Source organism: Pseudomyrmex gracilis, unplaced genomic scaffold (assembly GCF_002006095.1).
Source record: "Pseudomyrmex gracilis isolate BER0280 unplaced genomic scaffold, ASM200609v1 scaffold_4, whole genome shotgun sequence".
In the NCBI taxonomy this organism is placed as follows: Eukaryota; Metazoa; Arthropoda; class Insecta; order Hymenoptera; family Formicidae; genus Pseudomyrmex; species Pseudomyrmex gracilis.
Genome location: NW_018020588.1, coordinates 79,464 through 223,642, shown reverse-complemented (window position 1 = coordinate 223,642; position 144,179 = coordinate 79,464). Strand labels below are relative to the sequence as shown.

The window sequence follows — 144,179 nt, the reverse complement described above, 5'->3', positions numbered from 1 at the left end:
AATTGATAGCTCTTCGCTTATACTCGGCGTATAAAAATCGATTGCACTTTTTTCGCGACACGTTTCTTTTTGCTCCATATATATATATATCCAAGTGTTCCAGATTAAATTTGTTTTGCTTCTGTACACATAAAATTCTTTTATCTCAGAGTCAATACGTTGTAATAAAAATTTTATCATATTTGCACAGCTACAGCTCGTTATTATTGTTGTGTTTCAGATACAGTACTCAGGCTAAGATGGTAGATACGGGAACAGGCACGCTTTATATTATCGGATCATTCAAGAGAATGACGACCGATCCTGATTTCAAGGTACTGAAATCCTTAACTAAGTTTATATAACAAAATCTATATAAAGTTATTTTTGGTTTACATTTATAATCGTTTTTTACATCGGTTTTTTACATTTATAACTTTTTACTCTTTTTTTATATTTATATTTATATTTAAACTTCTGATTGTTTATGTTGTAATTCGCACGAAATTTCTCTAGTTGTATCTTGTAATAAAACGCGTATACAACAAGATGAGCAGGTTCCTTGGAACATGATTCTCCAATCGGATACCTGTTAACAAGCCGGTTGCTTGTAATCGATAGAGGAGCAACCTTTAACCTTTTCGAAAAGTCATACCATGTACAAGAAGCGATTGATGGATATCCGAAACGATACATAGATAGCAACAGTGATATCGCATTACATATACTTTGGCTCTGTCACACAAACACTACGTGCGATAATGAGCGTTTGACATTTGTCTTCCGAAAAATGAAACTTGTCAACGATAACAATGTGATACTACTCGTCGTTATCTACGCGTCGTTTCTTATCTTGTATACTGTCGTTGCTCTCACATATTTTTATATTTGTGTCACTTTGACACAAAATTATTTATAAATTGCAAAATATAATTTTATTTTTTGCATAAAAATCTTATTAACACTACAAATTTTGTTGTCTCGCAAACTCTCGAATTAATATTTCATTTTGCGTTATTATTATTTTCTGTATTATTCTCTTCGGGAGCGAAACTTGTACAACTTTTTTTTCAAAACAATGTGCCAGAAATTTTATCGGAAGCTCGCACTCTGTCCAGGCTAATCTGCAGATTGTCGGATTACGAGAAACTTTGTCATTGCGATATTTTTGCTCGCGCGATACGGCACATTCACCATCTATGTCCACACACGTCTCCGCATAGATATTGCGATGAATGCCACGCACGCAATTTTTTAGAGACGCTTCTAAATATCGCGCTAATTCCCGGAAATGCAAAATGCGACGATAATTAAATAAATACAGCAACGCGGAAACTTTATATCGCCGGGCGCGCATTGTAACGTAGCGCTTTCGTCGTTCGCGTTTTCCCACAGCTACGAAAACAGGTCGCGTGTTTTTTCCACAAACGAATTAAATTAAAGAATCGCATCGGCATCATCCACGCGTCCATTGCGCTGAAGCGAATTAACGAGATCGTTTGCCGCTGAAAAAAAAATACGTATATCCTGCGGTGTGGTTGTCAGAGTGTGTACGTAAAATCGAGAAAGCAACATGAGAACGGTGATGTTGCGGTATTTCCGGATGATAAATTTCATATTCGTCAAACACCCGCAAAATAATGGTTATCGAATTTATCTAGAAACTATTACGTCACGCTCGCTCAGCGTTATAATTACATCGATAAATTCCGCGTGTGTGTTGAAATATACGATTCTGCATGCTGAAATATACGACTGTGTACGGTGTGACAATCATTAATTTTTGTTTTTTTATTGAAAAATCGATCGCGTCCACTTAACGCACAAAGATTGTGTGCGTGTAACCTCTCTATACATAAAAAGAAAACCTCTGATTTCTAACTCGGGTTTTTTAATTTCCGTTCTTGCGACAGTATTAAATACAGAAATCTGTGAAGCACATTTTCGAGAGTCTCGAAGGGGAATAACTGTCGGCCGATAAAAGGCGCCGACGCGTTTCACGTACGTATACACACACACACACGTTCGTAGCGCGCCTCGGGGACGTCGCGACGCGTTTTCGCGACATTTATCGAGCTGGTAGGAGAAGAGTCACGTCGTGAACAGACTTTTTTGCGGAAAAGAAAGAAAGAGGAAGAGAGAAATATATCCGGACTACTATATATACATGTGTATATATATATGTATATATATGTATATATATATATATATATATGTATATATACATGTATATATACATGTATATGTACATTTCCACCAAATGTTAAAGTGGATGCCATTGCGCGTCGGCGACGAGGGAGTCATATAGTTGCCGCGGGATTTTACGACGACACTAAAATGCGAAAGCTGCAGCGTGTATAGCAACTGCTCTATACGTGTCGTCAAATGTACTCGGAATGTGTACCAGTAGGTTGCCGGCACGGGTTGTGCTTCTGTCGGACGGTAACACGTATATGACAGTCGACTATATAGTAGCTGTCCGCGTGCAATTTTGATGGAGAAGTTAGCTCGGATAAAGAACAAGCATCGAACAACTACTGTTTCCAAATCGGCGAACACAAACTTGAGAAACGTTTCTGCACGTTCTCTTTTGTCGATAGTTCACTTGAATTATACTTTAAAAACTTTACTATATTTCTGGAAATATTGTACCTATACCTATTACAGCCTGGAGTCAGAGCGCGAGTATTCTTAATTGTGCATTAAGCGTTAGCGCACATTTTAATTAACGCAGATGCATTTTACGACAATTTTTTTCCTACTGCTGGTTAACTTTTAATTACAAAAACAGTCTGACTAAGAGATTTAGGTGAATAAATACCTTTGTTTTTACCCGCAATTTTCTGCGCGCAAAAAATGAAACAAATACGTGTGTTCGTACTTTAATGGAAGAGAAAATGTAAGCCATAAGTATGATAATAATAATAACAACAACAAAATGTGGCTGAAAAATATTTTATGTCTTTGTATTATTATTCGTTTTATAGAGAGATGTTATTAAAAGTTTTATTAATTTATTTCATGTATATACGTTTATTATATATGTATTTACGCGCGTATTTACATTACACATTTCATTAATAATAATGTCATTTCCAATATCGATGCAAAACTGTAAATTAAAATCAAGCGCAGAAAATTCTTTTCAAAAACACTAACGCGAGGGAGAAACGTAGTGATATCGTATCGATCTGCCTGCCATTCTGTTACAGCTGTACCTGACGTCGAATGTCTCGTCGAGCGACTTCAACATGGGCTACAGCATGACGGGCACGCTGGAGCGCGGCTGCAAGAAGACCAACTCCTTCCAGATGACCCACTTTGCGGTGATACGGCGGCGAGACTACGAAAAGGCATACGAAGACCCAAATCCCACCTAGTGTCCGTCCACACCCACGCTCTCCGAGTGTGGGGACTGCGAGCATTACACGTAGTTGGGGAGAAAGGGCCGCCTAGGGGAAGAAGGAGAGAAAAAGAGAGAGAAAGAGAAAGAGAGAGAGAGAGAGAGAGAGAGAGAGAGAGAGAGAGAGAGAAATGCATTTTTCCGCGCGGTACACACACGTAAAAGTGCATCCGGATGCTGAGAAGAAGTTGCTCTTGAGGTCGGTCGCTTCCGGAAACTCCTGGCGAGCTCAATGAACCATCTCCTCGATGGATCCGCGAAGATGATCGATCGCGTTTGAATCGGTTGCGACGAGAAAGTATACAAATTGGGAACGCGCTCGTGTAAAATTAGACCACTAAGTTATTTTCTTTATTCTAAGTCATTTGTGTGTCGACATTATTATGAGATTTTAAAAGGCGCGAAACAAAGATAAAAAAATAAAGAGAACCACAACAAGGGATGATGATAAAAGGAGAGAAAAAAATAGATAACGACATGAAGAAAAACTTAAGAGAGATGTGCGAGGAGAACTGCAAACATTGTAACTGCAGCGTTATCTACATTTTCTCTTGCGAGAGATCGTAAGGATGGGAGATAATCAAGGTAAAGTGTGAAGGAAGAAGCTTTAATTCGCGCAGAATCAACATTAGCTTGTGGTAATAAGAGATCATCGGAGATGAAAGGCGGAAGTGAAGAGATCAAGATAGAATAAATTGTAAGAAAAAAAAAAAGAGTATGTGGAAACTTTTAATTTTCGCAGAATAAATATTCACAAGTTTTCTTTTTAAGAAAAAAGAATTTTTAACGCGAATCTCTCTTTTTTCCTATTATTGTGATATTGGCGTAATTTTTTGTCTTGCACATTGTAGTCTGCGTTAAGGTTTGATTAGCGGTCTAATTAACACGGTGTCTGTGAGACGCGTCGATTTCTCGAGATACGTCAGTTTCGCGCGCAATCGAATTCGAGATCAAACGTCGAACATCGGGAACGCGACCTTGGGAACAAACACCGACAGACTTTGTGGAAGGAAAGCTGAAGGTTTGTTATTACATCGCAAAGAAACGATATACCAAAGCTAAAAAAATAAGTGGCAGCCCTGCGTGAGCGCCAGAGCCAAACGTCCAAAGATAGTACTTAAAATTTAGATCGAATTAATTAGTTCTTAATGGAAGTCGACGAGAGACGCACATACCTGTAAGAAGAGAAGCATATTTGAAGATTGCGACGTTGATCGAGAGGATGCGGAAACTTTTACCAAAGTACTAGTACGTAAGTCACTTGCAACTCTCTGCCGACGATAACCCAAGATCACGGAACACACATATACACACACAAATACACACATACCATATTCACATGCACACTCTTCAATTTACAAGGTACACTGCTTCTCATCGATCGACGCATCGATGGTTGCCGCCGCCTCGTCGAGACTAAAATTAGTAAGAAATTAGCAATTAAGGCTTTTTTTTTCTCAATGAATTTTTCTCGGCGAATCAATCTGCCTAGGGTATAGTTTTATGTGCCAATTCCAAGAGCCATCGTTGACGAGCACTGTACCTGACAATTGCTACGAGTCAGAGCGCGAGTACGCGCGCGCGCACGGTGAAAAGCCCCGAGCTCCGGCGGAAACGATGTTTCCAACCCCATTTAGCGGTTAGTCACAAAAGTTCAAAAGACGTTTCAATGAAATCCAACGGAACCACTGAGGGAGATTAAAGCGTCTTTTTAGTCTTCTTTTGGACTCAATCTTTCGCAATATTGTCAACCGAGCTTCCTATAAAAAGATACATATATATATATATTATATTGTCTAACTTTTACAATTCAATCTTTGAACCACACACAATGTGTTCAAGTATCTAAATAAAAAAAGTATCTTCTTACTAACTTTATTATTACTTTTATTACAAATTTTGTCTCAATATCTATCATAAGTCGTAAAATTGCATCGCGCTTTTTACTTTTTTTTTACTTTTTATGTAGATCTAGTTTTACTTTTTTTCTCGAAACATGCTTGTCCGATTTTTGATTTTCGATTATCAATTTTGTCATCTGACCTATTTTGCCGGCGTATACATGTATTGTATTTGTAGTTTGACGGTTCGCCGGGGGTGAGGAAATTTCATATGGCGGTAAGAAAACCCGCGTGTATGTCGGTTATAAATATCGTTTCGCCGTTGGTCCAGGCTTTTATAGGCAGTATATAGCTGTAGCGTGTAGCCGGCTTACAAGGTATTTCAAAGCTTGTTACGCGCCTCCCCCTCCGTCTTTCTTCGAGCTACCGCCGATGGACGTCGCGCTCAGGGAAGAAAGGAAGGAAGAAAGCTCGCGATAGAGAGAAAGAGAGAGAAAGAGAGAGCGCTACGCTGCACTGACGCCGGACACACGATATACAAAGAGCGTGAGAGACCTCTCTTTATCTTTACCTTACCCCTAACCACGGGATCATCGTGAGCCGGTGTTGCAACACGTAAACGTGTAACGATACTTATTTTTGCTAAAGAGTAGAAAGAGTCGCGCGCTCACACCAGCCATGATGTATTCCCGTGAGATCTGAGTCAGTGAAATCGCCGATCGTTCGTTCGTGATTGAAAATAACGAATTAGACAAGACAGACAAAAAGTCAAGTTTCTATTAACGCAAATAAATGTTATGAAATATTCAATTTTTCTCGATAATGTATTTTATCATTGTTTTCTTTGTAGTTATGTGAGCAAGAAACTATCGGTCTCCGTTAAAGAGTAATTAAAGTTACGTTTCAGACCGCGATCCAGCGGTCTCGCGGCCTGTGAGTATGAGGACTGCGAGCAGGAAGGTTCCGAGTTCGAATCACACACCTTCGGATCTTTTCGATCTCTTTCAGTCAGATTTATCGATTGAAATGCAAACTGAATGGGCCTCCAACCATCTCGAAGTGACTATAAGCACTTCCGGTGATTCTCGGAATCCACCTACGATCTGTAGATCCATCATACTCACACTCTACTCAAGCCCTCAGTTTGGAGATTGGGCGCTAGGCTGACAATCTGTCCCGTAAAACTTGTATTGTTAAAAAATCAGAAAAGGGACCCGGTGATTGTGAATTGTAGTGCTATAGAAGAAAGTTATGTTTTAAAATATGTTTAAATAATTTATATTTATTAAATCAAAGCGATTATATATATGTATATATATGTTAAAATGATTTAGAAAGGGTAATACAAAATATAATAGATAATTTTATCTTTGTTTCGCAAATATTGTATTTGTGACACAAAGACAAAACTACCTAATATATTACTCACTATTGTCTTTCTACATCATCTTAATTTTCAACGAGTATCAATTAATACGTACGCGTTACTTTCTTTGTTCGACGATGTTATCGACGAATGTGCAATCAATTTGAATGGTTTTCAAAATAAAAACACTAACGAGACGAAAGAAGTTTTATCGCGTTCGAGACGTTTCTTCGTTTCACATTGTCGTCTTTGAAAAATTGAAAATCAATAAACACAATGAACGAGCGATCGAAACCTTTACTATACGTAGTAATCTTGTCGTACGTAACTGCCTCCCTTTTATAGTCCTCAATGAAAATCTAGTACCTTTCGCTTTTGCTCAAGGAATTATTAGTGTGTCAAAATAACTATTATCTGTGCAATAGAGCGCAAAGAAATTAGATTGTTCGCATTTTTATATTAGACTGCGCATTATTGTGTTAAAAAAGTTTTCGTTCAACTATATTGAAATACCTAAACAAAAATTACCTAAACAAATATTATAGATAAACACTTAGAAAGAGAGAAATTAGATAGATATATATATTATTTTGAGTACAACACAGAGAAATCTCTTCAAATGGCAAAGTCCTTCATTAATCTCGCATGTCAAGATTTTACATTAAATCTACTGAAAGATAACGTAGAAAGAACTTTACTGTAGAGCCTTTATTGGTCTTTCTTTGCGTTATGATATTGCCGACACTTTTCTTGAAGTAGCGCGAATGAATCTCCAACTGGATTCCAGTCTCTCCCATCCGAGTGGAATTTCACGTTACAGGGTTTTTATAGCGTTATTGTTTCGCAATTCAAGAAGGTGAAAAAAAAAAAATCTTTTGCTTCTTTCAGCAATTTTTTTACACAATCCTACTTGCTCCAATAACGGAACTACACTAATTGCTGAGAGAAAGAATAATTCCATAAGTTGATATTGCTCATGATACGGCAAACCCCTCGTTAGCTCGAATCCTTCTCCGCCACAAACATATATATATGTATAATCTTGATATATATACTATATGTATATAGTATATATATATGTATATATATATATATGTATATATATGTATATGTATGTATATCTTAACCATGAAAGCTACTACTAGTTTCGAGTTCCTGCAAATTCGCTCTAACGAGGCCTTACCGTATACGTATTTGCCGATGTGTGTATCGGAATTACGTTCGTTATCATTACTCACATTACTTGGATTGCGAAGATCAAGTAGAGAATCGATAAAACAAAGTACCACTGCATGTATATAAGTAGACATATATATATATATATATATATACATATATATACGTATGTATAGTATGCAACTCAATCACATGTGCACATACGTACACTACACGCTTTGCAAGTAGAATGAAATTGATCCTCGTTGATGTTGTAGATCGTTAGATTAGCACGTGTCGAATGCTTCTTTTAGCCTATCTGTAGTCTGTAGATTTAGCAACGGAACGCCCGCCGTCTCATAGTTATAGATTGTTTTCAATAGAGATACAGATTGTATACGGCGGAAGGATTGTATCGAGAACACTCTCAAGTTCTGTAAAACTTTTACACGGACTTTTTTAAGGACTCTTTTCATCTCGAGTCGTTTGTAGAAATTTTGCGATATATTCTTTTCAATCGAGCGAAGGGTATTTTTCTTGAAAAACACACTTTTTGTTCCAACATGGTTCCAACTCTTCATATCTCACTCAACGCGAAAAGACTCGTTTTCGTTTTACAGCGCCTTGGCGCTCCTAAATTCAACAAAAGCATTTCCAACGTCGGGCAAACGAGCGAGGCCAGACGAGACGACGTCTCGCTCGGCTTCCTGGCTCTTAAGATTCATGACCGTCGGTTTATGACGCTCTCGCAGTAGTCGTCGTCGGGCAGGAAACCGATCTACGAGCGCGGAACTTGTTAAGACCCTCGGCGAATTACGGATGTTCGATATCTCCCAATATCACCTGGAACGCCGTTTATAGTCGAAAATTCCGCGTTGGCTTTTAAAGCTCTCGCAAAACGCGGCGAATATTTCTGCTTGCGTGGCAGCGAAGAGCGACAGGAGAGACAGTTGTCGATAATATCGGAAAATTTACTGGATAGTCGCAAACTCGCGTCCATTATATAACGAAAATCCCGCGCCAATTCGGAACCGTGAGGCATCAAACTTCGTGAATTATACGAAGATTAAATGTCACTTTCTTTATTTTGCTTCATTTGTGAGCAATTAAATTTTAATTCAAGTTTCAATCAAAATCCCAACTAAAAAAAAAAAAAAAAAAAAAAACTTGATCAAGAAGATTTCTACTCGATGTGTAATCAAAAGATTTATTCAACTTCTAAAACAAATAGAAAGAAAATGTGATGGACAAAATTTTCTCTGCTTTTTAAAATTACAGATTTTTGGTGTGTACTTTATGTAACTGTTATCTCACTTATCGTATTGTACCGGTATGACATATGTATTAATCAGTTTATGGTCGCTATGAGGGTGTTCTCGATTTATTTCCACATTCCGGCGGAATAATATTATCGTCTCGCCTAAAACGTTAGTGGTCGTGTCCTCACTTTTCGTAGTGAGTAGTGTCTTCTATAGTCTTTTAGGATGATTTAAGTAAATACGTACGTCCGATATCACGGTCCCTCCTAACTACTTAGCCGTAGTCTAGACCCACTGATGCACGCTTCCTTCGAATCTAAAGAGGTGTCACCTTTCGTCTCTTCAAGCTGCACAACGGGTCTCTAGTCTTTCTATCTTACCGCGTCGCGCCACTTCAATCACATTCGAATCGCACTCAGAAATCGATAAATCAATCGTCTTAGTTTTTATACTTTTACATTTTTTTTTTTAATTTAAAATAAACAATTAATTTGTAAGCCAATGAAGAGAGAGAAGATCGTTTTCAAAGCTAAAAGAGATTATTTTTCTTCTGAGAAATTTAATTTTCTCAAGAGCTAAGAGTTTTCATTGTTCATGCGAAAGTTACTGAAGCATCCAAAAAATTTCTATTGCGTCCTGAAATTCTACAAATCACGTGGAAGTTTATCACAAGTTCCGCATACTTTTACAGAAGCAGGACTACATTATCTCAGAGAAATTTCATTTTGTACTAAATTATAATAAGGATTAAAATACTAATAAAGTTATTTGAGCATCCATCGCATTTTGAATCTTCTTTAACAGGATATTAAAAGATATTAAGCGTTTTTTTTTTTTGCGTAAAAGGCTTTCCGTTTTATTCCATCGAAGACGCTGAATCGATCGCGGCGATTCGAATGCGGAAGAGGAAGCAAGACGCGTGCCCTATCTTCGAGATATAGTGGGAATGTAAACGTAGAAAATGTCAAGTAGTGGTCGTAGCAAAATCGATGGTCGTCGTCGTCGTGTCTCATCGCCGGTCGTAGCGACGCCGTTGACGTTCCGTTTCTCTTCGTCGTTCCTCTCTGAGTCAATCTCGATATATTCCGCTCCTTCTTCTCTCCTCTCCTCTCCTCTCCTCTCTCTCTCTTTCTCTCTTTTACTCACTCTCGTTAGAACGCCAGTCGAATCTTCACCACTCACGCAGAGGTCGATCGGCAAATTTTATTTTTTCTAAGCGGCAAAGATCCTCGACTCGCGATCTTGCGATCTTCAAATGTATGGGAGCGTCGACAGTCGCGACGAATTGGCGATGATTTTTCGTCTCGGAATGCGACAGTCGGACCCGATATCAACAGGTGATAAGATTGAAATTAATTGACGATCGAAAAATAAAACGTTGTAAGAATAAAAATCGAGTTTTGACAAATCTGATTTTTGAAAATACAGAGAGAGCTTAAATTTCCGCGTTGGACATTTCAACTAGGGATTTTGTCGGCTATTTGTATTGTTGATACGATAAATGTGAGCAGTTAAATGTAAAAACAAGAATTAATTCTGCCATAACTCGGTGCTTCATATAGATAAATAATGAACAGTTTACATTCTGTATTTTAATACGTCGACACCATGCATTTTTTCGACGAATCTGGCTAAAAACTGCCAAATCATTTGAACCACTTTATTTTATAGATTGTGACCAATATTTGATAGCTCTTGTTTGCAAAAAAACTGAACTAAATAATTGTTTCGTAATAAACATTGCACAGTTTCTGTTTTTTAATGCCAGTATATTATCGCACAAACCTTATGACAGACGCCCAATATGATGCCTCTTTGCATTGCATATATCACGAGTAAAACTCGTAGAAAGCGACAAACAGAACATTGTCAAGTACGAGATAACTCTTAGTTGGCAGTTAACGTGTGTTAACTACATCTAAGAGATAAATCTTCTTTAATAATATTTTCTATTTTACTCACTTTCGGTTTAATGATTCGTATGTTCATACATTTCACTGTTATTTGTAGATTCTTGATTTTTATCCAGTGCTTATACACGTCGAACACGCTCTGTACATTAGATTAATATAATTAACTTACAAAATATTAGGTGCAACCACATTTAGCGTCACTAAAATGGAAATGTGTAAATACAAATAAATGTTTCATCTGTCCGAATATACATACTTATTAACACATGTGTGTACGTATCATGTGCACATAATATGGCAGACGATCACGAAAACTTAAAAACTGTGTATTTTTAAATTTGCGATCGAATTTGTGTTTACTTTTACGCTGTGAATGATTAACGTACGACTGTCGCATTCGTGTTTCGTTGTAGTCATGTGTAGTCAGTATAGTAAAAGTAGTGAGAGAAGTAAAAAGAGTATATACATGTATCCTTGTAACAATCGCTAAACGGATTACATTAAATTGCTCTTAAGAAGAAGAGAAAGGAAGAAAAAATACGAGCGCGCGAACACATTCGTATTCAAAGCTATGGCTGTGATCCTTATTAATTAATCGGTAAAAAAAAAAAAAAAATCAGTTCATATATATTGTATTCGACATTATATATATGAAAATATATATAAATATTAAATATATATATTATATATACATATATGTATATAGGTTACGGCGATATATATTTAGTAATAAAGGACACGATATTTTGCACATATACCGTTGCGTTCCGCGTCTCTCATTTTTTCGTCGGCTGGTCGGAATTTACGCGCCTCTCCGCGGCGGCGACGACGGCGGAGCGGCTTTATTTTTTTATCTGGTGCTAAATCCCAGAAAGTGTATACTAGCGTACGATTTCGTTGATCGAGACATCGATCGCTATATCTATAGACACTTTGCCCGACACGGCAGGAATTGAAACCGGTAGAATTTCACACAGCGCGCGGATGTATGTAGACGCGCAAAAATAATCTGCAGCGTCAATCTGAAAAATACGAGGTAATATTTTGCGCGCGCGATTCATGAATGAAAGTGAAGCGAGACCTCCCGATAACAAATGCGACTAACGAAACCCATGGTGTTCGCGTTGTTTCATATAAATGCGACACAATTTGCTTGCATGTATAGTGTAAGTAATGATAATCAAAACAATCACTGAAATCAATAGCGTAAACAAGTAGAATCAAGATTAAGAAAATGTACCTAAAAATATAACAATAAGTTGCGAATTTTCTGCTTTCAAAAGTAGAAAACTAAATTGTGTTTTGCAGCGTAAATATTATTGGGTTCTATAATCGCCGTATGGTGTGGTCTGCTCTATCTTTATTCATAAGTCACATATCGCGCATAGTAAAAAACTATCGCGCGGTTAATTCAAATTTCAAGATGAATATTTATTGCGACGAACAAGCCTCAATAATCGACGCGCTCACGATTTTTGCAATATCTACAGACCGTGAAAAAGATTGATTTCGGCGGAAATTATGTCGGCTTTAATCCTCGTGTAATTGGGACCTGTGTGTGGTTTTCAGGATGCGCCAAAACCAACATTCGCGTGTCGTCGGACGATTGCTCACTGTTTTCGCGTTTGATTGAAAATCAAATTTCGAAATCAAAGCCGGTTAGCGCGATATACATAGCTCTTAAGATCCTCTCTGCGAAACCACCGTCAATGCGTAACGCACACACGATTCGTTTAGCAACGTACGTCTAATTAATCGATTAGGCCGTAGGCTTAACGAGCGCGGTAACGCCGCGCGAGATATAATAGTAGATACGCGCGATGAAAGGGCGTTCAACAGTGGCTCTTTGGCTAACGACTGTACACACTGATTGCGCTGCAAACACGACTGAATAAAGGGGCTTTACAACATAGCTAAAAGCGACGCAAACAAAAGACGAGTATACGTACAAAAAGAGAGCTAAATTGATGACGAACAACAAACAATTTATCTGTAATATACAAGTATTTTCTGTTGTTTGAATTGCGGACAATTTTAGTTGCACAAAGTATTTTTATCGATCGCTTAAATTAAATTATAATAATATTCTCTATGTAAAGTTTTGTGTGTTAAGACATGATATTTTCATATCTAATGATATATCGAGCGCGATATTTCTTACAACAAAGATCGTGAAGCTCCTTTTTACTTACTTATATTGCATAGAAAGTCGACGTCGAAGTGACGGCGAACAACGTGCTGTTGCTCACAGAAACCAAGACTGTAAAACATTTTCTACGACCTGTATAAACATAATCGCACTTATGTGCATATTTTATTCCCGCCACTGTTGTCATCGTCTTTTAATCGTGCGACATCATGCGTCGGAGAATATCCGCGAAGTTTCTTCTCGAGATGTTTCTCTCCGTATCTACATCTGTAAAACAAGCGACAGAGATAATCAGTTGACCGCGAATTCTTCGTTCCTCCGATTGAGAAAGCGTCTCTTTAATTAAATAAAATATCTCGTTTCAATTTACATATATACAAATGTTTGATTATTTTGCTTGAATATTTGTTTTCAAATTAATTTGATTAAAATTTATTTATCGGCTTCGCGATTTCTCATGGCTCAATTAAAATATGTTCATCTAAACAACGAATAAAAAATTAATGTGTGTAAAATATAATTAAATGCAATCGCATATATAAAACTATATATAGATGAAAATAATATTTTGCTGCCAATAACGGAACGAAGAAAGCGCAGGCGTTCGATGTATTTTCACTACCACAGTCCTACAGTCTACAGTCAATTCATTTTGTATCTATACCTAATCTGTATGTATTTATCGTCATAATTTATGCCGAATAAATGTTACATTTACGCATATATCAGAATGAGTTTTTCATTTTTTGTTCCCCACAATGCGCGTACATGCAAAATATAACATCTGCTCTACGTCGAGATCCCACAAGTAAGTCACACGACACAGAGGTAATTAGAATAGTACGGCGAAATTATGTAGACAGTGAGAAATGGAAATTGCGAGTTTGAAAGTTCGATGAAATTCGTTTAAGTTTAATTGACTACTGTTTCAAAACACTCGCGAATAATGAAGGATAACTTCTCGGTTCTGATGGTAAGTTTGCCAACGATAAGTAACTCTCTGTCGGAGAACTTTCGAAACATAACCGACTTTATCTGTCAGAATCTTCGCGAGTCCTACTGCGAGTCCTGGCGAATTAACACTCTAATTTATTTCTCTTTTCCTCTTTAATAAGATATAATTTACCTTTTATACAAGTTACGAAGAATTATATGTGTAACACAAATAACGAAGCACAAATAATATTTTCTAACAATTATTATAATTATTATAACTTATTTATATATTATTAAAACAAAACAGCAATACTAATAATAATTAGAAAAATAAAAAAGAGAATAAGAAAGAGAGAGAGAGAGAGTGAGAGTTTTAAGATTATTGTGCAAAACCACTATCAAAAGTAGAAAAATCAACCAATCGAGTTAATCTCGCGAGTGCCACTTCGTCAAATGGTAGATATCGGTGGTATCTGTCGGATGAGCCTTTGCAACGGCAATGCCGAACTGTTTCCGGGTGCTGAAAAGTTTCCTAAGTATTTTCCCGGGCGCTTCGCTAACGGGTAACACATTTTCGATAGTAATGTCGCATCGCGCGCGCGAAGTTACCGAAACTTGCCGAACTTTTCGATCAGTCGAGGCGCCCAATCCGCTACGACGTAAAATTCTCCAAAAGTTACCGAGTGTTAAGAGAACTTGCCGAGAAGAAGAAAAAAGACGACTTATACGATCAGGGATAAAGGCTTTATCCGGCAAAACTCCAATATTGACTTAACGAGTAGGGACACGTGACGTTGTCATTCGACGTTATTACTCTTATCGTTGTTGATTTCTCTTTCTTTTTATAAAGTGCAGATAAAAATTAACCGCTATAGATAAAAACAAAAAAATAGATATATCTAAAACATAGAAATATCTCTAGAAATAGAAATTAGTCGAGTTGATTTAACCATTCGTGGACCGACTTCCAAAACAGTCTATTACTCGACTGGGTCTGTGAGACCCACGCGACGTAAAAACTCAAACATCTCCGCAAAAAATCTATATTTTTTTCAATTTTCTTTTGAATCAAAAGTTTGAACAATTCTGTGTCGATCAAAACAAAGAAACAAATTGAAAAAATCTCTAGTAGTTTCAAAGATATAAGCGTTAAAAAAAAAACTGGAGTGGCTAATTTTAATTAGGAGACACTGGTTTGAAGTTTTTGAATGGGTTTGGAAAAAGCCCGTGTCAAGTCCGCGAAAAGTTGCGATATAATACGTGTAAATACGTAATTACTATGTAAGTTGTAACAACTGACTTGAAACGGATCGTGTTACGGTCGTAACACGTTCATTCCATAAATCAATCTCTATGTGACGCATTAATCACCGCGACCTACATATTGCTAAGGTTGCGTCGTAACGACGAAATGGATATATGTGACGCTTAAAAAACCGCGTGTATAAATATGTAGGGAAAAAAACATTCCGATCACGTCGCGTGTCTCTAATCGGTCGGACGCGTCCCGCCGCGGTGACGAAAAGCAAATTGGATTATAGATTAAACGTATGTGCGGACCCGCATACGTCGTAAATCAGCGATTCAGCGCGCAATACCGAAAACATAAATCCATCCGAGGGTAGGTTGGAGGGAAGAGAGGGAAAGAGAAAGAGAAAGAGAGAGATAGAGAGAGAGAGAGAGATGTAGGAACGGCGAATGTGAAATCTACATAACAGCCCCCCGAATTTCGTCGAGGAGAAACTTTGCATATACGAAGCTGCTCTTGCGAATTCATCGCGATAATGGGAAACGTTCCGCGTTTTCGTTTCGGAAAAAAAGTCATCGTCGTCGTCGTCCGCGTACGAGCGTGTCTAATGTTTCAGCCGCAACCATTTTTTCGGATTTACGTAGACGAATAGCGGTGGTTACGACTCGTGTCGGCAATAATGGATTACGACTGCGCGTGCAAGCGGCGAGAGAATCGAGGAGAACAGAGAAGAATGTCTGTTTCGGAAAGCGTATGATGATAATGTTATTATCGGTTTAACGTCGGGGAAGTAATGTTCTCGAAAGAGAGAGAATTGCGTGATCGCATAGTGATTCTACAAGGACAATTAAAGAACGCTTTATACAAATTGGTTAGTAAATAAAATGCTTACAATTGTTGCGGTAAATAAAAGCAAATATATTTTGTGTGTCTCAGACTCAACGATAAATATTGCTTGCATACAAGGCTATATTGTATACAATTATTCAAAAAATACTAAATAGCAAACGCTATTTAGTATTTATTTATTATTGCGGTGTTTCGCGCGTGCCAATTCCGAGATTCCAGAATGTGTCGCGACCGAAAATCGGAGGAGGATTCGGCGAGGCAGATTTGCAGCTAAATTTCCTACCGTATCGCCTAGTATACGGCACCGATAAGATCCGTAGTTAAATCCGTAATGGGTTCTTAACGCGACGTGGGCTCCGTCGGCGTGTGAATTATAATTATTACTACGCAATCGTCTCTCGAGATAAGCCGCGATTTAAGACGCGGAAAGCCCTGCCCGCACCTTGCGCTACGATGTTCTCATCTCAGACGAATTCTATCCGCAGTAAAAAAAAATAAGTAGTCTAGAATCGCGAGAATGATCAAATATGTAATAACTGTGATCTCAATAGTGAACACTTGTTTGATAATTTACAGATGTGTTTCATAGCTCTTTTATACTCATATTTTTTAATAATTTATAATGAATGAATAGAATAATTTCCCCCCGAGATTTGGACCGCGCCGGGGTTTTATGTTCATAGATTATAAAAAATTGGAGTAAGGATTATTAAAATTTGCGTGCGTATTTTGTTAAGTGTCTTTATGTTATACATTAGTATTGTGTCGTAATTTTCAGCTTTTTGTTATTAACAAAAAACCATCATCATCAGTTCAGTCGATCCGTTGTTCGTTGCGATAATAAGTAGTGCAACCGTATTTTACGGATACGTAAAATAATTGCTACAAGGTTTAGAAAAAGTTTAGCGGTTATTTTGCGATACGTACAGAACGGTAGAATAATTAAAAGATGCAAATTACAAACACGTAGCTCTTGTATTTTTTATTTAGCTAGAATAACCTTACACAAACCGCTAGTTCGTGAAATATACGGCAATTAACGCGTGGAATATGTGTTCCCCCGTAATACAGCGCTTGCGTCTGCACTGACATGCTCAGAGTATACTATATTTTTTTCCAGCAAACCTCAGCATTCTCACGCGGTTTTGTCACTATTGCCTATTGTTTATTAATAATACGTAATGTTAATTAAGACGTGTAACGCCACGCAAATTTTGTATATGTCTTGGCCTGGCGAGCCACAATAGAATTGTCATAATTCTAAGTATATATAATGATAAAATAGTATTACGTAATATGTGGTCATATCCTTATCAATAGTGCGTTTATCTCGCTGATGGTCACCCGTGACCATCGTCCCAAGAGTGCACTCGGTTAATCTCGGTTTGCGTTCCAAATTCGAATTTACTGTTAGGTACTGAAAATCTATAGTTTATATCACTGATTAGATTTCCTGAAGATGTTCCGCCATGAAATTCAAAAGGGAAGAGGATCGAGCGTATCTATTGCAAAAATTTTTTTAAACACGTTGCAACGTCGCAGAAATTTTCGTACGCAAAATGCAAAACGTTGCACAACATGTATAATATAATTCATTTGTCTCAAAACATTGTAAATACTATTTGATAAATTAAGTTTTTGATAGGTGCGACTCACATATCACCAGAGTTATCCTATATATATATGACATTTATGGTGAAAAGTGTGAAGAAACATAACGTTTAATTTTGGCCGAGACAAGATTGATCGCACATCGTTACAAGAAATCACAGATGAAAAGCATGTATACGAATATAAGCTGAGAGAGATATACATCCTGTATTTATTACTGATACGTACTCTCACTGTGTATCTCACGCGGGATGAACGGAAAAGGGCGATAACCTTCGCGAATCTCTTCAGTATAGGTAGTTAGCACGAGGAAAGTGTGTTCTCGGAGAGAGGGCGAACTGAAGAGAGTGGTGTAGCATCGAGCTCGGTAATTGAACTGTCCAAGTATGAGATGGAAGCGCTTCTCGCAACACGGCTGCGCGATAGGGATCAGTTAGTGAGATATTACGAAATTGCTCGCCATATTGCAATACTTATCGGCACAGACGAGCGGCAGACCTTCGCTCGAACGCGCGCGCGCGCGCCCGCCCGCCCGCTCGCGTAAAGTCGCTCTGTGCTCGATAAATCACGTTCAATCTCTTTTGTGCCGGGAATCGCGCGCGCAAAACGGAGGCTCTTTCGATCAAGAGGGTGGAATCTCTCGGTTTTGCAATTTAAATCGGCAACACGGCGCACGACCCTTATTTCGTCTGTACATAGATCGTCGGATAAGAGGGGGGAGGGGATTATTTAATGTCGACATGAAGAGAATGTTGCTTTGCAGAATCCCCCACACGCATAGGAGTTTCTGTCGATTTAGAAAACCAATTCCGACACACACATATATATATATGTCTGCAGATTGTTTTAAGAATACATTTGAAATCCTAATCTGAAATTGGTTAAATTATCGCGGACACTGATCGGACGAAATCTCGCCACTTTGTATGCGGCCGACCGAGCGTCGGTTCGCGGCTCTACATCGCCAGCTCGAAATAATTCAATTTCAATGGCGCCGACTAATTTAATTGTCTCTCTCTCTCTCTCTCTCGGATAATATCGCGGGCGCCACGCGCCGAATTCTAAGCGCGCGCGTTCTCCGCGCGCGAAATCACGCGGCGAAAAGGGCGACGATGTGTAATGTAACGCCGTTACACACAACGATCGCCATAATTTCGCGCCACTCCGATACGCGTTTGCGTGCCAAGTTACGAGAGTTTAATTCGTACTCATTTGAGTTTTTTTAACAACCACCTCACAAAATAGAACGTTTAAATCTTTTCAAACTAGTATCTATTCAGACTAAAACCCTGTTTAGCCTACTTCTCTTTTTTATTTATTTAAAGAGAAACAAACTTGTTTTAATTCAATTTTTAAATAAATTTATGACGCGCTATTCAGTCGTATTTACTGCACAATATGCTTTTTCACAAAGACTCGAAATATATACTTTCGAGGAAACTCAAAGACTCGCTGACTATTTATTTGTTTCGCGAAAATGGCCAGTTTCGACTCGACAATATACGTATTCACATTGTCGGCGACTGTAAATTGATTTGCGTGTACGACCGTGTGTCGCGAGTAAAAACCACATCCAGGTAATCCTTACAATAGTCGACAAAACGATATCGCATAATCCGGCGATTATAAGGGTCACAGTATATACCCTCTTAAGAGCAGTATGAAACGGGAAGTCCACGGAAGGTCCGTTTCCTACTGTAAATCAGTGAAATAGCATCAAAGCGCTTACACACGCGCGCGCGCACACAGAAGGGCAGCGCGTCAGTCGCGTAAAGGGCAAAGGAAAACGGGACGCGGCGATGGTAGCGTAAAGCATAATGAAGTTCGCTGTATATCCTGGAAAAATCTCCCCGCTAGAAAAGGAATCTCTCCCTTCTGCTGAATGTGCATCACGCCGCAACCGTGAAAGGCAAAGGCGACGTGAATACGAAAAGAAACGCGAAATGGAAAGCTGATTTTACGAGAAAAAGGCTGTGTGTGTGTGTGTGTGTTGTATATTTCACTTTTAATATTGTTACATATTCATTCTGTTTCGCTCGCGTGTATTTGTTTTTTTTTCTTTTTTTTTCAGAGAACAACTTCAAAATATATATGTGTATTATTTTTTTATCTTATATCAGATTCGAAACGAGAATTCCCAATCTTCGTTAGGTAAACGAAATTTAAGATAATCACACAATACAGAAACGCGAAGGTCTATCTCACGGTCGATTTCCATCGAACGTCCCGCCGTTACGCGCGTGTCGATTGCGCGAGTGTTTAATTTAACGACGTACTCGCGCTGCGAAACTTTCGTGCTCGAAAATTACAACCGGAAGTAAACGGCACGGATCCGTCCCGAGCGAATCTCCTTCACCTATATATATATATACCGATTTCGCTAATTTCCGTAAACTCGCGCGCACACTCCGCATTTAGTTTGTTCATCGTCGAAGTTACACAATTCGACCGGAATTGTTTCGCATCGGATATAAAATATAAACAAGGAAATATTGTTTGTGTAGTTAAAACACAAGCACAATCTTGAAAATCCATTGATATCTTAATATACAGTTTTGCTGATTTTAGAGAGGCAAGCAAACGCCTCTAAATTTGCGCGAAATAGAAAACAATCAAAGATAAAAAAAACTGTTTTTAGGATTTAAACAAAAGTTTGATTTTATTACTTCGCAACAGAAAGCGCGAAAAGATTATTTCAAAGAACTTTCTCGAACCTCACAACTTAACTTCTTTCATAACATTTTGGTTCCGCACCAGATAATAATAGTATATCTTCAAAAACAACAACGAGAGTTTGACAACGCGCGCTTTGACACGTTCTTCAAAAGTTTCATCTCTCTCGGCTCGAGACGTCAGTGGGTCAGACGCACGTGTTGTTCCACGGGACGACAAAGCGCTCGAAGATCATGGCGAAGAAGCGCGAATTGGCTATCCTAGACGGCGAAGGAGTTAGCAAACTCTTCGCGCTGCCTCCTTTTGCCGAGATTAAACGATTCTTGGCCTGGCAAGCAAACGGCAAAGTGGAGGATTCGAGTCTGGAAAGGTAGATTGAAGGGGGTTCACGTGACGCCCTAACTGGTTTCGGCTTATCTCCGAGTTTCGTCGTATTTAGGGAAAACACGGGGCGCGGGCCCGCAGGATCGTTAAGGAAAGTTAGGTTAGGCGGAAGGCACAATGCCGGGCGCGTCTTTGAAGTAACAATGGTAAATGCAGTTTGCTGACAGTTCTCTGTCTGTCTTCTCGCGGGTCTCTCTCTCTCTCTCTCTCTCCCTCCCTCCCTCCCTCTTGTGTCCCTCTCGCCGTACCGTACGTCGTCCTTTTCGCAGTCGAGTTTCTCGGTTCTTCAGTTTCCACCCTATCCCTTCGCGAAAGAACACATTTACCACCCGCAAACAACAATATCACGACGGCTTCATTGTGTCTTCAGTGGCGGATTACGCATCTGCGACGGTTAGGTCTCGTATATTTGAAAATTCCGCAAAGTCAATTGAACAATCAAAAACAATGGGTCAAAATTGCTATCATTTTGAGATCGATCAATTAACTATTAAAAGATATTAAAAATAACTTCTAAAGAATATACTCCGAACGATTTGAATTAATTTTTGCCAATTTTTTCTATTACATGGTATAATCGGATTTCGGTCAATGCGGGTCCTAGTTTCTCGGAGACTGAAGATGCTTTTGTTCGCTATTGTTACAAGCGCTGTTCGTATTCCACGCAACGTGCCGCTGTATTATCGGCTTGACTTAGTTGCGGCCTGAGTGGAAGAACTTCTCTCACGTCGAAGTTTCCGTGCCGATACACCGATTCCGCGCACGACGCATCTTGCCTCCGTGTATTGCGCTCCGAAACGCGCGGTTGTCGGGGACGCCGTTAATTATGAAGTCGATAACTCGTATATATTTGGAGCAACCTCGCCGGAAATTTTGGGAGTTGAGCGAAACGCGCGTAGAATCGATTATATCGGATAATCGACGTTTAAGTTACGTTGATAAGTTGTAAGAAAATTGTTTTCATTAATAACGTTGCAATGAAATTTTACATAAAGCGAGGCAAAAATATGAGAAAACACTTTAGAGTTTTCATGTTTTTTTTATCGCTTAATATTAATGATCGCTTATATGTTTATACAGAACAGATTTTTCGTGATAAAAACCTGCGCTTCCTTCTTGCGGTTCTTGCAGCAAAAAAGACCTCGTCGCGCAAAACGCTCGTCGATCGATTAATCGTTTCGCGGTAATTCTATGCAAAGTTAAGTCAGTGTTGGACATCCAATGAGAGTCGTAACTCTCGCGAGAAATCGCCTTGTGGCTTGCAAGTTCCATTACGAGCACGCGGTGTAACGTTAATTTTTATGCTTCGTGAATCCTTTCTCTTTACGTTTTTTCCCGATCATTTTTTTGTTCCCCTTTCCTCCCCGACTGAGATTTATTATTTTATTCTAAACGCTCGGCATTAGTGGTGGCTTAACTGTTTAACGATAACCGGTTATCATGAAAATTTCACGTCGGGAAAATCAGACGCGCCCGATGAAAAACTTAATTATCGTTACAAAATATTTAACGGAAAAAAGAAAATTATAAAAGATAAATACGGAAGAAATTTCTCATTTCCACTGAGATTTAAGGAAGTTTCGTTGAGCAAAAGAAGCTTTAATAGGTACTGAGGAGAACAGGGTATCTGATATCTTGGTGTTATTATTATTTCAATTATAAACAGGAAATCGTTGTAATCTTAAACTTTATTATTTCTACTTTATTATATTTTTGTAAATATATAGAAAAAAAGAGAGAGAGAGAGAGATAGAGAGAGAACCACTAAAGTTTAACGTATTTCAACAAAAAAAATGTTATTGATATAGTTTTTCTAAATGATTTATACATGCGATTCCTCTTAAATTTGTACAAATGTTGCAGTATGTAGCACACGAAACATAAAGTATGGAATGAAATTTGAGAGAATATTAAATGCGGCGGTCGGTTGCTATCGCGAAGCTAGTCGGATGTCGCAACTGCCTTAAATCTCGCGTACCACTGACTCTCCCACATCGTGCGCGCTGTCTCGTTGTTTTAATTTGTCGCTTCGGACAACGGCGGGAGTACCGCGGTAATACCGCTCTTTCGACTTATTTGCATTATCCAACATCCGAGCAGCGGCGTAATGAAACGCGCGCACCCTTCCCCAAAGGCAGACGCGAGAATCTATAAGGTTTAATCGGATTCGTCCCGGGTCTTGAATAACATCCAACCTGCTCTCGAGAAAAAAATTCCCAGTCGGCTTAATTGCTTATATCTGTTGTATTTGAAATATTCTGAAAAAAAAAAAACTGTTTGTGCACGTGTGTGTCTATACGTGTGTTTTTTTCCTCTCAATAAAATTTGTTGAAATAAAAACAAACTTTTTGTTTGTTTAATATATTGTACTTTGATATTAAATATAAAATCTCTTTTATCAAAATTAAATTTTCCCGAACAAAAGAATATCTTTGTGTTTGTTGAACCATCACATTTTTGTGATATTTTGTTGCTTCGGGACACCCTGTGTCGCGATTGTCAAACACGATAACCGTAATGCACACGTCCGAATGAGTTTCGTTCCCGCGTTTGCTTTCTAGCTCACGTCCTTTGTTCCGTGGCTCGTCTTCCGCAATTTGCGTTCCATAGCCGTTCTCCGCGCATTTCTCTCTCAATGCTTTCTAGCGACAACCCTCGTCCGCACACTATCACTCCCACCCTTCGAAATATCGACGTCTAATGGAGATGTCTCGGCGCCGCATACTGTTTATTCAAATCGCTTAGTATCCAGTCACACCCTTTCTAACGGAACACTTAGCGACGCTAAGTCCCGAATCAATATATTTTCCAATCTTAAGGTTGAACTTTCTCATCGCATTGTCTTAAAAAGAGACGAATGAGGAGCTTTCTTGCTGCGAGGAAAGCTGATTACTGGATCCAGCAATCACAATTTCGTGAAAAGTTTAACGCGCGCTGCTCGAGTGCACAAATTTTATTGCTTTATTTTATTTCTTTAAAAAGTACGCGATATATTATGAATGATTTAGATTTTTTACAGGCCTATTTAATACGCATCAGAAGTGACTCACTAAAGAAATCACAAATTGATTTTAGATATCGGTTAGCGCGATTCGCGACGAATGTTCAATAATCTCTGACCGTGTTCATGCTTTATCGATAAGCCCGGGGGGAACAGTTGGCATTCTCGTGGGGAGACTATTTACTCAGCTTCCACGGGATCTCGTTGGTCAGAGCCGGTGTGGCTACACCGCGGCAACGCGATCGAATGCGCTCCGTTATGCTCTAGAGTTCACAGTGTACATAGAGCCGATACGCGCATTTACACACAGAGGGAGAGTGGCTCGTAACGGTATTTCTATCGGATACTGTCTACGTTGTAAAGGCTCGTTCGGCAAATCCGACAGAGAACATCAATACTAACACGCCTTTTGAGCTAGGATTCTCCTTATGTAATGCGAGAAGAAGAGATGTAAGTGGACACTGGCTTATGTGGCGTCGAGCAATATTGTGATCCATTCGAATCTAAACTGAAACCGCAACGCGTTGCACAATTTTACATATTACATTGGTACTAGCGATGCTCTTGCTTTATTCTTTCGCGATGAGTATGCGCATTAATAATACTTTTTGCGCACCTACCGTGTGCGAGGCACTTTTATTTAAAGAGAATCACATCAAAATGCAGATTTTCTTTGAATTGTTTTCCTTGAAACGAGAATAGAGAAATTTTAGCATTTTTTTTTTTTCATTTTATCAGTTGCCACGAGAACAGGTAAAAGAAATAGAATTCGCGTAACAGATGATAGAGAGAGCGCGATCGCCCAGGCGGAAAATCTGCACGATGTTACGCGTCTCTCACGTTTCCGGAGGAAAAAAGACAAATGACATAGGTGAGAAAACAATGGTACACGCTCTTTTTATATTCTTCTGCATTTTGCAATTTATCATAGTGCAAAATAAAATGAAATATTCTAACATTTGTGCAAATACATTTATGCTTCAAATTTGTGAGATTTGTTAATAACATTAACGACGTAATTGTCAGATTTGTTATATTTGTTCAAAAAAGTAAAATTTGCATCATCTGAAGAAACAATATTTTCTCTTTCTCTCGTGACCTCTTTTGCATGTTTTGAGAACTTGATCTATATATATTGTACTACGTGTTTATTGGAGAAAATGTTCGGAAATTTTTCTCTTCTTTCGTTCTTTGCTCGATAACTTTTATTCCCGGAGAAAAACAATTCGTCGAAAAATTTTATTTTCTTTACGCTTTATACACTTTATACACCCTGGATTTGCGTTTTTGAATAAAAGCAAACATATAGCACAAACTACTAGGACATATTCTGAGTAAATTTTACTCTGCATCCGAGAAAATCCGTTAAAATGCATACGTCCACAAATACTTAAATTCCATAAGAATGTACACCGTATTGTTTTTTTCTCACACTCTTTCGATAATCTGAAAATTTCAAGATTTGATTAAAATATCAATCAATTTATCTTGCTGCTTAAAAGGTAGGTAGGGAAGTTTATCAATTTTAATATTAGTAAGAGAGAAGATTATGCAACTGTCGCATAATTAACACGATATTGTTTGTTAAAAGAAGAAAACAGTAAAATGTTTGAACGGCTTATAACTTGAGTTATGTAACTGGCTCGATTAACCGATGCGCGGCAGCTTCGGTACTTGGTCGCGAACTGACGATCCAACGCGAACAAAGCCTTTCAAAAGCGATTAGCACTCGAGCGAGATAGATACTCAAGATGTCTGAAGTAGCTCTCATTTCGCGACACAAAGTGAGAAACATTTGAGATACATAGCACCTTCTCTCTGGCCGCAGATCCGCGACGCAATAAAATGACCGTAGAAAGCCTGCCAAATTGAATTCGCGAACGATTGTAACTGTAATTCGAGAGGAGGATAATGATGATTTGCCAACGAGACGGGAATAAGCCGCTGTTTAATGAGATATACATCGCAATTACCGCAGTGGTCAAGCTCGAATTATTTCGAATTGTTCGGAGTAATTGCGAGGAATCCGACGCGGCAGTGATCCGCTAATGTGCACTCGCACACACATTTGTATCGTTATTAACATTTTATCATATTATATTGTTAGTAGATTATTAAAATTCAAGTTAGTGAAGGAATTAATAATAATATTACAATTTGCGCGAATCGCGTGTTGGCTTGAAACTTTGAGTGGGTGCACTTGTAAGGCCGGCTTGTGCGGTTCGGTTCGCCGAATGCACCGAAAAAGCGCATCGAATGCAACAACGATGTGGTAGTTGTGTGTTGCATGCACGCAGAATAACGGGTTCTCCCCTAAAGTGTAACACCCCGCGTCGTCGTCGTCGTTCTCGTCCATGCACGCCGCGCCCTATTTCGCACGAGTTTTATGCAACCGCCTGTAAAATGTTCGTTCATCGCGAGCGCGGAAACGGTCCGATGACCTGCTTAATTCCGCCGGTGTAAACTCGTCGTAATAATTTTGAATACACCGCTCGCAAGAGCGAGTCATAAAGAGCTCTTGAGCTCTTCCTCTCTTCCACTTCGAAAGTTAAATATCTCAATATTTGAAGCGGAAACGTAATATGAATGACGTAAAAAACTAAACCGCGATGAGTAATCAAGCACGTTCAGATTTCTGAATTATTAAAAACTTTCGAGAATATCCGACGGATTAAAAAATTACGATATTTAATAATGTAATAAGATAACAATTAATTAAATGTGTAAATAATTTCTTCTTTGTATCTCGATAGAGAGAAGCCAAACAGCGAGCTGTAACTTTCGTGCTGCTGCAACGATGAACGCGAATACGCAACTTGTACAGCACTCGCGTGTACTCAAAACAAGAGAAACACTTTCGACACGGAGAGTCTGAAAGCCTATCTAGAGGAATATTCAGGAATCGCGCAATTCTATATAGGAATTTCCATTCTCTTCTAGGAAGAGTTTCCGTTCGACACAAGAGAGACAAGTTATCCCACCGAAAGGTGGAATTCATTACCGCGCTCGCTTGGCTTTCTCGCTCATCTGTTTCGTCCTTCAGCTAGCTAGCAGCCCTTTCAATTTCACGCTGCCTTCTTCCGGTTTAAAGCTCATCGCACATCTCATTCGCCATTGCAACTTACGGCTGCAATCGACTGAAAAGAACGACGCGGCGATATTTCGGATTGAGAAAAAAATGAGATCCGCAAAAGGCTTCGTTTGGCTTGCAATACACACTTCATTTCACGTAAACCCGTCGAAAAACGGCCGCTCGATAGATTACGCGTATTCATCCGTGTCAATGTCAATTCAACTGCCCCGAAACGAAATATGTTCTGCCGAGATAAGCGAAAATATATTCCGCGTTTACAAACAGCATGCATAACGTTTGTGTAAACACATATTGTCACTGTTGCTACACGAGCAAATAAATGATTGAATCGACGATGATATCTCCATTTCATACGAATATGACCGGAAAAATATTATTCGTGTCGTAAAGCTAATTTAATTAATTTTCAAACTCTGGATTAATAAATAATTTGACGCATTGATAAAAAACCAAATTTTTCAATAAAATTGATTACTTTATACTCTTTGAGTATAAAAAAAATTAATAACATCATCACAGTAATAAGAAAAATATATCTAAGTAGAAGAAATCTTTTTTTTTGTGAAATATTAGTTTGATTGCATTTTCTTCTTTTAATTAATGTAGCAGTGTATCCAAATTAGCGTTATTATTGCCATTTTTCAAATTATCTTTATGAAATGTAAAGATAAAATATATAACTAGATAATCTATAATGTGCGTATACGCTCCTTTGTTCAAACAAACACTTCATTTGTACACACATGCACACTCATTAATTTCGCTAATCTAAAATTACAATTCTCAGGCAGAGCAAGACTGTCGCTAACAAGCGATGCACAAGTGGAAGCTGATTCAATAAAACGATTTTACCAACAAATTATAACAGATTGAAATGCAGAAGCATTGCACATCTCTTGTGCGCGCGCGCGCACACACACATACGTGTCACCGTCTCACATTCCTAATAATTCTGAGCCACTGAACTATGCGTTTGACGAACTGACGAATCAAAGAGATACACGTGTACAAGCCGTCGAAGCGTATAAAGTGTACTCGCAGTCGCGACAACGACAAGTGTCTAATCGAATTAGCAATTGTTAACTGAGCGTAACTCCGTGAACTAGAATTTCAAGCAAACACAGAAAAGACACACACACATTCCCTCTTTCTCTCTCTCTCTCTCTCTCTCTCTCTCTCTCTCTCTCTCTCTCTCTCTCTCTCTTTTCTTCTGACATTCACAACGATACATTAAATATTTCCGTAGTGTATACATGAGAAAATATGGAAAATACATAGTCACGTGCAAACTTCGGATTATATTTCTCATCAATGTGTAAGGAAAGTTTAAAAAATAACACAATTTGTATCATTAAAGTTTACTTTTAAAATTATTCGTTACACACAAATCGCAAAAAATATTATTCTACGATACTATTTTCAAGATTTCGACTATTGTTTTAGTTAATTAGATTCCATTTTGCTTTGTCGAGACATTAAGCGCAACACAAGAGCTAGATTCTAACAAAGGTAAAATAAATTTCGACGCGTGAACTTCGTAAACGACGAAAGAAAGACGATTCCCTTCTTTTACGGGGGACATTAGCCTCATGGTTGTATCCTGGGGCCAATAGCAAACGGCGTGAACGTAGTTCTCGAGGGAACGGTGCAACGCCGTCGCCGGATGGCGAAAAGGGACTGCTCCTAGATTCTAGCTTCGGTTCGGGGGAAAAAGGGTTCCTGAGAGCTCTGAATCGAGGGAGAATAGACGGTAGATAAAGAGAGTTACGGTAATTGCCGAGTAAGACATAGAGGACCGATGGAAAAAGAAGAAATTTCGACGTGAGACGGGTTTGCCGAAGTACAGCGCGCGGGATGTTTCAGAAGTTGCTACTCCGGTCAAAGCACAAATACTTAGAAGCTAACTTTAGAAGTATTGAAAATTCTCAAAATTTTGGAACATCCGACCATCCAAAGCTAAGTTACAGATAATAAAAACTAGACAACATATGTTTAATCAAATTGACTAAAAAATGTGTTGTCAAATTTTGTTCTATCTATAAATCTAGTGAGAGAGACAGTGTTTATTTGTTTAAATCAAGAACAAAAAAAAAACAATATTCTAATATTTACCAAAAATCTATTTATTTGCTTTAAATTCACCAAACGACTTATTGCTGAAATAAGGTTGCAATACCTGGCGCGCCGTATATTTTATATCCTCGATAGTATTTTCACAGGACTTTGTGCGCGCGAGCGAGAGAGCATCCAACGGTACACGACTGTTTCGATGTTCCAGCACGCGGCTATAAAATATGAAACGAAAAATAACGACGAGACGGTAGAGAAGGAAAAGGTGGAAAGAAGAAACAGACAGACAGACAAGTCGATGTGCTCGCTTATATAAAGTATGAAAGTATTTTCCCGTCACGTTCGGAAGCGGCGATACACTCGGGAAGACGCTACGTGCTCATCGATGATGCCGTATAACCTTCTACCGTACACGCGAAGAATTCTCTTTGGCGATACGCGATCGCGCGAGGTCCGAAACGTCTCGAGCTTAAATATTGCAGGGTGTCGGGAAAATTTCAACTTCTTAATTTAGGCCTCATCTCGCTTCTCTCCCGCGGGAATTGGCCCGACGGGACATCAAACGCGAACGAGTTTCTTTTAGTTTTTCGCGAAAAACGACGACCGGCTGCTTGGCCGGTGAGTTTTAAAAAGAGCCTTTTCCTATCCTTTTTCTTTCTCGCTCTTCTCTACGAGTAATTTAATTAACGCTTACGGAGCGCCCGCGGAAAACAAAGTGAAGGAGAGGCTTCCTCCACTCTTTTTCCTACACTTTTCTCGCTTTCCTCCTCCAGCTCGTTCCGCGGGATCGACCCGGGACCTCAGTCTCCACTTTCTCCGTAGTTCATCATGAAAGAAACGAAAAGAGGTTTGGAGGCGAAGAGATAAGAAAGCGTGGAAGCCTAAGGACTGCGAGAACGTAAATAGGAATTCTCGGGAGGGTCCTACGCGTGCTCGTGAAATACCTGGTCCTGCCAAAGGATGCCTGCGATTTTTTGACAATCAAATATAAAAATAGTTGTCGCGCCTTAGAGATCTTACTCCGCGTTCAAAGTATTGTATACAGAGAAATATAAAAATGTTTTTCAACCTAAGAGTGTTAATTATCTTTATGATTAAACATGATAAAAACACGTTGCATCACGAAGAAAGTAATTACGATTGTTTCGTGTTTCTAAAACTCGCTACGTGTTAGAAAACTTTTCGCGATACACCCGCACAGCGGAACTATTATTCGTACAATATATAAGACAATATTTTTGTACAAAACCGACATTTCGTATAAATCAACACGGGATAACACGCTTAACAATTTTTCAACTTTTCATCTCGCTGTGAATACTACTAAAGTACTTGACGAAAGACGAACGACATCGTTGGAATAACTCTTACACGGCTCAAAACGACGCGGCGAAAGAGGGCCCGTATGTAAATTCGCGGACGAAAGTCGACGACTGAAGCTCTCAGAGAGGAAAGATCGCACCTCCGAGAGCTTCTCCCGGTTCCTCTTCCCACGACTTCGGGCGTTCTCATATCCCGCAGCTTCATCTCCCGCATAATGTTCTATTGAAGTTTTAGTCTTCGTCAGAACAGCGATATTATCGCGTCGATAGACTACAAATTGCCCTGTTCTTTTAGAATTATAGTGTACACAGAGTATCAAATTTATCGCGCTCATCTCTCGAAACTAGAACAATCTTTTAAAATAAAAAACTAATCTCTTGTGAAAATGTCGGTAAAGATGCGTAAGAGAGAGCCAATACGAGGTTAACAATTTTCTAGGTTTTATGTGAAATTCAATTCATTTAAATGTAAACAAGTTTTAAAAATTACGGAAATTTTTTCTAGTTTAAAAGAGTGTCTTTTGTTATAATATATTAAAGTATAATCTTTACAATAAACCAGGGAACAAGTAAAGACATTAAAAAAATGTTTCTCCAAAATAATCTTGAAGTTACCTTCTACTTTTTCTGATAAGAATGCAGTTGTTTTACCACATCAAGTTGTATTGTCTTTATCGAATGCCAATACTCTCAATAGAAGAATTTTCTTCTTATCGAGGAAAAAGAAAAGAAAGGGTGTACTATGGCACGGAAGATATTTTCAAGACGAGAACACGTCCGGCCAGGCGTCAAGACTTCGTCTTCTTCCAAGACGGCGACATAGCAGCCGAAGAAGAAGGTTCTTTGAAGAATCAGTCGGGAAAATAAATTGGCTACCTCGAATATCTCTCGCTTCAACGAGCTTCCGTGTAACGTCGTAAGTGTAGAGCGCGTGCTTGCCTCCTATACGCGACGTATCTCGTGCACGTCGTGTACACGTCGACGCAAACAAACGGAAGAATTCAAGGAACGGGGAAAAGGCGGTAGCTAGCAAGGCGATCGCTAAAGTGGGTTACCGCGTCGCCTCTTCAAGAGGATCTTCGAGAATTTCTTCGTTCGAGCGCGCGGCCCTTCGCCACTCACTCGCTTTTCTTCCCCGACTTTTCCCTCCGGATAATCGTTTACTCGTCAAAGCTGCCGATTGCAACGATTTATGGGACTTTTACGAGAAAAGACGATGACGTAGTCATAAACGTGTTAATTCAGCCAAAAAATCTGATTGAAAAACCTGATTTATCTCTAAACTCTTGTCAAAAAAAGGTACACCTGGCTTGGTTTTCCTTCGTTCCGTACTGAAAAGATTTAAGTGTTTAAAATAAAATGGTTAGCTCAGTATTTGTTTTAGAAAGAATTTCAAAAAGACAGAACTGTGAATATGCAGTAATTTGAAAATTGACGAAATCATCCAAGAGAAACGTAACATGCGCAACGAATAAAAAAAAAGATATAAAAGAGGTCACCTAGCCAGGAGCATCTCAGTATTGTAAGAAAATTTCGAGAATATTCCTAGCAGCTCGTTGATCTATGTGCGTACTTGCGTGTCACGCAAGACACGCGTGAACTTGTCGAGTAAATATGATTCGACTTACCTCGGATCGGCGAATTCGACCGATCTTGAAAGAAAGCAAGCGCGAGTAGAGAACGGATACGGCTTTCGCTCTCGATCTGCTGAGCCGATCATCTCAGTGAGAGATCCAGTCGCGCTCCAAGACTTACAAGTCGGTTTTCTTTAATAAAACTGTTTTCTGTAGTGTACTCACAGAGTGGTGTGACGAATTATTACCTCGACTTCAATCCAATTTATTTAATATATTCTTACAGTATCAGGTTGTGCTTTTAGAATCCTGATGAAATGAACTGAAATGTTCAAAAAACGTCTGTATAAAAATGATACTAACGCGATTCAAACCCGCGCGAAAGCAAATATCAAAGATACAATATGTGCACTAACACACACACACACACACACACAAAACAGCAAATAAAAATAAGCTTTCCAAACTATTTCTGAATAAAGCAAGCAATAACAAATTCCATTAAGAGAGATCCGCAAACAAAGAAATGGAATATTTTTGTAAGAGCTTTCTTTCGAGACGCTGAATGGTAAAGATTCCTATATTAAAAAAGGCATGTGTACCAAGAAGTGCGCGTTTTGGAACCAAATGTATCGCATCTATTGTTGTCTCTTTTCCGCGTTGCCGATTGGTTGATCGAGTCGAATCAAATCGGTAAGATCGAGAGAGTAAATAATGAAAAGCGATTTTGAGACAGTTCGTCGTATATGTAGAGAAAATTAAAAACGCGCGTAACTAAAATCACGTGACAGGAAAGAGTAGAAAAACACGTGAAAATAACGGGACTGTAATTTATATTATATATAACATTATAAATAATACATATTATACATATAATTTATTATATATTTATAATATTATACTTTATATTGTATTATATGTATTATATACATACTACAGTAATGTCACTGACCTCGGCCGCGCGGTCTTGGCGGGGTCATTGACCTCGGGCGCGCGGCCTTGGCGGAGTCACTGACCTCGGCCGCGCGGCCTTGGTGGGGGCGGGGTCAGTGACCGCGGGCGCGCGGCCTTGGTGGGGAGGAGTCACTGGCCTCGGTCACGCGACCGCGGCGGGGTCAATGACCTCGGTCGCGCGACTGCGGTGAAGTCACTGACCTCGGCCGCGCGACCGCGGCGGGTTATTGACTTCGGTCACGTGATTACGGTATATATATATACATATATGCGTATGTGTGTGTATTATATATAGATATAAAATATATTACATATAATATATATAATATTCTCTTTTTTATCCTTTTCCCTGTCACATAACTTTAATCACGTGTTGTTTATCCACTTCTCTCTCTCACTATTTTTTGAGTTTGATTTTCATGCGTTATTTCTGACATTTCTCATTAGTGTATTATATATGGTTTATAAGACGTATATACTATCTGTCATCGCAATGACAGGTTGTGTTCACTGACAACACGTTAAATAAAAATAACAATAGCGTGCGCGTAGCGCGCGCTTATGTTGTGCTAGTAAAGATAAAAAAATGTAGAGCAAAATAAAAACGGTTCCAGAAAAGATATAATCGGAAACTGAACACACGTTCTTTCGTTTTTATCGAGATAAAGATAAATAAAATTTCGCAAATTATTCTGTTTGAGAAGAAAAAGAAAACGTTGAATATCGCGCGCGTGAATCCATCCATAATATTCGTAAATTGATATAAATACAGCTGTGATAGTTTGCGCGTGTGAGATTGAACGTGAAATGTAATATATTTATGGCGTTAAACTCGCCACGTTTGCTATACACAGAGAAACTTGTGTCACTTTGCAAATATATCTAGAGATTACATTACAGCCGAAGAAAGGAACACCAAACAACCCGAATACTATTCAGAAGATCCTTATGGACCATGTGAATTACCACGAGATCCGGCTCTCCGGAAGCTGAAGAGAGAGAAGGAGGAAGCGAAAACGGATTAGCGCGCGACTAGTCGGTCTTTGTATCATTAGCTTTTGACGTTGGCGCTAAAGCCGACGTGTTTCCAATATTTGCTTACATCAATGGTCTAAGGATTTGCAGGCGCAATGCCGCACGTACGCATGCCTGGCGCATCGCAATCCGGACTATGGGTAGATCCGCCGGGAGAGCTTACGAATCTACATAGAACGTTTATGATAAATAAATTCACGTATATTGTGCTTCAAAAATCACGTAATTTTTTCCCTCTAGTCAATTTTTTGAGAAATTCGTAGCCAAGCTTTTCCTTGTTAAAACCTTTATTGTGTTATTTTACCAATCCACGCTTCGATGGACCGACGTGCTTCGACTGTACAATGATTCAAGAGACATTCCAACGACGCAATTAACGCGAAATTATTATTTCGCACTCAATTCGGTTCACGCGTGGTGGTTGCGAGGCGGTGCTGTACGCCGGACAATTATCTCGGGAGAATCCCACGGGAGGTCACGACTGTGTGTCGGAAACTCCGAAACGCGCGAAAATTCCGCTCGCGAAATTTCTGCTGATTGCTTTTCCTCGCTTTTCTTCCCGTCCCACGTACCGATACGAAGCGCCGCACATTCGTCCGTCGGCAACGTCAAACAATTAAGGTGTTTCAACACCAATTCGAACAATTCGAAAAGAAGAATGAGCAAAATTGTGATATACTCTGAAAAAAACAACATTGAAGCTGAAAATTTTCGAGTCACAAGATAAAAAAAAAAGAAAAAAGTTTTTCAGGTTTTCCGTGACAAATCTATTGTATTTCATCGTAGCCATCGAAGATGATGTTGTATCTGTCACTAAAATACGTAGTTAGCACTCTGTCGTTAGCAACAGTCGTAAAATGGCGACGAAACACGTTCACCCCAGGCGTAAATCAATTTCGTTCGTATAGATCTTACCAAAGATCTGCTCAACGTTTTTTTCTTTCCTCCTTTGCCATAATTCGATGTCTGCCGGTTCGTTAGTCTCATGAACTCGCCCGCGAGCTTCATGGTTTGAATCGAATTTTCCGTGGCTCGACTCGAGATAACAGTCAACGACAGAGCGCGAGTAATCGGATATAGAGCTCCTTTATATCCTGATTCTTCTCTTTATGCCTTTATGTCTTAATCGCCTTAACCCATTCAGGTAATTTTCGCGCACTATAGGTGGCGCGCGCTTCTTGCGTTTTTTTAAAAAAAAAAAACTTATTCGGCTTCCATTGTTGAAAAAGTATAGGTACGCAATGATATTAAAAAACTCTTTAAATGTCTTTGAAGAGAAAGAAAAAAGAAAACGAGTAAAACAGTTACGCGAGCGATTTAAATACAGATCTTGAATGTTGTAAAAGAAAAAGACCGAGAGAGCGCGTACGGCGTAACATATCGCGGTTAGGTAGTAGACTGCCATCGCGGTGATAAACTTCCGCGATAGTAACTGTAATAGACGACTTAAAAGTGGTACTTCGTATTTCCGCACCGTCACCCTGTGTGCTTCCCAGAAACTAACTGAAACGTGGCCACCTACGAGTTTCGTGGACGATTGCGAGCGAGAGCTCACATTGCCGTCCCGAAGAGCACGTACGTGGCCTCTTTCGAACGTTTCCGCCTTTTTACGAGCGTACACAGTCGGGAAAACCCGCAAGGCCTCTGACTTTTTCATCGTCATCATACGTTTTTCACAACTTTGCGACCTATACTTCAATGTCGTTGACTTCGATATTTCTTGCAGCGTTATGTTGACGAAAATAACCGAAGTCATAAAGCAAAATCAATCTCTTTTACCGCAGTAAATCAATTTCTTTTACTTCTTGATTTCTAATGTGCAAATAAAAAAATCACGTTAAAATAAAATATTTCTTAATTTAAAGAAAAAATCTTTAAATCCTCTATGTGTGAATTGCTTTTAGATCTTTTTTCTCTCTCTCTCTCTGTATCACAAAATTTATCTTTCTTAGCAAATCGTTATGTATATAATTATGGACCCCGGATACTCTGTACGTTACACGATTAAGCGGCATTGGTGTATGCAAGCGCATAGAAATTACAGACGGCACATGGCGACGCCGTATGGTCCAGGGGCTCCATTAAGTCGTCGGTTAGCGCACATGCCGTGAGGATCGAGAGAACCCTCACGTAAGGCCCGCAGATATTGCACGGCATCCGCCTGTGCCCTCTCTCGTGCACTAACCAAGGGTCGTCATTTAGGTAGAATTGATAGATTAAACGGAAGACCGCGTCCATCATGCGTGAGGGTGCATACTATTGTTCAGAGTAAATCGAGAGTTTCGCGAGAAAAAAATGGCGATTTTACCTCGTACAATAGATTGATTTGATATTCCTCTATTCCTTTTGCAGTAAAAAGAGACAAGATATGTTTGTTTTGTATCTTCTTCAGTTTTAAAAGTATTAATATACTTCTTAACGAGAGTTTTACAGATAAAAAAGTTAATATACTTCTTTGCAAGAGTTTTATCTGCAAAACTCTTGTTAACATTATAATATTAATATTATAATATATAAAATATTACGTAAAGACAGATTTTTTTTCCGACGACGATCTTGCTACATCTAATTATAAAGAATAGTGCGCGCCCGCACGTGATGCAATATATCGCATATTCTGATTGAGTACACTTGAATAGATCGATATCCGACATTATCGTCCTATGTAATTGAAACGGATAATCCTATTGTGCGAATATGAATTACATAACGAGAAGGTATTGAATTTGGCGCGTCCATCGCATTATGTGAGCCGCACACGAACTTGCTTTGACGCCACTGAATTACCCGGATAAATAGCCGGAAACTTCTACGTCCACACGATCTTATATATCTCATCACGCGAAAAACAGAAATGAAACATCCTCGGCTCCAGGTTTTCTATCAGCGACGTTATCGAAAGGCAGTGCCTCGTATAATCCATTCGGAAATAAGTTTGCCGCGTGACGGATTTCCCGAGTTCTATTACATTCGCGCCGGAACGAACTTTCTGTTTCCTTTCCTTTCCTTTCAGCCGGCAGAGGTGGCGGAGCCCGCGCAAATTCGCTCGCAAACACGGGATCACGAGAGTTCTGAGAATTCACCGGCATTCGATCGGGTCCTCAAACTCGCTCATCCGAAAGAAGAAAAAGCTCCGCCGGGGGTTAAAACAAAGTTTATCTTACGGTTTTTTTTCAAATCAAGAAAAAAGAAGGTGTCAAATAATATATTTTTTCTTATCAATTTTTATAAAAAGCTCGTAAAGTTCTTGAAAATTAAACTATTTTACTTTCAGACAAAGTAATATAAACGCGCAATGTTAACTTGACGTCTCATTTTGTGACGAAGCGATTTTTCTCTTGAAAAAAAAAAAAAATAGCCAGAACTATTCGTTTAATTTATCGTAATTATAAAACTATTGAAAGCCCAAAACTTTTTCGTCAATGATATGTGAGTTTTCACAAAATGGAAACGCCAGCTTTGCACAGACGTTACTATCGTTTTCTCTCGACGCAATGCCGTCCTCGCAAGAATCCAAAAGCGTTACGAAAGCCGAACGAGTTTGAATAGAACCCGCATTCCGCATCGAATACCCCGAGAAACTCATTAAGAGAGCTGCTCCATCGAACGAGCGAACGAGCACAGGGTAGGTACGAGAGGATAGAGTGTGTATAAGGACTGACGTGTGTGGGTGGTGGCTGTTTGCTCGGCTCGAGACAGCAAAAGTATCCGACTTACACACAAGGTCGCTTGTTTCATGTTTCTCACTTTGCGACGGAAAAGTAACTTAACAATCTATTATTAACGCTCGTCCCGTTAACCTGCATTTGACGTCGGAAGTATCTACAGTCAAACTTCGAACACGAAATATAATTTTAATTAACGCGCGCGAGAGAACCACTCGCAAATTGTTTTGCGAGCAACAAATTAACCAACGTCATCGAAAGATCGCTGTATTTTGTCAACTGTCAGATCGAAACCAAAATCAATTTTATCTCTTTGTTTTCACAGAGAATTTCATATTCGAGTATCGCAAACATATTAGCGCTGCACAGCACGTGTTTAGTGTATTTAAAGTGATTAAATATTTAAACTTATATTCGCGCGTCTGTGTGAAGCAGGTGTATGCATTCTAAACAATTTAAGGTATTTATAAACGCGCGACAGTCTCATTCAAAAGTTTAATTTTACGCTATGGAAAAAATCTCTCAGAATTTGATTCATATGTTGTAAAATAAAATACTTCAGACTCTATTTTATCAACATTTCATCGGTGTGTAGAAATAAGTAGTTTTATTACTCAAAAAACACCCTTACAGTAATTTATTACTAAAATATTACTTATCTTGAGTAATAAAATCACTGTTAAACAGCTGTTATCAGTGATTTTATTACTTAAAATAAGTAAAATTTAAGATCACTATCAAAAATTGTTATATACATATATATTGCACTTTGGTTCTTTTTTAAGGGTTTGGGTCGTAAGCCCAACGTCTAAACCCCTATCTTGGAGGACTAGGTGATTTCATAATCACTTTGAGTTGATTAGAGATCCGATTCAGTTCGCGTTTAAATCGATAAATTCGAAAGAGAGAGACCGGCCCGGAAAAATCCGGAAGATGTGGATTCGAACTCGGGACCTCCCTACGCGAGACCACCAGGCCGGACACTTAAAATAATAGTTTGACTCTACTAGTAATAAATTTCTGTAAAGGCAATTTATGCTCCGTAAATAATTTATTTCCTTTCGCCGATGCGTTAAACTTTTAGCAGCGGTTGTCCACGTTTCGCACCCAACACACGGACGAACTACTTATTCGAATAGACACACACTAACGTGCTAAACGGCAATCTAGCAGTATGTCACGCGCATCTAATCCAATTTGTTATTTTGCTTAGCTGTCAATCAAAAGACAAATGATAAAATGACTTTTCAATTTCGACGCAACAAGTACTTAAAACAAAAAAATGCTTAAAAGCAATTTTGGTGTGACAAAAATCACATAAAAAAAATGATGTGTCAAGACCCAAGTACGTTGTGCGAGAAAGGCGATGTCGTTGCCGCTGTCATTTGCCCAATCATGCCTCAAAAACTGAGTGTCAAGAAATATTGCAATCTTTATTTCGACAACTAGACGATCAATAATTCTAAATTTTTTTTATAGTATTTGTATGTTGGTAACTTATCGCAGAACACCAGAATCATACAAGGGTTTTACCGACGCTCTGGCAATTTGTGTGTGTATAGTTCTCCCTCTCGCCAGTAAGCGAAAATCAGTAACCAAGGCGAGAGAGTTCTACGCTGAATCTAGTTTAGACCGAATGCTCTCTCGTGTTCCTGTCAACTGGATCAGACATCGAGAGAACTAGCCGGTAGCCAAAGGCCAGCGTAACACAGCCGGATCAAATATCCATTTCCGTTTCTGCCGACGTAAAGCATACGTCTGCATGGCTTGCGAAATGACACGCGTCTTTGCGTTGTGGAAAAAATGAAGGAAAAAAACTAGCCTTTTTGTAGAAAGACGCTTTTTTCTGAATTAATAACCAACCTGTTCTCTTGTGTCATAACTCATGATGCGAGATGAATCGTGCTCCAAAAGATGATACGTCTGTGTTCCGAATTTTAGCGGTAATTTAGAACATTTTTTATGCAATGAAATTTATGAATAAAAGAACTCGTTTGCGAGCAAAATTTCTCTCGACTGTATTATTATTATAAAATTTATATTTTATATTTTGTACACGTATTGCAAAATATATTTATACAAAATCATTCATGATAATTGTGCGAGACGTTATTGATCAACGAAATGTAAACTTCACGTGTAAATAAACATGTGTAACAATTGCGCTAACGTAACTTTTTCTCATCGCTAACTTAGCTATCTTTTTATTATTGCTATCTTGATAAGCTATAATAGAATCTCACTAATAAATACGTAGCAACTCGTGTCACATGTCACTGTGCAAATACAAAGTCGCTACCGCTACTGTGAATTGACGTACACATATTTTCACAGAGACATGTGACATGTTAATCGCGATAAGAAACGCACACTGTTCTTTTCACAGTGTGGTTTTTCAACAAAGAAATTAAAAGCAAGAGTCAAGTCGGAAGAGTCGTTGATCGATGTGTGTCTCTCTCGTGTGATGAAGTTTGCTTTGAGTTCCGTATTATTGTTCTTTTAGTGTGGTATATCTTAAAAAGTTTTTGTTTATTTTGAAGTAAACTTGTTTGTTCTTTCAATATATATATATTGAAAACACGATCATTCTGTGTAACAAAAGTGAATATTATTTTTCACTTATATATTTGAAACTTGAGTGAACGTGAATATAAGGATAATATCAGAAAAACATTTATAAAAAAAAACTTCAGAAAATCACATAGTTTTAATTTTGCAAAACTAAGATGTGTATATAGTTCGCAATAGTTCGATGTGAATTTGAATATATTTACGCAATTGTTTTTCTACTTCTTTCTGTACAGATCTCTTGTCAGATTGAATTTCTGATTTTCCAAATTAAGTGAATTGTTGAAAATCGATTAAAAAAAAAAAAAATAAAATTATTTTATCTTCTTCGTAATAAACTGTGAGTCACTTTTAGTTTGCAGATTTTTTGGAATTATTGACAGTCTTCATAAGTAGGTATTATAAAAAAAACATTGCATAAATAGAGATAACGCAATTAAAACCAAATTGATTTACTTACATTATGTATATTGCCATTGTGTTTTTATCGAAGTCACATAGTCGTAACTTAAAAATATTGATAATATACCTTCACTACCGAAATAACAATAATATATTCTCAAAAAACAAATTAAACAAAATTTATAATACATTACTTATTTAAACATAATGTTTATTTTTGAAGATATTCTATAAAAATATTAATTTAAAAAATTAATGTTTGCTTTATAATAATGTTATTTTTTTTCTTATGTATTTTTCTTTTTTTATTCTTTTCTTTATTACAAAAACACCGAAAATTAAATACAACTATAGAGACAATACAACTATATAACAAGAACTGTCGACAAGAACTTTGCAGCTCGCAAGATACTCGACTCATTAATAAGAAACAGCTGAGACGCGTCTGACAATTGGATCGCTTGACCCGCTTTTATTGGCGGATTACGCGGGAAGTTCGCCAGAGCACGGATTCTACACACTTCAGTCGCGCGTTTGGTATCGCGAATTAGATCGATAAAAAAGTGTGTAGCAACATATCGAAACGCGCTCACGTACATCCGCTTTTGTGCGTCCAAAGCAAAAGACAATTGTTTTTGTTCCGAAAAAAGAAACAAAAAGACCGGATTGCCACGGAAGTCAACCTTGAACATTGCTAACTCAGATTGCTATTTTTATTTTGAGAAGTGAAACTAACTCTACCTACACATCAAACGCAGTCTCTTCATCTCGCAGCGTTGGATATGCTCGAGACCGACCGGAACAATAAAATCTTTACAATAACCGGTGAGAGCTCGAGCCTTTCTGTCACGTAATATCTAAGTGATATTACGCCCTTCAATACCTTATTTACAATAATCGATACAATTCTGTGCAGTAAATGTTAATTTAACAAAGATAATATAATGTATTTCAAGGGTGTTTTTTAAATCTATTTTTTATCATAAGAATCGCATCCGCAATGAAAAATCCACAGGTGCGCTTATCATAATTATCTTTTCAAAACACCTTAAAATATTTTCTCCTTTATGTTTTCATATTCTACTTATAAACGGATATTTTGAGTCACGGTCGTAGCTAAATCAATGTCTCAACCATGTAGAAGCCAATATTACATATATTTTTAACTACATAGTTAATTATATCATCAACCTAGACACACACTTGTTGTACGGAGTCCGATTTATCATTTTTCAGGTAACGGTAACGTTAATGAAGCGGTCGATTTTGAAAAAGCTGTTTCTACGACTGGTAAGAAATCTTTTTCTAACATGATTCTAAGTAACGAAATTACATTATAGTATGTTTTAATAAAATATCGTGTTTTATCATTATTTTCGTGTTTTTTTTTATCATTTCAGGTTATGGATTGTTCAACGTGCTATTGCTATTGGCGGCGTTACCGATTGCGTGGACCGCCGTTTTCGAGACTACTACCGGTGCATTTATCTTGGCGTCGGCTGAGTGCGACCTTGATCTTACGTTCTTCCGCAAAGGCCTGCTTGTCGCATGTCCATACTTAGGTGCAAATCACAAATTAAAAAATTATTTGCAATAATTATCAATTGTGCAAATCTGATAGCATAATATTCAACTCTTTACAGTTGCAATTATTTTAATTAATTTAATATGTGTTTTAATAATCATTAACCTCGCAAGGTTTATGTGACACCTTAAACATTACCAATTTTTTTTATAGCTATGTCAACAACCGCCTTTATATGGGATTACATAACACCATATGTAGGCATGAAAACGTTATTTATCTTAGCAATGTTAAGTAACTCGATTTTAACCATCATAAGCAGCGGTTTAGGATCCTTCTACTTGTTTCTTCTAGTCAAATTTCTCATCGGAATTTTGTAAGTATTTTTATTCTTTCTATCAATAAATTTTCTTATTTGTTTGTTTTTTTTTTTTTTAATACAAAATGTGTTTCATTAATTCGTTACTCCCTACGTATAATCCCATAACTCCAAAACGCAAATTTGAGAAAAAAGCAGTTTAAAAGTTTAAAACTTAATATGTTTCCCTAGTTAAGAAACTTTTCCAGTTTCTCATTTTTACCTTACTTGTGAACAGTTTTTTTTTAATATTTGATGACCATAAAGAACATTAACTTTTTAAGTGTCTTTATGCAATAAACTGAAAGTCCCGTACGTGACACTTAAGTAATTACACGTAGGGAGTGACAAATTGTCTTCTTTTTTTTATAAAAACGATTTTTACATCTACCAAAGTACATTCACATGTAATAAATTATCTTTTCTCAATACTTTTTTTTTTAGATACAGCCTCGATAGAGATTCAAGTACTTCCTTAGCTCTCTCTCTCTCTCTTTCTCTCTCTCTCCCTCCCTCTCTCTCTCTCTCTCTCTCTCTCTCTCTCTTCCTCTGAAGGTTTTATCGCAACCTCTTCCCCTCGCAATCTTACACCTGATAAAATGTATAACGCGCGCGCATCTATGATTTACAGCGTAGGCGGCCCGCTTGCGATGGTGATGACGTACCTGACGGAATTCCATTCGGCGGAGTACAAGCGCTTCTCCACATGGGCGGGATTTCTCTTCACCGTGGCAAACATCGTGCCGGCAGGTAGACACGCGATTGTGCGATAAATCCCTTAATGTATCGCACTTATCAACAACAACGCGCTTACTAGCAAAAGCAAATAAACGATGCGCATAAAGATATAATGAATGTTAAATTCGAGATAAAAGTCGACAAAAAAGAAAATTTATGTAGCGTGTAAATAACGCTCTTGCATAAATGTAATATGCTGAAAATTTCGCAGATTATAATATCGTATTGTTACTATTTATTTGCGAGCTATCTAAATACGTAAATATTCCGAGAATGGCTAGCGCGCGGAAAAGGATTCAGAAGCGATCTCGTGCGGCTCTTGTTCAGTCGCATCGAGGTTGGCGTGGAACTAGTTCGAAACTAGATTACGTGTCACTATCGCAGCCTGTGTGCAATAACCAGCGAACTTTGGTTAACAGCGCGTGCAATTATATGTGTGTGAATTGGCACCAAATAGTTTCAGCTAAATACGCGCGAGATTGTGTAGAGCTTGAAGAAACAAATTAATTAACTTAAATTGAAAACACTAATTTTCTAGATAATTTGAATATTTTTGAAGTATCGCGCGACGAAAAATCTAAAAATAACCCAAAGAGTTGTTCGACATTCTTGACGAAAAGCAGAAGCGAAAAAGAACAAAAATATAACAAATAGTTATACGAGAGAGATCGATTTAATACAAAAAAACTTGTTTTAATAATTAAGTTTATTCGACACGCGGTAGCTCTGGCCATAATAATTTTGCCACTGGACTTGCACATCAATATCCTTGGTCGAGACTTCGTCGCATGGCGTATATACCTGCTAATCTGCTCGATACCATCCGTCGTCGGCCTCGTGACAGCGGCCATGTTGCCGGAAAGCCCCAAGTATCTCATGGCAATTGGCAGGTCAGATGCCGCCTTGAAACTGTTCAAGAGAATGTACTGTATGAACACCAGACAATCTTCTGAAACGTTTCCGGTAAGTCAAATAGCGCATCAAACATGCGGTTTAAATCTATTAGGATATACTAAATATATAATTATCTATTTAAATATAAATATAATTAAAAAAAAAGAGAAAAGATGTAAATATCGAGTTAAAAGTACACTGTTATATCATTATATATTCAATTCGCACAAGATAAAACAAAATACTAATATATGTTGTATTTCGTATATGACTGACTTAAAATAATTCTCCAGAATAAGATTTTAGAGATTAATGCGTTAATTTATGATATAAGACATCCGCATATTCTTAATCGATCGTTTTTCGACACACACACACACACACAGAATCGGGAAAAAATCCATTCTTATTCCTGACTAGGGTACGACTACGATATTGCATTATTCGGGCGTCATTATCTTTTTACCGGCTTATCGAGCGAAACTCGTTGTTTCGAGCTCTAACAAATGGCCGGGAGATATCCCGCGCGACTTCATAGCGCTTCCACTGGATACAAACGACACGTTTTATTTACGGCACGTTCGCGGCGAGAAGAAAAAGAGCGAGAGAGCGAAGTAAAGCGGAAACGGAAGTAGAGAAAGGCGCAAATCGTATTTTCCGGACGAACGAAGGTACCGAGCGCAAGTCACGTTATTGCAAGTAAATTCGCATTCCACGTTCTTCCTCCGTACATTTTAAAACTATAAATCTTTATTTTACAATTAATTCATAGATTTTGATAGTAAAATTTAAAGTAAATTTATACCGTGTCTAAGTTAGATACAAGCACATTCTCTCTCTCTCTCTCTCCTCTCTCCTTCTCTCATTCTATTTTATGTTCTATTATATAGTATCTACTTTCGTATTCCGTACTGCTTCTGGCACTGCATTTAGATAGTGCAGCGCACAAATCGGACGCATAATTCACTCGACGAGTCGAGGAAAGGGCGCCTCCTTTCATCATCGCCTCTTTCTTCGTTGCAGATAAAAGCGTTGCTCGTTCGGCAAAAGGCGCAATTGGCGCGGCCCGTGCTCGAGGCGAGTCTCGAGAGGTTGCGCGTCTCGTTGTACAACACGAAGCTACTGCTGACTACGACGACTTACCTGTCCGCTTTCAGCTTCGTAAGTTTCCTCCAATTTGGAAGTATGCTCGGGTAAGTTAGAGTATGAGTCGTCGCAAATCGCGCCCTCGACACGTTTCGTCGCGACAATAATTAATCTGACGCGTTAATGATAAAACGCGATTAAACGAGTGTTTCTCGGTTTACGGTAGGTTTAACACAATGAGATTGTGGGTGCCGCATCTTTTTATCATTCTGAACAATTTTGATTGGGAGCATTGGACTCCGGAAAGCAGGCAACCCACTATATGCGAGATGCTGGACCGTCACGCAGCTCTGCCGGGAAGACGATACTTGAACTGTTCAAATTTTGACGACATTTGCTTCAAGGTTGGTATAAAACCTTGGACGAACTCGAAATTATCTTGATGTTCTACTTAACGCATCACACACTTTTTGAAGATGTGACTACTATAACTGTTGCAACGCGCTTTGATGCTTTTTTTTTAGTGGACCATCAATCCCGTGATTTATCAAAACTCCACCGTTATCGCATTGTCGGCGGTTCTTTTCTCCTTCTTGTCTGGATTTATAACAACTACGATGCTTCGAAAGCAGATCGTAATGCGTAAAATATCATACAGTTACATACTTTGCGAAAAAAAATACACAGCTATTATATGATAATCGCTTCACGCAAGAATAATTTGTAAATTATAACGGATACAACATGATATATTGTTACAGTCACGGCTTTCCTGATATCGGTGGCAAGCAGTTTCGGGATAAATTGGGGACAGTCTCCGCCGTACATGCTGACGCTGGCGTCGGCGGTTATCGTGACGACAAGAATAGCGGGTAATATCGTTACCGCAGTGAATGTCGACGTTATTCCCGTCCCATTAAGGTAATGCCGTGCGAATATAAGCGCATCTCTTTGACACGCGCGACCGCGTTATCCTTCGCTCTCTCAGTTTCGCGCATCCTCTGTAACCCTGGAAATTAATTGCACCACGTGCAACCACGTGGCAGACGCGCGCCATCATAGCGCGGCTACCGGGAGAGATTCCGAGATTTTATCGGACGTAATTCTCTATTCGTCGCTTTATCATCGTCCGTGTTCGTTAACGCGAGAAATGAGGATACGTCGGCCGGCGGGAGATAAATATATCCGGTTGCGACGGAAATGAATCTTTCGTTGCAGGGCAACGAGCACCAGCATTCTCGCGACCATCGGAAATATCGGCGCTATTGTGGGAAATTTGATTTTCTCCGCGCTTCTGAGCACCAAGTGTCTTGCCGCGTTTACAGGGTTCGGCTGTTTCTTCTCCGGTAAGATTATTAACGTAACGTTAAATTGGATACATTGTGTATCCAATTCTGATTTTTTTGCATATGAAATAAATAAATGAAAATTTGCTTGCAGTTTGTTTCTTCGTATGTCTGTTCTTCCCGCAACCCGTGAAGGAACCACCCAAGAAACCTGTTGAAGCTGGCACATCATCGAAAGTATGAAGAGAATGTAGTAAAAAAATAAGAAAGATAAAGATTATGAATCATTCACGTAATCAATTTAAATAATTACTCAAAGCTCTTGGACGGGCTGTGATATTTTTCTAAAAAAACAATTCACCGAAGAAAATTTAGCAAAATTAAATTGTAATAAGAAAGATATTTAATAGTAAAATAAATATGCTTTTTTCTTTTCTTTACAAAGAAAGTGCGGGAGCAATATATTTTTATAGAATTTTATGACTTTCTTCTTTTTGTCCTTCTAAAATCTATTTTTTTAAATCTAAACAACGCGATAATAATTGATTTTTTCTCAAAAAGTACTGTTCCATAGAAACGTTTTATATATTCTCTCTAGCTCTATCTTTACGAAAATTTTGTTCGACTTTATGAGATGCAACGGTAATTTCTTTTTATAAAAACTTAGAATAATATTGAAAACAAGAAACGCAAGTACGCGAATATTACTGTTTTTCTTATAATAAAATTGTTCAAATATTTTACTGCACCAACGTTTCGTTCTCTATTACAGATCACGTCTTAGTATACCTACAATATTACATCTCTTTTTATATATTTCCTCATTTTACATTCATTTCAATTAAAAGCTGCTCGGTAGTTTCCGCGGGTTCGAAGAAGTTGCATTTGAATTGGAGAACATTTTGCACTTCTGATTCGTTCGGAATTATTCAACTTTCCACGTCGTCGCGTAGCAACGAAAAAAGTCTCGCTAAAATAAACCCGAGCGAGTATCATGAGCGAGTATATCGCGTTGCACATAGTGACGACAGATTGATTACGCGCATCGCGTGAGCTACGAGAAGTCCTGTCGCAAGCAATCGCGGTTATCGAAAGTTGCTCGACGCAATAGTTAATTAGCTAGTTGCGCGCGGAACTAGCCGACGGGCAAATTTGCCGTAAAGTTTACCTTTGCCGAATATGCATGAGAGAATCATATATAGCGCATGCTTATTGCCATAACGGTGGCAAGGCAAGAGTTACTCCGTCGGAAGCTGTACCACTCGGTTTTGCCCGAAGCATAAACATCCGAACTTGCACGCGGTTTCCTCCGGCGCAATCGCGCAATATATAGGACAGGCCCACCGCGGAATTAACGTAAGCCGTACAGTTATTCGTCACTTAACCCTTTCGGGGACTCCAGGGATAACGTGGTCCCAAAGAATGTTTAATGCCACCCCGGGATTAAGAGCTTTCCGTACGTTTCCGGATTACGTGAATGTCGACCGCCGACGTTCAAGAATCGAAAATTCAGATGGTTATAATATCCCAGAAAGAACGAAGCAGTATTATTTGCAAAAGAAAGAAGGAGATACAAGATTACAATTGTATGTAATAATAACGGTATATACCTAATTACACTTACTGCGTGCATTACTAACACATATACAATCGAAGATTTATTTTAATTATGTTTCTGATTTCTTAAAAAACAACAATAATGATCAGATTTTTACATATATTAGAAGATAATATACTGAAGGAAAGAGAGAGAGAGAGAGAGAGAGAGAGAGAGAGAGAGAGAGACAAGCAAAACAATAATTAAATATAGAATGAATTCATTCTACTTCATTATATAAACGAGATCGCACTGTGTCGATGATCATCTAGACAATTTTATGTTCAATTTAATCTCTGTGACGTTTAATATGTTGTTCATTTTCAGAAATCATGCGTGTAATAGTCACGCGCAGCATTAATATTATATCGCTTCATTAATATTATATCATAGATAAATATCGTGATCGCTTTATTAAATACGTTAATTAAAGGCAAACACGTCGTGAATAGAGATATTATTGTATGTGTAAACATATAGATCAATTTGTGATACACATCGTCTAATATATGTAATATTAATCTCCCAAATTTTTTAATTTTATGAAAAAAATTAAATTATATATCTCAAGATTGTTATGTTATTCAATCATATATAATTTTTAATATGGATTTGAATTGATACGTCTTTAAGCTAAAATTTAACATAAGACTACTTATCTACCCTATAAAATATAATCCTAAAATTGACGTACTCTTAAAATACAATTTCTACGCCATCTAATGGGTGCAGAAACAGATAATCAAGTTCAATATTTTGTAGATATTATACCAAATATCGGGATATTATCGAGCTTTTTATCACATCTGTTCAAGTATTCAATACTATACCTTTTATCTGTTGAGCAGACATATTATCAATAATCGATATTTTACCAGTTTTTAGCTACTTTATCAACCGTACGTAAGATGCATGACACACCGCACCGCTTTCAATCGATTTTGAATCAAATTTGCTAATATGGTTTTGTTGTTGTACCACAAGATGATCGTTTGATGTATTTTACGATAAAAAATGTATATTAGATTTTCAAACATAACAAAATTGCTATACTATTTTGCAGATATGCTTTTTAAGTATGCATTTAATTTCTACACGTAAAATTAAGAAGCACGCACCAAGATCACACTTAACAGCAGCAGAGAGAAGACTGAGAGCGACCAGGAGTTCGATTCTTTAACTTAATTGTATGAGAAACGTATATGCAAACTCAAAGTTGCGAGCACTTTCCTACAGGTTTTTTAAATTTAAGCGCTCGTACCTTTAAGTTTGCGCATATGTTTCTCTTGCGAGCAAAGAGAAGTCTGAGACGATAAGTCTGAAAGTCTGAAAAATCTGAAAGTCAGAAAAGTCAGAAAAGTCTGAAAGTCTGAAAGTCTGAAAGTCTGAAAAGTCTGAAAAGTCTGAAAGTCTGAAAGTCTGAAAAGTCTGAAAGTCTGAAAGTCTGAAAGTCTGAAANAAAGTCTGAAAGTCTGAAAGTCTGAAAAGTCTGAAAGTCTGAAAGTCTGAAAGTCTGAAAGTCTGAAAGTCTGAAAGTCTGAAAGTATGAAAAGTCTGAAAGTCTGAAAAGTCTGAAAGTCTGAAAGTCTGAAAAGTCTGAAAAGTCTGAAAGTCTGAAAGTCTGAAAAGTCTGAAAAGTCTGAAAAGTCTGAAAATCTGAAAGTCTGAAAGTCTGAAAAGTCTCGAAAGTGTTTCGAGATATTGTCATACGCAAGAACAGCGCGCAACATCGGTAACGTGCCTCGCCTTGTGGCCGGCTTGGTGGGAAAAAGACGAAACATAGTATGTCTGCACTCTTCCACTTGCCGAACTTCCGAGCGCATACGGACGACAGTTCTCGCTTGTGTGCGTGCTCTCACCGCTTCGATGCTCTCGTTGCTCCCGACTCGATTTTGCAACTCTGGCCTGAGAGCAGCCAGACCCATAAGAGAATGTGTAATCGCTTTTCCGCCCTGTAAGCTAGCGCAATGTTCATGGGTGGTGCACATTGGCAACTACGTAGCCATGTCCACGAACAACTTGTCGGTATATATGTTATGTTTAAACGTGAACATGGTTCTATTCCGTGATATGTCCACAGCATGCAATTCTATTCTATTCACATTCTGTCAAGTTGAGTTCACATTTTGACTACTTAAGTTCACATCTCGATCAGTTAGGTTTACATGGCGACAGGACAAGTTTATATTTTGACCGGTTAGATTCACATTCTGATCGCTTAGAATCACAACCTGACAAGTTCGGATCGTATCTTGATTGATTAGGTTCTCATTCTAGTCGGCTACAATGTGAACCTAACAAGTCAAAATGTGAACCTAACCGACCCAGATATTGATGTTGTCGAAACTACTTAAAATGTTTTCAATTTGTTTTTTTATTGACGCAAAATCGTTCAATCTTTTAATTCCAAAAAAAAAAAGAAATAAAGAAAATATTGAGGTTTTGCGGAGATATTCGATTTTAAATAAGTCGCGTTGACCTGGTAGACCCGGTCTGAAACACAAAGAATTAAAATATATATTTTTTAAATTTTTATCTTTCTCAGTAGAGTTGTGCTTTATTAAAACAGAGTGGATAAACATATTCAAGCATTATATTCGTAAGATCCGCGTGTTCCAACCCTTTCGGTTACAAAATGAATTCTATGCTCTTATCCGCATTGGCATTAAGGTAAGCGCCCACGTATTATTTCGTCATGAATAATTCATTGCGAGCAACGCGCTTGTCCGAAACAATGCTCGCAGACGCCATCGACAACCCCCGTCATGCAAGAAATTAGCATTTTTTTTCTATTACATAATTTTATATCCGCCACATCGCGCGTCCGCTCTTGATACAATCGACCGTTGCGCAAATCGAGAATATAAACTCGTCTTACGACTAGGAATTAATCGGGGATCATATCCTGGTGACATGTGACGTCGTGATGCGCTCGCTGACGCTCCACGCACGTTTGGTTATCGCCGATCAATTCTATACGTGCCAACAATACTACCCCATAGCATTTCTCCCTTAAGCTCGAATTGTATTCCATCTCATCGGCGATAGTTACGCTTGTTCAAATGACGTGCGTCACGTTATTATCCAAAGAATATACAGTTAGTGAAACCGCGACGTTTTAATCGATTTGCAGCTCGCAGTATTGAGATTTAAATTACGGATAAAAATATTACGTATAGAAAGCACATATACACGCATATGCAGAATAAAAATAAAATGAGATAAAAATAATAATTTTTTAAAAAATATTTAAACATAATATTCTAATAAAATCTTCTATTCTGTAAATGTAATTTCTATTATTTTTCTACTTTTTTTTATTAATTTACTTTTTCCACTGTGGCTGCTGCGAGAATAATGTGGCGAATCGGTTTTGCCGGGGGATGAATCCACCACGCTGACTCACCGGGATTTCCCGGTCCAAACGGTGAAAACGCGCGCGTCTTCCGCCGAGATGTTATGTCGCACATAGCAAAGCAATAGCATGTGACATCACCAGCATCTGCAGCCACATCGAATTCTCGATAAATCATAGACTGCCAGTCACAGGCAAACCTCGTTATTCATCTCATTTGCTTAATAATGTGCAACATATGTAATCGAATTGAACTCCGGTCAGTAAACATATTTTCTCATATATATCTAATATCAATAAGGAAATTAGGATCCGAACTGAGTATCGCAAACTTTTTGTGATTTTACACAGAAGGAAAACTATTGAATCGAACAAAAATTAAGTTCTTAGAAAACTAAAACCTCAAGCACATAACAGATTCTAACATCGCTTATCAAGCTTTTCGCAAAGAATCGCGTAAATCGCCGGTAATTAGTTTTGCGTGGGAATTAACGTTTTTCGACAGTAATTTGCATATATTCTATATATCCGCGACATCCGAGATTAGTGAGACTAACGATTTTTCTTTCTTTCTCTTTTCTCTCTAGAAGTTGCGTTTAATAGTTCTGCAAAAAAATTTTGCTCGCAACATTTTAGTTTCTGAAAGATACCAGCTGTATCTTTCAGATTAACTCTTTCACTGGTCAAAAAATAATGCAAGATATATGAAACAAACTGATATCAACAAAAAGAGCAATCAAAATACATTAAAGAAAGAGAGGAAGGAAAACTCTTCTCTCAGATATCGACTTTTCCACGAACAATCGAACAGTCGAATGCGCTCACAGACTGAATGGCGAAAATAAACGAACAACCCTCCAGAAATTCCGGAATCCGACCATTAAGCACGAGAAATTCTTGCTTCGAGACAAAAGAGACTTATGATAGAGCGGTATGCGTTTATGTACAGTATGTGTACGTGTGTGTATATTCCATTAGATGATTTAATGCACACAAAACGTGTTTCACGCGAAAATCACGCGTTTTCCTCGTAAATAGTAGACAGTAAAAAATAAAACAAAAGATGATCGCATGATCTTTTAATGTAATAAAAGTTATATATAAAAAAAACTTAATTAAATAAATTGCTCTGCGATATCATTAAAATATTATTAATCTTGCAAAATAATGTAAAATTTACATAAGTCTACCGCAAGATTTCTATTAAAAAAACTTTGCACAAATCCACAGATTTTGTGCATATTACATTATTTTCTATAAATGTAAAATGTTAAGCTATTAACTTTATCTTCGTTTAATTGTGAAATATTATAATTATAATAGAGAGAACATCTCTTTAGGATTAATAGTACTGACGATCTTAAAATGGGAAAGCGATTGCTTTTCAAGGACACCCGAAGCGAGACTTCGCGTGCGTTTCGTTATACTATACGATAATGTTGGTCAACGAACTCTTCTTGCGATAGCGGTGGATCAATTGAAATGCACCCCTCGCTATCCCAGTCCGACCATTACTATAATGCAAGAGGCACTTCATTTTCTTACTCGAATCTCCATTTCGCGAATGCGGACTTTCCTTTCAAGTTAAAATATTTGCGAATACGTGTGTACTTCGAGACGTGCGTCATGTGGGGAATGACATAAAACGTAATTTTATCAAGATTTTACATCTCTTTGTTTCATAATGCTCTTCAAGAGATGAGATTTGCATTTAAATTGAATATACCATAAAAATATTGAGATGAGAAACAATAGTTTTAAAATTCGATCGGACCAAAAAATAGCGTGTGTATAAATAATCACAATCGATTTTATCGATCTTGATTGTTGCCACTTTTATCACGACGCTGATTTTTTATCTCTCGGTGACGTTTCTCGGATGCGTTTCTCGATTCATGTCGTACGTATGTATACTAGCTGTCATCGCGATGACAAGTTTCTGTTAACTGACAGAACGCGTTAAAATAAAAATAATAGCGTGCACACGTAGCGCGCGCATATGTTGTGCTAGTTTTTTTGGAAACAAAGCATACAACAAACTTAGCTTAGATTTAGTTTATATTCTGCATGGGAATTGTTATCCTGGAATTGCTATCCTGACCTATATGACTGCGATAACGAGAAAGAGAAAGAGACTCCGGTAACTTGACCAACCGTAATGCAACAACCAGATGCGAACAACGTTGCCATGCTACAATCTACGCGTCTATTTCGCGGGTTGAGTTTTATCGCTACTGCAACGTGCGCATAGATAAAATTTTCACAATGCGATCACTATAACGTTTTGCTTGTGAGAAGATAAAGGTGAAAAGATAATGATACCTATTTCCCTTATATCGTTCTTGCGATATCGCACTTCTCTGTGTGATGTCGCAACAAACACAGCTTTATTCCCGTATCGTCGTATCGATTGTGACAAAGAAACGCGTGCCGAGCTGCAGAATCACTGTATCCTGGACGCTAATTCTGAAATATTGCTTTCATACAGCTGAACAATCAACACGCAGAAGAGAGCAGATTTCTAAACCGAGTGACAAGCACGTTGAAGTGTAAATCTTTTTTTCAAACAAACGGGAACATTTTAATTAAAAATCTTTTTGTGACGTAAAATTACAACTTTAATTCTTAATAATAAGCTATTATTATGGCGATAATGATGTGCAATCAACATCTTACTCTAAGTATCATAAATATAGTATATATACACATATAATTTTTTCATATAACAATTAATCGAAAACTTAATTTTAATTTTTATATAAAGAGACTAACAGTACGAAAAACTAGAAAAAACATACGAGATATATAGGAGAGATGTATGAATAATTTCTTCATGAATAGAATTAACGTCTTTTTACTTGAGAAAAAGAGAACAAAAAGCAGAATAACGTTTTCCCTACTGTAATTTTGCTTCATTTTGAGATATAGTTATCGTGCTGCGCGATGTCGTTATGGAGATACACGTGGCAAGAATCTCAACAAGCAAATTACAGAGAGACAAGGGTTTTCGATTATTCCACTCTAATAAGAGAAGTTTTAGAGTCGTCTGTATAAATCCAATTTATCTGGACGGTAGCCTTTTTTTTTTTTTTGCAGAGATGTACGAGTTCTTTACATGAAACAATTTCAAAACTTGCGTGGTTGTTTTCAATCATTATGATTAATATCTTTCTTTACCTTATTTCAAAAAAAAAAAACATCGACAAATGAATACTATTCGCAGTTTCTTCAATTCGTCAGAACGATGACGGTAAAATGCATATTTCAAATACGAGACAAATACCTATACATCATCTAAATCGTAGATCACGTGTTGTAACATTAGTTTGACGTCTCGATCGATTGAACTTTTTTGTTCGTTCCAACTTTGCGAACAAGCAAGGCGATGGCGCGCAATCTTCGCTAAAACACGCGTCTCTCGCGGGGAGAAAACTACAGTGACGTCTTCAGGGATAAAGAAAGGAGGAAATACCGTTTGCCGCGTACTTTTGTCGCGAAAAATTAAAAAACACTTTTATTAATGAGAACGCTTTTAGGATCTCTTAGTGTAACACGTGCAAACGAAATATATTTCATTAATTTTTAATATCTTTGAAAACTTCACTGCTCTTATCGCGGAAATGTTGCTTTCAAGCTTATTGCATATTTATCATTTTGTGTAGAACAGCTGTTAAAATAATTATTATGTAAAGTAGGAAGACAAAGTGTCGATAAAAGCAAAAGCGCATTGTGTGGAATAACAAACTGTTATAAAAACTGCAATTTGCACTTTGTTATTCGGGGTTTTCAAAGCTGTGAGAACGGTACTGAGAGCATTTGGTTAAGTGTATTCGTCGACGAGAGAAAAGAACCGCTAAATCATAAAGACGCCTTCCGTCGCGAATGAAACGTCTGCGGGGCTGAGAAAACGTTCTCTAAATCAAACGTGTGTCACGCGCTTCAGCTTGTCCCTAAGGAAAATAAGGGAGGAATACGGCTACATTCCCTTAGCTAACGGTACACGATAAACTTCATGTATATTGCCTTCTATATATTCACGATAGTCCACAGGTTTACGGGAGCGAGCGAGAAATGGAGCGAACCCCACTGTCGAATCGATGTTCTAATTAAATTAGGAGAAACGGGGAATAATGCAAGAGAGTCGTGCAGGTGAGACAGAGCGTAATCGATGCGAGCCGTGCCATTTTGTCGGATGCTCTTTAAGAATAAAATATAAAGAACGCACAAACGTAATTAAAAAACGCAGCAATTTTTATGACATGCTTTAGTAATTCGCACATTGTTGGAGTAATTTGTTTGAAAAATGACAAGAGACTTTTTTTTTATGAGACGATCTAATATTCTACTACTTTGTAATTTTGCGTATTTAATTGTAATAAAATTTTCTCTTCTAATGTGGCTCTTAAAATATTTTATTTCTACAGTTTCTGCTTTCAAATCAAAACAATTCAAACTCAAACGTTTCTCGTGAGATTTAACTAAGTCGATCGCGTATACCGAAGGCGGTATACAAATGAGTCCTGCGCCTATATGAACGACGTGCAAAAGAGACGAGTCGCGCCTAGTCCCAGTGCGGCCATAGGGGATTCCCTCGACGTTGTTGCCCCTCATCGTCCCGCTCCGTTTCGAGCGACCCCTCGGGTTTCTAGGGGGCGCGTGCGCACGCGTGGAAAATTGTGTTCTGATAACAGCGAGCGTCCCGTTAGTATCGGCTGCAACGCCGTAACGTCGCGACGTTTGGGTATAGTCTCTTGCTACGATATTTATGTCCTTTAAGAAAATCGTCGAGCGCAACAACGGAAGATGAGACATCGATTCACCGCAATGGAGAATCGTCTCAATTATTCGAAATCGGCGCTACTTTATGTTGCTCCGATTGTCATTCGATCACAATTTTTATTGGAAGTATAGCGGATTTCGCGAAAAGGTACGATCGGGTACTCGACGAGGATAATCTCTCAGGATTAGTTTTTTTTTTTTTTTCTGTTGCGAGATTTGTCGGTAAAAAATATACGGAGAAAGAAAGGTCACTCGCGTGAAAATCAGCAATGTTTGTACAAAAAGTGTACCGTGAAAAAATATCAATCTCTTGTTAAAAAATATGTTGAAAAAATCTATTAAAATTGCGCAATTATTTATTTGAGTAAGAAAAACTTCTTTCTTTTTATATTTATATTAAAAGAAATTTGAGTGTATTAATTTAAAAAAAAAATTTTTACGACTCAAAATTCAATTTAACATTAAATTAACGATTACAAGCATAACGATAACGTTTTATTTTGCAGATACAATGTACACTAAATTTTTCACACAAAACAAAGTTCTATTCTTTTTTATTCGCTAAAATTCTAAAATTTTCAAAGTGCACACGTGCACAAGTGTGTTTATATAGTTCTGATTTTTTAAGCCATCGCCAATATCTACTAAAATATTGACATTTCTCGACAGAACACCTTGTATATCTCTGCACCAAAACGCAGAAAGAGAGTTCTATTCAATCGTTTGAAAAATCACTCGCGGTCGTTGTTTTGTCTGAAAATTTCCGTGTTTTCACTTGGCAAATTAATATCAAGCGAGTTATAGATACAGAACTGCGTGATGATGATAATTTCAACTTAAACAATTTTTTTTTGAAAGAAACACGTGCTTTGCGATACGCAACCTGTGCGTACTTCGTGGGAACGAAAACTTTGTCAAATCGGTGCAATACCTACGATGTCAAAGTGATCTCTGCGACTGATTGAACTGACATCATCCATCATGCAGTCTCCCAGATTGCGGTTCGTGACCTTGCTGTTGTCCTGGCTGATAGTGATAAGAATATCAACAGTCTCAGGTACGTTTTGAAATAAAATTTTTAGAGTGTGAATTAAATTCTGTATACGTATATATACGTATAACTTTTATTTTTCCAATCGCAATAACATATCTGTAGGCGCGAAAAAGCTTCAAAGTTATTTATATCTACATATAATTGCTATTATATTGTTTTCAGTATTTGTGCAAGAGCATTTAATTGTCGATGCAAGAGCATCGACAATTATTTTTTATTAAAAAAAAACTATTTTTCATTTCTTTCATAACTTGTAATAAAAGATAAAGTATATGTGCAATAAAAGATAAAGTATATGTAAACGTCACTTGCAAGAACGCACTTGCAAGTTTATGGTTTAATATTACAACCAATAAATCTACATATACGCAGAAAATTTTTTTATTATAACTATCATCGAAATATTTTAAAGTTAAACAATGTAACAGAACAAAACGTGACAATTTAAAAAAAATAACAATAATAAACAGACAGAGCGATCTTTCATGGCGCAATATCGTAATAGAATCGCCTCAGTTGTACCAGATCCATAATTAATTAATTAACTCGTGCTGTCATTGTATGCTAAATTATGTCGCGTTAAAACGTCGCATTCGCAATCACATAGCAAAACATAATATCGCATCCAAACAACGTAGTATTTGTTGACAACTGTTTGCATCATACGGTATTGAGCATAAAAAAGCATAAAAAATAATACAAGCAAACATGTTATATTGTATTTCAATAACATAACATTAAATATTAATTATAAACAATGAAATTTTCCACAATGAAAATTTGTGAACATTATCTGATCGATAAATCATGCAAATAAATGCAATTTCGCTTGGCGAAACCAATTATCTGGCTACGAAATCAGCAATTTTATAGAATCATCAGCTTATAATTCTATGAAACACAAAATTTAATTATCGCGATCTCAGAAATTACTGAAAATCAGAATTGTGAAGAGTTAATGGCGATACGAAGAGAAATTATAAATGAGAGAGCCAAGTTGACCTAAGAGGTCGGCCTCCCCCCCCATGTTACACTAATCTCTAATTGGTGAAGAGCGAGAATCGAGAGAGGGTGGTTATGGGATTAACCTTTGCACTAGGAACGTAATTCTCCGTGTGGCAGATGCACGCCGTGTTTTCCTAATGCATCGATGCCGCTGTGCTCATCCAATTATCTCTGGCCGGTGTCGCCGCTAAACGTTGGCGGTAAAAGCGAAAAGGATCTTACTCTTTGCAATTACTTCCGCGATTATGTTACAGCCGTGTAGCGGCAATAATTACGCTGCAATAATTACAATGTTACGCCTATAAGGTGTGATATGTTTAAAGTGTAATATTATAACACTGTAGCCGCACACACGTGCAAGGCAATAGTTTTTGCATTAGAACATACGACAATGAGCGTGATACATAAGCTGTAATATTATAACTTTATACAATTCCGAGCGACAAGTCTGTATATTTACTTGCGAGCTGAACAAGCCGACTGTTAAATCGTCTGTTCGCTGCAACACCGCGGGAATGTACGCTTCTCCGCAAACTCGCTCTAATTCAATTCTTACACGCGGTGCGCGCTTTATGAAATATGTGTAATTTCCAGGAAGCTCACGACACACAAGACAATGCGAATTTCGTTACAACACGGTAGACGGTAGATGTACAAGCGTCACAAGTTACAGACAGGCCCTTTTGGTCTTTGCTCGACTTCTCACGCACGCTTGCGGGACTATCGATTTCGCATTTATGTATATATATATACAGCGAGCAAAACCGCACGAGCGCGAAAAAAAGGGTCTCGGGCAAGGGGTGCATTGATAGAAACTGGCGATAACGTGTTCGCGGAACGCAGTTCCAGGTGCACTCTAGCAGCGGAGTCATTTCGCTCGTTAGACATTACAAACCGCATTAGTCGTAGAAATAATTTCAGTCTCAAACTCGTTTTGTGTGTATGTGTGTATCAAACACAGTAATAAGCTTAAATTCAAAACAACTTCGAAACAATCATGTAAAAATTAATTATAGTTACATTAGTTGTGTGCAACTTTAAGTTATTATAATTAACAATTCTAAAGAATTTTCTCATTTATTGGTGATATAAAATATATTTTTAATTATGTTCACAACAATTTGAAAACTTTGATAAAACTTTTTTCTAATGTCATTTCAGTTTGCCAGATATATTTAAAGTTCGCGATGTTTCTAAATCAGGCGTGAAGGTATCAGCAAATCGCATACCCAGCGATTTCGTAACAATGCCACGCGAAGGTTGACATTCGTGCTTGACCATGTAACGATCGCGATGTCGCGTGCCGGCCGATCGTGTGTGCACTTTTACATCATGCACAGCTCTAATGAACCGCGAGAATCGATATCGGCCTTCCGCATACGAACGTATTTTCTACCACCGATTCGGTCCGATACGTCACACGTGACAGGATTGAACTGTATGACAGTTCTCGGTATAGTAGTTTATCGCGATTACGTCCTATGACAGTCGAAGGGTAGCTATGACGTAATCTCAAAAGTAAATGGTAGTATTGCAAAACAAAAGCGAACTTTCGTTTCAATTATACTCTTTGTTCACTTATACTAATTGCACAATATTTGTGTTTAGAAGACTTAAAATATGAAACAACATTTATTTATTTTAATATTGTTTTTGGGAACAAAATTTATATTTTTAAAGAAATATAGGTAGAAAAAAACAGTTTTTTGTTTTTTATAATTTCGAGTTTTAATTAATTTGTCGAAAAAAACAGTTTTTTTTTTTTTATCGTTTCGAGTTTTAATTGATTTTGGAATAATTAAACAAGACTGCGAAAAAAATATTAATCAGGAAAAAGCGCCACGTGCGAGCGATACGTTCTTTAAATCGAAATTAATGTTGAGAAATAAATGTTTTAACGTATATTCTTGTGTAATAGAATAAAAAGTTTTTACTCTATGGCACGTGTGCAATTTGAGATGAAAGGACGCAATTTTTCTCTTGATCAAGTTCAATTTCCAAGATAACGAGTCCGTGTAGTTCGACGCAGACGGTATGTATACGACGTTATCGTCCTATCAAGATTGCTAGAGTATCTTTCGATGTTTGGTATTGACGGTCTCCCCGCGGATGTGACTTTTTGCTTTTTTTTCTTACCGTGGCCCCGACGCATTAACGCAAGAGGGAGGATAACGCGCCCGCGCGGACGAGGGTGAAACGGCGGCGGGGTTTGTTCCCCGCACAAGTTCGCAACGTTGTGCTAAGCTCTAGCGTGGCACGACTGCGCCGGTTTATTGCTGGCGTCACGCTATCGCCGCGCGGCCAGCGAAATTCGACATCGATTCTCTACCGAAGAAAGTCGCGTCGCGATTTCATTGACATTGGTGCCAGCGCGCTGTTCAATGACAAAGCGCGACCTTGGCTGCATTTCCGCGAATTGCATCGAGGTCGAGATTATAGTCTTGTCTTGTGTCCAGTTGATTATAATTTTTCTCTCTCTTTCTCTCTTTCTCTCTCTCTTTCGTCCCGATACATAATAGATGCTTTCTTGAGATAATGAAAGAACGCGTGAAAATTCTTGACGAGACATCGCGCGTCATTGAAAGAGATTAATTACGAGATTATAGCGCGCGAGATGCTCATGCGAGCCGTGTAATTTAGTAGCGGGAACACACGCGATCTCAAAAAGCGCGAGACGACAGGAAGTTAAATGCGACGAAAAGCTAATGACGTTTCCTGAGACGGGAGAGAAAAGAGATGATCTTTTAACGTCAGGTGCACAAGTCGGTATAGTTGGGTAGCTGCTACTGGTAGGTATGTACATCAGGAACCACCGTGTAATTTGTAGCGGCGTGTATAACGCGCGCGAGTTACTACGGCGAGAAAAAAAAAAAAAACGTAAAATTCGCGTAGCGTGCCCGACATTGAGAAATATGAAACTTTTGGCATGATGTGTGCGCGCGTGATACGGAAGCACGAAATACAGAAAATATGAACAAATGGACAAACATAAAGTCGTTGACGCAGAAGTAGAAGATGGGTGCAGCCCATTTGGTTTTGCGATAACTTTTATCATGGGGGAATAATATAAATCCGCTGTCGTCACACACAGATCGAGTATTTAGTATTTCGCATGTGCTTGTTTCGGATAAAAATAGAGAACGACGCAATTTCGCGTGACATTCTTTGGTGAGACATTCTTGAGTTTCCGCGAATTCTCAAGCGATCGGACACGCGATATTTGCATCGAAACTAGACTTCTTAGATCTCGGCCTAACGCACAATAACATTCACTGTCGACGGGATCCTGAAAGGAGCCCTTCATGATACTATCGATAAAACCCCGCACGAGTAAGGTCCGATAAGTGTGAATCGCCGCGCGACATCGAAACCTTTCGAGCTGGCGCGCACGTCAGCCACACAGTTCGACATTTATCGAGTTTCTGCAATAATGTTCTTTTATTTGCGAACCGATCTATATGGCGACGACTGTATATATATATATATATATATATATATATATATATATGGGGATCGAAACGTTGCCGACGATGAAGCTTCGCAAACGCATGTTCTACCGCAAACGATACCCACGCGCGCGCCGATATTTATGTGAGTAATTAATGAAAGTTGTCACGCGCGCTAGTGGTGGGCGATCGCAGAATAAAAAAGATACGTTCTGCCAAAAGCAATAAGAGCATGAATTGCAAAATGTCATTTAGAAAGATATATATATGCGATATTTGTTTAAAGAAAATACAGCATCACGGCGCGACATTTCTCTCTCTCTCTCTCTCTCTCTCGTCATTCGAAATTAGATCCACACGTTCTCTGTGATCGTAATTTTTTCATTAAAATAAGTGTATTTGCTTTTTAATATCAATTTATTACATATATTATATATGATCTCAATATATTTTTTTGTTTCGAAGATATTAATATATTCATTATATAATGTCTCTCTTTTTCTCTCTCATACATATTGATATCTGTTGTGTTGATAAGAGATTAAACGAGTTGACAGTGACAAAGAAATTTTATCGTCGCCATCGTCAAAAAAAAAAAAAAAACGCTTTGCACTCTCGCGCGTCAAGTCATCGTATACCATGAATAGTAATAAGAAGAGCGAGACTCGTTACTAATGACGCAGCAATATACGCAACAGTGCGAAACGTCTAGTCTCGGTCTTCTCACTGCGCAAAGTTACGGACCCGTTGTTGGCGATACATTTCACAGAGGCACTTTTACCAGGTGTGCAAGACATAAAACAAAAGTAGTTGTTACACTTTTGATAAACTTTTCAAAAAGCGCAAAGTTCACCAATTTTTCCAGACAGCTGCTCCGAAATAATTGCAAAAACGTTGCGTTTATATAAATACTTGATAAAAAAACAGCTACAATCTCAATAATTTATTTTATGAATATATTATTAATGCTTCAGAATTATAATAGTTGTCCTTCCTAGCCGCGCTAGAACTTTGAATTGTAGATTTCTCTCGGTGTTTGTTGAACAACGATCGAAAATTGATGCACGTCGTAGCTACGAAGCAAATTCCATCGAAAATAGGAAAATCAAACATCGCGTGCCGTGCCGAAATCGTTAATCAAGACGAGTCCTAAAAGCAGTCCTCACCCTCGCTGCAACCTAATTAAAGGGCGCAAATGCATTATGTGAATACCGGTCGATTTCTGGCACTCGGAGCGGTAGGGAAAAGACTGGTCAAGTCTGGTTAATGGAAACTTGGAGTAGTTGAAATTTCGAAGTTCACTTTGTGACGCGTACATAAAGCATACCTTTGAATGAAAAAAAAAAACTGATTAAAAACTTTCACACTAATGTTGAGAGAAAAACAAGAGAAAGTCTTTTTGTACATGTAATATTCAACTTTTTCTCCTTTATAATTAAAGTCTAAATTATGCATTTTATAATTTATCGTCGATTCGCACCCGAATTTCCATCAAACGAGATCGATTTCTTCTATCGACAGTTTGAATTTTCGAACATGCATGAAACATAAACGGCGTTTCTTCAAGAACGAAATTTTCTACCTGAAATTGCACGCTATTTTCTCGACTGTGTTCTCGAGTGCACGTTATGAATCACTGCCTGACAACTATTTACTCTCAGCGAACTAATGGCTAGTAACGTCGAAAAAGGGTTTGGATTCTAGAAGAAAGTGCATCAAAGTCTCGCGTGTATATATAGTATACGAAATGTTCTAAATTGTATCTCTATCTTCTTTTTTTCTCTGCACAAAGTTCAGTATATCTCAACATTTATCTGCGCAAATAAATTGCGACGAGAAACATCAACTTTATCTTTGTATGGATGCGATTTCTTTCACGTTTTGCGATTTTACGACGCACGCGAAATAACGCGCATTAAGTAATGCGAAAATTGCGTGGCAATTTAATTATGTGCTAAGTAAAAACCTACAATTCTAATGGTCGGTATAATACATGTCGTGTATGAACGACATTTAATCAAATTAATACTTCCAACATGAAACAAATGTTGAGGAAAATGTTCGGTAAATTACATTTCCAGGGGAAAGTAAGCTAGAAAATTATTTACGTCACGAACGTGTCACGCAGTTTTCAGAAATGTGTCGCCTCGTAAAAATTCCTCCGTTTCTATTTTTGAAATGAGTCACACGTCGCACAATTTTCTCTGTTTAGATGCGAAACAAAAAGTCAGCAAAAATTTAATCGCGCGAGTACAATGAAATCTAACAGGTATTATTATTCTACTGCCAAAAACTAAAATAGGTCAGTGTTACATTATACAACATGTAGTGACACAAATGTAACGAGAACAAAAAAATCTAAAAGAAGAGCGTTTAAAAAGCAAATAGCACAGCTTTAAATGAGATAGAAATATTACTTTAATTTGTGTTTGTACGTCTCTGTGAGTTTTTTATGAACCATACATAACACGCGTGCTTTTGAAAAGTAATATATTACTCTATTATCAGACTAGTAAAACACTTCATGAGTCTAATTAATTGTGATTAATTATGATTAACCATGTGCGAGTCGGAAAATAAAATACGATGAAGTGATCGAGAAAGAATTGACAACGTTAAGTAAATCAAATAATTGGTTTACGTCTATTATTCTGACCGCCGCAATGTGGACTCATATCGACCGGTATAGTTTGCATTCACTATGTATATACACACATACACACGTATACACTTTATCACAAGGGGAGAATAAAGACTTCGGCCATTGTTTCGGAGCATGCAAGTGGCTGGCCTTAACCTCGACCAGCTCCGTCCTTTATTTTTCCACGTATTTCTAATCTTTTCGCATCAAGTTTTCACTACGAATTATTATAATTTAATCGGAATTGAACACAAACACCACTGCGGCCGTATACAGTTCACAGACATACATCTGCAGTAAATTGATCGCCGGTATATACATATATATGTATGTATGTAACAGAGCACGACGAACAAACGATTCGCGCGCACCTTGGCCTTCTTGTGACATTTCACGAAACATAAAATTGTGCCACCTATGACAACACGTGTGTCCATTAAACGTAATCACGAGTGTTTATCTCTCGGTGTTGTACGATGGATGTGCTTATGAAATTGAAATACTCTTCTCGCGATGGCCACTGCATATGTGTCGATTCCTATCTTTTCCGTATACGCTTTGTCTCTCTCTCTCTCTCTCTGTCTCTCTCTTTCTCCCCGAGTTTGCTTGCCACCCTGTAGTACCCCGAGGAATATTAATACGCGTCGTGTAACAGCACGATGACACAGAGACAACGTGTTCATTAATTTAATCAAGCTTTGAGAATATAACGAGCAAAGACAAGATGCACGTTCGATACAAAAGTGTTAGTGACGAGAATGCACGACCTCATAAACATAGCATAATTTCACTTAATTCTCAGTTACACGTTCAACGTGCGTTTGTTTCGCACGTGCTACAATTATCACGGTAATTATTATTAATTATGCGATTTTAGTTGTATTATTTAATAATTTGTACAGTCGGAGCATATATATATCTTCCATTCACATAAAGTTGAACCAAATAACAGTTTAAACAATGAAAAGCATTATTTGATACAACTTTATGTAGAAAGGTATTTATTCTTCGTCATCGATTTTAAGTATATGCGTATAATGATACGTAATACAAAAAGCAGCATGTGTAGAAAACATCAATTAAAATAAACCTTAATTATATATAATAAAAGCATTAAAACTGGCAAAAGTAGTTAACATAATTTATAATCGAACGTATTACATATAGACCGTATACATATTTATACATAGCAATAAAAAAGAAAGAGAAAATATTAATTTTGTAACTCTACCAACGTGTTGCCACACACCGTTTTATTTGCCCACTTGACCCCGACTCATAACGAACTTCACATTTTATATGCAATGTGATCTGATAACAGAAAACATTATGTGAGAGCATTATTAAGTCGATATCTACCGAGTTATATCAGCGATAACAAAGTTACACGAGGTGTAACTTTTATGCACGAAGCTTTCTTTGTGATCTCTAAAGTGCATTACAGAAGAGAGGTTGATATTCGCACTTGTCCTCGACGACAACACACTAATCATCGTATCGCTCTTTCGTGCCGACATCGATATGGCGTGAACATCGCGCGAGCGACATACAGACATTAAAGTTTTACGGGTATCGTTCTCTCGTTCGCGTTAATAGCGAGATGGGGGCGATGCGATCGTCTCGGCGAAAATTGGAAGTATTTTATGGGAATCGTTATTACCGCCGTTGTTATTATCGGAGGCGCGTGCGAACCGAACGTTTTGTTCGGGAAATCGCGCGACCAAGCTTTATAGAAACACGCCCGTACATAAAGGACAGCGATTACGTGACTCCAAGTGAGCATTGTTTGCGTCGCGCCGCCGACACATAATGAATACGGTATTATTAATGCGATGTAATGGGACCGCGCGATAATGTAATCGAGAGACTCGCCCTCTCCTCGACACACGAATACCCCCGTTACAACGCGCGCTGTAATTTAATCTGACCGTTCCCACCTCCCCGCGAAAAGAGTCAAAGACATGTATGTAGGTAAAAAATCCATCCTGTCGGTCCCAGAAGAGGGTGGCTCTCTCTCGCCACACCCCGTAACCCACATACCAAAAACGCACGTTCTTATAAACGCACACATCCTGTTGACATTAACAATGAAATATCGTTGACATTTGTTGCTAATTAATTGTATGTCTGTTAACATGAGATAATTTTGCATATGGGAAGTTCGATTATAAATGTTTGCCACAAGAAAAAATAATTACTTTCATAAAGTAACATACATTTAGCACAACGCGTTGTGTGTTTATAGTTTATAAAAACGCAATGCGTATATTTCAGAAAAGAAATATATTTCTAAGTATTTAATATGTATTATATGTACATATATATGTATTATATATAATATATATATATATGTATTACATATAATATATATTAAATAAATACTTGTTAAAAATATATTTCTTTTCTGAAATATATACATTGCGTTTTTATATGTATGTACATATAATGCATATCTTTTATCTTCTCTCAAAATTGAGAAAATTCGCAATATTTACATGTTTATATACGATGATAATACGATGCCGTTTTTACGACTACGTATCTTTCGTGCAGATAAAATTCGGGTGTGGAGCCGATAAATCGCGAAACATACAGATAAATATTTTACCGTAAGGCGTCTCGTTGTGAAAGATATATAATCGAGTCACGTATACTGTTGAGTATATCTAATTTTTTCTCCCATGCGGAATATTAAAGTTAAGCGAGCGAATGTTGCTAATGGATGTAGATATCTCCGCGCGATATATCTTAACTATGTTGGTTGAAAATACGATAACCTTTCTTTTGTGCCGTTTGACCTTTAGCTGGAGTTTGAGTTTAAACTGCAAAATGTCGCGGAATAATAAGAGATTAAGTCGACGAGTTGCAAAAAATGTGAAATATATCGTAATATAACGCGGTTGATGACAAACATTTGAATCGTTTCGAAATCGGTATGATTGTCAACAATGAGCTGCAGTTTAAATTCATACCAATCTGAAATTCTGATATGACTTGAGCCTGCAACAACGGGATAGGGAAAAACCAACAGAGGAGAGAAAGCGCATGAAAATGTATTCACGGCTATATTTTTCACGCGCTGTGTGTGTGTGTGTGTGTGTGGCATCTATGCAAATGTAAAATCGACCTAAGAGGTAAACAGAATTCTCTCACCGAATGTTTCATCTAGCGCGGTGTTTCTATACAAGAGATGAACAGATACTAGAACATAATCCAAATTTACATAAAAATGTTTTTCTTATAATAATATTATAAGAATTTGATTTTATAGAGAGAGAGACAGCGTTACTTCCTTTGCGTACTACTCGATCACGTTTTATTTCGTTTGCACATTTCCTTACTATGTGTCTCTTGTTTGTCGCAGATTCTATCTTCGATAGATTCTTTCTTCTTTCTACAATAAATCCACTTAAGAGCTTCGATTGTTTACTGCTATCGCGCGCTTTATAATAGACCATTAATTTCTTCGTTAGGCTTCTTCGACGGTTTCACTATTGTATCCATATCACCCTTATTACGTAGTTTTCCCAGCGGAAATCATCCATTTTCGCGCCAGGCGACACGACACAAGTTGAGTATCTCGCGGCACAAGTGATCAAAAAAAGACACGGCAACACTTTGGCGACCTGATACACGTCGAACAAAGTTTTCCGCAACCTGAGTTACCGTCAGTTATACGTAAACACTACAACACGAATAAATAATATTAAATATTTGCAATAATATTAATATCGAAAAACTATATAAAATAGTTCACTAATTAATTACCAAAATCGAAAAAATAATTAATAATTCACAATAACAACAATTGTTAATGCAAATACGATTAATTCGATTAAGTATTAATAATAATCGGATAAGCTCGTGAGAAAATAAAACAGAATATTAGAGTAGATTGCGTGCCAAACCACAAGATGTACGTGTGTGTTATTTATTGAATACAAATCCAACGGTTATAAAAAAATCATGGTTTTATATTCAATAAATAACATATCCGTAAGTTTCACAACCGTTGATTTTATATTCAATAAATAACAAGCACATATATACATCTTGTAATTTAACTCGCAATCCACTTTGTTAATTCAATAATTACATAATTATTAATAGTTTACATTAATCCTATTAGACTAATCATGTAATAGTAAATAATATAAAGTATCGTACATAGACTATTAATAATTGTGCTTAAATAAAAGAATATCATTAAATCGAATTAATTAACACAATCCTCATACAAAATACAATAACAATCGCAAAAAACAAATTCTATATTAAATTTCATTCTTCTCAAAGGAAGGATTTGATCTGATATATAAGATGCCCTGATCCTCCGTAGCACAAAAAAAACTGTGTTGATAAAAAAAGAAATATCTCTGAAATACTTCGTTTCTTTCAATGGGAAGGATTTAGCGTAGTGGAAAAATGTGATAAGCCGCACGTATAGTCGCTACCACAAGTGTGTGTATATATATATATATATACATATATATATATATATCGTGCAAACATTCGCATCTTTCTAATATTTACGCACGATATCGAGAACCTCGCACGTCCGATCGAAGATTGACTTGCACCACTAGAAGTGAAGGGATATAAATCCCGCGGCACACGAGCGCGAGCAAAACCGAGAATTAATCTCATTCGTGCGGGATCCACGTTCCCCTGGGCACGAACAGACATGAATCACAAAACGAACAAAACTATTCGCACCTTTGAGCGCCGCAGGATACGCGTATGTCTTGTTTGCATCCCGCGCGATAAAATAAAAAAAAAACAAGATGAAAAATATGAAATTTTTTGTGATTTTTGAATGTTCTTCGCGAAATATTTACTCTTCGTCGCAGTTAAAAACCTAGATCAACGTATAGTTCAGCAATGATAAAGTTAAAGTAGAAAAGTACATGGATATTTATAGAATATATAAAATTTTCTTTCTCTTCTTCAAATTCCGTTCTCGTTCCCAATTAAAATTTTGTCGAAATCTTTTCTTGTATTCGAGTTTTCATTTAAAAATACGCAACGATAAAAAAGATTCGTATTTAAACATAGGATTATGTGTTTCATTATTAAATTATGATAACGCAGCAGAAAAAAAAATACAAAAACTCTTATTTAATTTAAAAACACATTCTCTGTGCAATAAGAAAAATTTCGAAATAGAGCGTCGAAAAAAAACATTTTTAATGGAGCAATTATTCGATCCTCCGCGACCATCCGCGCAAATGTTAGGATAAGGGGTTGATTAAGTTGGTTCGATCGGTGCGTTGACACGATGTCGACGAAATTAACATCGCCACATGTTGGTTGTTGACCGTATCATTTTCACGGCGCATCCGCAACATTATCGTGCAAAATGTAGTACACCCCGAGCAAACAGAAAACTGTCGCGCGCATACGTTACCTTCACGTCAACATCCTTTCGGTATCCGTCTATCTTGATATAAACCACAAAAAGGACGAACCCGTGTGCGTCCGGAAACTAAATTCTCCGAACTGCCACACGCTTGCCCACGTTAAAAAGATATCACGAGACGTAAAGTTGTGGCTTGACTCTCGCAGATTAATGCACTTCGATATCGCGGTTCTACTGAATTACAAACTTTTGCTTTTTCTAACTAACGACTCGATATTAAAAAAAAAAAAAATAAAAGTTGTTCTCGGAAATCTTTCAGTATCTTTTCTCACAACTTCTAATTCTAATTAAATAACAATCGTAATATACATATAACAACTTTCTTTTTTTATTATATATACGATATATAAAAAAGTAATTCCTTCTCCTCAGTTTGCATTACAAACTCACCATCACATTTGTATAAGCACACTTTGATGGAAAGCAAGACAATGCAGTATATAATAGAATAAAATTGGAAGTCCTTTTAATTTTACCCTTCTTCAACTTTACTTCGAATTTATGACATAATTTGTCATTCTGCGGATTCGAACGGATTAAGGCTTAATGCCGCGATGTTCTAGCTAACGAGCGTCCGGAAAATTTAAACGACGCACGTCGATTGTCTCCATCTGTTATTCTGAGAAACGTGCAGCGTTTTGTTTCTAAACGCCTACAGGATGTCTCGGACAAACACATCAAGATAATGCGGATGAGAAGCAAAAAAAAAAAAATGACACGTAAAAGAAGCTGACTGTGAAATATTATCAAGGTGTTACAAAAAATTACAAATTATACAATACTTCTGTTGTTTTAAATTTGTTTTGTACGTGTATATTATCTCATATTTTATAATGTAAAACTATTTACATAGTATGAAGAAAAGCGCAATACGATTTAATGATTGCAAAAAGTGCACTTGTGATATAAATACTCATCTACGTCAAAACTGAAATATTTAAATATTTACATTCACGGTTTACGAAATGAACAGTATTGCATGAATATTATAGAAATTTGAAAGAGTAAAGAGAGATAAATTAAACGAATGTCAATACAAACAAAATGTAATTGGATCGTTCGGAAAACACACACACAAATGTGCTCTTATAAAAGTTTGTGTAATGTATCAAAAATTTCTAAATCTCTACCCACTTTGTCTAAATTTTTTAAAATTATTTATTGTTTAAAAAATAGAAATATATTTTCCAAATTATGAAAAATCATACACAGACTTAAAAACCTCTTCGATCTCATTAGATTTTTATTAGATATTATTGCAGATGTCTAATGAACATCTAATGAAGTTTTTGTTCTGTGTGGGGGCGGTTAGTATAGTTTTTTATGAAATGTAATTCCATCAATCAAAACACCAAAAGTGTTATGAATATTTTACTTTTGTTATGCATTTATTTTAAAATATTAATATAGTTATTTTATTAATAGCGTTTTACAAATTGCTTTTCTCTTTATTGCAACTTTGCTTTAATATTTTATACTTTTATATATTGACATTTTCCAACTGCAATTTATATATAGACACACACGCAAAATATAAATATTTTTATCATTATTTTCTTCGAAATAATGATAAATTTTATTATTTTCCTCTCTGTGCTATAATAAAAAAAAAAAAAAAAATTTACTCATCACTCGATATATCGTCATCTGCACTGCCGCTCTGCTACATCCGCGCTATATTTCGCATTTTGAACAGTGCGTTGCTCATCGAATCACATACTATCTCACGCACCTGGCAACACTAATCACTTCTCTGCACAACAATCCCCAGTTATTCCATACACCACTCCCGGTGATTTTTTATCCGCGCATTCCGGCGCATTCTCGACCGAACAACACAAAACACGAAAATATTCCACAGAGTGATATTCCCTGTTAATTAACGAGTAACAAGTGCGTTTAATCTGCGTAAAAATTTGGTAATCTATCAGAACAACAGAAAATTGTACAAGATTTTTTGCACAGATTTTTAGTAAACCTGTTTTTTTTTTTTTTGCAACAATCCAAATAAAAAGCACAATCACGAACGATCTACTCAGACTGACTACTGAAATTGAACAAACTACTCAGCGTACTAAAAATCAATGTAGATTTGATTTATACACGATATTTTTTACTACTGGCTCGATCTCGGCAAAAAAACTCGATCGTAAAACTCGATTCGGTGGACAAATTTTGAAATGTCACGGCCAACGCGACGCGCGCGTCATGCTACCGCATGCTCGCGCAAGATTTGTTTTATGCGAATTATTTTCTTACGCGAATATCTCATTGCCGGTATCTCAAGCACAACCGACTTTTATATTTATCGAATTCCCTTCTCCAACAGATTCTCAATGCTTTCTTGCTTCTTTATAGTTTCTGATCTTGTATTATACTCGAGATATTCTTCGCGAAAGTAAAACACGAGACGGAATATGCAGGAAAGACCGATGTCAGATATTCAAAAGTCACGGGTTTTGAGATGTACTACCGAGAATCGCATTGTGTAAGTACTAAGTCTCGTTTATATAAATTGCAAAAAAACAACGTCGTGAACGTCACACGCAAGACCAAACTCAGAACTAATATAAATGAACGCCGTTTCTTTTGTCTTCTTTTGTGTGCTTGTTTAAGACAAGTGCGTTTTTTGTTTTACGTAGACGAAGCTTAACTCTTTCGCCCCAGCGCGCTTGTGACAAAATGTGATTGCTATGTGAACTGTACACGTCGCTGACAAATTGACACTAACATACGGAACATGCTTATAACGTACGATTGCATTTTTTGTTCTATAAACTTGCGAAATAAAATGTAGCATACACACAGTGTGGACATATATGTACTATGTACGTCCATTTTTTGTAGGCGTTGATGCCGTATATGTATTGTATATACGCTCTTCGTATCTGAGCGTCCATTTTTCGAGAGCGTATATTCAACACTTCTGTCTTTTTTGGTTATTTGTCAAGCGATACACAGGCTTTTAATATAGTGGCAGAAAAAAGAAATTTTTAAAAGACATATCGAAGGTTTCTTCGATAAATCGATTTGTGACGGCAGTTAGTCGGCAGTCGGCGCTAAACACCGACGGTATTGTAACATACATACCTATATTAAGTATTACGTCTCAAGATCAATCTGTGTGCATGCAAAAATCTTTTTTTTATCCGAACCATCTGATTATCCGAACGCTCTTATCTCTCTTTCGATTCAAATAAATCTTGAGTCCTACTGTACTAGATGGATAGAGATCGTTATGATACCATTTGATTAAATTTTCTATTTAATAAGTTATTTAACTGTTCGTGTCTATGGGCAAATAACGCCAATTAATCTTGATTTAATTTCAAAGTATGTAAGGTTTACAAACTTCATTATAGCTACCATGTTTGTAGAAAAATAAAATCATGCGTGTGAAAAAAATCCCAAAGTGTTGAGCAGATTCGAACTCGGGATCTCCATGTTCGCACCCCTGCATTCCGAAACTAAGCATTCCGGTCTATATATAAATCGTTTGAGCTATTCGAGAAATTCAGGAAACTTTTGAAAAATTGTTCGAGATATTCAAGAAATTTGTGCACAAAAAAAAAACGCCGCGTACAGTTGCACAACATCGATACACTTGGAGAAATCGTTTTTGAATTTAAATGATCAAAGACACGATTTAAATGTCCCCGGATTTTAATGCAAGCTACATAATACTCGTCTTTTGATATTTCAAATCCGTATTTTTGTGTAAAATACGTATTTTTTGGATAGAATAAATATCTGTCTTTTTTTTTTTTTTTTTAAATTCCCATTGTTCGTGTGCTATAAACCACATATCTGATATATCGTACATTTTTATACATATATATTGTGTGAAATACCTACTAATAATCTTTATCCACGGATTATGTTTATAAACACTCTTTACAAAAGAATGTTTATATAAGTATAATCCAGATTATATTTATAAACAATTATATTTATAAACACTCTTTTGCAAAAGAGTGTTTATAAAAGCGTTTGTTACAATTTATTGTATTGATTGTGCATGTTTGCGCGTGCGTATTTTTTTATATTAAAATTATTGTCACAATATGAAATATATTCAACGTGTATTGGCATTTATGACTGTTGTGAGAAAATTATAAAAATATAACTGTTTGAATAAATCTCGCTCTTTCTGGTAATATTTCGTGTCTCGCCTATGTGATATTTAGCGTTTATTTTATAGTTTTACTTAAACTGTTTTGCATCGTATCAAAGAGAGAGAGAGAGAGAGAGAAAGAGTGCATAGACATGAAGTAGTAAACGTACTAACAGAATGTCGTGGAAAATATCGCTTTCCTGCAACTGCTGAAGCATCGATTGCGTCGAAGCATCTCTCGCCGATGGCTTTTATGTGCATTCAAGTCAATTCTGCAAACTCACTGATGAAATGAAAAGACGCAATATTTTATGAATGCATATTTGCAACACATAAAATGGAAAATCCAAACAATTTCGCTTGAAAAGTTAACGAAATTCTCTGTAACGTTATTCAAAGAACGGCAAATGTGGTTACGAGTTTTTTTCAAGGTATGAAGATTCCTTAAAATTTGTTTCACAGTAACAACAAAGTTTTACGGCACAGCTTTTTGTTTTAAAAATGTAACACACGTTGTGGGTGAGATTTCTTTTATCTTAATTTTTTAAGTATTGTAAAAAAAAAATACTAGTAAAATGTAAAATATGTATTATAAAAACTTGTAAAAAAACATGTATAAAATACGTACAAATAGCCATGTGGAAATAAGTACGGTTCGATAAAATGAAAGCAAACATTTTGGATTAAAATTTAAACTCGAAAATATACGGCAAACAAGATAGATGCTAATTATTCAAAATGAGATAGTTTATATATAAAGATAAACCGTATATTACAATTTTTGTATGCATTGCTCACACAATTAATAAAATCGATGAAAACTATGTATAAAATGTTAATTAAGTGTCGCCAATCGAGGAGAAATATAAGGAAATAGTTGCGTGTTATTCGTGAAGTGCTATCGCGATATGAAAACCGGGCCATGTTTGCCAAGACTTTGATTAAGTCCTCGGCACCTTATTGCCGAGTAAAGCGCGCTTGTATGTGGTCTCTGAGTAAACTAGCTTATTGCTCAACCGCGAGGCCAAAGAATGGAACATAAAAGTTCAGTTAAAACCAATTATATCCCGTAGCCAGAGAGAGAGAGGGAATGGGCGAGAAGGAATCGATGATCATCGAAACCACCTGCGCGCGCGTTATTCTCATAATTAACGCGACACGCCGCAATCCGATCGATCCGTTATGAATTAACACATTCCGCGAGAACAATCGTTATTGTGTTCATAATTTATTTGCCTGAATTATTTGTTCTTCCAGCAATGAGAAAGGAATGTTACAAATTCAATTCCGCTGTATCGAACAGGCAGAAATTATGTGACCGATTTTGCTATTTAACAAAGAGCGAGACTTCGGCTCTAGCATAGCTGTCGGTAGATCTTATTATGTGTGTATAAATTGCTGTATTTTTGTCTCTCTTTTCTATTTCTAAAATAACTTTCTTACCGCCAAGAGAGAGCGGAAAAAAAAACACAATAAAACGCGAATATCGAGCAATATATCGCGCACACCAATATTTTTTTTATCCGACTAAATTCGGTCCGCGTACGATTTAATCTTGTCGTAAAAATAAATGCCGCGAGAAATAGGTGTTCTCGCGAAAAGCGACGGGACGAATGAGATTACACGAGATACGAGGCAAAAATTCTTCTTTAATAAGTAACTAGCTCGTGCGTTACGCGGACGAAATTATGGCGCGTGAAAAAAAAACTGAGATTTTCTACGATTCTATGTGGCGAAGCATCTTCTGGCGAGAAGTGATTCTCGAAGTTGTTCTATTTATTTTCACAGTCATTTTATTACTCGGGAGCACGCGCGGAAATTTGATTCTTGGGAGAGTTTGTTACCGCAAAATGCAGTTAAACGCGTTGTTGAGCGCCACAGTATTACCGGCGGGTTTGTCGTGTAGCATAAAATTTAATGTGTATCATGTATACGTTAAACGAATTACCAAAGCTCGGCATCGCGATACTGTTTGCAGTATTATTCGCTATGAAAGATAAGGTCGATTAACCAAGCAACGTGAATGCAAAATTACCAACATCCTTTGACCCGATTTTATCTGGCAGAATTTTGCTCGTCAGTAATTGGGGCGACGAGATCAATTAATGGAAAATTAATGATAAGACAATAGAATATATTTATTGGGTCATTAAGTATAAATCTTGACAAATATACATGTCACGTATGTACACACACATGTAACAACATTTAGCCAAACATGTAATTTAATAAATAAATAAATATATATATATATATACACACATTTACTTAGGTTTTTTTTTATTTATTTTATATATGTATTTATTATATGTTTTACATATCTATATATTATTATTTATTTGTCGAGTAAATACATTATACATATATAAAGTTTTATACTTAACAACCCAATATTTTTATGAAAATTGTTTGTGTATAATATCGTTTTTCGATTACTCACGAAAATATTTTACGCTACTAATCAATATCTTTTTTGCAATATACTTTGATATTATTATTGTACAAAATATCGGTTTAACTTATTGCTCTCAACTTTTGAAGCACACAATGTTATATTAGTCTCTGTATCGGTTATTTGTTAGAAATGTAATTAAGCAGCGAAATATGTCCTATATGTGAAGTTGTTAGATAACTATGCGAAATTTATAACTATAGATCGACTGTGCATCCTGATTTCACAGTCGATAAACTCGGAATTATTGCTTTCCGCATTAAATATGAGAATACGTAATTAACAAATTATTACTGACAGTTTGTGGCATGTTCCAAAAAATTTAGAAAACAGAAAATTCTCTATTTGATTATTGTTAATGTTTTCATAAACTTTTTAAAATATTTATTGTGTACGAAGTACTTTTTTTAATATTTAACGTTACAATTTTGACAAAGATTTACTTTTTCAATAGTCCAAAGAGTCTGTATACTCGTAAATAATAATTTACTTTTTTTCAACACAACCTTTTCACTCTTAATATAAAATCACGTTCACGAGAAAATGAAAAAAAAAACTTATATCGTAATAACGAGTTAGGAATGTTCGCAGTTTCATTTCTCGCCACGTATGTTATGAGAACGCGTTAACACACCATACACCGCGTATTAACACACCGATGCTAACGAGGTCGATAAGTTCGTCTCTTAAAAGATGCGGATGCACCACGACCATGGAGTTTTCCGTACATCCGCGTTGAAGTGTCCTAAATATAGTTAGGCTATTTCGGAGCCGAGTGGTCGGCCAAACGGGATGAAAGCAGGAAAATGAAGGAAACGCGGGGTCAGAAAAGAGGCGAGATAACAGACGGCTCTCGTTATTTATTGACGTCGTATGCACGCAGGTGCCTTTACTTAGGGATCTATAGTACTATCCGTGTCCCCGTGGTGTGCTCGCCTGTCGTGCATCGCGCCCGAAGACTTCTCCTTCTCCAAGAGCGTCACGATACAGCAGCTGGTTTTCTTTCTTGTCATCTATGCGATTATTGACACACGTGTGTTATATCGCGCCGGTCTGTCGTCTGCGCATCGATATGTCGTCTTTAATTCAGATCGTTTGCTGCATATTAAATATCAGAACATTCTTTGATCTTTTCATGTATATAAATAGTCGCATCGGGCGAAATAACTCACTTCTCTCATTTTATATGATAAACAAAAATTATGTAAAATTAAATACTGATAGAAAATAAAAAAAAACTGTTATTTAATTAAATTCTATCGGTCAAATTCTAAAAGTATTGAATCAGAAGGGTCAGAGCACACAATTGTAAAACATGCTCGAGAACTCGGTTTGTAATGCAGAAGGAAGAAAGGGTTTTTGAGATCGCGAGAAGCGGGAGCGCCGTGACGGCGCGTTATATGGCTGCTCGTATCGTATTCACGGTCTCTGTTTTCGGGAATTGTAACTCGATGTGCAAATACAGGGTTTCCGCGATTCCACGTGCGTGCACGTATCTATAGTACGAATATAACGCATCGCCCGCATCGGACGTTGCATCGATCGGGCTGAACGGATTCTCCTACTCGTTTCTTATGCATTATGCACTGAGCTTAAGCTATTCAAGCGCCGATTCCGACGTTCCGCACTTCGACGTCTCGTAATTACTTGCCGCAATCGAACTTGGCGAAGTCGGCTCATAGCAGTCATTAGCCGCGGATTATCAACATATAGCGTGCCATCGAAATTTACCTGAATGAATTAACGCTGTTTGCTCAGTCAGCTCTAAGTTCGATTACGGCATCAATTAGTACTAACATAGAATTTAAATATAAATCTTCGCTTTTCCTATATATATCCCCGTCAGCTTGTTTGATTAATTTAGCACGTATTTAAATGAAATGTGTATTTGTCTCATCTATTGTTATTTTTTCTTTAAATAATAATTTATTCGCAAATATTGAGAAATTGTTATATAATACTAATAGAATTCTACGATCATAATCGATTATAATATTTTAATATACGATTATAATATTAACATAAAACAATGTAATACACGTATAAAACTATATTTTGGATAAGACAAAAAATGGGTATTTAACTTCTGCCACAGATATGAGAAGACAGTAGCCTTATTAGCTTAAAATAAACTGTGCCTTCTATTAAAATTAACTTGATACAAATTCTTTATTGCTGCTTGTTTAGCATTTATTGTGGCATCTTTATAAGCCGCAAAAACTTAAAAAGGTACCTGATAAGAAGAACGCTAAGGCAATAAAAAAGATAAAAAGTGCGAACGTTAAGATGTCTCTCGAGAGATACAATGAGATTGCAAAAAGGGTAACGCGTCATGTCACCGTACTACGTTTCTGTACTACAAAACCAGAGATATTATTATCATTCCAAAAGTGCTATTGTTGAATATAAAAAAAAACTCACATTATGATAAAACCTCAAAATATTTCATTCATATAAATTATTCATTTTTGTACACATATACAAATTATCGGCTTTTTTTCTATTAAAAAGGCTTGAAAACGAGCTCTTTAATAAAATTAATTTACCGAGAAAAACATTAGCACAAAGTTTTTATGTAGATTGTAGATTACGAATGGATGTTTGCGTCGCAAACTTGAACGTGACGTATTTCATGAATCGTAAAGATTGCCATAAAAATCATACGAACGAATTGACGCTTAATATATGTCTTTTCGGCATTACGATGAAGTGCCGTGGCGTAGAAAAACCTATAAGCCAGGCTCATCCGCCACTTTCGCTGTTCGATGTCGAAAGCCTTAAGCGCTCCCGTCTCGTGAATCATATCGACAGCTCGGCACTTAAGAATATGAACATCGCGACGACAATCTTTCTTTCCAAACTAAAACACTTTTAAGCAGAAGAAGCTTTCCATGAATATGATCGGTTTTTCTTTCACCACGGTGACATATCATTGTTGGACAGTTAAGCCAAGTAGCTTTAAAGCGCACGTGCCGTCGGATATTATTAACACGCAAAGTTTTAATATAAATTTGACGGACTCAACTTTTTTCCGAACTCCAATAATTACTAAAATATATTAAATTGAAAAACATTATGTTTATCAAATTATTTACTTTTTATTTAAAAAAACTGCACCGTCTCGCGTCATGTTCGTGTAAAATATTAAAATTTGACTGTTAAACTTAATAGGTATATATATATTTTTATCGACGCATGTGCACATTTCTGTTTAAATGTTTGTTTGTCGATTTTGTCACCACGCATAATTGAAGGCAAACTCTGTTCAAGCGAGTCACTCTCGCGTGCAAACCACACTTGAATTGTAAACTCTGTTTGTGCACAAATATTTTACCAACAATCTAGTTTTTCTCTCTTTTCGTTATATATGTGTATCTTCACATTCTTTTTTGTCAAAAGAGAAGAAAGTAATAATATTATATTAATCGAAAAAGTATATTATAAATATTATTTGTTGAATATACTCTCTATAAAAAACTATTTTTTACTATATGTATTGTTTTGTACTTATAGTTAATTTAATATACCTACATAATAGAGTGAAATTGCGACTGCACAAAATATGTAGACAGCAATATATATATATATATATGTATGTATAATTCATTTCTAATCCTCGACGAAGTCAGGTAGATTTCGGTTTTCCGGAACTGAAATGAGCACGCGACGAGACAGGCGCGTCTCAGACAAAATGAGTTAATAAACGACTCGCGCTGTCGTTTGTACGTCGGGGATGAGCTCGGGCCGCGAAATAAACAATTCTGAATGTTTGTGGAGAATCCTCCGGGATTAACGTCTCACCGCCGTACCAGTAAAACGAGGTTACGGAGGATCGTTAGGATCGTTAGAATGGTAGAGAGACGGAAAATATCGCGCACTTTCTTCACCTACTTAGACAAGGCTCCTTTATTTTCATTGTCACCTCGAAAAATTATGTCTCCGACGACGCTATTTTTATAACTCCTCGAAACTAAACTTTCACTTTTACCTAAAAAACGTCGAAGCGCCGGGTTTATCAGTGCTAGCGATTGATGGCGTCTTCTAACTACATTTAAACATATTATATTTGTTGTTATTTATATAAATGACATTTGTTGTTATTTAACATAAATAATAATACCGCAATTACTACATATTATTTATTGTTTACAAACATATTATTTGTCACTGTTGTTTACAAACTACTACTATTTGTTGTTATTTACACAAGTAATAATAATATTAAAAATATACATGTGTCAGTAAAAAGATTTTGAAAGAATTACTACATAACTCTGTTATGCAGATGAATAAAATAAGTCACGATAAAAGCCACTTTTAGATAATATGCCCGAGAGAATGGGTCTTAACGACTCCACTGAAATGCAAATTATCACCCTTAGTTCATTCGATATTACGAGAAAATCCTATCGAATGGGAGCGTGATCGGATCGCAAGAACAACGAGAAATGTTAGCACTCAAAGTCCATTAGATTTCGTTCCGCAATGAACGGACCTGTCACGGGAATAGCCGCTACTTAAGACTGCTTACAATACGTCAAACACAATTATATTCGCACGACAGTGTCTCGTTTATTAATGAACATTCATCAGAGCAGCGTATTTTGTACGGCTGATCCCGCAAGATTTGAAATTGATTTACGGTCCATATAAGTGAATCCATTTATTACGAAAACGACCATACGAGGAATTCCAATTGCATTCTCGGTAGATCTGCTTACTACGATCTGCGAACTATTATCTTAGACCAGCATTTTTAATAAGAAATAAATAAATCACAATTATAAATAAATTTAACACAATTACACTGCTCAATTTATTATTTATTATTTGTTATCTATTATTAAAATGTAATTATTATTAAAACAACTTATTAAACTGTAATTATACTCAATATGATCTATTAGTTATTGTATTATTTACACTATCTATATTATTATTAAAACATTTAATAATTTGTGTTTTGTTGTTTGTGATAAAATTATATATTATTACTAAATTATTATTATTAATATATAAAAGTAAATATTTTACACTTTGTTATTATTTTGTAAACTGTATGATAACTTTGTGTATTATTAGTTTGAAAAGAGAATTCTTATACAGTGTTAATTTTATTTATGAAGACGAAATATAGACACAAACAGTTAAATAATACATTGACCAAGTATTATTCCAATGAGGCAGCCTGATATTCGGCGCCAAGAATGTAATTATACGAAAAGGAGAGGAGGGAAGGAGACGTCTGCGAGACGTATCTGCCCTGGCGGCGTTATCCGCTTTTGAATATGCAAACGCTACTACTCTGTGTGACGCCTAACACGCGAAGAACTTCCCCACGGTCGATTGCACCTTAGATACTGACAGCACCTTGCACCTGGATGTATGTTCTTGAACGTATATGCAACGTTGGCACGCGTTCCGCGATAATGCGGGATTTATTCGACGATAAAGCACCATGATCCGAGGAAGATACACAAGTATCTCAAAATCAAAACACTTGAAAAAAGTTATTATCTTTTTTGAAAATTTTGTTTTAAAGTTTTGCATATTTTTACGTATTGTTTTGACATTAAAATGTTTTTTTATTGTTCCGAATTTAAGTTTATTTATGATATATGATACATGTAAATGATTGAAATTTCAATTAAATTTATTACACACACAAATTTTGAGAACTACTAATGTATATGTATATGTACATGTATATATGTATATGTATATGTTAACTTCTTAACAAAGTTCTAATTTGGTGAAAATTTATGTTTGTACTTTACAACACAAGAACAACTAATTCTTCCTTACAACTTGAAAGCACGTAACGAAGAAATGTGTTCCACGTGAGAAATAGAACATTTGTTCTTTACCACCAGATACATCGTGGAATTAATCGTTCTTCTAACGTATCGCTGTTCTAACGTACTTGCGCGTGGAGATGGACAATTACTATTTAAATTAAAGAGCCTTGTTGAATATGTTTGAGTAATAATGTTCTAAAGAAAAACAGAGTATTCAAATATTCAAAATATAATCTGCGTACATTGACTTTTTGATCGACTTTAGGGCAGATGTTTTTGAACATAAAGAACGTATTAAGAAATGCACCGGTTAGTTTTGTATTTAGTTTTTAAAAATAAAAAACTGTAACATATTCAAAAGACACACTTTAAAATTAACATAATTAATTTTGACGGATTTAGAACGCTGTATACTTACTAGAATAAAATCGGAATACTTTTCGGGAGTGGTGTATGTGGTGAGGTAGTACTTGCGTGAGAGAAGGGGCGGGATTGTAAAAGCGCTCGTAATCGTTTCGTCTGTATCAGGCCACACGCGATCCGCGGATTAAAATTAACAACCGCTCGGCGTATATTGATTGCACGCTCACCTTGACACCAAGCATCAGGTTCATTCCTCCGTCGACGACGACGCTAGCCGCACGCAAAGGTTCCGAAGTAGAGAGAGAGAGAGAGAGAAAGAAAGACAGAGAAAACTCTCGGCTTCCTTTTCCGGACATTGTGAACCGCCCCCGCATAAATATCGAAATTACACCATCGTCCATCGAAGAATCGGATTGTTGTTTCAGCATTTAACACGACTTGGTCAGAAGCACTTTGCTGGAATTAAATCGAAAGTGAGAACCGATCCAGATTCGTGTGGCGATGGAATCTATCTTATCGTTTAATTAACTATTTTAAACTCGAAAAATCTTAGATATGTGGATTAAAAATTATATGGTAAAAGTTAATGTTAAAGAAAATATTAAAAAAACACGCACAAAAACATATTGAAAGAAAGATCCATTTTTAAAATGTAATTTTGTATGAGTGATTTTATGTGAGAGAATATGATTTATTTTAACAAAGAGATTTTAGTTACTGTATTATCTCTTGATACTTCTTGATACGATCAACACTTAGGGGAGCAATGTCATCATTTCGCGAGGGCGACGAAGTGTCCCAAGTTGCTCCTTCACGATCGAGTCTACAAAGACACTATCATTGAATGTATGGACTATCGACAAATGTCGATTCCAGTCGAAATTGGAAACGTTCGTTGAATAAAGAAAAGTCTGTTCAAGTACAAAAAGAGAGAGTAGAAACCGATCCAGAAACAGTAATTGTACTGTCGAGTTTCTCGCATGAATTGACAAAATTATCTTTTATGACTATCTATGTTTCTTGCACTTTGAAACATTTATATACAAACAACTTTTACAATCCAAAGATATCATCCTGTACGCTACAATGCAAAAGAGACATTAATTGAGAGAAATGAATTGTAATATCAATACAATTTTTTATTTTTCGATCTGATTGATGTTGTCACGTTTGCTTGTGACCATCTCTTGACTCCTTTTTGTTTTTTTTACAATTTCATAGCAGTGTCTTTTATTTTACAAATATTTAAGTGGCTTTTACAATAAAAGCGTTTTTACATCCTCTCTTACAATATATTTTTCTTTTTTTTTTATATCAATTTTATATCTATTTTTAAAGTAACAAAGTGTTCCTCTCTTTTCCTAAGATAAGTATATCATATCATCTCTTCCATCAACATTTTTGCAAGATGTATACGTTTCCAAGATTGAACTTCCATCGTTGTCGAAACAAACAAACGACTTCCATTACATTGTTATATTTTTCCGTATCTCGGATCCTTGCGTGGAAATTGCGGATAGCGCGGAAAAGTGTTTCTTATGTCGCGCGCGCGCTTATCGCTCTATATAATTTATAACGTATATGATAGAAAGAGCACGAGAGAAAAAGTCGGAGAATGTGACATAATTTATTTGTCGGACGTGGTGGCGGCGCGTCTCAGCCGTACTCAAAGCCGTAGAGAAGTCGCCGGACGATTGGCTTCGACATATATCGCTTCAGGAAGAGTACCTCGCACCAGACGGTCTTTAGATCGTCTTGTGGGCATATTTTATTCAACGAGACGCATTTTTGCGGCTGAACACGTCTCAGCCGTTCAGAAAACGTACAGGAGAATCTGCAATGCGCGCGTCCCGAAGTTCTCACCGTGAAAAAACTTGCGAGGAAGAATCCTCGCGATATTAGAAATAAAAGAAAATACTTCGGTTAGATCTTTTCTCTTTTTTTTTTTTTCTGGAAAATTGATTTTGCAATACTCGCACGAAAACTGTTGAAAGATTGTTGCTCGAATATGTAAATTTTGTCAAACATGCAAATTGTTTTTGCAGCCATGAAAAATACATCAAAGATATACTTATTCTGCGATATAATTTATTTCTCATTGCATAAACCATTGCGCAAAACCGAATTCAAAATAGAAATTTAATAAACGGTAGTTTTATTTAAACATTAGGCGTTGGTTTCACGGCACTATTGGATTTCCATTGAGCCACGGATTTTTGGCACAGCATATTTCTTGCTCCCGTTTCGTTCAGAATTTAAATGCCGCTTTGTCACGCATATGTGAGAAGCTTGTCTTATAAATTATTATATGCATAATAGAGCTAAGAGAATATTCTTGTAAATCGCGCGATTTTCTTCCAGACAAAGAAAGAATATTGCAAACGTCGTTTTTCTTTGAAAAGAAGCGAAGTATTATAAAGATATTCGATAAAATTGCATCAAAATAATAATCTATTAGAAGTCGTCGGCTTTACGTTTTATGTTTTTTTTTTATTTTATCGTTGATATATCATCTGCGCGTTTGCACCTGTCAATTTTTAACGCGGCAAAACGACGGCAAACAGCCGTGCGTGACGTTGTCACCGTGTAACTGCCACACGTGCTCGCGGAATCGTCAGCAAAATCGGTAAAATGGTCGGAGTTACTACATCACATATATACGACGTTAACTACCGCATACGAGTTTTCCCGAAATTCAGCTGCGCCAAAATTCCCACGCTCTTCGGCGAGCTATCGAGTTCGTTTTCGCGAAGGATTTACGAGCAGTGGTCCATTGTCCTTGGGGCGTGACAACTTTCGGGAACGATAGCTGGAATTGCCAGCCTAAGGCGCCATAGAAAAATCCTGTTGGAGAAAATTGCAGATGAAAAGACACGTCGATAAGAAACGAACGAACGTATCTCTTGCTTTCTGTCTTAGGTCTCTACTTTTCTCAATCGAATCTCACTCTAAGATTTCCGTACCTGGATCTACACAATCGAGAGGTCAAGCTAGTCAGTCTAAGAACCTTTCGAAATGACTCCATTCTACCGCAAAATGTGGAGTACCAACTTTTCCCGGAAAAAACGTTCGCGACTTATCAGAAAGAAACGGGAAATGTTGTATTACAGAGTCTTCCAAGAATGGGTAAGTGTTTTTTTTTTTTAATTTTATTTTTTTATTTTTAATATCAAAAGTTTATTTGAATATTACAATATTTTTGAGCAATAATGCGAATAGACACACGATATTTTCCTTTATCTATTGTTGGCGTTATTTTCTAAGGCGACGTCAATACTATCATTATCGAGGCAAGCGAGAAATATTCCGACAAAGCGGTTCTCGAGATAAATGTGCAGCCAATACCGTTAAAAGGGAAAAACATCATTTGTGCGGATTACACGCAGGTAAATTGTCGCTGCAAATTTTTCATTTTTTCTGAATATATACGAGCGATCCATTTAACTCGTTAATTATCGTTGTTTGTAAAATTTTTATATTATGTGTATAAATTCTATAGTAGTAAAAAATTACTATTGAAATAATAAAAAGAGATTGCGTAACTCATTTCACAATTAATATAACTCAATGATAAATATTTTAAAAAACTACGCAATAATTTGCTCGATTTTTGTACTTCGCGGTGTGAGAAGATAACGATCATTACTGAGTTAACATGACGAGGCATGTTTCACCGAAGGCGTTGGTCCACAAGGTTTCTAGTGTTGCAGGACATATGTTTCTGGAACACGTCGAAGTACAGGATTTACGAGAATCAACCAGTCACCATGATTGGCACGTTTGGCCCGGAGGCGTACAGCTCGGTGTGTCCTGAATTTCGCATCAAATATGAATTATTAAATGGCAAGTATCATCAGTGACAACATAATCCTTTTAATGCCAGTGTAATTCTTTCTTGAACACCTATATAATTCAAAAATAATGTTTTTTTTTTTTTTATGCAATTGACGTCTATCTTTAAAAGATGATTTTTTTTATTCAGGATTTTTCAAAAACATTTCTAAAATGCACTTCTGTGTAAAATTAATTTAGTAAAAAGTTTAGATAATTCTTTATTTTGAGATTTTTGTCTTTGTTAATGTAAGTCTCGAACAAATCATTTCGGAATTCATATCGGCAGTATCGGCAATCTTCGTCGAATCGTCGGGTACATATCTGCAAAAGATAAATCCCTCGTCAAGAGCCGACCGGATTTTTCACTAACAAAGCCGGCGATACCGTGATTGATTGGAATCATTCAACGTGAAATGCGAATAAATCTTGCTACAGCACGCTAAAAGCTGCCATTGAATCTGCGCGCACACCAACCGTCGTCATTAAAATTCGCTGAAGACATCGTTACCGTTAGTGACATAATACGTAGCACCGGAAACGTCCAGCCTTTTGTGTATGACGTATCATATATCAAATCTCCGAATTCTAATGACGATTTAAATTTTAGTTTTCCGCCGCTGAATACAATAGAAATTGCAAACGGGAAAAATGTTGCAAGCGCCATATTTCAACTGAAAATTTTGGTAGGGTAAACTGTAACAATAGTGGAATACACACAACTATTATATAATTTTATTATATAATTTTTTTTTTTAATACTAAACTGCATAAAAATATCTCTTTGATTTGTTATTAAAATTCTAGATCGTCTATAGATGTGTACTAATATTTTAACAGTAATATTCACGAGAGTGACACATCAGTAATAAAATATAATGAATGAATGTGTGTGTGTGTGTGTGTGTGCGTCGATGGATGGTGTCATTTATATTAAAATATTCTCATGCAGATGCTACGCCGTTTTATTACCAAAATTATAACAGTATCTTTCATTAGATTTGCGTCTGACAAATATAGAGCTTATATTTTCGTTTGCTGTGCCTGGAGGCTCTTTAATCATGTGAATTTATGCTAACGATATACGAGTTATTATGACTTGATATATGTGTGTCGCTGAATTATTTCACATTTACAAATAACAAGGACAGATTTATCTTTATGTTTCAGGAACCGATTATTTTCACGTAACAGATGATAAGTTATTTGCCAACGCGTTCTTAGACAGAGATGTTATCGGTCCACCTCCCAATGGACCAGGGCCTTACATCAAAATCCAAGTAAGATGCGTTATTTGGGAAGAAAAGACCGGAATGCAGTACGCGCGAATGAATGTTCTTCACATCGATATCTTAGATCAAGATGACAATCCTCCCAAGGTGCAAGGCCCCATTTCTATTTCTATACCGCTTCAAGATTTCACCGAGGTAAGATTACATCGGGAAGCAAAATTAAGCCAGTGCTGGTAAATTAATACCATTCGAGTAGAGCTTACGAGCACTTTACCTTCCTGGTATTAAGGGAGTCACAAATTTATTGCCAACCGCGAGCATAAGGACACTAATTATCTCTATTGAAATTCCACTTTGTGTTTACGTCCCAGTTCCAACTTCATTTTATAAGTCTGACACTGCTAATTTTTAATATTACTAATTAAATTAATCTTCAATATAATATTACTGATATTATTTAATTAAATTAATCTTCAGTAAGTAATTTTACTCTGAGAAACAAGAAAAGTAGAAGTAATTAGATAACCGTGTGCAAATTATATTTTGTATATAATAAAAATAAAAAATAGTTTAGAATAATTTCTGTTGTAAAACAGAAATTATTACTAAAAATAGGAAACAAAGTATACAGAACGAAGATGTTCTTGAAAGAGAAATAATTTTTCTCGCAATATAAAAAAACTACTGCGATTGCTTGTACATCACGACTTTTCTTGCGGAAAATTCCGACTGTTCTTTCGTCTAACATAATCAGCGTTCTGGAGCATTTTTGGTTTTTTGGCAAATTTCGGCATTTTTCTGTGAATGAATCTCATTTTTCAAACGTAATGTCACATTTCCGCGTCGGAAACGAGACTTAATCAAGCGCTCATTGTTCGTGTAATTACCGCGTTGTTTTGCGACGCGTGTAATGAAAAGAAAAGCCCGAGTGCGACGGGAGTTTCGCAAAGGATGAGGAAGGGTGATGAAATATACGAGAAGAACTGCTTCCGCGAGATTGATCCTGATTAAACATCCCGAGGTGTTTTCATTCCTCCGACGCATTAAAATGTGTCTTTTTCTTCGTCTACTTTTCACTTCTTACAAATAAGTACTGCTTTTTCTGCTTTTTCAAATGTTACTTTTCATCGTTCCCTTCTTCGTTTTCCATGAAAGTTAGCTGTTACGTTCAAGTGTCGAAACACCTGAAAAGTTTCTACGAACGTAATTGAAAACTTAATAGCCGTTTGTTCGATCGAAAGTTCTTGTCGTTTTAGTGGATAAAAATATTTGTTTTTGTTACAGTGAAGCCATTTAACGGTATTATAAAAACATAGAAGCCACAAACGTTCTTAAAACACTGCTTTTGTATAGTTAAACCATTTAAACTTTTAAAATATAGTTAAGTTGACATTTTATATGATGTTATATAAATATAGAGAGATTAAAAAAAACATAATCTTTTGTAGCCAGACGTCAAAAATGACTCCTAGACAAGGTCTGTGCTTTTAAAAAAACCAAAGCTTTTAAAGCTTTTAAGAAAACTAATTTTTTTAGAACCGCGCAAGTTTTTGAACGAGTCTGGAGACACACGTTTGATCTTGAAGAGATAATAATATACATTAACATAAATTATTATCTTCTAATAAACATAAAAACGTATTTTGTTGCAACAGGGTCACAAATTAGTAGACGGGACCCATTTGATCGTGCAGGACAATGACATGGTGACCAGTAACCAATATAGCGTTCGTTTGATTGGCGATACTTCCAACGCATTCAACGTTTCTTATCAATCTCACTCGATCGAACATACTAAGCGTCCGGTGCCTTACACCGCCATTATTCCCAGTAAGTACTGTGTATTCGTCAAAATTGATTTTTATCATCAGTTTTTATTTATTTATTTGACAAATGTCTTTAATGTACTTCATCTGTATTTTTAGTCATTTGACAGATGCTTGCATATATGCATTTTTTGTGTTTGTAAACGGAAATTATTTTCGTGTGTTTGTCAGACATCCACGCCAAGAAGACGTTGCTGCCAGAATCGCCGTACCACGTAACACTTCAAATTACGGATGAGTCGCTTCTCGAAGGACACGGGCCGAATTCGGTGAGTCGGTATATCGATTGTACGTCGTTAACACTCATTGGCAAACTACTTTGAAGTATTTGCTCCATTTGCAATGTGTCAAAGGCCAAGTAGTTTAAGAGTCGATTCGGAACAAGATGAGGATGTAGAGTGAGAGCAAAGTTAGTCCTTAACTTCTCCAAGCACTTTAGAAGCAGAATATTTGTCTACAAGTTTTTGATCGCTCACGGTCTTTGAAGATGTGAGCAGACTTCATTTTTTTATATTAGTTTTTATTAATATATTTATATTATATAACTTCAAAAACTATACAAAAATATTTGAATCGCGAGAAAATATTTCGATTTATCGAAAATCGATTACGTCAACGAATCAAATTACAACTTTCGATAATTTATTAACTATTCGTCGAAATGAATAAACAAAGACTGCGCGTACGTGAAAATCTGTTACCAGATTAAAAAAGTTTGCCCTTATCGTGATAAATTTCGCAATATCGGCAGAAGCTCCTTCGATATCTCATCAACGTGTGTCATTTACGAAAGGCGTGTAAAAACTTGAGGGCGAGAGTGCGCTATGCTGATCCTATAACTCGCAGAACGCTCGGTGGATCTAATATATGAGAAAAATAAAACTTGAGAAGAATAAGATCTTTTGTTCTTTGAGAACTATAGTCGCTTATATGAGGCAAACTTTTGCTTGTCAAAGATTTCTCATTTGCAATGAATCTCCTCGGCGATTATCACATAAGTTAGATAGAAATTCATTCTTGCCGAAAAATTGTATTACGAAATGCGATTTCAAGATAGAAAAATCTTGACGTAATCGAGTAATCGAGTAATTATTAAATCGAGTAATTATTAAGTAATAAATTAAACGATCTCTTGGATATAATTCTTGGCGTAAAATCGTTCTTGTTATTATTAGTTCCGAAGTTAAATCAAACTCGTTTTTCTGCGCATCCTGGAAATTGAGTATTCACGTCTCAATAAATAATACGAGCGTTCAATGCAAATTTCTTTTCATTTTTAAGATACGCCCCTTCCGTCAGAGCGAAACAACATAAATCTCCGTGTTTGTATCGAGGAAGTTGGAAATTAACTACTCGTTAATTGTCTCGTTAGTCGTGTAACTGCACCCCTAATTCTTGCTTCCCGGTATAATCGCAGATCATTAAACAATTAGGTGGCGAAATCCCGCTACCTTATCAGATGTACTTTAGGCGCGGCATTGATTTCGTGGAGGCAGCTATAATCGCGGATTAAATACCCGACATCCGCCGACTCAAAATGGCGCGTGGGTGAAGTCACTTTACTAGTTTTCATTTTAGCCGAGCCTTGGATAATGCGATTGTCGTTAGCGAGGTTTTCCTACGTGTGTTTAAACAAATAAAAAAATAGTTTTTTGTCGGAAAAAAACCTTTGTTCCTCGCAGAAATGTTTCTCGTTCTAGCTATTTGATCAAAATAATTTGATTGTCCACTCAGCGTGATGAAATCCACAATAAAGCTTCGGGAATTGCGACACAAAGCGCAATATGCAGAACCGAACGCATCCTGTCCTGTGTACCGCAGAATGCGATTTCCGGATAGTTCCTAAGCTCTTTTTTGCGATACGGATCGTATTAACCAAATATTTTTAGCATCACATCACGTTAGAGTTTATATCTGAAATTAAATTTATAGAAAAACGATTCTTTTATGAACTTAAAATTACAAGATTCTTTGATAATGTATGTGTAAAAGTCTGAAAATCATTTAATATTGATACAGTTGAGAAAATACTTGCCTATAAAATAAATTTAATTTTTGTTTAAAGTTAAATTTTAGAAACATTAAGAATTTAAGAACTACTTTTAGAATTGCCACGCACACTACAATAAATTAATTAGATTTGTCAAAAATTGTTTTGTCTTTTCTCATAGTGGTCTGTTGTTAAATATTTCATGAAAGCATATGTTGTTACTATTTGCCGATGTTGTATTCATTTTATGTAAACAGAACGCACGTCACTCCGAATACATAATTTCAAAAGAGAATAATGATTGGAAGCGCGATTCGCGAACGTAATGATAATCGGAGTGACATTTGTTCTAATTCGAGACTCGCGCTCTCTCTCTCTCTCTTCGTGCACGTTTAATAGATACCCTATATCATCCGCGTCGCGCGAGCGACCAGGTGCTTAAATTGAAACCACGCGAGAAAATAAATCTTGACGCCAATATCTAGCAATCCTCGACGACCTACTCTTGATATATGTTCCGTGACCCTTAAACCAGGTCGTCTTAGGTATCGGCGATCCTCATGAGTAATCTCGTCTTTCCTTGTGGAAGGAAACACCTCAACGTTCTCGTAGTTGAATCTTTAGAGACGTATTCGTATACAAATCGCTTTCATTACATGTACCTTGAAATACAATCTTATCATGAATCTTTCTTTATATACTTCGAACAAACAACGGAGATTTTGATTAATATTTCAAGTATATATCTTGAGAGCTTAAAATAGTCCCCAATTTTTTCTAAAAAAAGAAAGAAAAAGAAAGAAAAATACACGATTAAGATACATACACACATATATGTTTATATACATATATATTATAAACTTGAAGTTGAGAGTTTGCAATTTTCTCTCTTGCATCTATGTTTGCAAGACAAAATTAGTACGCGTTTAAGCACCGAGGACTTTTCCTCCATAACATTTCTCGTTCAGTGGGTGTACCAAGAATAGACGATAAATTCTAATAAAGAGAGTCACGTAGCAGTCGCACCCGCTGTGGTCTTTAATATCGATCTTTCGTGATAACATATCGCTCGAGTCTCTTTCGAGATTCTTCCTAATCGTGGGAAATCGTGTCTCCCGCTCTCTTTCTCTCTTCAAATTTCTTTTTACATAATAATTTAATAAGTATTTGTAAACGCGACATAAAACTTTCAACAGATTTCTATTTTAAATCATGTTTCGTAATATTTTTTTAAAGAATGTTTTTAATAAGAATATTATAAGTATACTATAATAATATGTATAGAAAGAAACGTATCTACATTATGAAATTATCTTTTAAACGTCTTTCTTCTCTTTAGAAATGTTGATTTGAAGGAAATTATATTGAAAAGAAAAAAAATAAGAAACTGATCTCTTAGATCAATACTTTTTCTTGGATTTTCTGACCTTTTTCGTAGAGTAGTTCAATTCTTTCGCACCATCAATCATTATATTGCAAGCTTCTGTAATAGAAACTTCCGGCAGCGGAACGTTTTTATTCGTTCACAAGGTGAGATCAATAAATAATAAGATCTTATTGTAGAAAGAAAAATTATTTCATAACAGATAAAATGTTACGACAGAGTATAGTAAATCCCAATTTCATATTAAATATGTCTATCTAAAACACGATACACAAATATGAATAATTTTTTCTCAAATTTTTGTTTCGGAGGATTTAACTATAATCTGTTAACTTTCTTTCACGTATAGGTGAACATCAGCGTAACTTTCTCAGGACCGGTGCATCGAACTCCTACAACAACGGTTTCGTCATCCGCGTCGGCACGAGACTCGTTTTCGTATCCGTCAAGTGTGAAGATAGCACGAATTTTGCCCAAATATCTTCGCGTGGCGGAACCTACCGTGAAGCCGCATCCCTCCACAATTTTCACCCTGCGTGGTTCGAGCGCTTTCAACGTCACCCAAAAGGGTGGGATTATATACGTGTCTAACGAAACTGAGCTGCAATCTGAGAACGACGTCGTTCAGTAAGTTTCCCTGTCTCTTGTAAATAGATCGATTTCTTGCGATAGCTAAAAAGAAAAATACAGAAATGCTCGTGTAATAGTAAAACCAAATATAATAAAAATAAAAATCAATTTCGAGCAAAAAAGTTGAATATTTACGTATTTACAAAAGCTTTATTTTGTTTAAATATATTTAACTTTCTTGCTCAAAAAATTGATCTTTATTATATTTAATATTGCGACAGCTATTTATAACAATCAGACAACTATTTCTGCACAACGCGCTAGTGCTAAAAGCACGAACAAAATTAAAGTATTTTTAATAGATCGAGATGATCTCTTGTGTAGTATAAAAAAGGCTAAGAAAAATTATACATTCAAATTTGAATCTAAATGCCAGACATCAAATTTATTTCGATCAATATCTTTGAAAATAAATCAGATATTCGGGTAACACATATTTAGCACGCAAATGCAGCTCAAATGACCTTTTTTCTCGCGCGAATAAACATTGAAACATGTTCGTATATTCTTTGTGCTACTTACCTGAATTATAGGTGTGCTTACATTTCTAGTACATTTACGCTGAAGAAAAAGATTGATATAATCTTTTGAAAGTTCAGACTTACTTTACTCAACTCATCCATTTTAGTTTTAAAATACGTCTGCCCTGAAAATGACCGAATTTAATACTGCAAATATTATAAACAAAAATTATCGACGCAAAAAAACTAATTCCTGTCTCACATCGACGTCAAAATGACAATTTTATAAATATTGGCATTTTGCCCGTGCACAAGGTGAATTTTCTTGTCACGTGCATGACGCGGTATTGGCTTGTTCATCAGACTGAAATTAAAATGGAGCGGACCGGATCGCGTATCGGCCAAGACAACGTTGCGCGTGATTTTGGTGACACCTGCAAAAATCGATACGTGCGAACAATCGGCTGAAGAGAAGATATCTACATGCGCGAAAGCAGATTCGCGTAAAAATTGCGAGAAATCGTGCGGAATTGGCAGTGGAGTTTTCAGGTATGTTTTATTATGTACAACGCTTTTCCTCGCAAAATTTCTCTAAACTTTAAATATTTGTTCACGCAAAAGAGACATTTTACTTCATTTTCTGGTAATGTGTAAATACACTCAGTGAGCAGGAGAAGTGCATTTAGTAACATTAGTTAGAAAACAAACGCTGCTGTTTTACTTTATGATCGTCTCTACAGGGACAATGTGGAAATTCTATTTTATGTTTATGTATCAAACATTTATAAAAAATTACCGGCATTATTAAGTTTGTATTTTACCGAAGAGTTAAAAGAACTCGTTGAAAAATACAAAAAAAATTGTGCATTGGCCATCTAACAACTTTGAATGAATTGTTAAATGACACGTAACACACTTACAGCAACTGTGATTAAAAATGCACTTGTTCGACTTGGGATATAATAATGTCTGGTATAAAAACTAACCTTTTCCAATATCGAACATTGAGCTCGCGCGATATTGTGTATCTCGGAATTGGTGATGATTCTCTATAATCAAATAACGGTGTCATTATCTTCTTTCTCTTTCTCGAAGAGCATCATGTTGCCATCAGGCTCAATTCTCTGTTGTAACGACTATTTCGGATAGTAGCGTATTAGGTTTATGGCCTCTTTTCCATTAGATTCTATATCTGATTCGTTTTCCCTATTTTCCCGATAACCATTATTTTTCAATGACGTGATAACACAAAAGACAATATGTACTTGGCAATTTATTGGCTTTTTTATCTTTTTTTGTCTTTTTTAGTACGATAAAAAATAATATAATAACACTTTGTACTAGTTTTTACTTCAGTTTTAATAAAATATCTTTTGAAATATATTTTGTTAGTTAGTAATATCATTGCTAGCATAGTCTAAAAAAGTATCTCATCAAAATTTATTTAATTATATCAAATATTTATAAAATAAATTTATATTTTTCCTTTATGATGTTGTTATATATTTTTTGTTTTTGTAAAAAGATACATGTGATAATTTTAATGTTATTTACTTAATCGTGGGAAATTCCATTCATGAATTTATGCGTAGTAAGAACAGTTTCGTCGGTCAATGCGTATGGAGAGGCAACCAAAGCTCTGCTCAAATGACAGAATATTATTCCACCTGTACACCGAATTTGGCTCATTGTCCGGATAACGAATGCGACGAACTGGAGAGCAGCAATCCGCTCATATGTCCGCAAGATTGCACCGAATGTGAGTTGCACGCGCCATTCAGATTAAGTAGATCAAAGTCAATCGTATAAAAAAAATATTTTTACAGCGAGCGCTCTCTTTAACATTGGGGAAAAAAAAAAAATCGAATAAGATTTTTTACGTGAAGAATAACGTATTATACAATATATTTTTTAATATAAAAGTCAAATTGAAGAAACTACTTATACCCTGTTTCAATTATATATATTTCGAAATTGATATAAAAAAAGACTCTAAACTAAATGTGAGTTCCAAATACAGAAGGATTGACTAAGAAATTCTGATGTAAAAATCCCGTTTCTATCGTACAAAAGCTTTCCATTTAAAGAGATCTCGCATCTGATTGAAAGAGCTTTAGGGTCATTGAACAAGTATTACCATGCTCGCATCGCAGTGACGCTCAATCGACTTCAGAGTGATCGTATTTTCGGGGGTTTTCAGCTGTTTTCTTCGGTCATATGAACGAAAACGGCCGCGGTATCAAAACCGGCATGGGTACCTGCGCGTGTGACGAAGATTCAAAATGCGTATGCAGTGCCGAAACGTTTCAGCAAGCGAACGACGGGCCAGGCACCAAGGACGATCGGCAAGATCCCAACAAATTAAGAGATCGGGAAAACGAGGTCGTCATATCGGACGCGCGCAAAGGTGATCGCAACACATTTTTGTTAGGCATTAAATCACAATAAACAATAGGAGAACTGGTGGAATCCTAGAAGTTAACACAGACTACTTATATAGTTAGTATTAAACTTCAGAGTCGTTAGAAACAATTTATTATGAATTATCTCGTACGGCGTAAAATAATCGAACAGTTCTCTTAATATTGTGATTTCTATATCAAAGTGTCTGTTTTCCACTACATTAGATGCTAACCTTTGTCCTTTACGCTTCTGTAGCATCCGTTGGAGCGTGCGGTGCCACATGCATGATGGGCATCTTCGGAGCCAGTTTGTTTGTACTATTAGTGATTGTGGGATCGCTCGTTATATGGAGATACAGGTAAGAAAAGTCAAAAAAAATTTCATTAAAATTTTTAATTTTTTTGAATGTTAGTTTTCAACACAAAAAAAGAATAAACTGATATTAATATAGTTTAAAGAAAACTAATAGCGTTACGATGCAACATGGTGAATTCTGACAATATATCTTGTGTCACAAGACTTTAAGTCTATACAAGTCTTAGGAATTTGATGAAATATCGTTTCTAAACCGTAGTAGCCGAGCTTATCGGCTTAAACCTCGTGTTTACGACGGATTAAAGACATGGCTAAGTTCACGGTTAACCGAGATTTCGAGCATAGTGTATATTCCGACTTGCTGGAATACGCTAACGCGGAAAACTGTAACAGAAAAACGCAAAAGATCAGCTATAACGCGTATATAGACGCGTATACCGCGCGCAGATCGATGCATATTCATTATAGTGGAATAAAAAGCGTTAGAGCGTCATCCAAACATGAGATCATGCGCAGATAGCTAGACGGATCGATAATCCATAAAATCTCGTTACCTGCGCGATAGGCTTATCGTCTTGCACTTTGTTGTCAATTCTATTTAAAGCCCGCATAGCTTTCATGTTGATGAAATATTTCGTACACCTCTTTCTTTTTTTTTCTCTCGTTTTCTCTCTCTCTCTCTCTCTCTCTCTCTCTCTCTCTCTCTTTCGCTTTGACGTTTATAATTTTGCCTGATTTCTTCTTCTGAACGAGAATGAATTATAAAAGTATTTTCAGAAGAAGAAAGAACATAGTTTTGCTTGACTTGAAGCGCGAGTTGAGTAAACTCGTTGTCGAGAGCTCTCATAGCGAACGAAATTGCAGAAGTTTCACCGATGTGCACATTGCGACGTATCTCTGTGCCGTACTCGCAGCTTGCAATCAACTACTTTTCTCTCTTTCGTATTTTGTAAACTTTTAATTATGTGTTGTCCGAAACCATTATAACATTCATATAATATCTCTTTTTCTGCATGATAATTTTCTAATTAATTTAATTAACACGAATTATATATGTGTGAAATTATATGTGCGTGGAGAAATTTATTTATCTCCGTGCATGTAGACATTCCACTTCTGCCCGAATAAATTTCGACTAAAATATAATAGTGTGAGGAATCGCAAATATGTATGAAACTTGAGCTTGCAAATCCGTAAACTATTTAGTCTATTATTTAAGCTATTTAAACTATTTAAACTTTCATAATGTCTTTCAAAATTTCTCTTTGAAAGTAACTAGTCTTGGAAAGCAACTAGTGTGATCACAATGTGAAACTTCTGCTACATTAACAATGTATTGACGGAATTATTTAATAGAAACAAAAACCGCGTAGTCACATTTCTTCGAATAATAAAATAAAATTAATTATTTTGTTTGGTTGATTAAAACAACTTTAAATGATCATATTATTCTACAGTTGATAATCACTTTCGTAAGAATCTTTCGGAATCTTAAATCTAATTAACTAATTAAATTACTTAATTGTCATAATTGAGATAGCAATATAGGTATCAAGCTACTTCATTTTACTTCATCGACCAAAATGGCTCCATATAATCCAACATACCTCGTCTTCCGCATCGTAATGTTCTGCGTTCCAGGATAGCAGCGAACCGCGCTCGGCGGGAATGCAAACATAGGGTGGATGATACGACCAATGGTATGGGTATTTTGCCGTCCGACTACATCGATCGCGGTGATGGTCTCCTGATCGGTCTAGACACCTTCACGGCGGCAAATCGTCATTTGTTGCTGCCTAAGACGTGCCCGGTAAGATATCCGCTTAATTATCCTATCAGAACTAGTCACGTAACAGGAAAGTGTAGAAAAACAACATGTGAAAATAACGTGACTGTAATTTATATTATATATAACATTAAATAATACATATTATACATATAATTTATTATATATTTATAATATTATACTTTATATTGTATTATATGTATTATATATACATACTACAGTAATGTCACTGACCTCGGCCGCGCGGCCTTGGCGGAGTCACTGACCTCGGTTGCGCGACCGCGGCGGGGTCACTGACCTCGGTCGCGCGACCGCGGCGGGGTCACTGACCTCGGTCGCGCGACCGCGGCGGGGTCACTGACCTCGGTCGCGCGACCGCGGCGGGGTCAATGACCTCGGTCGCGCGACTGCGGTGGAGTCACTGACCTCGGCCGCGCGACCGCGGCGGTGTTACTGACTTCGGTCACGTGATTACGGTATATATATATATATATATATATATGCGTATGTGTGTGTATTATATATAGATATAGAATATTACATATAATATATATAATATTCTCTTTTTTACCCTTTTCCCTGTTACGTGACTTTAGTCACGTGTTGTTTTTCCACTTCTCTCTCTCACTAGTTTTTGAGTTTGATTTTCATGCGTTGTTTCTGACATTTCTCATATGTGTATTATATGGTTTATAAGACGTATATACTATCTGTCATCGCGGTGACAAGTTGTGTTCACTGACAACACGTTAAATAAAAATAACAATAGCGTGCGCGTAGCGCGCGCCTGTGTTGTGCTAGTAAATATAAATTGAATATAAGACAAAATCAAATAAAATATTTTGTTTATTTATATCCTTAATACGTTTTTTTTGTCTAAAAAAAAAGTCCTAGAAATCGCTCTTTTCTGCATTTGTGTTTTTAGTAGCGCAATACAATCTACGAGCGCTTTTCTTCGCGATTGTCTGCTGCACGTGATGCACCGTGTACGTGCGTGTTAGCGTGTTTTCCGCGCAGCCGCGTAATCCTGCATGCGACAGTGTGGTAAGGCGCGTAAGCTCCTGTAGCTTTCCGCACAGAGAAGTGCGAAACTAGGGAGATCGCTTCTCGGAATCTAACGCGACACGAAAACTCGGTCAACCTTCGTAGAGTTTTCGAGGTATTTGTCTACCTAATGCCGTTGGCGCGTGCCTGATCGTCCGCAATCCCGATGATCTTTTAAGAAACGCGTTAAATCGCGGAGGATATAACGCAATTTCCCATAAAACGTGTCTTCTTAGGAAGATACATTGATTCGAGTCAATTTGAAAAATTAGAAAATGTATTATTTATTATTTATTAGTGTTAGTTTATTTTTTGTCTTAAAAAGTCTTGAAAAACTTTTAGAGAATCCTGAACATTGTTTTGAAGAAAGTATTAGTCTACACACAGTTTGTTAATTGTGTCAAGGATTATTCGAAAAAAAGAAGCTCATTGACGGTTTAGTACTTTTTGAAAATAGAATCAATAGATAATGCGCTTCTCTCGTCTTGTCAATCTTCCTAAAGTGATGGAAAATTCTGGTTAATCACGACGATCGCGCGTTTTATTGCGTGCTTCTCGCGCTGCAAACCTTGATTAAGAAAACTCTCGACGTACACAGAACGTCTTTGAAACAAATTATGCAAAAAAGCTTTATTCAGCAAGAACCTTCGCGTTTACGGAAACTTTAGCAACGCTCGTATTTACTTCGAGAGTTTTACTCCGAAATTAAAGTCGACTCGGTGTCCCGCATCTTTAAGCAATTCTCAAAAGTGTTCGGCTTAATTACAACGCTCGGCATTATACGGGTCATTCCGTGAAGGATTTTATAAATTTCAGAATATATATTATCGCGCGGATTTTGTGCTTATTCCGCAAAACATGTTTGTCTTGATAAAAGAGCAACTTTTTATATTTAGCAAATTTTTTTCTTTCTCAAGCCATACACAGAATGCAGATTCACTTCGTTGCATCCTTTTAAACATCGCGAAATCTCAAAATTCGCGGTCAAGTGCTAAGCATCGTGGAGCAAATTGTGTCAACGTCTATAAAATTTATAAAAATGCACACTTTTTTTATTATTTCTAATTATCTCACAATATATAATTTCTCAGAATATTTTCACGGAAATCTTTTTCTTTTTTTTTTTTTTTTAAACAAACAGAAAGATGCAAGCTGGCACTTCCATTGCCAGAAGCGCACTTACAATCGAATGAAAAGACGTGCGAGAGAAAGATGTCAATAAAAAAAGATTCAAAGCTATGATATGTCAGCGGAATTCGCGATATTTCTATTCTTCGCGAAGTGCGTTCTCTGTGAAACGCGCGATATCAGTTCGAGATAAAGTCGTGCGGCTCTTATTCGATAAAGTCGAAACGATGATGCTTGTTGTGCGCGGTTCAGCGAACAGTAGGTATAGGGACGTTTACGGGACGTATAAACTCTTCCGTGACGCACATACGAGCCATCAAATTCTCTCTTGCGTGTAAATAAATTTATTATACAAATTTTTTATTATACAAATTTATATTATATGCAAATTTTTTTGTTGTCAGAGTTTAGAAGGAAGAATTTTATTAAAAATTTTACCGAAATAGAAGTAGTCCGCTTAAGTTAATCATTTATTCCGACTTGCGTTCTGAAATATTTCTTCTTTGTTGAATCGCTCACTTTTGAATGTGACTCGACTATTGTCATTTCCCTGTTTTTACATTAGTCTTAATATATACTCTAGTCTCTACTTCCTCGGTAAAATTGCCGAGTCGGAAATACTAGAAACTAGATTGAATTGTCACCGTATTTCGCGACTATCCTTGTATATTTTTGTCGTTTCGCTAAAAACTAGATACCAATCCTCGACAGGCTCGCTACTCGAGAGATAGTGAATAGGCGAAGGTGTCAAGAGAGATAACACGACAAGAGACGACTTACTTTCGTAAGTCAATAACGCGGTGTTACAAAATTCATGTTTTGTAAGTGCATCGAAAGATGTTTTTCCCGTGTGTAAGAAGAAAGAACTTCGATGATATCGGCGGGCGAAAAAGTTCGCTCTCTCGATTCTTTGCGAAATAAAGGAGCACACGCGAAAAATATATATTGAGAAATGTATAACGTGTCGCGTCGATCTATGTGAACGATTTGAGAGCGTGGACTTTATTGATCGATTATAATCTTCGTTAAGATTAATGAACGTAGTAAAGCAAGAGCGTGTGTCTAACCGGCGTGAGATCTTGTAGCTTAATTCTCCGCGGATAAGGCAATACTACTAATTTACGGCGTCTGCTAATGTGAGACGATGTATCTCTCATTAACTACGTGATCCTATTATCATTCCCGAGACGTCGTTTAATTGGATACTCGCTCGCGTCCTTTGCGAAGCAACTCGTGCGAAGTAATACGAGCAGATATCTCGTCTGACGCGAGTCTGAAAACATGTTCCAGCGAGGCGTAACGCTTGGATTAGAGGGAGCCGGAGCTTTTATCGTAACCAGCACGAAAGGATTTAGTAATCCATTCTCGCACATACACTCACACCGCGCTATCCTTGTTCCAAATCTCCCGAAATGTTCTTCTCTCTTATTGTGCAAACATATATTCGAGAATTGGAGCAGAAAACATAGCACACAATAATATAATAATTTTAATTAGAGCGGTTCTCTAAATACGTCAAATCAATTAAATTCGCAATTAGAAGAAAGAGTTTGTGTTTGAAGAATTACATAAATCGATTACGGAATTTCCACACGCGATGATTTATAGACGGACCCGAAATGGGAATTTCCGCGGTCGCTGCTGAAGATCGAGCAAGTGTTGGGCGAGGGCGAGTTTGGGCGAGTTTTGCGCGCCAAGGCTACGAACATCAGCGGAATACCCGGATCGACGACGGTCGCGGTGAAAACTCTGAAAGAAGATGCATGCGCGTCCGAGTTGGCGGATCTGCTGTCCGAATACCAGTTGCTGAAAGAGGTCCAGCATCCAAACGTGATCCGGCTGTTGGGAGCCTGCACGTCGCCTCCGGGAGCGCCTGTCTATCTTATCATCGAATTCGCTGAATTCGGTTCCTTACGGTAAGTGAAAGAGTCACGTGATATATATATTCACCTGCTATCTCGAAGCTATTTATGATCCTCCCGTTTCACGCTTCTGACCTCGATAGGAAGTCCTGCCACGTCGAGACTGAACGAATTGACGCGCGACTCGTACGCGTCACCGTCTATTGTAACACACTAGCTTTTGTGACGACAATCATGTTCTTTCGCAATTGTGATACAGAAATAAAACGCTCTTACAACACTAAAAACCTTCTAATTTAAGGCGTCTAAAGTGTATAAATACGATTTCCTAATGTACGCGAGAAAATATTAACCGTCAGTATTCCTTTAGTTCGTATTCTGGTATTTTTATCGTCTTCGCGATCTATGAATAATAATAAAAACCACGCGATCTTATTCCATTTAGACCTACAATGTCCTTATGCACATTCCATATATACGCGTCTAAATGAACGACGTTACACGGCCGACTTATAAACGCGGAAATAATTCTGAGAATTGCTGCGATGTGGAAATTCCGTTGTGTGGAATTTCGTCGTTGTCAGGACAATAACCTGCGCGCGAAACCAGTTGAGCTCGGTAATTAAATTTTTCCGTAGACGCGACACACGTGCCATAACGGCATATTATGGTATCGTAACAGCACTATCTCCAGAAAAGCTCATTTTTCTGAAGAACAAATTGATGTCCGATAATTTCGTCGGATATTGCTCGTGGATTTTCATAGGATATAAAAATTACATTTACCTACACAAAATTTCAGCAACTATCTAAGACGCAGCCGGCACTTGGAAACAGAAAGCAGAATTTCTGATTCGGTGTCAATGCTTTCCACCACGCCGATCAATCTCGTCAGGGAGTCACGGTTCACTGGTAATAACGCATCGAACTATTCTGTAACGCCACGTGATATCCTTTCGTTCGCTTGGCAAATCAGCAAAGGGATGTCATATCTCGCCGAAATTAAAGTAAGTTTCTTTCGAAACCATTTATTAAATTATTATTTTTTAAATTTTAATTAATCAAAAACCCAGCTAAAAAGAAATTCAAATAAGAAAAACAATCTAACAGCTGTAATCCACCGGTGAAAAAATGTGCAAACATCAACAAAATTTTTACTTGAAAAATATGACCAATTTGTAGTCAAACATCGCAGTGATTTGAGCCATGATCCAATGGAATGATGTAAAAATGTTGTATTTTTTATATAGATTGGCTGATAATGGTCAAAACGTTCCATGTACATTTAGAAGTCTAAATTTAATTTCACAATCAATTAAACCACCAATAGACTACAGCTGTTGTGTTAAATTATTTTTGTTTTTTATTTGAAGTTTTTACATTTTATTCTGATTATATTATTATTCTCCCGATAAATAAAATTTAAAATAAAAGTGTTCATATACAAAATATGTAGGTTCTAAAAGACAGAAAAAGAGAGAGAAAATTAATAACTAAAATAACTTTCTGTTTAGCATTTAATTTAAATTTTGCAAAGTTGTTGATACAATTTGCAAGCTTGTTAACAATTTAAGAGCACGTAACATTTCTCTCTTTGGAAAGTCGTAAAATTACTCAACTCTGACGCGTCATTCATTAGCAATTAATCAAAGTTTCCTCCGCACTGCAGTTGGTGCATCGCGATCTCGCAGCGAGAAATGTTTTGTTGGCAACCAGCAAAGTCTGCAAGATTTCGGACTTTGGTCTGACTCGAGATGTATACGAGGACGACGCGTATTTGAAGAGAAGCAAAGGTCGAGGTGAGATTATCCGCTAAATTAATTATTCCTGTACTTATCCTTATTCATTTGGAATTTCGTTTTCTGCTTTAATTAGCTGAAAATATAATATAAGTTTGTGTATTTGATAATAGATTAAAATTTTTTATTTATAAATATCATATACATAATTTGCAAAAATTGCGATTCACTAAAAGTATCCATAAACAACATTGAAATCCCCGAATGAGTTAAGTGTAATATTGCAAGCCGCAGGTAATGCTCTTTTAGCGAGCTGATACTAACGATCATAATTTAGCTGCGACAGAGTAATCCGCTCGTAACTCTCTCGGCGGATTCGCGGAGAAAACACTTTTAATGACTCGTATCCGAGTCCGACTTTTACGCTACGCGTTATCCAAGGTTTTACGATTGGTGTCGGTAGTACCCGTAAAATGGATGGCGCCGGAATCCCTGGCTGACCATGTGTACACCAGCAAATCGGACGTATGGAGCTTCGGCGTGCTCCTGTGGGAGTTGGTCACGTTAGGAGCCTCGCCGTATCCTGGAGTGGACGTACATAATCTCTACAATCTACTCAAATCCGGCTATCGTATGGAAAAGCCGCCTAACTGCTCGCAACAGTTGTAAGTTTGTGCCGCTTGTGTGATTTTTTTCCATATATCTAAAATATATACAATATAGCGCTTTTACGAAAGTCGTTATTCCTATAAAGATTTTTATGTGACAAATTTCATTCCACTTGGATTTTTTCCTTGTACTTATAATTAAAATTAGTTAACAAAAAAATATTGTCTTTAATTGTGGTTTTTTATTCAATTTTACTTATTTTTTTAGAAGAAAATTTGTGATCCGCTTGTATCAAGAGATATTTTTTAGATACAAAATGATGGTGTCCTGCTGGCATCAAGAACCAGCCATGCGACCGTCTTTCAAGGAACTGACTAGCCATTGGGAACGCATGCTGGAGGATGGTGTCGAATATCTCGATCTTAATCCACGAACCGTTCATAATCAGGCCTATTTTGCGTTTTTGGAGGATTTAGACAGTCCCAATGGTAAATAAAATAAGACTCGAAAAAATATTTAAATCCACATATCTTTAAGTTCAGACAGTAATAAAAACTTATTGTCTATTTATTTAATTTCACAGTTTTAAATTATTTTTGTGCACAACAAAGTTTTAATTCGATCACGCTAATAACATTTTCTAGGATCTGGTAACGATCAAGTGGACACTGGAACCACTGCCACCACCGTGAAGACAGACACCGTCAACTATCTCGGTCGGATACCTTCCGAGTCCGTTACTAAATGCGATAAAGTGGACAAACTGCAGACACTCTGGCAGCCAACCGTAGCGTCTTTTCCAGAGGAACCCGGAAAGTCTTATGTAAACGAACAACCCGCATGTCTGAGCGCAAATCATTATGAAAGTCCGATAAAATTGAGGAACGTCAGTGAAACCAGCAACAGCGAGAACGATCTGAGAACACCAACTGAACGTCCTCAGTCTTATATCGATATGCAAGGAAAGAAATTGAAAGACACGGAAGACCTCTTGGTGTTTAGCAGTTTGGATGACGACAAAAACGACAATAACGACGTAACGAACTGATCGGCATAATCTTACATTAAATGTTTGATAAACAAGAAACTTCAAAAATGAGAAAACACACTTGAAATCTCGTGTTTTTGTTGTCTTGGAATGGATACATGATGAATGAAGGACAATTGCCTGGATGAGCAATTGCGATGTGATTGCGAGTTGTATGAAAGGGAAAGATATTTTATATAACATGAGAAAAAGAAAGAAAGAGATGGAACAACGAGATGAAATACGATCGAGAAAACCAGCGAATGTAGAGTTGCATAAAAGTTGCGAATAGGAGTTAGAATAAAACGCGAAAAGAATGTTTGAAAAGAGAACTTCCCTTGAAGAGGGAATTTACACAGATATCCACGGAGATATCTACAGAGAGAGTTAAGAACAAATTATGTCGCGCAAAACGATTACTGTACCAGGTAATAAGTGTCCTATTTTTATGTACTTAAAAATGTACGACTCTGTCGAACTGATAAGATCGCTTTTACTACTATTAAATAAAATAGAAGTTACGTATAATAGCTATTTGTGCGATTTATCAAAAAACCATCATCGAGAGAATTATATTCAATCATTATTTAAAAAATTTTCTGTATAACATTTTATACACACACATACATACACGTACACACTGCAGTGATGGGTTTGTGAGAGTTTTTCCTCATTAAAAAAACAATAAGTTTTTTTTATCATAAACACATACAGAATGTTTCAAACGAAGAGGCATAAAGTATTTTAATTTTCTATCGTTAGCAAGAACAATTTACAAAATAACCATTTAAATTTAATCAAAGCGCATAACTTTGTAAAATATTTACTACTATATTTGAAAAAATATTTATTTATTACATTTATTTCACGATATTATATGTAGCAAATCTTTTTCGATATAATATTCGCAAATGAGAATAGCATATATATTTGCAATTAATAGCAATATTTGGCGAGCTTCTTTCTGTATTGCTCGATACTATTGATCTGAAATTTAATTGTTATATTTTCTTTGAAACCAAGACATCTAGTGTCGCATTTTTGTGACTCTTTCATGCGTCCGATACAATACCAGAAGCAGATTGCACGTCGAAATACAATAATAAGAACAAAGTGTGTGAGTAATATGTTTAGGCAGCGTGCGCAAGCTTCGGTTAGCACGACATATCTGAATACAAAGACTGTGTTTCACCGTACTTAACCGAAAACAAAATCGTCCTTTTTGTATTTATGTATAAAGTGCAACATTCCACACATATACACACATATACACACGATTAGTCTAGTTATTTATCATACGGGTTTTAGAACGTATGATTTTTTAACTTATACCACTTACTTATTGTGTTTGCGTTTTCGCTCCCGACGCTAACAACAACGATATCAAGCACGCACGCGCGTTTTAAAACCAAATATTGTGCCATATTATTTTCTTGTAATTAATATATACATGTATTATATGTGTATATTACGAAACATACAAACTTTAAGCTTCCATAACAACTTCTTTATGTTATTCTTACCTGATTTCCAGCGGCGTTTTTCCAATCGCGCTATGTCGCAACAATAAAATTTTGTTTTTATATATTTATATATTTCAATAAAAACTTTTGTTTGAAAGTTTACTTTTTCAAAAAAGATGCACAAAAATAGGTTCAATGTAAACTTGTTTTTTTTGCTTCAAAGACAAACAGCATTAAAAATTTTTTATTCAAGACAAATATATATAAAATTATATACAGTACCGTTTATATATAAGAGTTAAATTATAAGCTATTCTTAATATGTATTAAAAAATCACAAGTTTAATTTGTCGATGCGAAACTTGCAATCATTTCTCGCGGAATTGAGAACAAACGACTTCTCTTCGCCAATTTCGCCCAAAAGATTCAGTTCGTCAATATTTGTCGTAAAAGACTGAGGCATAACTTCGCAATCTGGAGTATCTGGGCATCGCGGAGTCTTATTTATTATAGGTTGATCGTCATTGCGAATTATAGTTTCTTGTACGACGATTGGTGATAACAAACCGTCTGAGAAAAATGACATAACATATACAAATAAAATATACATTTAGCAATTAAATTTATCGAACAACAAAGAAATAAAATATAAAAAAATTGATCAAAGGACTCTGCAAAATTCTTATGAGAAATAAATCCTTTTGGATAATTTTTGTTAAACTTGTGAAAATTCGAGTGTGTAATGTAAACTTACCAGTTTCTTTGATATTTTTCGTTACGCTGATCTCGTCTTCCAACAATTTCACTGTGGCGTATCTAATACTTTCGACCAGTTCTCCGTTCGAGGCCACAAGAAAGTGTTGACAACCGATACCGTGAATCGTATTCACAAGCTTTGCCAAATCTTCGGGCAAATGAAACTTTCTGAAAAGTCGCGCCTCCTCCGGTATTTCGTCCGGTTTGCAATATGGCAGATGCACCGCGTAATATCTCTTATTTCGCTGCGGATAGTTCTCCTTCAGCAATCGCAATAGATGATTATCCACGTTTCGATAGATGATTGTTGTGTCGATTTTTGAAGACGGTGGTGGAGACGTCGCGACAAGTACAACATCCGCGGCTTGAAACGCTGTGTTGCACCACAGTCCTGGATCCTGCGATTACATAGAATTATCTGAACTTGTAAACATAAATTTTCACATAATGAAATTTTATTGAAGCTATTTAAGTAGTGCGTATTTTCATTGTATTTTAGTTTGTGTTCTTTGACAGCACAACAACCGCTGTGATTTTACAGATGTGTTGATTTATATATAATTTACTCACTTTACTGGCGGTCTCTGCGATGTCGAGCATATCTATCATAGCATTAATATTACAGCATCGCAGATACTTTGCCAATTCCGCCATTACGCTCACATGCGTAGCGTGTGTCGGGGAATATATCAGCAAGCAATTCGGTGTCATCGCCATTCTCTTTAAGACTATTCTCGAAAATGTCTATTTGTTAAAAAACCAACTTTTCAAAGTAGAGAATATTTGCAAGAAAAAAAAATCTCACCCTTCTTTCTGTAAAACTTATACACGTGATATAACGCGTACAATAAAACAGGTGGTACCCATATCAAGCTGATTATCATGATTAACAGTCGGTGGGACGCGCGTTCTGAGAACATTAAATTGCGTTAAAAAAAAAAACAAAGATATATTTTCAGAAATACGATATAAGATATTTTTAATTACGTCGAGTTTTATTTACTTATGTAAATGTATGGTGTCGTGCTGTTTGCGCATCCATATTCGCCGCAATCGGGATGCATCGCCGCGACTTTGACGTAATACGCGCCATTAGACGCTGAGAAGTTGAATTGAACGTGTTCCCGGTTTTTGTCCGTCAAAATAATCGCGCTGATTATCGCGTCTGTATTATTGTTGATAACCCACACTTTATACTCCGTCACGTTGTATTTTTCCGGAAGCTGTTGTACGTGTATCGCCACATTCGACGAGTCTGACACGTCCGCGTAAATAAAAGGAGTGAAAGTTTCGATTTGTATGCCGTCCTCTGCGGAAGACTCGTACATAGATTGTCAAAGAATTAACGAACGCAAAAATAATTAATGGCGCGAGAAAAACCCACCGATATGTGTGTGCTGCGGCACATAAAATATATACTTTTTGTTGTAATACGCATAATTCTCGTCGCCTGCGAGATATTCCAAACGATATGGGGATCCTTCGTACGCAGCGTCCGAAAACGGACACGACACGTACAGATCTTTAGGTGCGGAATGGCTGGAGTTCCCATACAACATTATGTGTCTACACGCGACCTTACTTTCGTCAACGATACTTTGATAACGCATGACTAACCCTGTTTCGAAAAATAAAAGATATACTATAAAAATTTAATTAATTATACGCGTTTGTTGTAAGGCCTATCTACATAGATATCTACGTCAAACTGACCAATCGATCAAAGTGATTAGTTAATTTTACGAGATTTGCGATCCGCGTCTGCGTCTTATGTAGATAAGCCTTTTATACATAAATTGAAATATTAAACGCTTTTAAATAAAATTAAACTCCTTACTGTGAAAATTTATATCTGAAATTGACAAATTAAACGCAGTAGCTCTTTGCTGACTATCGAATTTCATAACGTACGCGCGCAACGTAAAAATTGCGCCGTCACCTTCTTTTGACGGCTTGTACCGGACATCGTCGAACTGTAATTTTTTGCAATCTAAAACATTGTGCAACGTTATGATAGTATTACGACAGATGTTTTTTTTTTAGCAATCTAGCTAAGCTATTACAAAAAATCATATAATTCTCTTCTTACCTTCATTCGTTTGTACTTGTGTCAGTAAACACGAGAAACCTGGTATTGGTTCCAGAACAGTCTATATAAACAGGAAACACATAAAAATTATGTTCAGACAAGACTGAGTTTTGAGATTTCTTTTTAACATAGTTCATGTGTTCTTTGATTCTCGTGCCTAATTGTCTCCCAGTTTGTCCGACATAACAAGCGTTACAATTTTCACATTCAATATGGTACACTACGTTTCTATTTTGATTAAATACAACAGAGTTTCTTTGTGAGTTTTAATGTATTTGTTTAAACGAAAAATGTTTCTGTATGATAATCTAATATTCATTTTATTTAAGTTGCTAGAAAGTGTGTTTGACTGATCATCGGCGAATGGTATAACAAAATAATTAACATCATCTGTCATCTGTATATCGCCGTCACTGTTAGTCATATAAAGAATATTGAGTTTTGTGTTAAATAATGTTTTTAATCGTCTGTTAATAGTTTTAAATATAATATCTATTGGATAATGGTTTGCTATGAGAATCTTGATGCATAATTTTAAGTTTTTTGATGAAAAGATGGATCTGACAGTAACAACGCTCTATCTAGAGTATTTATTGTACCGATTTTATGACACAGAAGGTTTTGTGACAAAAACTGTAGGTATACAAAAAAACAAATTTAAAAAATCTCTAGTTTCGAAATATATAAACATAGAAAACAATAATTTTACCTAGAAACACCGATCTGACATTTTTGAGCAGACCCATATCAGTCCACGAAGAGTTAATCGTCATGAAAAAAGATGACTAATCGCGAATGAACGAGCTAATGATAAAATTTTTTTTTTGTGGATTCTATCATCAATTGCTTATGTAATGCAAAGTACCTAAGTAGTATTACTTCTTATCTCATTTATCTACTCACGACTACACACACATGTATAAAAAGTTTAAAAACAATATTATATAGATAAACTGCCGTCTGTGAGTAAGCTTTATGTAGCACAGTATATTACATGATAACGTATTTATATGTTGTTTCAAAAATACAACACTGTTAATACTAGAGATTGAATTAGACAAGAACAAAAAGTAAAGAAAGGGAAATGGAAAAAATTGTTTTGACAGAATTTATAAAATAATTGTCAAAAAGTTATTCACCGAAAAAATTAATCGCAAAGAGAAAAAAGGAATTAACACAAAAGGCTCGCAATTCTTATGACATTTCGTGTCGACGCGTCTGATGTCACGCTTCCAATGATGCCTCGATAACCAAATGATAGCAGTATGCCAGCAGTATGCACGCAGATTTAATCAGCACTTTGCAGCAGATTCCACTCAGCTGTGTCATCATAGTGAGTGAATTATGTAGGCACGATGCGTAAAGAAAAACAACACAGCAAAAATATAGAAATAAATGAAGAATGAAATGACAATAGCACGTTATGCTTCAAATCTGCTACATTTTTTGAGCAAGTCCTGCTTGATTGATGCAATAATATTTGCATCGCGGCATGACATATTTATATTCTTTTGTTTTTCTGTTTTTCTGTCGACACTAGTTGAAATAACAGATTATGTTTGAATGCTGGCTACATTGTACTGGCGTAATGTGTTATTGCAGACTTTGCAAAATATGCTCACTCAGTCTTGGTTATCTGGGTGTGTATACATGTGGATTGACTTGGACCAAAGTCACTTACCAGATTCTGACAATAATCAGGATAACAAAAGAAGGCCGAAACGCGTTTGCTCAAAAAACACAGGATAATCACGGTTACGAAGAGGCTGCGAATTATTGTCTCGCGCATGTTTTAGGTTTTAGGTTATCTCTTGTTGCTTGACAATAATACACGACATTCGAGTCTACACGATAGTGATCTCAACATGTCACGGTGATTGATTTTCAAAACACCGATGACATTACACGCGGGACTTACATGACCTTTTCGTGGATCGAAACATAACACGTACAACGCGGACATAAAACTAAAACAGTATCGATGCTTGTTTCTATCATGAGGTCAATTTACGCGTTAAAACGCAAGAGAAAGTCGTTCTCTACTGGAAACGACAGGTACTGCTTACATCGCATTGCGTTGGTAAAAACGATTTCTATTCAGACAGAAAATGTCTGCCTTCCAACTCGGAAATAAATTATTACACATTTATATTAAATACGTATACATATATATTAAACAAATAAAATATATAATATAAAAAGAAAACTATTTCTCTTTCTGAAAACGTCTCGATTTATCGCAAATGTACAAACTTTAGAAAGTATTTTTTTTTATCAAAAAGAAGTTTTTAATATGAATTTTAAATTGCAGCACGAACATTTTTAAGAAAGAGATATGCGATAAGATAAAGAATAAAAGTATTGCATTAGTAATTAAAAAATACAAGAATTAAATGTTAAAAACGTACTATATGCGCATTATGTTTTATTTTACAAATAATTGCAGATAGACCAAAATACATTACAGTCATGTTAGAGAGAAATACTAGCAATTATTAAAATAACAGACAACAATAATTTGAACAATTTAATAAATGTTTTTATGCAGAGAGATATGTATCATATACTCATATATGTATACATAGGATGACATACATTTATTCTTTTATCGCAAATTGTTACTTTAATAAACATATATTGCTTATAGAATTATGAAATATATATGTGTGCTATGTAAATTATCCTTTTGTTAAATCAAGTTTTTTTCCATTGTGATGTGATTAAAGTATGACAATTCAATAGATATCTTCAGATAAGCTCACGTGATCCTAATCAAATACAATTATTTCAGAATAGTGTATACATTGCGTGTATACATACAATATATCGCGTTTTTTTATTTATCTAGCATACCTTTGTCACATCGCATTGGACGCGAGAGCCGACGTGAGAGAGCAGGAGATGGACGCGATTAAAAGTTCTTTGCACTCGCGATAATATTTTTCTCGCGCGTGATGTTTTGCCGATGTGGCGAATTTATAATCAGTCCCATCTGCACGCACCAGATAATTTTGCAATTTTGCGCGATATGAAAGGAGTTTATTGACGTCCGCGAGGAGAGAGAAAGATTCGCAGCACGCGCACGATGTTTCCTTTACACTTGAAAATACCAGTAGCATCAATAACACGTAATTTAAAAGGCTCTTGATGGCGCAGCAAACTAGTGAAAGGGAAATTAAATCGGTGAAAAGAAAAATACTTCTCTTCTCGCCCTTTCACTTTTTCATCAAAATATAATCTTTTTTTTTCTTGAAAATGGCACTAGTAGATAATAACTCTAACGATCTAAACATGCTTAAGTGAAACAGAAAAAAAATTATATATTAGTAAGTATCAAAGAAAAATCTTTCATTTATCTTGACGTGACGATCGGAGACATGTTAAAAATAAACACATACTGATTAAGTCGCTCTGATCGACTTATCGTCGAGATCGAAATGTTTCCGCAAACCTTGCCAGCATTCGTAGTAGCTGTCGTCTAGCTTGTTACAGAGCTTACTGGCCCATTCTGTCACGGCCATGCTGTACGAGGTCTCGAACATAAACGCTTGTGTATCATCGGCGATCCGTTCTGGTGTCAGCTGACGTGTCGACGCAGTCTCGAAGCACTGTTTGTCGGGACCGTGCGGAGTCATGACTGAGTGTAACGAAGCACCACCGACAATAAAATCTTCTTCCTTTGCCTCATAACGACCTTTTATCAATCCCATAAACTCGCTCATGCAGTTTCCTGAAAATCAAAGACACAACGCGAGTGTTTGAATCAAATAAAATTTAATGCAGATGCTGTGTAAGTAATAAATATAGCATAGATTTAAATAAATTTTACATAATGTTGAAAAAAACTGTCGAGTTGTTACAGTCCTTTTTGAGCGCAAATTACCTTAAATTAGCTAATCGATTTTTTAAAAAGTCACTATGGAATCGTCGTTGCGACAATTATGCAGATTAACTTGCAAACTACTTCTTGTCAGAAAAAAAAAAAAACTAATTGCGAAATCGTTCGATATTTAGCCTATTTGAACTTCAAGTTAAGTCAATAAACAATTTTATCTTCGATAAATACTGATTACGATTTATTTCCATAAATATCGATATTCGATAGAAATTCTTACAATCGTATCTCAAAATGTTGACAGGGGTTAACGAATAATGTAATTTACATCTAGCAGTGGACTAGCGTAGCTTTTCATCATTGGCTGATTTATTGACAAACTGGCATGCGAAACGAGTGCGTAACGCATCACGTCGCTATATCCAACACACATAGGTATAATAACAACACACATGCATATCTAGAAAACGATAGATTCTACGCAATGGAAATTCCGTCCGTTTTTGCATATTATCGCTCTCTACGCACTGCCAACTTATTCATTATTATGGAAAATAGCTCGCACATTAGCCGCTATACCGGTTATCAAATCTCGGAGAAAGCAATCTACTCTTACTGACGCTCGAGTATATTTTGATGTAGTGTATTTTTTTTTTAAAAACGTACGTACAGCGGTTTCAATACAAAAAATAAAAAAACAAATCTTATATAGATATCAGCGTAAAAGTACGTGTTACGCGAAAAAAAAGTGAAAAGTCAATCGAAACAAATGTCTCGAGATAATTCATTATTTTCGGTCTTTATCGATTTCACGATAATTATCGATTAAATATATGCCAATCGCCATTTTAATGATCACACACAAGCTCGGTCATATTTAACGCTTTCGATGTCTCGCCAAAGACAAAATGAGTGATAATTATTGTTTCTGTTTATTTATAGTAGCTATCAAGCGAAGAGCGTCGTCGTGTCGGTTTTAAGTGAAATTCCCGATAATTAAACTTGACGATTGAAAAATATGCGTTTCAGCGTGTCACAGTTACCTCGATCGATCCTATAATCTCGCACGCACGCAATTTCCACACAACGGGACGGATATTCAGGACTGCAATATAAATGGCCGTTCTTCTCTCGTTGGCTTCCAATTGCTTAACTCGTAAGGATGCGTTTTTGTCGATAGGCATCGTGCGCGCCTACGCGTTTCTTTCTCTTTGCACGCAACGAACTTTCTCAACAAGAGCGCAATAACGCATCGGCGAAACACAACAACGAAGACGATGAAAACGACCGCGAGATATCGATCGAAAGTGGCCCCGTCCCGTCGGATTCGTAATTGATCGAGATCGTCGCTATAGGAAATCGGTGAAACGACCTACAACGTCGTGATAAAGAAGGACATCGCGCGATCGGTCGTTGGGAAAAATTTCGAGTTTTCTCCGCGTCAGCTTGGTTGCACAATTTTCAGGAGCGCTCTTCCGGAACGAAGACGCCACCGAGTCGAGCGAACCCAAACTCTTGCCGCGTATAATCGACCCCCTCATGAGAGGAAAAAAAATAGTCGGAGATTTAGCAATTTCTCAAGTAGTAGTTCGTACTCGACGAACATGTTGCGAACTAACGACATAATTGCTTGATTATCCACGTGCAAGTGATTACTCGAAAAATATATTTATTTTCTATATTTTTGTGGCTCAAGAAACTCTATGAGTTTCACACATTTTTCTTATTAAGTGATAATTTATATGTCAGAAATTTTGGCATTAACATATTGTTTCAAAAAAGTCCGTTAAACATCATTAGAACGCAGTAATGATTACTTTTAATTAACGCTAATGATAATTCGCTTAAATGAAATGCACTGGCGCGTGTACGAGCGCAAAAGAATGTACTTTCTACTTACGATGATAATAAGGGGGTCGGAAAGTGTGTTCCTGCACGGACCATCGGGGTGGAAAGATCACGAAGTCGGCCGCTGCGGTTCCAGGTTTGTTAGTCGGGCAAGTTAGCACGGTAAAGATGGACGGATCCTGCGGAATTAATTATTATCCCAAAAGTCTTATATAAAATCAAATTCGCAAAATTCGATTCGGTGGTACGAGATATACTTTCTTTTGCAACGTATATTTATCAAGCACAATAACAATTTTATATGTTTAAAAATGAAAAAAAATGTCTCGACGAAAATAATATATTCAATTATTAACAAATATTTTATTTTACAGATGTGTTTTATTTTATGTTTTTAGCAAAACATGTTTTTAATTTGTAATTGCGTACCTTGTTTACTTCTTTAGACATTCATACACAAAGATGTTTACTCACGCAGTGATCAAAGGACACCGAGTTGATGACCATGAATTTGTCGAGATTATATTTGTAAGGTACGTAATTTCCGTGCCATGCGACCACATCGAAGGGACTGTGACCTTGATCAGCGACAAACAGCTTTCCCTGATATTTGCATACGATCTCATAATTGATCTCGCGATCCTCGTACCAAGCCACCGGTGTCTGAAAGTCTCTCGGACTCGCGAGGCCGTTCGCACCTGTGCATTAGTCCCGCTCGTTAAACGCGCTTATTGAAGAAACATTAGTTTTATCGAGTAGAAGAAATTTTTTTCAAGTAGAAAAGATTTTAGTTATTTAAAATCAACGTGGAAAGAGTATTCGCGTCAAGTATTTTTTGTCCGAGAAAAATGCTTTGTTTTAAAAGTGAAATCTAGCTGAAAACTTTGACCGTTAGAGTATTAACACATTGAAAACACATTGAAATCGCATTAAGTATATCTCAGATATTTATAAAAAAAAAGATATGTAAATTTTGAACAGACGACTACCTATCGGTCCTAATTCAGGCAACTGGAAATGATTGTCGTAGACCTCGAGAATGTAACCTCTGGACGGACCAAAAACCGTGACGGAGAATCGCATTCCCTGCTGAATCACGCATATCTCATTTGGCTCGCATCGCATTTTGCCAAACTCCGTAGCGATCTGCAGAACGCCAAGTTGTGGCACTGCAATCGCAACAATTAGGAAAAAAACATCCTTTTTCAAAATCGCATAAATAAAACTCGCATAACTCGATATTATCACCCACCGATGAGAAAATCGCCATCAGCGTTGTAAAAGGCTTTGTCTTTCATGGAAGCGTTGCATAAATACACGTGCACGGCAACACCCTGACGCATTTTAGGATCGCCCGCACCGCACAAAGTGTGAAGACCATCGACAAAATTAATCTCAGGATCTCGTCGAGACGGCACGTCGAACGATTTCCATCTTAGCTGAAGCGTGTATTTCAAATAAGTTGATCCGATGTTTCGATAGATATGACGCAGTAAAAGTATAAGTATGGATTTTTTTTTTGAGAACTTGAAAACTCAATTAAAAAGAATCCCGCACTGCTACTTCGGAAAAGTGTCTTTCTGCGGATTTGGCTAAGATTTTGGACATGTTGTAGGTATAATAATAGTTCTCGTTATTCTGAAAAAATGTCTCAATGAGCACAATTTACTACTTGTAGCGCGAAAACGAATCATATGATCAAATTGTGCCCATTGAGACATTTTGCAGGATTCTTTGAGAAAATTCAGAAAAAATCGAATTTAAATAATTTTTTTTATCAGAAAAAAACATTATTGTATATATTAAAATTCTGGAATATTCGAATTATAAGAATTCTCACCTGATTGGGATTGGGATATGTACTGTTCCAGTCATTTGTTAGATAACAGTCGGATTTTATAAACGGTTTGAACGGTTTGTGAACGACGGATGGTCTTATCCGATAGAGCCACGATCTTTTATTGTGACTTCGCGGAACTGAGAAATAAAAATAAGCAATATTTCAAAAGCAACAATCTTAAGAGAGATTTGACAGAACACCGTCAAAAATGCAGAAAAGATTAAACAAAAAAAGCGACTTTACTCACCGGTAAACGCTGTTCCCGATAATTGCTCGGCATAAAGTCCATATAGACACTTCTGCGGATTATTCTGTCCGACAGGCAATGCTCCTGGACAGCGCTCATCCTCGCTAGAGAACTCGCAGCCGAATCCCGTAAGATACTAACGAACACAATACGAAAAGATCAAAAGCGATGTCGTTTTTTTTTTTAATAGAACATAATATTATTTTTTTTCTCATTGAATTAACACATCAGCATGCAATACTGAGTTTTTCTCGATTTTGGCAACTTCCTCTGCTTACAATCTTTAGGTGGAAAATATTTTTAAGTCACAATACTCTTAAATGATCAAAAAAATTATATTTTATAAACCAGCCAAATTGATTTATAAAGTAAAATTAAAGGAATTTTACATAGTAAATTTTTCCTTCGAAAAAATCGAACTGTAATACAAATTTACACAATTTTCAGTTACCTTTAATTCGTCTTTCATTCCGACAGCGATTCTTCTCTCTGGGGGCGCGGTGTTTCTTTCCTTGTCGTGAAATACAAAGATTTCCACGGTATTCATCCGTTATATACAATGTGGTCGTCCTTAGACTAGGCAACGACGACCAGATCGACATTATACAAAAAACATGTTTACTTTCCTGCCGACCAATCGGACGCAACTATTCACGTGGGCATGACTCCGTTAACAGGCACGGCAACTTCTGATAACCAGTCAGAGAACAGAATTTTCATATTATGCCACAAAATTTATTGCCGAGCCTCTTTCGATCGAGACGAGCCTCTTGCAGCTCGGTTCATTGAATATATCACACATACATAACTTGTATTTAAATTTATCATTAACATTGCAAAGTAGATTTTTATTGGACTTTCGTCCCGAAAGTCTATGTCGTTGTTATTTCTCACATATTTGTGGATAGAGCATCAATTAACATATGATACCGTATATATTTCTAATATACAATAATGTTTTTAGTTACATAGCACTTTTAAAAACAAAATAATGAAAATAATGACATAAATTCTTATAATGAGTTTTTTTTTAATAATATCTGTTGCATATTGATTAGATGTTCTATTTCTATTATGTTTACTGGAAACATTAGCAATGTTTTTTGTATTCAATTAAACATGTTGTCGATTGCTTATGTCGTCATTTCGAAATTTACAAACTCGTTCTGTTTACTACTTTCAATGAAGTATCGAAGTGTACATAATTTTTTTTATTAAGTTATCATTAATATAATAATTCAAAAACTTTTTCTATTTAAATTTTTAAATAAAAACTTTCTATTTTTCTAATTAAATTATTTATAACATACTTCGCGCCATAATCGTTATGACGTCTTTGCTCAATCTTGTATTTTTTTTTTTACCATTGCAAGTTTATAATTTATCTTGTAGTTTTCGATAACAAACATACATTATCGGTAATAAACATGCAATGCGTATGTTTTTTTTTTAATATATACGTTTTCATCAAAAGATTCCGTGTTTTTTTTATCTAATCGTTTTCACTTTGCTTGTCGGTTATCGTGCAAAAAGTTCGTTGACTGCGAGAAAGTTTTGCGTTACGCCTTTCCACACCTTTGGTGTATATAATTACATAGGTTTTTTTATCAATTGTGATTACAACAAAGATTGTATCATTGCAATTCGGATAGCTCTAAAGGATTAACTGCAAAGCAAGCTAATTAAACTTACAGACATTTTTATAAAATAACTTGTAATTGTTTTTTTATTTTTTTAATACCGATAATATTATAATTATAGATACATTTGTATAGTGCTATTTTATTTCTAAGTAGTAAACAATAGACAATGTTTTTTTTAATTAAAAGTTTAGATTGAAGAAAAAGCATGAATGTGTTGCAGAAAATAATACATATAAACAAGATATTTACTATGTAATTGCGTCCCATATTCTCGAACTTTCACCGTGCAGTGGATCAGTCATTTACTAACTTAATGACGAGCCAATCACGTTTGTCACGATCGATACGTTTCTCTCGCGCGAGTTTTTAAGTTTTAACAGTATCGGCGGAATGTTTTTTTTGCACATCAATCGCGATATAATGATTATACGTGCGAGCGGGAACTGGAAATCACCGCGAGCATAATTAAAGTGCACACGGCGAATTTGCATATAATCACGTGTTGTTTTCATGAGTGACAGTCACTCAGAGAAAAAAACACAAAAAGTAACTACTTGCAATTTTTGCAGTTATTGATAATTTTACGAGTCGCATTTTGGTCTTGCGCATAGTGGTCCACAATCCGGAATGATCAAAATTCGAAAAATTAATTTTGAATGTTTGAAAATGTTATTGTTTCGAAAATATGTTTTTCACCTCACTTGTGTCCATTACAGCTCGTTTTTAAAGATCAGTAATTGAACACCGAATCCTAGACCATCGTCTTTTCAACTCTGTAATAAGACTGCAGTTTCTGCGCGAGAACACGTTTAGTCAACAGTAAAGAATTAGTCGATGATATTAAACAATACGTAAAGCAACAGAGCGTAACTTACGAGCTCACGTCTCAGCAAAACAAATAGAACAACTTGAAAAATGTGTAATAGTAGAACGAATAGTAGAACGATTCCTACATTATAGATATCTCCTGTTGAAAAACATACATTATGAGACTTAATTTACATGTTACAATTTTTTATATCTTGTTAATAGAATTTGCGCAATTTATCTATATATATTTTTTTATTAATTGCGGTATTTTATTACATATGTTATTACATATTTAGAACTTATATAATGTGTGCTTGAAGACACGTTTTTCAAAATTTGCTGACAATCTATGGCGCGGAATGAATGTTCGTTAAATACTTATCTAGATTTATACGAATTAAATTTGTCATTAGATTTTATCGTGTTTTTTTTAAATAAATATAACTGTACGCGGAAAGTGACAGAAAGCTCTTATAAGTTGCGCAACACCGCTCCAACTAGTTTGCAAATTGACAAAAAATCAAAGTGACAGATTTTTCTAACAGCGGCTGTGGAAGTATGTATCTGGGAGTGTCGTGTACATATTCGCGCCGATGTCAGTTCGAAACCTTTCGATCCAGTTTCGTTTCGCTCGTGGAAAGACGGAATTGTCGAAATATAACACTTTTATGCTGAATTTTACATATGATTTATCAACGTTACGCGTTTAGTAGTTTTTATTTATTAGTTCTGTCATAATTAAACCAGTAATTTTGACATTTTGTTGGATTTTAACGTAAAAAATGTGAAAAGATAAAATTCTGCAATTTCTTGCGTTAAATGGAGCAGTAAAAATTATGCTCGACGAGTTTTACTTCCGTGTGTTAATATAATAATAAACAGTAAATTAGTTTTTCTCTTAAATTTAATCTACGAGCAGATAATATCACATTATTGAAGTGAACCTATTTCTTAGTAAATTTAATGATATTAGATGTAAGATAAATAATTCAAGTGTTTCTAAACAGTTAAAAAATTCATTTAAAATCAGTTTGCTCGCTCTTTTGCGATTATATGGCGTTGATATATAGCTATTAAAAGTTACATTTAATTTGGCGGAAATCCAAGCGTATTCAGTTCCGTTATAAATTTTATGCGCAAGTTTTAAAATTTTTTGTTCTTAGACTGTTACTCATATATCGTTTAAATAACGGGAAGAGAAAGGTAAATGAAGTAAGTCACGATTTAAACAAAAAAAAAGTGGTTCTCAAAAAAAAACAAAAAAATCCACATGAAAATTTATAGCTTTTTCTCTGTACGAGATATAAAATTGCTTAATCTTCTAATGAGTAAGAACTATGCGCACGAAGATTACGCGATAATCTCTTTCTAAATCTATACGTTCACATAAATGTTTATATTGTCACGGAGATTGTCATTGTTCGTAAGCGAGCGAGACTCGTAGTGACACCTGCGACAACTTGACGCTAACAGAAGAGAATTATCGTCTTTACAGTTAGTAGATGTAGTGGGATTAGCCGAAGAGAAGATGAGACATCAAGAAGCATGGTGGGAGATGATAAAGAGGTACGGATAGGAAAAAGCGGTGCCACCTCGCGGCGCCGACTATTTCTCTTTTCCATCTTCTTGCTCGAGAGGAGACTTCCTTTTGCATCTTCGGAGAGAGAACTAACGGGGAATGCAGATATGCGGCTGGAGCAAAAAAAAATCTCGATCCTGTACACGCTTTCTAGGTCGCGCTTACTTTTCAAGAAGGCGCGCGTCTTTCTCAAATGTGAATAATATTAAATTGTGGATATCATTTACGCTTTGCTTTTACGTTAAAATAATACTTCCGGTACGCATGAGCGAAAATTTTAAAGAAAATACTATTCACACTATCAATAAACATATAAACATAATGTTCAAACATTTTTGTAGAAAATAACGGAAGAATTTTCAGATATTTATTATTAGATGAAAATAATTTCGAAAAGAAATCCTTTCAGAGAAGTTACGCGAAGATCATTGACTTAGATATGATTTTTATAAAGATCATTTACACAAATATAATTTTACAAAGATTCACAAAGAGTTTTCTATAAAACTAACCTTTTTTTTTTTTTTTTCACGAGAACCAGTCTGCATCCTTAAAGATCGCAGCAAATTGGAGCGTGGAGGAGTAAAAGCCGCAGGATGCGACGGAAGCGGGAGTAGAGCAGAGCGAGGAAAGGCAAAAGGACAAGATTTCCGAGAAAAGTCTCCAGTGAAGACGGGCTCCATATCCCCTACCTCGGCGGACGAGAGAACAGGTGGGCTCTTGACGATCTACTCGAGAGCTGCGAGAGAGTCCCGGTCCGTCGCCTCCTGCGCTCGCACCGGAGGCAACACACGCACCGGCTTCTCCGGGAGAGAGAGACTCGCGAGTTCGTTGGCCGACCGTCACCCGCGCGTGTTTCCCCGATCGCGCGATGATCGTTAGCTCGCTGTTCGTCGAAGGCGGGTGTGAATTCTGACAGCCTGTTCGCGAAAAGGGCAATCAGGGTGGTCGAGCAATTTCGGGTGCGGTTTGATTCGCTTTGCCACACCGAGTGAAGGAAAATCCGCGCCACATCGGGGAGATACCAGTACGAGAAATCGACCCGCGTCACCAGCCAGCCGGGCAGGTGCTAACTCGCGCGTGACTCCGGTGTTAGCTCCGGAGTTATAGTCGCGCGCCCGCTCACGCTGACCGGACGTGTTTGCCGAGCTGGCCAAAGTTAGTGAGAAACAGCACCGTGTGACAGTAGAAACTTTCAGAAGTTTTGAAAATTTAATTCCGAATCACACAATCTCAAAGACCGGATCCTCGCTGGAAATATTAAAAGAAATTGAAAATTTACTTGAGGAAGAAAGTTGGAAACGCGCGTTTTTGTAGAAGCTCGTGAATATTTTTTGTAAACTAATTGGAAGGATAGCCCTGCAAAGTTTTCTTAAAAGCGTGAGTAAGATTAAAAGTGACTTCGTAAGCTTGGCAAATTTTCATTTGGATACTTAAAAAAAATTAGGTGTTACTTCTCAGAAGATACTGAATATTTTTGTTTGAAGAAAAAACTAATGTAAAATTATAGTGATGACACATACATATATATATATATATATACACACACTTGAAAAATTTCTGTACATATATTGAGATGTTGAGAGCGCATTTCGTTTTGTTTAGAAATTTTAAAAACTTAAAGAACACAGGATTGAAAGTGATTACTAAATAAATAATTCTAAGAGAAGAATTTTTTGAGAGAGAATTCTTTTAAGATTTGTCGACGTTAAAGAATTTTGAAAATTTATCTGGAGCGCGAGAGGAAGATCGAGACCAACGAAGAGCGGAAGTACCGTTGTCTCCGGTTGTTCTGGGGACTTGCGGATGAACGGCCTTGACGGCGCGAGTCTGGTTTGAACTGGGACAGCGGAGCGTGCGTTCCGATAGATGGACGGGAAGATTCAGCAAAGTGTTTTTCTTCTTCTTCTTCTTCTTCTTCTTCCTCCTCTACTGGATCGAACTTCCTCAAGCAACGAACGAGCGACCTGGGATTTTTGATTTCCAGCATTACGCAGCGGTGAAATCCGGTTTTGCATGGGTGTATATGTAAGTGAACCGTAATCCACAAGTACCGTAATGTCGTGAGCATTATCTCCCGAGAGGCAACGTTTGGCGTTGATGAAACTTTCTTCATGGTCTGATACAATTTCGAAATAACACATGCTACATATCTGATTATTTTACGCTAAACAAACTTATGTAAATGAAAATATTTTGTAGAATAATGTTTTTTATTTGTGTTTTTTATGTTTTTTTGCTAAATATAGTTTTTAGATTTAATTATTTAAATAAATACCGACGCAAAAAGATCAATTAACAAAATTTATATACTTCCGAGTTTGGAACTTGAAATTTGAGCTCTAACGCTCTGACGTCAAATCTTTAAAAAAAAAAACGCGAAAATCAGGCGTAAAATCAACTCGTTGTAACGGATAACCACATTTTCTATCCGTGCAATCCGGTTTTGTGTGCAAATCTATTAGCTGCCACTTTTCACTTGTAACGAGCGGCGCGAATGTTCATGCGCGTAATAGGAATTACTTCGACGCAATTGATTCGCGCGTTAGAAGTTAAAATAAAAATACTATAAAGTTTACATACAAAATCGTTACAGTCTATACGAATAATAAACTTTTTGTGTGATATATGTGATTAATGTAATTTAATTCAAATACTTTGACACGCACATATATTTTTCCTTGCAAACTTAATCGACATATGCGATTTAGATTTTTGCCGATATTAATTTTACTCAAAGCTTAGACAGTTCTATATTGTGAAATTTTCTGTGAGAAAAAAATCTACTGCGTGTCAAGCACTTTTCTGCGTTGCAAACCGTTTGAAGTATCTGAAAATTATTTTTGACGAATCGTATGTGTGTGTAAGTGAGCAGCAAATCTTGTTGTCAAAGAGTTATCTTTATAAAAAGCGCAGTCACATGATTTTTTTTGCTGTCACGTTTGACTGATTAGCACTATGTCATGTATTATTCATTTGTCGTGAATGAAATTGGAATCGCGCGGCCTTGCGCGGGTCAGTTCATGTCGAGACTCCGATCTATCTTGTCGCTTTTAAACGCGTCAAATGAATTACGTCTGCCACGATAAGAAAGACTACGATGCACTTTATGACCGATAAAGCGACGAAGGTCAATGCAGTTTCGTGGAGTCGTACGTATTCGCGCTGTGTTTAATAAACAAAGAGTAATAAACATATTGCGAGTCAAAAGATAACGTACGATACAGAGACAAATATTATTGTTATTATTTGAGTAAATAACAACTGCTATTTTTTACACACACAGAATTATTCTTTTTATTATTTTTATTTTACTTGTCTTACGTTTCTATGAAGAAGACTGCATGCGAATGCAGTCATATCGGAGTTTTTATTGTTACATTTTCAAGTGAAATTAAAAGAGTGAAGGTTTTGTCGACTTTCTCAAGACCCGATACGTTTGATTCAGTGCGTGTCTAAAAATCAGCGATCCGTCAATAAAAAGGTAACAACTATAAATTTCGTGGCTTTCTATCGTTCGTCATCGCAATCGTACAAACTTATCCTATTTCTCTATCGACAATTTACGGTACATATGGAAAACAACATATGGATAAGAAAACTGCCGTTTAGTCGTAAGAGCAAGAAACGCGTCAAAAACGTTACCGGCAATTACGATGAGCAATGAACCAACTATTAAAACAGCACTCCAACCGCAACTTAACTGACGTCGAGAGGAGATCTTCGCGTGACCGCACGTCAATATATGAGGGATTTATTACCGCAATTTTCTGACATCTTATTACTCTAATGATGAAGCAAAGATATTCGCGAGAGAGTTCAAATTTCTTATTTCATACGCGCGATTGAAATTGTTATTTTTAGATCTTTCTCCTAAAAAAAATTTCCGCATTGCGCGTGCAAATAAATTTATTTTTTTTTTTTTCATCTGACGTCCTTCACCCGGTTAGGCGAAAAGCGTGTCGTTGGCGCGTAACGCAACGGGAAACGCTACGTTACGGGGAAAGGACTCGCGTGGACGAACAGTTTTTCCTGGATAGCGCTCATCACGAACTGACGACAGTCGCGCGATTATTTGTCACAGTTTCTGTCGTAGCAAACATTTTCATTATTTTTGCACAGATGGAAATTTTCTCTCGTCTCGCGAAACGGCTTGTTCGAGAAACCGTACGCGAACGTGTAACAAGCTGTGTGATAAATAACAATATTCACATTTTAAAAAGCCAATTAAGAAAATGCAAAGCTAAATAATTAGATTAAATATTAAAAAAAAAAAAACAAATCTTATCCACTCTCTTTTAAAAGAGAATTTTTGAAATCAAATTTCGAATACAAGTACATTTGTATGATTGACGGGAATTGGTAAGATCTCACAAGTGGCTGATTAATCCGCTTTTAGAGATCTCGTACGAAAACGATTTTCTCTTCTCGGATCAGAGAAATTAGAATATACAGTTCAATCGGAAATTAGAATATACGGTCATCTAAAGATCACTTTCTCGCGTCGCTAAGCAAATAATATAAGATTTGTCATATTTATCTCAACGCCGTAGAAATGGATTTCGTCTTACGCGATCGCGCGCTCTTCTTATTCGTTTCCGTCTTTCGTCACGCGACCTAATTACACCACAAGTTAAGCACATCGTGTATAATTTACATAACAACGTAAGTACAGTAGATAAGTATCCGCAACGTTAGGAGAAATGTTTGGCAAAAAAAATTGACTCAAAGAGAAATTAATATCTTGAGTATTTTTTTTCTTTTTTATATAAATTCATATCCCTATGTATGCACATAATAAAAGCAATTTAATATAATATGCAAATAATGTAAAAACAAAAAATATTTTCATTCTTTTATCATTGTAACGATAATTAATCACGAAATACCGGAACAAAATGAGAAAATAAATTACTCGTCTAATAGATATTTTACTTAGTTTGTCATAAATATAATTACAAAAAATAAATCAATATTACGATTACGAAGTAAATTATGTGCCTCGCACTAAAAAATGTTTTAGAACATATATATATCTAGTTTCGATATCATCGGCTTACAATCAACGAACTCTCGCGGCATATCGACACGCAGGTTTCACCTCGATGAAACGAGAGCGACTGGGAAACGGCTCTGCGCGATATACACGGAATCGCGCGGAAAGGGAGTTATGAGCTCGGCGGCTTACGGTATCTAATTAGCGCGTCAGTGGAGCTGCTGGTTTAACGAAACGCCATAAAGTACTTAATCCGGCTCGCTGCCCGGCGATGTACGAGAGTAAAATTGTTTTCCGCGAGAATCCCGCATAAATCCTATTTCGTTTTTTTTTTCTTTTGTTCTTCATTGATTGAGGTGGCGACGTTCGTTGGTGTTTCGCGCAAATCGTTGCGATCGATCCGCGCTGCTTGATTTTTGTCACGTTGTAACAAATTATGGAAGTAGATAACATGTTTTTTTTTTTATGGATATTACATCGCAGTAATTAATTTACGTTTTCTTTTCGCAACCAATCTATATCAAGCATATCGCTTCTATAAAATCATAGCGTGTATTGAGACGCTCATATTGTTGCATGTTTTTTTTTTTAAATTTCAGCGAAGCAACAAATCGTCCGTCTTGACTCGATGTGAAAATCACATAGGAATATTAATTGCGCGATTCTACTTTTCTCCTTATTATGAACCACTTGCATATGCAAGGTCTCTCCAAGTAATTGCATTCTCTCGGAACAATACATGTGTAGCGACGTTCTCGCGACGCTCGCCGAATCATCGGCGTTTTTCTCTGTCTCTCTCTCTCTCTCTCTTTTCAGAGTAAACTTTTTCGTTGAACACGAACGGGGTCAGTCTCAGACTTTTGCGCAATTGCAGGTAATTGCTATTAAGCAACGGAGATTATCGCGAGTCCGCGAGTATAGTTCGACAGATGCAATCGATTACGGTGCATCGAAGAAACGAAAGAAAAAAAACCGAGAGAACAGAGAGAGAAAGGAGAGAGGAGATTAGATTTGCTATTGGTCATTGCAATGAGGAAGAGGCGATCACTTCCGCGACAAGTTTCGCGGCTGGATTGCAATCATTTCGATTTAATGGATTTGCAGCTAACGTTGTTCGTCTTAGACGAACGGTTCTAATCGGTTTTAATCGTTTTATCTCTGTTTGTATCGATATACAGCAGGAGACTGGTAAGTCACTTCCTCCTAATGTCATCCCGAAGATGGCCAGGGAACGCGCGGGGTCGGACTACTCGGGCCACATGAGCGACTCCACTACATGCAGCTGCGTCGCAAGTTCTATCGAGAAGGTGAGTTTAAAATTCTCATGTATCAGATACTTTTCACGATAAATCTTATTTTTAAGTTTAGAACTGTGTATCAAATGTATTTCTTTTCGTTTCAAGATTAAGAATTAGTTACGTATATATCAATTTCGAGAGAAGCAATATTAATACGAATTCTTACGTATTCACGTTGCAGTGCTCGTTGCGAGGCTGCGGCATGTTCCAGGAGCCGTTCTTTCTGCATCCACCAGGCTCCCGTCCGCGGGACGGTATCTACATAAATCCTATGAGCGCTTATATCGGCGAATCGCCGAAGCCCAAGGACACGACCGAGTCCTTCTACCTGCACAGCCCGCACGACCTCGTCTACACCAGAATTACGCGGCTATTTGGCGACGCGGAGAAGCCGCGAAACGGCATCGCGGCGGAGCAGCAGCGTCACGTGGCTGAGAGGAAAGACGAGACTCTGACTGGTAAAGTAGCACGTCCCAGATACTTCATTGCTATAACGCCGTGTTGCGATACACGCGGTGTTCGGAAAACATTTCAGACGTCCGTCGTCCGTCGAAAGTGAAGCGACTTTGGCAATTAATGACACATAATCAGTTAATGAGACAAAATATGTGTGAAAATTACGTTGTTATTAATTTACAAAAATGAAAACGGGTAAAACAAGAACAATCATTCTCAACGGAATTTTATCTGAAAGAAAATTATTCTATGATATTAAACACGAGTTCTAAGATATTGAAACAATATATGACGTAATTCGAGTTTAAGAAAACGTCAGTTCTGTCAGTTGAATTATTTGCAGATAAAAAATTCTGACACACTGTGTGTGTGTGTGTTATTGTCGGTTCTCGACAACTGGTTCCGAAGAACGACCTCGATTCACATTCGATGTGTTCGGCATTGCCGATCTTTCTATCTTTTCTTCGCTCATTCTTCGATACAGGATCCAATCGATCGAGATAAAGCCGAGAACAGAATCGTCGGAGTTTACACTTCTCGCAAAAAATCAATTGTTACAATAATATATTTGTTAATTGATGTTGAATTTCTCAACAAGTAAAATATTTCCACTCGCAAATCAGTTGATGAAATGCGAAAATCATCGGTAATTACGTTTTACGAAGATACTTACGAAGCACTTAAATCACAATTATCCTTTTCATTCGCTTTACTGTGCGAACGTAAAAATTTGATCGTCATTTTTACGAGTGACATATGAGTAACGTGTACGTGTAAAATTTTGAAGAGTTGCTCCTTTTCGGAAGAGAAAAAGAAAAAGAGAAAGATTACTTGGGCAATGTTGAAGACGCAAAAAAAAACTTACGTACAGCGCGAACTACACGCGAAACCAGGTTAAAGACTCGCGCGCGATTTACCGCGGATACCGTTAAGCCGTTACAGAGAAGCGGCTTTTAATGAGATAAGAATAACAAGAAACACGATCGAAACGAATTTGTTGTGGCAAATTGTGTCGTTAGCATCGTGCAATATGTACAATCATTACGTAAGAACCTCGGAACTAAATTGACAAAATTCAATTTACACAAAATTCAATTTCTTAAAAATTAAAATCGTACAAATGATCAAACTTGCACTTGTTGTCGATTAAGCAAAAATTTTAATAGCCATATAAATTACGTAAAAATTATTTTTTTCGAGAACTCGTAGAACATATCTTTTTTCTCTTTGTAATAAAAAGCATTGTTTTCTCGCGCGCGATGCGTATATTCCGAGCGAAGCTCTTTGGCTTTTAGTGAAAGTGGACGTGCACATCAACAACGGTGGATACGTCGGCCGACCGCATGCTGGCAACGGACACGCGGCCCGCTCCGAGATCGCGAGGGAGTCTTCGGAGCACGCTTACGAGCAGATCTGCGTGAGGCAGGAGGAGACGGGTAGCGTGAGCTCGTCGTCGCGCAAAAAGACCGATAATGCCTCCGACAGCAGGTAAGACGATATAAATACAATCGGCAAAAGTGAGATCGATGAAAACATTGATTTACTTCTTGTCTTGTCCGCTCTCATCAAATTGAGAAAATTCATATAATTTCTCCTCTTTAATTATACTATGTATAAAAATACTTTTCTAAAATTTGCACGAACAAAGACAGCTTATACGCGCGTGTAGATTGGTATTTCATTTCTATAACAAAGCAAATAATTTTTATATCAACCCAATTAGATGTTAATTAATGTTGTTTGATGTCACGATTCGCGTGCACGGGCGTAACAAGCTTGAGTGAGAATGGTAACTTGATGAGCGCAGCACAACAAATATTAGACACTATAAATCAAGTACAAATAATTCTGATGCAATATATCAACATGTTCGAAATGACGAGCTGCGATCGTCGTATCGACGTTATAGTCTTGAAGAAATGGTTGTTTGCGAACGACGCGTTCGTGCGAACGGACATCGGTGGTATTGCAATTTTCTGTGTCTATTTATCATCCAGACAAACAGCCGCGGGTAGATCAAACTTAATTCCCAACGATCTCTATCGTCGCTCGAGTTGACAAAAGGTCAACAGATCGTTTTTTGACGTTTTAGTCGTTCCCGAAAAACTGACAGGCGATACAGTCGGTCCAGCAGCGCCAGCGAGTCCTCGAACATGAGCAGCGAGATTCACGGCCTCTCCTCGACGACGTCTACCCCATCGTTGTCGCGGCACAGCAGCAACGAGCGCATTAACAAGTCAGGGATTAAAGTGAACGCGGAAGCCATCCACGGTACGTAAATATTTAAGAGGAAACTCACGAGATGATTGTGACATCCATTTGCAATGATAACGAATTTAAGAAACACGTGGATGTGAATTTAAATTTCGAGTAGATACGCTTTGATTGCGACAATGCGAAGTGAAAGATAACGCGTGACAATTATTTATCATATTTTTAAACAGGCAGTCTTGAGATCGCTAATTTAAATCTCGTAATATATGTAAAACGGTATTAATTGTATAGAATATTATTTCGATGTGAATATATATCGTATAATTTTTTTTGTAAACAACAATAAACATTACCGTCACTCTGCAAACTTTGAAATCTATCTTGATAACGCGAAAAAACCGTATAATTCCGTTTTGACTCGCAGAGAGGAAGGACTTGTCCGGCGCACACGTGGAAAGTGAAAAGGAGATCCGTACAAGCGGCAACGGCGGACCTAGGTAAGTAGGGCGGATCGATACCGGATCGCGAGAGACTTTATTTGCCGTCGCAAATAAAGAGAAAGAGAAACGAAAGATCGATCGAAAGTCGATCGAGCCGTTCGCTAATAGCTCGCTTTAGCGTGATCCGATTCGCTTCGCTCCTTTCCGCCATCGGGTATGCTTGTCCGTTTTGCTTCGAAATATCGAGATAGGCTTTTATTAAAAGGATGAACATTTTCTTGTCCGTTTCCGGTCGTTAGTAAACCCACAAAACGAATGTGGATAATCGCGACGGCGGCGACCCAAATCGAGCGATTTGCCTGAACGAGCAAGCGGATTATTAAAGTCGATTAAGCTTGAATAAACCACCCTTCTTTTCAAATAAAGAAATTGGTTTCGAAGCGAAATAGACATACTTCCTTCATTCTTTCGCTCAGTATAAGTCCATTGTTGTCTCATTTATCTTCATTCATTATCGCTATCTGTTGTTAGAGATTTATATCAATTACTTTAATTGAAAGAAAAGAGTTACCTTCAACAATTATCTTTACAAAGAATTGCTATTACTAGTAATCGCATTGTTTCTTTTGTTCTGTCAGATTTTTACTGTCGCCACCTATTACTTAAATGTTACTATCAATTACCATAATAACACTGCCTTCACTTGTCGTCGTAAAAATGACAAAACTTCCTTTCACCAATTGTTCAGATCTTTCATGTGATATTATATTTAGTTTCCTAACTAACAAAAAAAACCAAAGATAATCTGACACATTGAATTTGTAAGCAATATTATTATTATCGTACTGTCCGCGATAATATTTTAATTTGCTAATATATTTTTTCTTCTCTACTAATTATTCAAATAATAATTCTTACGAGCGTTACATCAGAATCGAGATTTCTGTTTTCTCTAGTCTCTCAAAACCACCGCCACCGCCGCCGCCACCACCACCAGACGACGATGTGGTAGTCGTTCTAGTAAATGCCAAGCCAAATGTGGAAATCGCGGCAATCGACAAGAAGGATGCGCGAGGAAGCGGTCAGGACGGCGGAAGGAGCGAATCCTCCGGTAAGAAATCCCGCTTTTCGAAATGTCCTCGACGTCACTTCATTCCCCTGCAAATAATCGCGAGAGAGCGTGAAAGTTGCAATTCAACTTTAAAACACGCATGCACGCGCATTCGCCTGACATTTCCTTCTCGTGTTTCATTTAAAATTAAAACGCTCACCTATCGACAGAATATCGGTTTCGAAAGATCGATAAATTATTCGCCGAATTTTCGATTGAAGTTTTGCAATAATAATAATATTTCTTTACAGAAATTAAACAGAGGTAAATTAAAAACTCTAAAGTTAAAAACTCTCTAACTCTAATTTTATCTTATTTATAACAATCGCGAAACGGATTTTCGCGCAGTTTCAAGCAAAAAGAAAGCGCTCAGTCTCACCGAAATCTCGTCTCGAGAAATCGCGTCGCGTATGAATGATCTTTACAACTTCCGGTCAGACTCGAACATGGTATAATCCTTCCTCAATATTAAAAATTTTACTTTTAATGAATCGATTTTCTCAAAAGATTCCGCACTACGCTCGCGAAATGCACCGCGGAAGTTTTTTCTCTTTGGTTAATTATCTCCGTTAATTATAGTTGTTTCTCGCTTCGAGCGAGAAAGAAGCTCAACTCGAGAAATTCATTGACAAATTTATTCAGATCTGTCAGAAAACGCAACAATTCCGTTGTAAAACCAAGCCGTAATCCATGTTGCCGTGTTTTTTTTATTGCCTCATTAATTGTCCGATTATATATATATATATATGCTTATATTTTTCGGCGCGTTCTCTTCCTTAAATTATACAATAAATATTACACGATAAATCTACGATGTATCGCCGCGATGCGGTTCGCCATCAATTATAGTTGAATTGACAATGACGATTACAGTTAGAATCGTGCGAATTAATTCACAGATAATCTGCACCGCGCAGGCCTAATTAGACCGACTCGTCTCTCGTTTCGATCCGACAACGGGCCCCGCCGATCTCGATTTGGGCTGCATGCGCGTACTTTGGTGTTTAATTAAATTGTTAGCGGATCGTGCTCACAGCGGAGGTAGCCTCACTTACTAGACCATGGCGCGCACCGGGCATATAATATACTTACCTAGATTTCACTTGCCCGTCGGTAACGACCATCATCCAAGTGCTGGAGAATATAACGAGAACCCTCTCTCACCTTATTGCTTCCTCCTTCCTCCGGCTCTTTTACTTTACCCTACCTCTCTGCTTCTTTCTCTATTGCGCTGTACGTTTTTTTTTATCTTCTCTCTTTCTCTAACGTCAACGGTCTCGGAACAGCGACCAACAAGTCCGACGTATCATCCTCCGGCGAGCATCAGCAGCAGCCGGAAGTGTCGCCTCCCGCCAGTGCACCGGCGGACGTGGACGAAATTAAATCGAGTCAGACGTCCCACCTGGTAAACAGGCACATGGTGCTGCCGTTCATACCGCCCAAGTTCGCCAACGCGGACTCCAACACCTTGCTTAAGCCTTCCGAATACTTGAAGAGTATCTGCAAGACGTCGTCCAAGAACAGTCTGTCAAAGGCGAGGTCAGTGATTCTTTCTGTTTCGTATTACGGTGTGCTTATCCCTGACTATCGCCTCGCGCGTGAGTCCCGTCGAGTGTAAAATAATCGCAGCTGTCAGTATAATGCGAGCGATATAGCGTTGGCAAACTATTTTCGCTTGTTTAAGCAAACTAAAATATTTCAAAGTGGCAAATTTAATAATTTACACTTAGTGCGCTTCAGGAAATATAAACAAAAAGAAGATAAGATATGAGAATTGTGCTGTGTGCTCTGTTCTTTTTAGTTGCTTTGAACTAGTGATCAAGGTGAGTCAAGTGTGTTCCATATTCTTCGTGGGAAGAATCAACTGAAGACAATCTTTTTAGCTATTATTTATCAAAATTTCACGTCACACGTGTTTAATTTTCTGACGTAGCGCACGAATAAATTCGAAATAACTCGCGCTCTAACAATTTTTCTACACAAATAAAACACAGATTCAAAGAAATCTTCAGAATTTATCTTATTCAAATATGATAAATTTACGTTTCTCTGAACGTAGAGCCATTTTCGAATTTTGTGCTCGCGTGACGATGCAAAAAATCGCACTCGCAGGTCAGTGGACAACTTGGACATCCAGGGTCGGAATACGGAGCAGGGCGAAGAGGAAGAAGCAAACGAAGAAGGAGAAGAAAGAGCGCGAAGAAACAGCGAGGAGGCCACAGGATCTTCTACGGGTCCTCCGCCACCACCTCTATCACCTCTGCAGCAACGCGCACGGGGAACCGGCAATCAAGGTACTAATACAGGAAACGAAACCGAAAACTTCAAGATCCCGCAACCCTTAGCAACGATCAGCATCCAGGATCTCACAAGCATTCAGTTACGACGAACCAGCACGAAGATGAACGCCACGAAGACGTTCTCCGCTCCACCTCCTCGCAGCGTGTCCATGACTAACGGTAAGTGTTAGCGAGCGACACACATACACACATAATTTAACGCCTTTGCGAACACGCTAGGATTCATATTCCAAGTTGTTGCCGTTCTGAAGAAACGAAAAAAAAAATATATAGTGCGATATTTTCTTTATATAAAAATAAAATAATTTTTTTTATAACATGTAAATGCAACATAAAAATTTGCGATAAAAATTTGTGAAATTGTTTTTATATATAATTACACTTTGCTACAAAGTTAAAATATATTATACATGAATATGCGCACGTATATATATATATTTTTTTTTTATATACACACACATATGCACATATGTGTGTCGGATAAAAGTAAAGAGATAAATTTTTACACGTAAAATTGTTTAATCTCAGTTTCAGAGCCGTTCTTCGTGCAAAAAACGGATTTGATCGCCGAATTAAAGCGCACGAAGGATATACCTGGCATCAAGAAACTGAAGGTGGAAAGAGCACAGGTCGAAAAGACTCAGGAGCAGAATCTTATGTCAGAAATTAATAAAGCGTTCAGCGTTACGAATTTTGTTGATCAAGTAAGCATTTTTATATTCTTTTCCGAAACACATTATAACGCAAAATATGTATGACTATTTAATTCTTCGATTATTGCTGAGTTTCTTTGTGAAAACTTGTACGTCTGTGATTTTCCAATATTTTTATATATATTATATTTATTATTTATATAATATTTATTTTTATGTAGATTCCGGAAAAAGACAGCTCAGGAAACGTGATACCAATTTGGAAGAGGCAGATGCTGGCCCGAAAAGCCGCGGAACGAGCGAAGAAGGAGCTTGAGGAACAAATAGCGCGAGAGAACGAAGAGAGGCGGCAGAAAGCGATTCCACCGTGGAAGCGACAACTTCTTGCCAAGAAGGATAACGAGGAAAAGAGGTAGGAGATACTTCGCATGTAGCAAGGAGGCTAAGTACTCGAATTATCGCGAGTATTACAATTGCTTCTTGTTGCAATTGACTTCAAGCTCTTCCGCTCTATCTAACGCGCCGTGTGATATTACATATACGTAAATTAAAAGATTGGTCCGTCAAACTTGATAATTCTTTTCCATTGTTTTTAAGTGAAGAGAAACACACGTGACATCAGAATGCCTTGAATTTCTATTTTTGTTTTTCCGTTATGTTAATTACAAATTATTTGCATTAATTACAAATTTATAAGTAAGTATTTAAAAAGTTACAGTCGATAGGTGAGTTATTACGGTGAATGTGCAAACACATTTATTTTTAACATGTAAATTATTGAGTTAAATATAAACCTATATATATTAATACAAAATATATTAGGTCATTAAATATGAAACTTGACAAATACATATACATATGTACAAACAATCCAAATGTAAAATGTGAGATGCAAACAACTCACATAAATAAACTTAAATAAATTAATTTGATACCTAATTCGTTTTATTCTCTTTCTATGAAAACTTCTATTGCAAAAAAGGCCATTTTGGCCAGAAATCAAACTCTCGCATTCCATGCAGATGCCAATTCGGCTATCAGGATATTAAAAAAAATTTATGATTCTTTACTTGTTTGTTATACGTTAATGTGCAAATTTTTGCGTGTAATAAGCGTTGCGTCGTAATCGATGTAATTTCAGATTAAATCAGACATCAACTTCCGTATCAGTAAGTTTGTCAACGCCTAAGTTGGAGATAACGACTCCGAATTCAAAGAGAGACGTCTCACCGGTGGCGTCGTGTATCACGAAGAAGGAAGAGAAACCCGAAACCGACGAGAAGCGAGACGATCTCGCCAAAGACGACTCCGATGACGGTCAAATTATACCTTGGCGGGCACAATTAAGAAAGACCAACAGCAAGCTCAATATCCTCGATTAATCATTAATATATATCGTGTCTTTTTTTTTTTTTTTTATTTTATTGAAAAGATACGCGCGTGATGTGTAAAAGTAAACTGCGTTTAATATAGTTGCTAAACACACGGGTTTATGTATTTATGTGATCATTCCGAAGTTAATGGAACTTATGCAATATAAAAAAATGAAGAGGAAGAAAGTATCTTTTTTTATTTAAGATATAAACGTATATGAGATGATTCACGCAAAATTACTTAAATACAAAGCATTGTTTAATACTCTCTTTTGATACACGTACTCGATATAAAATACTCTAAAATAAATAGAGAAATTAAACGGATATTTTTTTATATTACGTGTTTTCTTATACCATTGCAAAATGTCCTCACAAGTATCGTCGTAATAATTTAAATATATTCATTTTCTAAGATAACTATAAAAGATAGAAGAGTGAATAGATATACTCTACTAAAAAGTTGTGAGACGCAGGAAAGTGGATCACGCACAAATAGCTCGCTAGTGTTTCCTATAATTGGATGGAAAGTAATTTTCAAAAGCGTGTGTGTGTGTGTGTGTGTGTGAAATGTGTAATGCAAGAATTTTGCGAGGAGCGCAACTCATCATTTTTAAAGAGAAGCGGTGATAACAACTACTTTGTATAACTGCGTAAAGTTGTTACGTCTTGAAGCATGTAAAACAAACCAAATGCGATGTATGTACATACGAAATAAGTCTTATATGTTATTCCGTTTGCATTATACAATATAAAAAATAAATATATAATAATATACAATTTGAGGTATAATTTTGTCCGACCGTCACTTTTTCAAATCTGTCGTTATAATGTTAACTTTATTTTATTTTTTTTTTTCTTATTTTTTATATCAGATGGTTCGCGCAAAATTACTAAATACAAAGCATTGTTCAATACACTCTTTTAATACGTACTCGATATAAAATACTCTAAAATAAAGAGAGAAATTAAACGAATAATTTTTATATTACGTTTTTTTTTTATATTATTGCAAAATGTTCTCACAAGTATTGTCGTAATATTTCAAATATATTTATTTTCTAAGATAAAAGATAGAAGAGTGAATAGATAACTAAAAGGTTCGTGAGACCCAGGGAAGTGGATTACGCACAAATAGCTCGCTAGTGTTTCCTATGATGGAAATTTTTATTGATGGAAAATAATTTTCAAAAGCGTGTGTGTGTGTGTGGAATGTGCAATAAGAATTTTGCGAGGAGCGCATTTTTAAAGATAAGCGATGATAACAACTACTTTGTATAACTGCGTAAAAGTTGTTACGTCTTGAAGCATGTAAAACAAACCAAATGCGATGTATGTACATATGAAATAAGTCTTATATGGTATTCCGTTTGCATTATAATATAAAATATAAATATAATAATATAAAATTTGTGGTATACTTTTGTCGGACCATCACTTTTTCAAATCTGTCGTTATAATGTTAACTTTATTTTATTTTATTTTTTTATTTTTTATTCAATAGAAATACATATCATTTGAAAGTTTTTCATTATTATTAAAAAAAAGCGATATACAGAGAAATTTATTAAGAAATATGATTGAAAAAACTTAATCGCGAACTTTAGACCCTACAATTAATCGCGTCAAATAGAACATTAGCAACGTGCTAAACATGGCTGGTAGGAACCAATTACACTCATTAGAACGCAAAAGCAACAGATCAGAGGAGCAATATTCTGACGTTGATTAATCGCTACAACGTCACGATAACACCGGACGCGTTACATGTCGCTCAGACAACAATTATCTTAAGCTATTTTACGAAATGACGGAGCAGAGAATGATTACGCGAACGTGGAATTATACTAACCCCTTCTGTGGTATCGTCAGACGCGTTCACATGGAATTATCCGTAACAATTGATATGATATTCATTTGCTCTATATGTTCACTAATTAACAGCTTCTTAAATTTCATACAATCACGGCTATTGTCTCGTTGTATTATAGTAATTCAGTTAGATTAATAATAAAATTAAACAATTATTATAAATTAATTTTTTAAGAAAGAAAGAGAGAAAGAGAGAGAGAGAAAGTCAAATACAAAAACTTATGATAATTTGAGTTTAATAAATAAAGAATACTTGAAATTTTCTTAGAAATTGAAGAGATTTCTTCCCTCTTACATAATTAGTAGAAGAAAAGACAAAAATTATTAACTATTTCGATCAAAGCGATTATATTGCAAAAACAACTTCGCGTTGCGTGCTTAAACTGGAAAAAAGAACTTTCAAAGATGCCTTGTGTGTGTGTGTGTCTATATCTATATATATAAAAGTTAATTATTTTATATATATAAAAGTTAATTATTCTGATGCATAAATATTACTAAATACCGTTACCGAGTGGTAGCACATTTCTCGAAACAACAAGACATTTGGAAATTCTTCCCCTATCCGATCGATAGACAGATGATAGAGGGTAGAGGAAAAGCCGGTCACATTGATGGTGGGAGCGTCTTCTCTCCTTGATCACGGTCGAACAAAGCGCGTCATTGTACACACACAGCTTGTGACGTGCGTGGCCGTGCCCCTCTTTCTCTCCCTCTTTCCCGCTACCATCTCGTTCCTCCGTCACACGCAGGCCTTCGTTACGACACTCGTAGAACGTTACGGCGGAACGAAGCGAAACGTGAAGCGGGAGAACGGCGCAGCCCGCGGAAGACGGCGGTGGCGCAACGCTGACTCTATTGACGTGACTCCGTTTCGTCGTCTCTTCGTAGTTTTCATCTTTGGAGCAGCGCCGGTCAGCGCCGCGATTCGCCGCTAAAATTTTTGGCAACCTTTAGAACAAACATTTTAGAACTCGGCAAGCGAGTGAGCGAGTTGTGACGCTGACAAAAACGAAGAAGAGCGCAAGTTCTTCAGAACATCTCCCGGGGTTGAAAACTATTCGTGTCGAGAGAAGTATCTATCGAATAATTTTTTACATGTGAAAGTGAAAAAAAAATTAAAATTGTAAAAGAATATCGATAATAATAATTTTGTGCAAGTCTATATACTGTATAGGGAGTAATAAAGAAGTGTAATTGAAGTTAATTTTCAAAGAAGTGTGTAACATTGAAGGACAAGAGAACCGGTTGAGGTTCTTGCGCGCTCTTGTAGTGAGTGTGCCTGGCTTGTGATCATCGTATCATCAGCGGGATGGCGTCCAATCGTAGCGTGCTAGGTAAGTTGATTAATGATTCAAATATACCTATGTTAGATAAAAAACAAAATATATATTGAAATGATAATTTAAGTATTCTTATTTATACAAATTGGTTTGAAATGTGTGACAATAGGCAAGTCACACTGATATTCACACATCTGATATTCGATTTATAAAATACAAAACATTCGTATATACAGTTGTAGTTGTTGAATTTAGCGTCATTTGGTATAAGAATTTACCAAAAGGTCACATATCTGACTTAACAATCGCGTTTACTTCATACTTCTCATGTTTTGTTTGTCTCGTCTAGTATCCTTCACAATTGTAATGATGTGTGTACGTGTTTAACTTCTTTCGGGTTTCTTGCTAATATGAATAACAGTGAATATAAGTAAGCTCATTAGTTTCCTGATAATATATTTAAACTGTATGTGCGTAAATGTTTTGTAATACTACATAATTTATTTTGCACATTCTTTGTTTATCGTTAGAGTCATTTCTAACAATCTGTAAGAATACAACGCACGTACAACGTCTAATTTTTTACTTTATGTTTGTAAAAAAATTTTTTTTTATTTCTGCGAAACCTATTTTTTTAGAGAATAAATTTACAAAAACAAAGAAAATAGACTTAGCAAATAAAATTTGATTTACGCGCACATCTAAAAACCGACGGTAATAAATGCGGTTTCCTGCTGAAACCTTAATATATTCTTCATTATGGGAAGAGACACAGTGATAAATTAAGAACGCAACTGCACAGTTTAACGAGCCGGCTCTGCAAATTAAAGTAATAAAAATCACCAGCTTCCTGTAAACCATCTTATTTCATGCATTGTAGTTTCTGAAACATTAGCTCGGCAAGTAAGCTCCATTTTAACATAGAACGCATTACCGAACATGTACGCACATAAAAAAAAATATTTTCTTGTCATTTTTGTGAAAATGTGAACTATGTAAATATATTTTACTATCTATACTTATTTTTTTCAATATAACTATATTACGTGTAAAATAACAATCATTTGAAACATTGAATGTTGATTTCTATAACTTAATATTAATTTTGCAATAATAACGATGTCGTAAATTGCTGGCAAGCTGTCGTACAAACACTATATACAATAATAAGCCAGTGGCATTTATTCTTTTGAAGGATGAAACTTAACAACAACAACAATGTGAGACTACTATCTATGTTTCGAATACTTACTTAATCCTCGTATAATATAAGAGGAAAGAAAAACTAGCGCATAAATTTATAAAACTGAAGTATATATATATAAGCGTAGTTGGTTGAAAATTTTCTGAACTCTTTGATCCAAAGAAAAGAATAAATTCATATTTTACTTGTTCATAGTCCACGACGCATAAGCCTCTAATCTCTGGCCAATCGGACGACGTAAATTCATACGCGGCAAAGTTCGTAGATAATACATTAGCATCGTTGAACTCGCGTCGTGACCTGCATCGACACTTCTGAACATTAAAAATGCTAGTCATCAAACTCGGTTCCGAAGAGTACACGAATACGCTATTTTCGTGACTCTCGCGAGAACGACAAGATATACACTAAAGTATAAATAGCCCGCAAGAAAATGTGCACGAGTTCTGGGTGAAGGTCATGATAGCGCTTAATCTATTCTCGCTCTAACATAAAAGGAATAAAGAAATTCCATAGAAAAAGTGAAAGTGTTCAATTGTTAACTGCATGCGTTTTATTACGTTGCTTATAGGGTGGAGCAAAGCTAGTTGGGCCATTTTGTATTTAAACTATTGTACATCTTTACATAAGTATGAAAGACTAGTAAGAATTTTGTTTAAAAAGATAATATTTATCTAGCTCAAGAAGTAAAAACTCACAAATTCTTAAAATATTGCGTACATAAGTAAAACTATATGTTGAAAGAAAAAAAGTCAAAGAGAGAGAAAGAGAGAGAGAGTGATCCAACAAGCCTCATAGACCTATGGAATATGTTCAGTTATCTCAAGAGATAAGTTAAGATAAAAATCAATTCAATTGTCTAATAAAGATTATGTATTATTTAATAATAAATTAGATGTATTAATCTAATCTATTTATTATATGCACAATGCTGTAAACAACAGAACTAAAACCGAAAAGGCAATCTCTACAATCAGAAACAAATGAACTTTCACATGTGACCATGACTAGCCCCATATCGATGGTGGCTGAAATATTTTTTCATAACTAAAAACTTGTAAATAAAATAGCAATATGAACATTAAAGTTAAAAAATACACCAATGACTTATGTTAAAAAAATGTTCCTAGTTTTTATTAATTATTATTAATTTTATTACTTATTGCCACGTAAACAAAAAAACAGACATCTAATAATTTTACTTTTGGTTCAGAAAAACAAAAAATCGCTCATGTTCGTTCATTGACAGTCGGACGGCGTATGTAGTCTTCGTCTTCGCGCTTTCTTACGCAAGCATCAACATTTTGGTTATTGAGATATTTGCAAGTTCCAACTCTTGCCCCAATTAGCCTTGCTCTATCTTATTTCGAAAATTTACATCGACGACATTTTCATCAAATAAATCAGACGCTATTCGTCAATTGCTAATCAAAAAATATTTTTATACATTTTAACGCAATAATTGAGTACATACATACACTTATGAAGTGAATTAAATCAAACTGCAGATTGTAAAAGTATATTACGACTTGGTTCCGGTAATGCAAAATTAAACGAATTAAATTGCCTATATCTTTTCGTTATGTATTACAATTTGTCTTAAAAATTAAGATTAATTAATCTACTCGAATAAATTAGAAACTGTAATTGACTTTGATTAACAGACTTTACCGATATCTAACCCTAATATCTCTTGGTCTTCAATTAAGTTTTATGTGTCAGAAATTATGGCGCTTATTACATTTATTATCATATAAAGCGAACATATTCACAATCGGCACAAATTTAAAATACTAGAAACACTAACCCTTGAATATGTAATAAGCCAACTCTCAATTGCTGCGCGATTGGGGAGCGTAATAGTCGCAATAGCAGTTAAGTGGATAGCACGACATGTGAACTCAACCGACTCTCGATTTGCAAGTGCCTTTATTACCAACCAAGATTGGACTTTTAAATAGACACTCCTCTCTCTCTCTCTCTCTTTTTCTCTCTCTCTCAAATCATCCGAATTGCATCTACGATCTCATTCAACGCAATCCAATGTACGCAAATAGCGTAACCAATATTCTATATACTAAACTATCGAACAGCAAACAGTTAATGCGTAACAATTTCTCTACTTCAACTACTTAAGAATTACAAATATAATATTTTCATCAGTCCACATAAAACTGAACAGAGTTAAAGAGCGAATGTATTTGATTATAAGAGCAAAATAATGATAATCAACCAATGGTTTTTAACTGATTTTGTTATTACCGTCACGGATCAGTAACGATGTTTTTTCGTACAATGAGTAAAACGAAGCACGGTGTGTAATGTAATACATTATCAACGAAAGTAAAGTTTCTTCCGGGACTGTAATCACAAAATTTTAAGTTACGCGATTATCTAAGTATATTCTATAGCTAAAGAGATTATCCAGTTAATACAGCAAAGAAAGAAGATTAAGAATAAACTATTACGATAATAAACTCGTAATTAAAAATGCACACGACACGTAAATGTTTAAAATAAATAAAACTTACTTTACTTGAGCACTTTTTTTTTTTTAAATTACCTGTATACACACAGATTTAATTAATGTTGCGTTTATCTTTCAAATGCACTGATTGTCTTTATCAATTTCGAATAGAATCAGCAATAAGAATAATCAGTAATAACAATAAAAATATGATAAAAACATTTCGCAGAATTACGAAAGATACAACGCAACTATAATCAGTATTCAACTGAGATTTGCTGAAATCGGATGATTTGCATACTATTGTTTTATGGTAAGAATCTACCTGCATACGATTTTATTCGACCTTCTGCACGGTCGCGGTTACGTCAGATACAGTGGTTTCAGCCGGATTTTACATCGACATTAGCTTTACATACACACCGGTGTCATGATTGTGTGTTTAATTCTTAAATTGTAGTTGTCGAGTTTTTATTGCACGCCGCATTTATAAGTTTTTAAGAAATCTTTAATCCGCGCGCGAATTAATAATCGTTAACTTTCGTCGCGGAAGAAGAGAACACGTGTATAATCTCTGATTATGCAACGTCACTCAACTTATTTGTCGCTGTTCGGTGTTGTAACAATTAGATGCATTAAACACAAAGATGCTTAGCTAAGCAAATTGACGCACAAAGCGATGACTCTTAAACTCTATATTTTTATAACAATTTGTTATCATTTCTCGTTACTCATTTTCACTTAACATTCTGTCGAATTGAAGTCCAATTTGT

The 144,179-nt window shown here is 36.6% G+C and overlaps 7 protein-coding genes across 9 annotated transcripts in view; 5 read left to right on the top strand and 2 right to left on the bottom strand.

Moving 5' to 3' along the window:
• Positions 1-8,890, top strand: part of LOC109856765 — a 37,956-nt gene extending 29,066 nt beyond the window's left edge. Inside the window, exons 3-4 of the mRNA XM_020432400.1 lie at positions 221-314; positions 3,192-8,890. Of these exons, the coding sequence (XP_020287989.1) occupies positions 221-314; positions 3,192-3,359 (262 nt within the window). The 3' untranslated portion in view covers positions 3,360-8,890. The remainder of the gene's footprint in view (positions 1-220; positions 315-3,191) is intronic.
• A 31,468-nt stretch (positions 8,891-40,358) lies between these two features.
• LOC109856255 (synaptic vesicle glycoprotein 2C-like) lies at positions 40,359-46,728 on the top strand. Its single transcript, XM_020431315.1, has 13 exons — positions 40,359-40,442; positions 40,807-41,277; positions 41,689-41,742; positions 41,853-42,014; positions 42,191-42,353; positions 42,967-43,085; positions 43,798-44,036; positions 44,991-45,160; positions 45,280-45,457; positions 45,578-45,695; positions 45,815-45,974; positions 46,272-46,399; positions 46,494-46,728. Exons 2-13 carry the CDS (start codon positions 41,235-41,237, stop codon positions 46,580-46,582), a joined length of 1,623 nt encoding a protein of 540 aa, XP_020286904.1. The 5' UTR covers positions 40,359-40,442; positions 40,807-41,234; the 3' UTR covers positions 46,583-46,728.
• A 9,289-nt stretch (positions 46,729-56,017) lies between these two features.
• Positions 56,018-107,269, top strand: LOC109856241 (proto-oncogene tyrosine-protein kinase receptor Ret). The gene is made up of 20 exons (XM_020431291.1): positions 56,018-56,218; positions 56,929-57,127; positions 85,282-85,488; positions 85,627-85,748; positions 86,073-86,205; positions 87,364-87,620; positions 89,081-89,255; positions 89,423-89,520; positions 92,975-93,252; positions 94,080-94,265; positions 95,309-95,475; positions 95,917-96,123; positions 96,375-96,477; positions 98,076-98,244; positions 102,001-102,308; positions 103,057-103,261; positions 103,924-104,053; positions 104,457-104,658; positions 104,912-105,090; positions 105,247-107,269. Exons 2-20 carry the CDS (start codon positions 57,052-57,054, stop codon positions 105,648-105,650), a joined length of 3,606 nt encoding a protein of 1,201 aa, XP_020286880.1. The 5' UTR covers positions 56,018-56,218; positions 56,929-57,051; the 3' UTR covers positions 105,651-107,269.
• A 95-nt stretch (positions 107,270-107,364) lies between these two features.
• LOC109856249 lies at positions 107,365-111,983 on the bottom strand. The gene is made up of 9 exons (XM_020431303.1): positions 111,619-111,983; positions 109,938-109,998; positions 109,686-109,838; positions 109,233-109,466; positions 108,852-109,157; positions 108,654-108,758; positions 108,419-108,576; positions 107,847-108,246; positions 107,365-107,662 (listed from the first exon to the last, which is right to left on the bottom strand). Exons 1-9 carry the CDS (start codon positions 111,724-111,726, stop codon positions 107,427-107,429), a joined length of 1,761 nt encoding a protein of 586 aa, XP_020286892.1. The 5' UTR covers positions 111,727-111,983; the 3' UTR covers positions 107,365-107,426.
• A 253-nt stretch (positions 111,984-112,236) lies between these two features.
• Positions 112,237-118,269, bottom strand: LOC109857138 (homogentisate 1,2-dioxygenase). Its single transcript, XM_020433175.1, has 8 exons — positions 118,159-118,269; positions 117,708-117,843; positions 117,461-117,597; positions 116,873-117,059; positions 116,610-116,789; positions 116,095-116,318; positions 115,673-115,799; positions 112,237-113,667 (listed from the first exon to the last, which is right to left on the bottom strand). The coding sequence occupies exons 1-8, from the start codon at positions 118,252-118,254 to the stop codon at positions 113,339-113,341; spliced, it is 1,416 nt and encodes a 471-aa protein (XP_020288764.1). The 5' UTR covers positions 118,255-118,269; the 3' UTR covers positions 112,237-113,338.
• A 4,265-nt stretch (positions 118,270-122,534) lies between these two features.
• LOC109857127 (espin) lies at positions 122,535-137,980 on the top strand. 3 transcript variants are annotated; one of them, XM_020433163.1, is made up of 13 exons: positions 122,535-123,119; positions 123,454-123,767; positions 127,914-128,042; positions 128,215-128,491; positions 129,785-129,977; positions 130,582-130,760; positions 131,128-131,200; positions 132,100-132,254; positions 133,541-133,793; positions 134,367-134,713; positions 135,083-135,258; positions 135,429-135,619; positions 136,349-137,980. In XM_020433163.1, exons 2-13 carry the CDS (start codon positions 123,756-123,758, stop codon positions 136,587-136,589), a joined length of 2,226 nt encoding a protein of 741 aa, XP_020288752.1. In that variant the 5' UTR covers positions 122,535-123,119; positions 123,454-123,755; the 3' UTR covers positions 136,590-137,980. The 3 variants fall into 3 exon arrangements, with proteins under 3 accessions (XP_020288752.1, XP_020288744.1, XP_020288733.1); XM_020433155.1 differs by having other exon boundaries at positions 123,345-123,767; XM_020433144.1 differs by having other exon boundaries at positions 122,535-123,767.
• A 1,252-nt stretch (positions 137,981-139,232) lies between these two features.
• Positions 139,233-144,179, top strand: part of LOC109856619 (putative inorganic phosphate cotransporter) — a 9,994-nt gene continuing 5,047 nt past the window's right edge. Inside the window, exon 1 of the mRNA XM_020432092.1 lies at positions 139,233-139,789. Within this exon, the coding sequence (XP_020287681.1) occupies positions 139,765-139,789 (25 nt within the window). The 5' untranslated portion in view covers positions 139,233-139,764. The remainder of the gene's footprint in view (positions 139,790-144,179) is intronic.

Excerpts from the sequence above, each read along its gene's own strand:
- LOC109856255 (XM_020431315.1), top strand. The coding sequence starts at position 41,235 with ATGCTCGAGACCGACCGGAACAATAAAATCTTTACAATAACCG. Across the intron at positions 44,037-44,990 it reads AATCTTCTGAAACGTTTCCG|ATAAAAGCGTTGCTCGTTCG; the intron begins GTAAGTCAAATA and ends TCTTCGTTGCAG. Across the intron at positions 45,696-45,814 it reads TCGAAAGCAGATCGTAATGC|TCACGGCTTTCCTGATATCG; the intron begins GTAAAATATCAT and ends ATATTGTTACAG.
- LOC109856241 (XM_020431291.1), top strand. The coding sequence starts at position 57,052 with ATGCAGTCTCCCAGATTGCGGTTCGTGACCTTGCTGTTGTCCTGGCTG. Across the intron at positions 89,521-92,974 it reads AAGGACACGGGCCGAATTCG|GTGAACATCAGCGTAACTTT; the intron begins GTGAGTCGGTAT and ends TTTCACGTATAG. Across the intron at positions 96,478-98,075 it reads CTCGTTATATGGAGATACAG|GATAGCAGCGAACCGCGCTC; the intron begins GTAAGAAAAGTC and ends TCTGCGTTCCAG.
- LOC109856249 (XM_020431303.1), bottom strand. The coding sequence starts at position 111,726 with ATGCGCGAGACAATAATTCGCAGCCTCTTCGTAACCGTGATTATCCTG. Across the intron at positions 109,999-111,618 it reads CTGATTATTGTCAGAATCTG|ACTGTTCTGGAACCAATACC; the intron begins GTAAGTGACTTT and ends CTGTTTATATAG. Across the intron at positions 108,577-108,653 it reads TAAGTTTTACAGAAAGAAGG|TCTTAAAGAGAATGGCGATG; the intron begins GTGAGATTTTTT and ends TTTCGAGAATAG.
- LOC109857138 (XM_020433175.1), bottom strand. The coding sequence starts at position 118,254 with ATGAATACCGTGGAAATCTTTGTATTTCACGACAAGGAAAGAAACACC. Across the intron at positions 117,060-117,460 it reads CATATCCCAATCCCAATCAG|CTAAGATGGAAATCGTTCGA; the intron begins GTGAGAATTCTT and ends TACACGCTTCAG. Across the intron at positions 115,800-116,094 it reads CGGTGTCCTTTGATCACTGC|GATCCGTCCATCTTTACCGT; the intron begins GTGAGTAAACAT and ends TTAATTCCGCAG.
- LOC109857127 (XM_020433163.1), top strand. Across the intron at positions 130,761-131,127 it reads GAACGCGGAAGCCATCCACG|AGAGGAAGGACTTGTCCGGC; the intron begins GTACGTAAATAT and ends TTTGACTCGCAG. Across the intron at positions 133,794-134,366 it reads AACAGTCTGTCAAAGGCGAG|GTCAGTGGACAACTTGGACA; the intron begins GTCAGTGATTCT and ends TCGCACTCGCAG.